Raw genomic sequence first — 144,179 nt, forward strand, 5'->3', positions numbered from 1 at the left:
AGAAGATTGCAGGTTAGGAAGGTGGTGCTGAGTTCGAGGGTTGGGACTGAGATAAGGTGGGGGGAGGGGAAATGAGGAAACTGGAGAAATCTGAGTTCATCCCTTGTGGTTGGAGGTTCCGAGGCGGAAGATGAGGCGCTCTTCCACTAACCGTCGTGTTGCTATGGTCTGGCGATGGAGGAGTCCAAGGACCTGCATGTCCTTGGTGGAGTGGGAGGGGGAGTTGAAGTGTTTAGCCACGGGGTGGTTGGGTTGGTTGGTCCGGGTGTCCCAGAGGTGTTCTCTGAAACATTCCGCAAGAGATGGCCTGTCTCCCCAATATAGAGGAGGCCACATTGGGTGGCAGCGGATGCAGTAAATAATGTGTGTGGGACTGAGACAAGGTGGGGGGAGGGGAAATGAGGAAACTGGTGAAGTCCACACCACAAATATATCTAATTATATCGGAGTTCAGAAAAGCACTGCACTGCATCGATGTGAATGTTTCCTTTATTATTTCCAACATCATCTGTCTTCCTGGTTCTCTAAATGTAATTCCCAAATTCATTACCAATTTCAGATGAAGCATGGGTAATTTAATGTTGTGGACTGGCACTCCCTTAGAACTGGATGGAAATGACCTACATTTATTTCACATTGGACAGAGAGAACAGAAATCATTTTGTCGGTTCTGGCAATGGATATAGTATCCATTTCCAGTGGTGAAACTGCAATGTGCTAATCTATTATGCCCAAGATGCAACGTTATATAAAAGAAGAAACAGTGCAACATATTTTCTAAAAGAATTGCAACTTTGATTTTCTTTTAGTTTGTCATTTGTATATACTTGTATATACTTGGCTCAACAGAAATTATCATTGTAGTTTCAAATTCTTCCAATATTTACAATTGTCTCATTGTATGTATTAATCCCATGTAAAGATTGTTCACTTTGACCAGAAGTGTCCAAATTGCAAGTTGAGGCCAAAGACAAAGATAGATCTTTGTTTTTTTTCTGTTATTGTAAAATGGATAATATTGAATTGGTGCCCATTTCACATCTCTCTCTAATTTTATTTCTACTGACTTCAAAGGAAATAAGGACAGCAAAGATGTTAAATGGGTTGCCAGTACTCAGAAAAAATCCAAAGATCAGAGGATGACAACACAAAAGTATGATTCCCTAATTCACATTTTCTTCAAGAAAACCTCTTCCCATTTCCCATTTTTATTTTCTTCCCTTCTTTCAATTCTCATCTATCACTTTTGTTTTGTTTGCTCCCCTGTGCTCTCATTCTTCCCAAATTTAAAGAGAAAATATGAAATGTTTGCATTTCTTTTGTCATGCAAATACTAATCTGCATTGGTTCACCGTATATCATAACTAAATAAAGTGTTTTTATTCTGATTTCAGTGTACACTAATATGTAGATTTAATGGAGATGTTTTTTGTGGAAAAAGTGTTTTTCTAAAAATGAAAATAAAAACTCAAAGTTTTATTTTTCATTCAATCAAGGCTTCCATAACAACAGGGTAACAAAATTACTTCATTGTGATTTTCAAAGGATATTACAATGCTAACAATTTACTGAAATGTCCAGGCTGTATATTAGTGATTATAATGTTACAGCTGACCAAAATAAGACTCCAAAATACTTTACATTTCAGACGATCACAGACAGTTATGGACATGAAGTGGTTACCTCTAGCTGATTCAGATATTAAGAACAAAAATTCTGTCGAGCATTTGTGTTATTATCTGATGCTTGAAATAACCTCAGAAATTAGGAAATGGAAAGTTAAGGAAGGAACATCTATAAAATAAATAAACACATTAATTATTTGTCAGCTTTATAAGACTTGTCAAATTGTCACTTGCTAGGAGTCTGTCCTAAAGCTAAGGAAATGTGCAGGAAGATGCTTATAGTGATATGAAAAGCAATGTAGAGGTTAAAATAGCGTGAACCTTTTTGTCAATTCATTGAAGTTGCTCATATTTCAAGGGAGTGAAAGGGATTTGCTTTGCATAGCACAGTCCAATCTAAGATTTTCAACCTACGATTTAACAGAATATTAGGCTTTTTTCAAAGAGTTTCATTTTAGGTATTATAAACTATTTCCAAACTAATTTAGAGAGGAATGTAATAGTAAATCTTTTAAAAAAACCTCTCACTGAGTGACTGAAAAGATAGATGCACTGGTTCCAGAAGAACAAAATAATCAAGTCTCAAATGAGGCCAGAGAAAGCAGAAAATGCAGTGAATGCTCGAGAAACTCAGCCAGTCTGAGTGCAACTGTGGAAAGATAAAGCAGAGTTAATGTTTTGAGTGTGGTATGACTCTTCAGAAATGTCCAAAGATTTTCTCTCTATATAGAGACTGCCAGATTTGTTGAGTTTCTCCAGCATTCACCATGTTTCAGATCTCCAGCATCTGCAGTGGAGAGAACAGAGTTTATTTCACACTGAGAAATTACTTGAAATGATTATCAGAAAAAGCTGACGTTGTGTTAACTCTTTTGTAAAAGGTAGAGCAGGACAACTGTCTGAGTAATATATGATTTGCAAAACACAATGGCTTCGGTCATAATACTCATGGTGGAAGCTAAGAGGTAAATGAAACTCCACTGAAATTTAATTTAATGTTTGGAATAGTCTTGTCACAATATAGTGGTGCAAGCATGTTTGTAATTAAAAACATATTGAGCAGGTGTGCAACTGGGGGGTTGCCCATGTTTTGTATTGATTCCACTCTGTGTCAGTTAACTATCTCCATATTTTCTGGTTTTTTTTTCTCTTACTTATCCTCCAATATTCCCTCTATTCACCCTTATCAAGTTGGTCATGAAATAGGTCATGTTTGATTTATTCAATATTTCATCCAAGCATGATATTTCATGTAAAGGTCTGGACAGAGCCTCAGGAAGTTCTTTGACCATGAGGACACTCTTTGCCAGAAGTAAATGTGTCCACATGGGCAGTTCCAGCAGAACAGTCTCCAGATGTTGATTAAAAAGGTTTCCTAGTCAATGTTTCCTTCTCATACCAAACTTATTCATAAGGCTACTGCCATCACAGCGATGTTTGGACATCCTCCAGCAATATATGGCTCAGTGACACTCCATGTGTCTTAAATACCTTTGTAGTCTTTAGAGACAAAAACTCATTCATTTTAGCAAGTTGAACTCAGAAATACTTTTGCACATTAATAAAAATTATTCTCAACAAATATTTCTATTAGGCATTAGAAATAGAAATTGCTGGAGAAACTCAGCAGGTCTCGCATGACCTTGGACAGAAAGCAGAACTAACATTTCGAGTCCAGTAATATTTCTTCAGAACTAAATAAGCACTAACCCTGCTTTCTCTCCACAGATGTTGCCAGACCTGCTGAATTCCCCCAGCAATTTCTGTTTTTGCTTCAGACCATCAACGTCTGCAATTGTTGTTTTACTTCTATTGAATAACCATTGTGCATGTTTTAATTTATTACTTCATTCCACATTTTTTCGAAGCAAGCTTTGATATGTCTAAAATCATATGGTTTAATTGAAAATGGAATGACATGAAATACAGTCTTCAGTGAATTGAAAAAGTAATACAGCAGTATCTTGCAATAACCTCTAGTGGGAGTTCTGATCACAGGTTCTAGCTTTTGTTACCTGGCATCAAATAAATGAAATCTTTCTACTTTTCCTTGAGTTTTGATACAAGCACATGGCTGTTCTATCTGTATTTCACTGAGGAAATGTTTTATTAGTAATGTTAACTTCTAGGTATAGATCTCCACATCACTTTGAGACCAGCATTTGAAAGTGTGGTCAAATCACCTCCTCTGATGGTTCAGCTGCTAAAAGCAATGTGTAAGAGAAGCTGCACTAAGACAGTAGAATTATGGTAATAGATGAAATTGAAATTGGCCTCAATGGGGAAATATCCAGACAGACCCCACCACCAGGGATATATTTCCCTCGCCACCCCTATGGAGCACTCAGGAGAGACCACTCCTTCCTCGACTCCTTCCTCGACTCCTTCGTCAGATCCACAACCCCCACCAACCCAACCTCCACTCACAGCACCTTCCCCTGCAACCGCAAGAAGTGCAAAACTTGTGCCCACACTTCCCCCCTCACCTCCCTCCAAGGCCCCAATGGATCCTTCTATATCCGTCGCAAATTCACCTGCACCTCCACACACATCATTTACTGTATCCGCTGCACCCGATGTGGTCTCCTCTACATTGGGGAGACAGGCCGCCTACTTGCGGAACGTTCCAGGGTACACCTCTGGGACACCCGGACCAACCAACCCAACCACCCCGTGGCTCAACACTTCAACTCCCCCTCCCACTCCACCAAGGACATGCAGGTCCTTGGACTCCTCCATCGCCAGACCATAGCAACACGACGGCTGGAGGAAGAGCGCCTCATCTTCCGCCTAGGAACCCTCCAACCACATGGGATGAATGTAGATTTCTCCAGCTTCCTTATTTCCCCTCCCCCCACCTTATCTCAGTCCCAACCCTCGGATTCAGCACCGTCCTCTTGACCTGCAATCTTCTTCCCGACCTCTCCGCCCCCACCCCCTCTTCAGCCTATCACCCTCACCCTCACCTACTTCCACCTATCGTATTCCCATCGCCCCTCCCCCAAATTCCCTCCCCCCTACCTTTTATCTCAACCCGCTTGGCACACCAGCCTCATTCCTGAAGAAGGGCTCATGCCCGAAACGCGATTCTCCTGCGCATCGGATGCTGCCTGGCCTGCTGTGTTTTTCCAACACCACATTTTTCAACTCAATGGGGAAAGTAAACTACAGAGGGTCATGTTTTAGATGAGTAGGGACTAGGTTTGTATTTGATCATGATGTTCCCAGAAGTTGAATATCCCTATCATGAGTGACACTTGAGTGAGGCACGACACCACAGGTGGATGTCTATGCAGACAGACCTGATGCAAAGGGGGACAAAAATTAGGCAAAAAGCAAATTGAATTTATTATTGGAGAGTGTCAGCTACTACCTCATATCTGCACATTGAAGTAATAATGTTTTTTTAAACATCAGTGGATAATACTGAGTAGCATAATTTGTGATGTTCAGTTCCTTTTAACTACTAAAAATGCAAATTTCAATTTGTTGTCTTTTAATAAGATCTGTCTGTTTATACTATCCTCAGATATATTTCTTCTTTTGAAGTGCTGTCAAACAGTCATTGACTTGAAACATTGGGACTTCACCCCACCCCCATCTGAACAGCTGGCAAGAGACCCATTTTGTCTCCTTTCAGAAGGACCACCAAATGAAGAACCAAGGGTTTAAGGGCTTGCAGACAGAAGCTTCAATGTCAGTGGCAGTGAGAATGAAACTCCCAAACGTGAAGATTATGTTGTCTCCAGCAGTACTGTCCCACCTGATTAAATCCCCTCACCGTCCTTAGCTCCCAATCTCACATCGGAGATGGTATTACATTCCAGCCATTAACTTGTTTTTTCTCACCATTGATGCTGCTAGATCCACTGAGCATTTTCAGTTTTTACTTTTTTTAGGGTTGCCTTTGTTCCTGTGATGCATCATCCCTGAGCAACATCCTATGCAGCAGCTACAGTGTGGACTGTTATCAGCATCAAGAAGAGATTCGCCAAATCTTTTAGAGACTCGAACTCTTTCTTTTTCCCCAGGATTTGGAGCCTCCCTTATTGAATTGGGGAATTGAGAGTGACTTCTATGTTCAACTAATTATAGTTAATTATATAGTTGTAATTATATAATTACGGTTAACTAGTTATATTAACTAATTATGAATCATAATTTCAGTGACCACCTGATCAGACAGCATATTGAAATTGAGCAATTCCTAAATAAGACTCTTAAAAGCTTGAAAAGCATGCAAATACAAGGGGAAGCACTCGCAATGTTCATTGCTGCAACTAGATCTACTGGACAATTTATTGCTGAAAAAGCAGATATTGTGTATTTCTGCAATACTCAAGTTTTTACTGTAGTTGTTTGAGGTCTATTGAACCAAATCATCTTGGTAATAAGTGATATTAGACTTAGGATGTTATTAATGAACAAATTAGTCAGCAAATTGAGGGAATGAAGAGTTAAGCCATGATTCTGAATCTCCATAACTTGGTGGATGATTCACTGCTCCCAAGAATGACATCCTATCATTTGCCTCCCTGGTATTTTTTAAGAATATATAGTTGCATTTGCATTCATTCTCTTCTTCATCTTAATATCTCATTACTTTCAGATTGGCTTAGCTATCATTTCTCCACCCCTTCAACCTTCACAGTGTTGATACTTCACTCAGCTGTGACCCTTTCTACTTTCCCCAAATAGAAGCTGGATTTTCACCATCAAGTCAGAATATTTTGACAAACCTGTCTCGTTTAAAAGGACTCCTCTGCTATTTTTCATTTCAGGAGCAGAATGGATTATGAATTGCCATCTCTAAAGACAGTTCACAGAGCCACAGAGGTGGGTGTATGCTAAGGCAGCAAGTACTGGAGAAAGTCAGCAAGACTGACAGTATCTGTGGAGAGAGAAACAATGTTTCAAATCCTGTATGACTATTGTTTGGAACTGAACTCCTTTCACTTTTGTAGAAGAGTATTACATGTCCTGAAAAATTAACTCTGAGCTGCCAGACCACTGTATTTGTTTTGGGTTTCCAGCATCCGCAGTAGTTCGTTTTTTTACATGCCAAGAGAGACTAAATAGAGTGAATGCCTCAATTTTCATATTGCTGAAGCCCTCAACTACAAATTTATTAACTCTAGATGTGACTTCTTCCTGGTCTTTCTAGTTCTATCCTCTGCAAATGTGAGGGCATACTAAACCTGTTGGCTCTATCCTAACTTGCAGTAAGTTCTACACACTGACCCTCATTGTCTCCCATACAAGTAATGGTCATTATTTTTTAAATTCATTGATCACTGGCTAGGCCAGCATTTATTGCCCATTGTTAATGTCAACCATATTGCTGTGGGTCTGGACTCGCATGTAGGCCAGGCCTGGTAAGGATGGAAGATTTCCTTTCCTAAAGGACATTAGTAATCCAGATATGGTCATCGTTAGAGCCTTCATTCCAGATTTTTATTGAATTCACATTCCACCATCTGCCAAGGCAGTTTTCAAACCCAGATTACCAGAACATTACCTTGGGTCTGGATTACTGATCTACAATAATACCACTAGGCTGTTGCCTCCCCTTTAATCATTCTTCTTTACAGTTTTTTTATGGCTTTACCACTTTCTGTTTTTGTACCTCAGTCCTACATTCCTTGTATCCCAGTCTTTGTTCCTCTATTCTTTATTTTGCTCCCTTAAAACACTTAGTAAAACCTATTACTTTGACCAAGCTTTGCAGTCAGCTAATCTAATATCACTTTATGAGGGCAAGAGAGAGGCAAAAGTAGACATTGGGCCCCTGGAAAATTATGCTGGAGAGATAATGGTGGGGGAAAAGGAAATGGCTGAGGAACTGAATAATTGCTTCGCATCTGTCTTCATGGTAGAAGACACAACTCACATCTGAAAAATTCAAGCGTCAGGGGCAGAGCTGAGTATGGTGACCATCACCAAGGAGAAGGTGCTAGAAAAACTGAATGGCCTGAAGGTGGATAGATCACCTGGACCAAATGGACTGCACCCCAGATAGCTGAAGAGATACTGGAGCTGTTAATGCTGATCTTTCAGGAATCACTAGAGTTAGAGAGAGTCCAAGAGGACTGGAAAATTACTAATGTGACACCCATGTTTAAAAAGGGAGTATGGCAAAAGACAGAAAATTACAGGCTGCTTAGCCTAACCTTGCTTGTGGGTAAGATCCTGGAATCCATTGCGAAGGACGAGATTTATGAATATATGGATATATATAGTAAAATAGGGCAAAGTCAGCATGGTTTTGATCTGCTAGAATTCTTTAAGGACATAATGAGCACTTTAGACCAAGGAGAGCCAATGGATGTTAGCTACCTGGACTTCAAAGTGCTGCACAGGAGGCTGCTGGGTAAAATAAGGGCCCATGTGGTTTGAGGCAAGGCACTAGCATGGATAGAAGCTTGGCTGTCTGGCAGAAAGCAGAGAGTAGGGATAAATGGGTCCTTCTCAGGTTGGTAGCTGGTGACAAGTGGTGTTCCACAAGGCTCAGTGTTGGGGCCACAACTTTTCTCTTTATACATTAACGATCTAGATGATGAAACTGAGGGCATTCTGGCTAAGTTTGCGAACAATACAAGATAGATAGAGGGACAGGTAGCATTGAGGAGGTGGGGAGCCTGCAGAAGAGTTTGAACAGGTTAGGAGAGCAGGCAAAGAAGTTGCAGATTGATTACAACGTGGAAAATTGTGGCATCTTACACTTTAGTAGGGAGAATAGAAGCATGGACTATTTTCTAAATGGGGAGAAAATTCAGAAGTCTGAAATGCAAAGAGACGTGAGAGTTCTAGTCGAGGATTCTCTCAAGGTTAACCTCCAGGTTGAGTCAGTAGTTAGGAAGGCAACCACAATGATGGCATTTATTTTGACAGGATTTGAACATTAAAACAGGGATGTACGTCTGAGGCTCTATAAGGCTCTGGTGTCAGACCACATTGGGAGTATTGTGTGCAGTTTTAGCTCCCATGTCTCAGGAAGGATGTACTGGTCCTGGAACGGGTTCAGAGGAGATTCATGAGAATAGTCCCAAGAATGGAAAGCTTAACATATGAGGAATGTTTGAGGACTCTGGGTCTATACTCAATAGGGTTCAGAAGGATGAGGGGTTATCTAAATAGAAACTTACAGAATACTGATTGGCCTAGACAGAGTGGATGTTGGAAAGATATTTCCATTGGTAGGAGAGACTAGGATTTGAGGGTACATCCTCAGAGTAAAGGGAAGACCTTTTAGAATGGAGATAAGGAGAAACTTCTTCAGCCAGAGAGTGGTGAATCTATGAAATTCATTGCTACAGAGGGTGTGGAGGCCAGGTCATTGAGTGTATTTAAGACTGAGATAGATTGGTTCTTAAGGATCAAGGGTAACGGGGAGAAAGCGGAAGAGTGGGGTTGAGAAATTTATCAGCCATGATTGAATGAAGGAGCAGACTCGATGGGCTGAATGGCCTAATTTCTGCTCCTATGTCTAATAGTCTTAAGATCTTATTTGATACTGTTTTGCATTTCTTGCCAGGTCTTCTAATCCTGGCTTTACCAGAAATGTGGAACACAACTTCCCTGAGGGAGTATCAGTCACAGCTCAGTAGAGTTAGGAAAAGACTGGACACACCCATTTTTTGCGGCATTGATGGTCATGTTACAAGCTTAGTGACTTAGATTGAATATTAGTGAGTGTGTGAGTGGATGATCGGATTGACTGGCTAGATGGGTAAGGTAAGTGGATAAATGGGTTTTGTGATTGGAGTGACAGATGGATGAGGTGATAGTGCAGTGATGTGAGACTTGGGTGAGGTAGTAGTTGGATTAGGTTAACTGACTGGCTGAGCCATAGTCAGGAGTATTGTCAAAGTGCCTGTTGGTATAGTCAGGAGATCAGCAGGGTAGTCATGAGTGGTTTTTATATGCACCATTTTTGTGATTTGAAAATTAAGGAGATTGTTACAGTAATGGTTTTCAGTTAGTATGCCACAAAACTTTCAAGAAGCAGTTTCAACATTATCTGAGTGTTGAGGCCACATCCGTGTCTATTATTGAAGGCACCAGATGCCCTATTGACTGCTCATGTACAAGCCTCCAGAACCACACACACATAAACTTCTGATACCACACATGCAAAATGGAGGAAGTGAGTGTGCATTTGAAGTGTTTGCCTCATTATGTAAAATGTTTGGGAATGGCTGTGCTATCGTATGGGTACATAAAAGCATGAAACCAACCGATTCTCAGCAGATGCCCAAGTGTAATTGAATTGTGATTTGATCTATAGTCTACCTATCATTAGGGAAACAAATTGAATGCAACAGAAATCTATGAACTATCAGAATGAAGAGGCTTGTGGAACATCCAGATATGTGCTCAGGTCTCATCATAAATGTAGTAACTGATAGGTTAATTCCGAAAGCTTACTGTTAAAGTTTCAACAAAGCATTCCTTTTATAACAACCACTCAGAGCGCCTGTTACCTTGGTGCTGGAGATCAAATGAAAAACTTCACCCAATTTTTATTTCAAAGCCAGTCTAATGCCTGGACAACAAGTTGAAAATCTGTCACACTGTATGTGGCTTTTAATATGTATGAGAGAGCAAAAGTAAATAAGAAGACCTAATTGATGACATACCTCCTACAATTCACATTTTGTGCAGGATAAACTTTAGAACATTATTAAGTTGAAGGAGAGAGAAACTCTGGTCAGAGTAAATGGGATGAGAACAAAGAAAAAAAAATCTTTTCATGCACTTCTTCCTGTTCATGTTGAGTTCAGTTTTCAATAAAAAAAACTACAATTTTGAAGTCAACTAATTATTTTATGTTTGTTTTATTGGAAATGAGAATAAGTTAATGACAGTTGCTTAGCTGTGGGACAGAGTCCTGTTCTGACTGTAATTCGTATATGCCCACACCAGTGAAACAGAAGAATAAGTGACAGATAAAGCAGGGGCTGCAAATATAGAGGAGATTACATAAACTAGATAGGAAGTACTGGAAAAGTATTTGTACTGAAAGCTTCTCAGAGCTCAATGGTTTGTTTTTTACAGTACAAATAAATTACTGCAAGACAACTAATGCAATATATGAACTTAAATACAACTGGATTTGCGGTTAACAGTAACAAAAACTTATCAGGAGTCAGATATTGAAGGAGTACAAAATAAGAAAAGGCAGAGTCAGACGTATAAGGTGGTGGTCAAATCAATCTATGGAAGTAAATGAGCTACCTGTTATTTTATGTCAACAATTCTCACCAAGCTTTGACAACTAATGGAATAGAGATGTCCACTGTTGTGTTATGAATGTACAGCAGTTGAAATGCATGTTCTAATTCAAATGCACGGTTCTTTCAAGCACCATCAAACTCTTAGTCACAGAGATGTACAGCAAGGAAACAGACCCTTCAGTCTAACTCATCTGTGCCGTCCAGATATCCTAAATTAATCTAGTCCATTTGCCAGCATTTGGCCTATATCCCTGTAAACCCTTCCTGTTAATATACCCATCCAGAAGCCTTTTAAATGTTGTAATTGTATCAGCCTCCATCACTTCCTCTGACACCACTCTCTGCATGAAAACATTGCCCCTTCAGTCCTTTCAAACCTTTCCTCTGTCACCTTAAACCTATGCCATCTGGTTTTAGACTTTCTTGCCCTGGAGAACAGACCTTGACTATTCACCCATCCATGCCCCTCATGATTTTAGGTCACCCTTCAGCTTCTGGTGCCCCAGGGAAAATGGCCCCAGCCTATTCAGCCTCTCCCGGTAGATCGAACCCTCTAACCATGGCAACAACTTTGTTAGCCTTTTCTGAACCCTTTTAACAGCATCTTTCCTATGGCAAGGATACCAGAATGCTTTTATCACAATAAGAAGATAATTTGCTAATTTAAATTTTGATATAAAAAATGTTTTTCAGTTTTAATTCAAAATTCATATTCAGAATGATTTAATTATCCATTTGTAGCATATTTTAAGGTTCTCACCCTTGTTGCAGTAAGAATCAATTCACACAGAAGCTGTGTATGTCTGTTCATTTTTTAAAAGTATCATTTAGAGTACAGTTTTACTGCTGTTATTGTGTTAATGGAAGATAAATTGCTTACTCACGACATCAAAATCCTGGAACTTTCTCCCTAGCGGCATTTCGGGTCAACTTACAGCAAATGGACGGCATCAGGTCAAGAATGCAGCTGACCACCATCTTTTCTAACGGTAACTAGGGAATAAATGCTGGCCCAACCAGTGATGTCCACATCCCATGAGTGAATTTTAAAAAAAAATTATAAATGGGGAGGTGATGGCCTAGTGCCATTATGGCTGGATTGTTAGTCCAGAGACCCAGACAATGTTCTGGAGACCTGGGTTCGAATCCCACCATGGCAGATGGTGGAATTTGAATTCAATAAAAAAAAACAAATCTGGAATCAAGAGTCTAATGATGACCATGAATCTATTGTCAATTATCAGGAAAAACCAGTCTGCTTCACTAATGTCCTTTAAGGAAAGGAACTTCCATCCTTACATGTGATTCTTGACCCACAGCAATGCAGTTGACTCTTAACTGCCCTCTGGGAAATGAGGGATGGGAAATAAATGCAGGCCTGGCCAGTGATGCCCTCATCCTATGAATGAAAAAGTAACTTGCACTTCCAATAAAATGTCAGTCATGCTCCCTATGTGTCCTTAGATGTGTTTATTTTTGTGACCCTCACATTAAATGCATAGTGAAGGACAAATCGTATCTCATAGCTCTTGACAAGGAGAACAGCCAGGTTTTAAAATTGGTTCTGTTGGGAATTACCCAGAGTTCACAGCTATGGGTTATATATCCATCTCTGACAGGAAAGGGTGTTACATCATGGAAGAGTGGTCTATAGGAAATGAGGTGAGTTGCAGTGAATAGTGTGAGAAACCTCACTAGGGCTCATGGAGAGAAACCTTCCATTAAACTTGGCAAAACTGGCACTGGCAAATTCACTCTGATATTCCTAAGTGAGGTCAAAAAGAGTTAACCGAAATTCTGCACCATAACTTGAAGGTACAAGGGTTTGAAATAGAATTCAAACTCGAAACAGGAATGCCTGTTTCTTTCCTTGTTGACAGTTTGCTATGGCTGATATTTGTGAAATTTTGTCCTGTGGACATGAAACTACATGGTGAAAGGGGTACAAATCTTTAGGTGTGTGGTCAACTCATCACATTATTCACACAAAGGATGAAAAGTCAGTTAAACACTTCAGTATGCAGAGTATCGGAGTACTGAACCACAATGCATGTATTTGACTTGGTCTCATAGAGAGAATACTCCAGAATGAGAAGAAAATTTTGACAAGAATTTCCAAAGTTATTCAGCATCTTAAGCAAATTAGTGCAGGAGTAACCTCTGCAAGAAGATACTAAGACAATCTGCCTGTACTATCCCAGGAAAGTTCCATGTCTACTATTGGAAAAGTAAAATTCCAGTTAAACAACATGATAAGAAGGAGAGTCATATTGCCAACTAACACAATATTGCTCAGCTCTGATAATAATTCTCAAACCAAAGTTCTGAGAAAGAGTCACTGGACCCATTACGTTAACTTTGATTTCTCTCCACAGATGCTGCCAGACCTGCTGAGCTTTTCCATCAACTTCTGTTTTTGTTTGATTTACAACATCCACAGTTCTTTCAGTTTTTAACAAATAAGAAGGTATTATTTAGCTCCAAACAGCAGAAAAGACTGGGCTATTAGATTGCTGATGCCATTCATCATATCATTCAGGTATCTATCATTCCGAATCTCCTCCTTACCAGCGAATTTTCAGATTGTTATCAAGAATTCTGGAAGGAAAACAAGAACCATTGGCCACTTGGGTGATATATTTGTGCATGCTTAAACAAAGAAGAAACAGGGCAATAGAGTAAGTAAAGTGTTAAGTGCACGACAGAATACAGACCTTACTCTCAACGAGAGATTCTAATTTTAGACAATCACAGTTCTGGAATCAGGTGGAATAAATAATCCCTAATTTAGCCAGTCTGACTGAACCTGTAAGAACTTTAAAGAATGTCAGCAATGGTATTGGAGTCAGCCCAGATGGCAGCTTTTCAGAAAATTAAGAAAAACTATCCTTCACTGATGTTCGAGCTGACTCTTGTCCAGTTCTATTTGTTATGGAGGCTGCAGATGCAAACTCCACAGGATTGACAGTGGTCCTTGTCCAGACACAAACAGCTGGAGCAAGAAAACCTGTATATTTCACATAAGAGCTTCAATGGAAATTGAGTAGAGGTATGCACCATAGAAACAAACACTGGCAGTTAAATGGAGATGTGGAAGATTTTCAGAGTATTTCATGGGACTGAAATTTCAAGTCAAGACTTTTTTTTAATATTCATTCACAGGATGTGAACATTGCTAGCTCATGAAATACCTCCACAGCAGCCGATATCCCATCACCAAGTCACCCTTTGTCCACACGTAGAGAGTCCTTGACACTGATCTAGCTCCCTCTGAGCCAGCTCCCAGAGTGAACAGCATCTCTGACACCCCTGTTCTTCATTTTTCTTCTCTATTTTTTCTTTTCTTTTTGCAAGTACAACAGTAGTGCTTATTTTTTCCCCACAGCACCCGTATTGTAAGTGCAGGAGTCAGTAAAAACACAATGTGCAAGATGATTTTACTTAACATTTTCCACCACCAGGAGAAATATCCATGTGGTCAGGGAACCAGTGCTAGCCAGAGCTCGGTTGGGGCAGTGCCTATGTGAAAGAAAACGTGAAGGGGATCAAATCATTAGAGTTGGAGGGGGAAGGCACTCTTGCTCAGCTCTTTTTCCTGTATTTAAAAAAAGGAGTCCTTCACTCACACTGATCTAGTTCCCTCAGAAGCAACAGAATCTCTGACACTCTTGTTTTTTTTGTGAGCACTTTTTTTTCTTTCTCTCCTTTTTCGTTTTTCTTTTTTTTTGTTTTTTTTTTGCCCTCATACTACCGCGTAAGTGAAGTAGTACTTATGTTTTCCCCACCACCCATGTCATGTGTGTGGAGGTGTCGGACACATTGAAGAACAACAGGTGTACAAACCTTTATTCAGTTTCCATCACCAGGAAGAAAGGAAACACCTGAGTGGCCAGTGACAAGCAGTGCCCTTCACATCGAAGGGCAATGCTGCGTGATCAAACAGTGAAAGGGGGGTAGGGGTTAAATCAAAATAGAGTTGGAGGGGGAAATAATACACTTCACTTCCTGCGGTGCCCACCTTTCCCTGAACAGCTCAAAGGTGTTGGTAGACACTGTGTGCTCCTTCTCCAGAGACGTCCCGGCTTGAACATAACTGCGGAAGGGGGCAGGCAATTGGCACTAACGACCCCTACCACGGCCCGCTGCCTGGACCTATTTATGGCCAGTTTGGCCAGGCCCAGCACCCATGAGGAGGTACACTCCTGCTTTTTTTTCTTTTTCCCACACTACCATCTAACGGCGGTAGTGCTTATTTTTTCCCCAGCACCCATGTTGTGTGTGTGTGTGTGTGTGTGTGTGTGTGTGTGTGTGTATGTGTGTGCAGGTGTGAGACACAGTGAGAGACACAAGGTGTACAAATCTTTATTCCGTTTACATCACCAGGAAGAAAGGAAACACCCAAGTGGCCAGTGACAAACAGTGCCCTTCACATCAAAGGGCAATGCTGCGTGATCAAACAGTGAGGGGGAGGGCAGGGATTAAATCAAAATAGAGTTGGAGGGGGAAATAATACACTACACTCCCACACTCTTGCTTTTTTTTTCTTTTTTACACTCCTGTTCTTATCCGTCAGCCAGGACTCCCTGATTGAAACAGATTAACAGCCCCAATCAGCAAACTCATATTCTATGAAGTCCACCTGGCTGACCTCATTCCAATCACTTCAGCTAAGACCAGCATTCATTGCCCATCCATAATTGGCCAGAGGGCAGTTGAGAGTCAATGACAGTGCTGCAGGTTTGGATTTGCAGGTGGTCCAGACCAGGTGAGGTGGCAGATTTCCTACCCTGAAAGACATTAGTGAGCCAGATGGGTTTTATCAACAATCAACAGATTCTGAATTCCAGATTATTTTAAAAATTGAAATCAGGTTAACATTATCAAATCCGGGGTCCACTCTGGGTTAACCATCTGGCAACAATACCACTGGCCATTCCCTCCCTATTAGGTTATAGGTTAGATTCCAGACCAGACAGGGAGGGCACCTGTAATACAGTTACATGACATCATGATGTGGTGTTCCAGAATAAAGGTGCCTGTTTTGCCTTCAGTCAAGTTCTCAGTGCAATGGAGTCTATATTGTGTGTTCAGTCAGTCAGCTTTTGTATAAGATACAGTAACATCAATAAGCACATATACATGTCTGTGATCATTACAGCAATGTAAATAGCAACTGCTATTAATAAAGTTCAGCACATTTATCTCAACAAGAACCCAGTCTTTGTGGTATATCACAGAGCTACAGAATTGTTACAGTGCAGAAGGAGGCCATTCCATCCATCATGTCTGCGTTGGCTCTCTAATTGATTATTATGTCTCAGTACTATTCTCCTACATTTTCCCCATCTTGCTGAAAATGGATTCCATATACATAGTCATCCAATGCCTCTTAAATGCCTTAGTTGAACCTGCCTCCACCATACTTTCAGGCAATGTGTTCCAGACCCTAAAAACTCACTTTGTAAAAATGTTTTTCCTCGCATTATATTTGCATCTTTAACAAGTTATCAATGCTCTCTTATTCACCATGAGTTTTATGAAAGGGAACGGTTTATTCCTATCTACTCTGGTCAGCTCCCACATGAAAGATTCTATCAAATCACCTTTTGGTCTTCTCCTCTCCAACAAAGACAATACCAATCCAGCGAGCTCACAAATACAGCAGGACTCAAACCGTATTATATTGGCTGCGAGTGGTGTTTGACTCAAGAAACCAGTTCAGTTGACTATAAACCATTGCTAATGTTATAGGACTAAAAGCGATTGTAAAAATGCCACTGCAATTACAAAGGTTCAAGCTTAAACTGATGAGATACAACTCCATAATAGTTAGCGTTCCATGCAGTGCATAAATAATGACTGATACACTCCCAAGGGTAGTAGTGGATATTGGAGACAAAGAAGATTTAATTCTTATTCAAGCAATTGAGTAATTCTACTGTAATTACTAAAGGACTATTCCAAGAAATCCATGTAGTTCAGTAAACAGACAAGGAGTGCACAAAGGTCAGAGAACTCATCTGCAAGGGCAAGGGTGGTGAAATAAAATCCAGCAGATCAAATATGAAAATATATCATGAGCAAAATCAGAATTTAATGATCGTAAAATACCTATTGCTGTATGGATATACCAAAGTCAATGAGATAAGAGATTCTACAGAGATTAGATTAGATTAGATTAGATTACTTTACAGTGTGGAAACAGGCCCTTCGGCCCAACAAGTCCACACCGACCCGCCGAAGCGCAACCCACCCATAACCCTACATTTACCCCTTACCTAACACTACGGACAATTTAGCATGGCCAATTCACCTGACCTGCACATCTTTGGACTGTGGGAGGAAACTGGAGCACCCGGAGGAAACCCACGCAGACACGGGGAGAATGTGCAAACTCCACACAGTCAGATTCCATGGTAGAGATTTAGGCATCACAAAATTTAAGCAAGAGCACAACAGTCTTTATGGTAACCAGGAATTTTAAAGTTAAAAATCAGAAAACACCAGGTTATGGTCCAATAGGTTTATTGGAAGTACAAGCTTTCAGACTGCTGCTCCTTCACCCAATGAAAGAGCAGCGCTCTGAGTGCTTCTCCTTCCAATTAAACCTGTTGGAGTATAACCTGGTGTTGTGTGAGCTTTAACTTTGTCCACCCCAGTCCAACACCGGCATCTTCACATCAGGAATTTTAAGGAATAGAAAATTTTGTTTCTTCATGTCTTCAATAGTCAAGGGACCTCATAAACATTAATTTCCTCAAGATCCAAAAATGCTATTAGAAATGCTAGGAGTTGATTAATTCAACTTCAAAAGGAGTGCAAGTTCAGTCTTAGTAGACTACTGCTAAATTGAAATAGTAGTGATTAGAGCACTGAAATGCAAAACAATTTTGCCAGAAGAATAAGTTTCAGGCAATGGCCTTAATTTGTAAGCCTGCGTCAATTCAGAAAATTTACTTTTGAGGCACATTGCAAATTCTCCACTCCATCCACAGTCACATGGAAAAGCAGAGAGGGCGGTCAAGAATGAAAAGTCACTGATGCAAAAAAATGCAGACTAAAAATGAATATTACTCAGCTGCAGAGCAATGCCAATTAATAAGGAGTATTCACCAGTTAAATTAATAAAGGGAGCGAGATTCAAAATGGATATACCAGTGTTAAATTGCCAAATATTACATGTCAAAAGCATAAGACTGTAAAATAGGTGGAGAAACACCACAGCAAAAAGCAAGAGGACTCGTAGGCACAGGAGAAAATCACTGTTGACTTCAACAGGGGATCAGAAAGTTTAGCTAACACTTAGGAAATCAGAACATTTGTAATTAGAGGAACATATTAACCAAGATCTTTTAGATAGATAATGCACGTGAAACAGCATCCTGGATACATAAGAAGGGATTGATTAATCATGCAATGAAATAGGACTGAGTACAATTATTGCAAGTTGTGGGATGAAGGTAGCCATGTTGTATGAAATGCTGTGCAGAATGGTTTCAGAAATGGTACAGGACCATCACCATCTGACCTGCAACCATCACCTCAACCTGCAACATTCAGAAGATGTGCGCACATAAACGCTTTTGTGCATGTGCATTGAGGGAAAATATTGTTGTTATAATAATGACTGCATAAATAATTAAAATCAAGTTACTAGAATTATACCAGCCAAGTGAGAGAGAAATGTGGGGAGAGATTTAGTATAGTGGAATAATGATGACGTAACAAATGTTACTCTGACATCAGCAGAGCAGTTTGGAGCAGACATCAGACTAGAAAGAATCATATGAAGAGAGAGTTTTCACAGACTCCATTGCAAGCTTGAGTTCAATAAGCTGTAATTTGTAAATATAAACAAGAACATTATCGTACTAAAGGAGCAGTAAAGCCTTATTCTAAGATAAAGTGCCAGCATTGTCTAGGAGTGTATGTGTAGAAACCCACTGCCCAGAGATACTAAGGTGAGGTATCTAACTAGGCTAGTAGTGAGGTTAGCATAAAACACAGAATAAAGCAACAGGAGGCTGTAAAGTGAGTAGGAGATGTGATGAGGTAAGTTGGGGATTTGAATGGAGAGTTATGAAGGATGTAGCAAAGCGAGTGGGAGTGGGGCAAGTGTAAGGAGCAAAGTGACGTAAGAGAAGTGGCAAAGAGACAATGGGGCGGAGGTAGGAATGCAGGTGTGAAGAGAGCAGTGGGGAAGTGGAGAAACAGTAAAGCAAGTAGTGGAAATGGCAAAGAGAGCAGAATAGGTGGAGGGAGTAAGGGGAGAAAGAGAAATAATGCAGGAGGTGGAGAATGAGATGTGTGGAAGTAGTGACGAAGCAAATGTAGGAAAGAGCAGAGAAGAAAGTAGGGGTTGCAGCACTTAGAAACAGGTAAGTGGAAGGGGGATGGGAATGGGAAGCACAGAATAGGCCGAGGACAGTGCTATGTTCATTTCTTTGTTCAATCTGTGCCATTTTTAATGCAGGCAGCTGTCTGGAATGTATGCCTATGCAAGGAATGTGCTCTTTGCAGTTCCAGGTAAATAGATGCAGCTTTTTAATTCACTAATGAGAAAAGAGTATCGCTGCCAAGGCCTATACTCATTGCCCATCCTTACATGTCCTTTTATGTATCGGTCAAGCTATAGGATTTTCCATTACTTTCAGAGGTAGTCTAGCTTTTAACAATTTCCTCTTCTGTTTGAAGTCTGAGTATTTTAACATATTTATTGTATCTTGTAGGCTGTGAATTCTAAAGAAACACTATCATTTCTGTAAGTTGCAGTTAAACAGAAATGTGTTTCCACAAAAAAAGCGCACTAAGCATTCTTTTATATTTTTCTTTAAAATTTTTTTACTTTGACATCTCAGTATACAGAGTTGAACTACATAAATGTTAAATTGGAAGTCAACTCCGATCTTCATCATTTATTCTCTGCTTGAGGACATTGGCAGGAAATGGTCACTCAGAGGACACAATGAGAGGAAACAGAGCGGCAGAGGTTTAACTGATAACATGTGATCCCAGATCAACGTTCAGAGTCAATCAGGACTCACTCCAATGCATTAGTCCAAAACCTACTGTGAAATGAAAAAAAACAAGTCATGAGAATGTCATCGGTGAAACTAGACACAGCTGGTGGCCAAAACCGACTCATCTGCCCAAAGACTGTCACGGCAGCAAGCACAGTAAGAACAACCGAAATGCCACTTATGTTAAAATTTGTACCCACAGGGGAACTACAGTATATGATTGCAATACATTGAAATATGTAACAAAAGGACTTCTTTTAAATATTTTTATGTTGGATGAAAGCTCAAAACCCAACCTTATTTTGAGTTTTGACATTTTTCCACAGCTTTATGCCTTGTTACCATTCCAGGACATCTTGGAGGATTACGTGCAAAAATAGAAGTGGTAAAAATAAGCAAAACATCACAATATGTGGTTTTTTTTGTTTAATAAGATTAACAAGAATTTAGCAGTATTCAATTCATTGTATTTTATTTTACTCTTCCCTGCCACCACCAGCTTTCCAATCCATCAGCTATTTGCTAATCTTCCTTTAAATTTCTGCATCTGTTCTAGAATTTGGTGATGTCTCTCAGCATTGGCATTTTTTGATAGAATTTATGGATTCATTTTATAAACACTCTAGTATATATTCTGAACCAAAAATAACACTACCATTGAAATGTTTTACCCAATTTCTTCCTAATTTTATTTGAGACTTTGATATATGTTTACTGATTATTTTATTGTTACATTTATTAGATTGCTTCTGTTAACACATTAACTTCTGCAATGAGTCTGCATGCTTTCTGTTAAGCAGAATGGAGGATGTAGCTAGGCCTCATGGCATTAGATCAACACATAGATATTAATCAAGGGAAGGTACTGTACAGAAGCCGGAAAAGTGAAACAAGACTCTGAGGAAACTGGTACTAGAGAATTTTATTTAATGACTTCATGACAAGTCCATCACAGGTCATTATTTATATGTCACTTTCCTGTCAATTGAAAGAGCTCTGACCTTAATCATTTGTGTCAACATGTACTTCCAAGCACAAACTTTCACTGGAGCAAAGATTATGGTCAAGTAAAGATAATGTTCACGCTCAGGAGCTCAGCAAGCAATATTCGTGCTGTACTTTCATTCTCGTTGATACTCTTTGCCAAGCTGTTTCCTGTTAGATGTCAAACTGAACAAAATATTCCACTTGGACTGTCGCTACTTGAACATTATTACATTGTAAATACTGGAGTTTATTTAACTTGTGGTTCTGTTTTACTTTGTCATATCTCACTGGTTAGTTATTGAAGTGCCATTCTTTTTAGTTCTTTAATAATGGGCCTAAGTGCACCATATTACAAACTTTGTGATATTGCATTAGTTGATGTGTTTCATATATTGTGCAATGGTGAAAACCCCATAGTTTGTAAGCATCATATACAAGTTAATTATTAGAGGCGGCACAGTGGCTCAGTGGTTAGCACTGCTGCCTCAGGGACCCGGGTTCAATTCCCACCTTGGGCAATTGTCTGTGTGGAGTTTGCACATTTTCCCCAGGTCTGCGTGGGGTTCCTCCCACAGTCTAAAGATGTGTAGGTTAGATGAATTGGTCATGTTAAATTGCCCACAGTGTTAAGTGCATTAGTCAGGGGTAAATATAGGGGAATGGGTCTGGGTAGGTTACTTTTCAGAGGGTCGGTGTGGATTTGTTGGGCCGAAGGGCCTGTTTCCACACTATAGGGAATCTAATCATTATATTTCATTAGTGATGTAAATAAAATTCCTAAGGTCTAATAATGCAATGATCTTAATGAAACATTTAAATGTTAATTAAGTTTAAACTTGTACTATTTACAGGGGGATTCATTGAATTCCAATAATTGGATTTTCTTGGGATCATTAGGAAAATAGTGAGTAACAACACTCCTCAATATTTTTATAATTCATGAAATGTAGGGGTTGCTTGGCAAAATTATTATTTCTTGTCATTCTTAAATATTTTTGAGAAAGTGCTGACGAGTGTTTTTCTTGAACCACGCTACATTTCCATGTGATGGCAATGCTCACTAATATTGATTGGAATTCCAGAATGTTAAGACCTCAGCAACAAGGGAAGAATGTTGATATATCCGCAGGTCAGGATACTGTGTCTGATGAAAGTTGGAAATTGGAGGATTTGTTCACTCTGCCCTAGTTCTTGTATATTGTGGAGGTTGTGGAATTTGGAGGTACAGTTGAAGTTGCCAAAGAAGATCCTTCAGACCTTTTAGGGAAGTACCCACTATTGCCATGATATGTCAGTGATGCAGGTGGTGAATGTTTAATCTGGTCAATGAAACATTTATCCAGTGGATTATCTCATCTTGAATGATACAATGTTTCACTTGGAATGAGGTGAAATGGCTGTAGACTAGCATCAATGATGAAGACTTGTGGGGGATCAAGAAGAATTCTCCACTTGGTACTTCTGGCTGAAAATTGTTCCAAATACTTCTGTCTTTCCTTTTGCATTCATGTGTTAAATTCTTCCCTTGTCGAGGGTGAAAATATTCATGGGATCCTGTATTTCTGTTAATTGCATAATTTCCTACCAACATTTGCATGCTGCTTTTGAAGTTTTCATGTATGGGTACGGAGTAATAACTGCATGAATCCAGCACTATATTTTCAAATATAACTGATCTTTCTCCTCTTCTTGTACAATCTTCATTGAATCGTAATTGCCCATCTAGTTTGTTGTTGATGAAGGAGTCTTAGCAGGACTTATACATTTAATGTTAAGGTCCTCCGGAATGTTGCTGAACAAAGAGACCTTGGAGTGCAGGTTCATAGGCTTCTTGAAAGTGGAGTCACAGGTAGACAGGATAGTAAAGAAAGTGTTTGGTATGCTTTCCTTTATTGGTCAGAATAATGAATACAGGAATTGTGAGGTCATGTTGCGGCTGTACAGGACATTGGTTAGGCCACTGTTGGAATATTGCGTGCTATTCTGGTCTCCTTCCTTTTGGAAAGATGTTGTGAAACATGAAAGGGTTCAGAAAAGACTTACAAGGATGTTGCCAGGGTTGGAGGATTTGAGCTATGGGGACATGCTGAACAGGCTGGGGCTGTTTTCCCTCGAGCATCGGAAGCTGAGGGGTGACCTTATAGAGGTTTACAAAATTATGAGGGGCATGGATAGGGTAAATAGACAAAGTCTTTCCCCTGGGGTCGAGGAATCCAAAACTCGAGGGCATAGGTTTATGGTGAGAGGGGAAAGATATAAAAGAGACCTAAGAGGCAACTTTTTCACGCAGAGGGTGGTACATGTATGGAATGAGCTGCCAGAGGAAGTGGTGGAGGCTGGTATAATTGCAACATTTAAAATGCATTTGGATGGGTATATGAATAGGAAGGGTTTGGAGGGATAAGGGCCAAGTGCTGACAGGTGAGACTCGATTGGGTTTGCGAAATCTGGTTGGCATGGACAAGTTGGACCGAAGGTCTGTTTCCATGCTGTGCATCTCTATGACTCTACGACTCTATGAGTGAGGTTATATCAGGTTGTCGTGAAACTCAAATCTACTGCAGCTGATGGTTCATAGTACCTTTATGGCTCTTTAGTTTCTAAATAGTCAGATCTATTCTTAATCTATTCTACTAAATTACCATGTGACATAATCTGCGTAGTTACACTGTGGTGGAGGGAATAGTGTAGGAGGTTGTATGAGTAGGATACATCTTCCTTTTTTTGGTGGAATGCGAGTTGTGTCGAATTTATTTGAGGGATTTTCAGAACAAGGCCCTGCGAGATTTCTGGCAATACCTTACCAAACCAATTGCATGAGCTACCTACTGGCCCCATATATTCATCACATCCAATTCCATCGCTCCTTTACCATGTGCAGTTCTGGGAACAACTCACCACTCTCAGGATGTCTTCCAAAAGCCCAGTATCCCTTTCACCTGTGCCATCTGTGACAGGCTGTTGTGCACCAAGACAAACTTTGGCAACCTGACATTGTGTCTCACCGGTAACATCATGGCAGAGCAGCCACAGAAACCACGCTGTTCTTGGCACATAACTAGGATGACTGACACTCACTCGCACATGCCATTCTGCCACATCAGTCACTATTTAACTACCAAACCACACAGTTTATCTGATTTTAGCTACATGCCATCTAAATATCATCGATAGGTTATCACTACTTAATCCAATGCCCACTGTAGACCCACACCTTCTCATTGTGCAACAGGGAACCTCCCATACAGGCAAGCAATCAGACAATTCCAAACAAGCTATGTCAAGACCAATGACCATTTGACAGTCCCTGATGGTCTTCGGCACCCACCTCTCATCTCTAAGCTGGGTTTTAGTCAGCTCCTATCTGGTTTGTAGCACCCTTTGTGGCTGAGTTCCTCCTCCCCAATGTCCGCATCCTCTCTGAAGAAGACTGGTGCCATTCATCCAGCTGCTTTAACATCACCTTGCTGCTTGCTCCAATTCAGCAAAATACAGCACAGCAGGATGATGTGGCAATTCGGCCAAGTTGTACTGGGGGGCCCATCCAGACTGTTCCAAGCAGCAGCATTTGTGTCTGATCCACCACAACCCTGGTAGAGCATGGCTAGCATTATATCTGTGCACAATTGCAGTTAAGAGTTTGTGCAATGGAGTCATGAGTCATGGTCAAAGTGAATAGCCCCAGTCCCTCAGCATTATAAGGCACCTAGACCCTATAACATACCATGAAAACAGGAATGCTTCAGGATGTAGGAACCATGGTAACAATGGTAACAGAACACACTTCGAGGAAGTGGTAATGGTGATCACAAATCACTTGAACATTAATGGAGTGGACTTTTTGCAGGATTCTGCCACAAATCTCATCAAAGCCCACATTTGCTCAAACCCACCTGAAAGATTCCACTGAGCGTCATTCAGTCTGAAGGAAAAGACTGGCATGAAAATCCAGTCAGGACTTCCACAGCTGGGAGGGAGAGAAACTGCAGATAACTCCAGCAGGTAATAGGCTGCTTTTAGCAGGTCGATAATCAGCAGCACAACAGGTGAAATGGAAATGAGAGAGACAGAAAGGAAGTGGAAGAAAGTGACAGAAATATTTCTGAACATGCACCTGAAGCCCAAAAAGGGACAATAAAACAAAGAGGGGCCCAGTAGAAATGAAGGATCCAATATTCTCATAATGGAAGCAGATGTAAGTGGCAGAAAACAATGGCTTCTTGGTATCCAGAATGTTATGCCTCAGAAGAGGACCAAGTTAAAAATCACGCAACACCAGGTTACCCAACAGATTTATTTGAAAGTACAAGCTTTCAGAATGCTGCTCCTTTGTCAGATAGCTGGCTGACAAAAGCTTCTGCTTTCAAATAAACATGTTGAACTATAATCTGGTGTTGCGTGATTTTTAACTTTGTCCACCCCAGTCCAACACCGGCACCTCCACATCATGGCTATCTTCAGAAGAGGAGGCAGTCTGCACAATTGGGTTATAGAGTCATAGAGATGTACAGCATGGAAACAGACCCTTTGGTCCAACCCGTCCATGCCGACCAGATATCCCAATCCAATCTAGTCCCACCTGCCAGCACCCGGCCCATATCCCTCCAACCCTTCCTATTCATATACCCAAACAGATAATTATTCTCTGGTGACTTCTGTGGAAAAACTTTCAGGTTTCGATCAGTACAGTAATGGAATATATACTGCCTGCAAATGTTTTGATGAGTTTGAAAACTTTCTACTGTAGAGAAAGAATATTTGATGAACAGCCTTTGTTTCAACCATTTTGTATTGATCCTTTACTAACTCAAGCATCAACACAAAATGTTTTTATTGTGGATGAAGTATTGATTCAACAGGGATATGATGTGGAATGAATTTTCCATGAGTTCTATTAATTGAAGAATATTGTTCCCTGTTATATCAGAATGAAAGCCCTGTTTTCCACTAACATCCTAGAATAGCAATGCAAGTGCTTGCATTAATATGTGATTTTCATTGATTATTTCTTTTGTAGAAGGATCCCTGAGATCTTAGCCTACTCCCTCCTCAAGAAAAGGTGCATAGAGTCATAGAGATGTACAGCATGGAAGCATACTCTTCAGTCCAACTCGTCCATGCCAACCAGATATCGCAACCCAATCTAGCTCTACCTTCCAGCACCCGGCCCATATCCCTCCAAACCCTTCCTATTCATAGACCCATCCAAATGCCTTTTAAATGTTGCAATTGTACCAGCCTCCACCACTTCGTCTGGCAGCTCATTCCATACACGTACCACCCTCTGCGTGAAAACATTGCCCCTTAGGTCTCTTTTATATCTTGCCCCTCTCACCCTAAACCTATGCCCTCTAGTTCTGAACTCCCCCACCCCAGGGAAAAGACTTTGTCTATTTATCCTATCCATGCCCCTCATGATTTTATAAACCTCTATAAGGTCACCCCCTCAGCCTCCGATGCTCCAGGGAAAACAGCCCCAGCCTTTCAGTCTCTCCCCATGGCTCGAATCCTCCAACTCTAGCTACATGCTTAGAAATCTTTTCTGAACCCTTTCAAGTTTCACAACATCTTTCCGATAGGAAAGAAACCAGAATTGCACGCAATATTCCAACAGTGGCCTAACCAATGTCCTGTACAGCCACAACATGACCTCCCAACTCCTGTACTCAAAACTCTGACCAATAAAAGAAAGCATACCAAATGCCGCCTTCACTATCCTATCTACCCGCGACTTCACTTTCAAGGACCTATGAACCTGCACTCCAAGGTCTCTTTGTTCAGCAACATTCCGGAGGACCTTAACATTAAGTGTATAAGTCCTGCTAAGATTTGCTTTTCCAAAATGCAGCACCTCTCATTTATCTAAATTAAACTCCAGCTGCCACTCCTCAGCCCATTGGCCCATTTGTTCAAGATCCTGTTGTAATATGAGGTTACCTTCTTTGCTGTCCACTACATCTCCAATTTTGGTGTTATCTGTTTCTTCAGTCTTCATCCAATCCCTGTTCCTCCAACTTCCTCCTGATCATTCAGTTGAATGTAACATCCTCAGGCAGGATTGTCAGGCCCGGCGGTGGGAAAGAACAGAGGCTGAGAAGGTTCTAACATGCTGCTTTTGGTTTGGGGTTGCCAAGGCTACCTGCCTCGATGTGGCAGAGTTGATTGCGCTTATTAAGAACCTGGTGAAGCTTGCTTCATGGGGGCTGCCTTAGATTTTCCAGTCTATTTACCTGCATCAACGAGGGACAGTTTAACAGATTGAAAGAAGACAGCTGGAGGATGACACTGTTCTGACAAGGGCTAAAGCTTCTCCTTGTTTATCTCATGATGACAGCAGCCACATGCCCCATGATGGTTTGGCAGCAAGAACTGTTTATTATCTAAAGGTTTCAAAATGTTCATGGGAGGGTGCCTCCATGTTAAGGTGCCTTCCTGTTACTTCATTGGTCATCACAGCCTACTACTGCCCTCAAGCAGCAAGGTCCCGGTGGGTTCTGCAGCTTCAAAAACCTGTCCACCATTGGACAGCGAACCTGTCACCCTACCAGTAAAGGGGTGCCATCATTGAAAAACTCAATTAATATCTGTTTGCTCTGGGATTGGGATCTGGGAACAGTCCAAATTCTGTTTCTTGCTCCAAAGCCAGAAACTCAAGCTTGAGCTCATTTCTAACATTTAAATTTTAAGGTAACAAATTCTGAGCTGTTGGTAAATGAAGCAGATGAAGTATGTCCAGAGTCAGAGATGACAAAGGTACAATGCAACATCATCATGCTTGTCTACATTAAACCACAGTTATATAATAAGTGTTATAGTCCAGTCCCAACTTCTTAAAACATTTTTAAGCAGTTAGCCCAGACTGTAACTTTGCTATTTGTTTCAGGTAAGTGTATAGTGGATATTCCCAAAATGAATTAGCTGATCTGACGGCCAGGTTTGAAACAAACAGAGTTTGTTTCCAAAATTACGGAATGAAACACAAAGAACAGAAAATATAATACCGGAAAACTTATCCCATCCAAAAATCCGACGGACTGTCTCTACTTAATGAAGCTGCTCCGAAGATACTTGCAACAATCCCAATAAACACATTGCTTTGAACAAAGATCAAAAATGAGACAAACCAGGGCTTACAGGCTTAAAGTTAGAGGGAGAGAGAGTACCCGACTGGACTTGCCCCAGCAGCCTTTCTTCACATACACTGCTGCTGAACTGAATCAAAAACTCTCATCTAAACAAAGGCTAGCTACACAACTAGCTGGCCACTCCCCTTTGATTATATTGGTGTTTTATAAGACATGAAAGCCTTGGGCCGGAGGCATTATCTGTTAGGGGTTAACAAAAAGGACCCCAAAAAACCTTTCAAACCCAGCCTAGTTGAAGGCTGGAAAATTACCCCCTCTCTGAAAAAAACTCAAGGGCATAGTAAAATTGTGACATAGAGTCGTAGAGTCATAGAGATGTCCAGCATGGAAACGGACCCTTTGTTGGAAACAGACCCTTTGGTTCAACTCGTCCATGCTGACCAGATATCCCAACCCACTCTATTCCACCTGCCAGCACCCAGCCTATATCTCTCCAAACCCTTCCTATTCATACACCCATCCAGGTGCCTTTTAAGTGTTGCAATTGTACTAGCCTCCACCACTTCCTCTGACAGCTTGTAAATAGACACACCAGCCTCTGTGTGAAAAATGTGCCCCTTAAGTCTCCTTTAAATCTTTCCCCTCTCATCCTAAACCTATGCCCTCTAGTTCTGGACTCCCCCAACCCAGGGAAAAGACCTTGTCTATTTATCCTATCCATGCCTCTCATGGATTTCCTTCTCCCTGCTCATTGCAATGATTCTGATCAATGTCACGAGTGATATTTTGTCAATCCCTTGCTATATAGAACAGATTTGGAGACGTCAGTGTTGGACTGGGGTGGACAAAGTTAAAAATCACACAACACCAGGTTATAATCCAACAGGTTTATTTGGAAGCACTAGCTTCTCCACAACCACCTGATGAAGGAGCGTCGCTCCGAAAGCTAGTGCTTCCAAATAAGCCTGTTGGACTATAACCTGGTGTTGTGTGATTTTTAACTTGATATAGAACAGGTGGAACAAGAGGACAAATATGGATGTGGAGGATGCAGGGAGGATAAATGCCAACACTGTGGAGTTTTATGCCAATTTGGATGCTTAAAAGTGTTGTGGCAGGAATAAATACTGCTTGCCACCTATTTCTCTACAGCAGACCCACTGACCCCACCACGTTTGTTTCAAAAGCCACTTGTCTTCGCTGGAATTTAAGTGTCTTTGTAGTCAATTTTCACCCTTATTGTGACGATATTGACCTGCCTCACCCAGACATTATATGCCAGCTTCTCCCAGGGCAATATTAAGTTCAGGAGATGATGGTGGCATTTGAAGGAAAGTCTCAAATAGCAGTAGGCAGCTGATGTAACATAGAGGACAAATGCTAGAATGATCCTATAACTTGAGCACTACACAGGGTCACCCCCTCCCTAGAGCCTGGAAGATGGCTCTTCCTCTCAGTTATCTCTGAAGCACATCTGTCAGTCAATATCTACAAAATTCTCAGCTTGACACCTTCTATTACCCTCTAAGTGATCCCCCGACCAATAGAACATATCAAAGGTTGGCTGTTTTGTCATATCTAGTAACTGTGGAATGAAATTCCACCAATATCCCCTTTCTCCATTATGGTGCAAGCCCAGCACATCAGTCCAGAAGACAAGGCTGAAGGCAACACCTTCAACCAGAAAGCCAAGCTGATGATACATCTTGACATCATCCTTATTGTCCCCAGCAGAGATACCAATTTTCAACCCATTCAGTTCACTCCATGGGCGGCACGGTGGCACAGTGGTTAGCACTGCTGCCTCACAGCGCCTGAGACCTGGGTTCAATTCCTGCCTCAGGCGACTGACTGTGTGGAGTTTGCACGTTCTCCCCGTGTCTGCGTGGGTTTCCTCCGGGTGCTCCAGTTTCCTCCCACAGTCCAAAGATGTGCAGGGTCAGGTGAATTGGCCATACTAAATTGCCCGTAGTGTTAGGTAAGGGGTAAATGTAGGGGTATGGGTGGGTTTCGCTTCGGCGGGTCGGTGTGGACTTGTTGGGCTGAAGGGCCTATTTCCACACTGTAATGTAATCTAATCTAATCCATGTCATATCAAGAAAATGGGTGAAGGCTCTGGATACTGCAAAGGCAACATCCTCACAATCGTGCTACAGAATATATGCTACAAAACAAGCTATGCCCTTATTTAAGCTGTTGCATCACAATCACATAATCTGTCAAGAAAAATCAAGAAAAATTCAATCCGACCAGTTACTATCCCCTCACCCTATGCTTGATCAGGAAAATGATGTAGGCTTCCACAGCAATGTTATCAAACAGCATTTGCTCAGCAGTAACCTACTCATCGGTGTTCAGCTTGGGTTCCACCAGGGCCATTCAGCTCCTGGTGCAAAACTGGAACACTCATATTAATGTTGTGGTTACAACAGCAAGTCAGAGGCTATCAATTCCAAGACAATAAATCACTAAAGTCTATTCACAATATACAAGGTACAAATGAGGAATTTAGAATTAGATTCCCTACAGTGTGGAAACAGGCCCTTCGGCCCAACAAGTCCACACTGATCCTCTAAAGTGGAACCTGCCCAGGTCCATTCCCCTACCCTATATTTACCCCTGACTAATGCACCTATTCTAGATATCCCTGAACACTACGGGCAATTTAGCATGGCCATCTTTGGATTGTGGGAGGAAACCAGAGGACCCAGAAGAAACTCTCACAGACACAGGGAGAATGTGCAAACTCCACACAGACAGTCGCCCAAGGCTGGAATCAAACCTGGGTCCCAGGCGCTGAGAGGCTGCAGTGCTAACCATTGAGCCATCATGCTGCCCATTACTGATGGAATAATCTCCAACTTTTGAAAGTTACCATTTTTAGCAGGCAATGCATTTCAGATCATCGTAACCTCACCTCATGACATAAATTCACAGCATCTCTTGTCTGATTTTTGGGTTGCCAATTATTCTTAATCTCTTTCCTTTGGTTATTGACCATCTTACTCCTGGTAAAATAACCAGAATTTTCTTCAGTTTAAATATTTTCAGGCATTTTCATCAACTACAGATAAATCCTGTGGAATAATCTGGCAGGATTAGCCCATGTACTGGGCTGCCTTTGGGTTCCAGTGGGTCATAGGTGCAGAATTGATAGGCGTGCAGCTCCACTGACAGGGGGAGGAGCTGCTGAAGCAAGTGGAAAGCATGAGGGGACTTTAAAATGGAGACACTTTTGAAAAGCTTTAGTGGAGTTTTTAAAAAGTGAAGGCCTACAGATCTTAGATCCATCTGTGGAGAGAAAGAACTCACATCACAAGAATGCTTTTGGCCTCTGTAGAGTCCATTACAGCCTTTCATACCCACAATAGAACTATGAACATGAACTTCTGAGGCCGGTCATATTTCCAGCCATGAGTGAGGCTCCCTCTGATACATTGCCAGACTCTTGATGCAGTTCAGGACACTTTAGATTAGATTAGATTACATTACATTACGGCGTGGAAACAGGCCCTTCGGCCCAACAAGTCCACACCGACCCGCCGAAGCGCAACCCACCCATGCCCCTACATTTACCCCTTACCTAACACTACGGGCGATTTAGCATGGCCAATTCACCTGACCTGCACATCTTTGGACTGTGGGAGGAAACCGGAGCACCCGGAGGAAACCCACGCAGACACAGGGAGAACGTGCAAACTCCACACAGTCAGTTGCCTGAGGCGGCAATTGAACCCGGGTCACAGGTGCTGTGCGGCGGCACTGTGCCACCGTGCCGCCCACAATTGACACTTGCACCTTCTGTAAAATTTAATTGCACAAAATTAAGGGCTAATCGCTCTTCCAACTACTTTTGTTGGTTGTCTAAACCCAAAATAATTTTGAGCACATCTATCAAACTGGCTTTAAACATCTCTGCTCTAAGGAGAACAATCCAATTTCTCCAATTGTTCCACAATATTTGGATGGAGTATTTTCTACTATTATAGCTATACAACTGTGCACATATGACACAATGCAGTTGAAATTCAGCTTTAATACAATTCACTCTTCATCGAGGCAAAAATCTGCAATCAGTGGAGATGAATATTTGAACGGGGTAAATTAAAGTCTGCCCAATATGCTCCTGCCCATTTGCTCTGTTGAAGTTGGATTTCCCTTTCAATATCTAAAGTGGTTTATGCTAAGCTTAGACATACATCAACGTTATGCCTTAATTGATTTGATGGCAGTGAGTTTATAATGAGAAGAGTTCATTGCTGACAAATTATATGCTGGCGTGATCATAGTCAGCATTGTGACAAGTATGACCTTAAACCTATGCTCAACAGTTCCTTTATTTTTATAGGACTTAAATGACCTGGAGTAACATGTCATAAATCTCTCCCATATGTGGAATATAGAATTTATTCCATATATGTAGGACAACATGACCAGAACTATTTTCCTGTAAAGCATGAACAGTTTAAAAATAAATCAAACAGCTGTGCTTGCACTCAGCATCAATGGGAACCAGCTGTAGCCATGACAACTCCCTCACCATGACTACCACTAAGTATCTGAAATGTCAATTGTGCAAGAAAATACTCACTGATTCTTGACACTGCAAAGGATACCCTCCACTGACCAGCTCTGGAGAGCCCCAGGTCCTCCTGAGGTTGGGCAGGTCCAAATTCTCTCTCAGCTTTATCTGAATTTCCAACTCCCATTGAAACTAATTGCCTTTCTTTCTGTAGTGTTGTGTTCGAGTAAGGCGAACTTGCAAAACTAATAGGTGTATAAAGTATGTCTTTTTATTGGTGACTACACACTTTCAAAAAAACTTTGAGGATTAGTTTTGTTACAACACGGAGTAAACCCTCCTGCTTAATTTAAACACGCAACACAGAAAAGATTTATCCTGTGCAGTAATCTGTGAAAATTTGAGAGGCCAAGAACTAGTTAAAGTAAAAGTATCAGCTTTATTTCTTAAAGTACAACAGAGAATAATTAGAGTCATAGAGTCATAGAGATGTACAGCATGGAAACAGACCCCTCGGTCCAACTCATCCATTCCAATCAGATGTCCCAACCCAATCTAGTCCCACCTGCCAGCACCCAGCCCATATCCCTCCAAACCCTTCTTATTCATATACCCATCCAGATGCCTTTTAAATGTTGCAATTGTACCAGCCTCCACCGCATCCTCTGGCAGCTCATTCCACACACGTACCACCTTAGCGAGAAAATGTTTCCCTTTAGGTCTCTTTTATATCTTTCCCCTCTCACCCTAAATATATGCCCTCTAGTTCTGAATTCGCCCACCCCAGGGAAAAGACTTTATCTATTTATCCTATCCATACTCCTCATGATTTTATAAATCTCTTTAAGGTCACCCCTCAGCATCCGATGCTCCAGGAAAAACAGCCCCAGCCCATTCAACCTCTCCTGATAGCTCAAATCCTCCAACACTGGCAACATCCTTGTCAATCTTTCTGAACCCTTTAAAGTTTCACAACATCCTTCCAATGGGAAGGAGACCAGAATTGCATGCAATATTCCAACAGTAGCCTAACCAATGTGTTGTACAGCCACAACGTGACCTCCCCACTCCTGTTCTCTGTACTCTGACCAATAAAGGAAAGCATACCAAATGCCTTCTTTACTATCCTATCTACCTGCGACTCCACTTTCAAGGACCTATGAACCTGCACTCCAAGGTCTCTTTGTTCAGCAACACTCCCTAGGATCTTACCATTAAGTGTATAAATCCTGCTAAGATTTGTTTTCCCAAAATGCAGCACCTCACATTTATCTGAATTAAATTCCATCTGCCACTTCTCAGCCCATTGGCCCATCTGATCAAGATCCTGTTGTAATCTGAGTTAACCTTCTTCACTGTCCACTACACCTCCAATTTTGGTGTCATCTGCAAACTTACTAACTAAAACTCTTATGTTCACATCCAAATCATTTATATAAATGACAAAAAGTAGTGGACACAGCACCAATCCTTGTGGCACTCCACTGGTCACAGGCCTCCAGTCTGAAAAATGCCCCTCCACCACCACCTTCTGTCTTCTACCTTTGAGCCAGTTTTGTAACCAAATGGCTAGTTCTCCCTGTATTCCATGAGATCTAACCTTGCTAATCAGTGTCCCATGGGAACCTTGTTGAACGCCTTACACAAGTCCATATAGATCATGTCCACAGCTCTGCCCTCATCAATCCTTTTTGTTACTTCTTCAAAAACCTCAATCAAGTTTGTGAGACATGATTTCCCACAAACAAAGCCATGCTGACTATCTTGAATCAGTCCTCCCCTTTCCAAATACATGTACATCCTGTCCCTCAGGATTGCCTCCAACAACTTGACCATCACCGACTTCAGGCTCACTGGTCTCTAGTTACCTGACTTGTCCTTACCGCCCTTCTTAAACAGTGGCACCACGTTTGCCAACCTCCAGTCTTCCAGCACTTCACCTGTGACTATCGATGATACAAATATCTCAGCAAGGGGCCCAGCAATCACTTCCTTAGCTTCCCACAGAGTTCGAGGGTACACCTGATCAGGTCCTAGGGATTTATCCACTTTTATGTGTTTCAAGACACCCAGTACTTCCTCCTCTGTAATATGGACATTTTTCAAGATGTCACCATGTATTTCCCTACATTCTATATCATCCATATCCTTTTCCACAATAAACACTGATGCAAAACACTCGCTTAGTATCTGCCCCATCTCCTGTGCCTTCACACATAGTTTGAACCAAAAGGAATGGGTGAATGATCAAACGGCTCCGGGGGGTGGGTGGCGGGCAATGTCACAGCATCAAAGTAAAATCAATTCACTTCACCAGTTCTGAAGTCTCGTCACTGAGGACTGACGGGAAGATTACAGCTATCTGAGAGACACTGGGAGTGATTGCTGGCTTGCCTGTCAGACAGCTTGACTGCCAGTGAGTCAAAAAATGATCAAGGTTACAGACGGAGAATGTGTGGACGGAGGGATTTTTATTAGGAACTAATTGCTGTGTTAATGATCTCAGATTCCGAGTGGTGCAAAGTCCAGCACACACACCTAAATATGTTCATTTTTGCATGTATACATATTTAATTAACATATCATGCATATTTAATTGATATTTTATATATAATATATATATTAACTTACACGGTGTGTTTTATATTTTTGTATGTGTGCATAATATATCATGAGATAGATAATATGTAATTTATATATATGTACTTCATTAACTAACAACTATTTCCTCTAACCTATCTTTTACTTTCCCTTCTATAATAATATTCCAATATAATCCCTCAAGATTTACCAAAATTCAACTTTTCAAAAACCAGCCAGATGTCGAATCGTCTTTTCTTCTTCTTCGGGATTTTTGCTTCCCAGGTTACTGATCGATAAAGGTACCTTTAAGAGAGCTATTCTCTGGGCAGTCTGCAGATGGTGGTGGCTTGGCAGTTCTCTTCCCAAATGTTCAATTTTCCCTGGTCTTATACCCCCAAAGTTTCGGATTGTGCCATTGGTTTTTAAGATTGTCAATATACTAAATTCAAACTGGATGGGAGTTTGGTATTTTTTGGGATATAATTTAAACTAATTGGCCTAATTTGAATCTTTTTTTGTTTCCAGGCAACCCAGCTAATCTAGCTTTTGACCAAGTGTCACATTGTTACCTTATTCAGAACACTTGGTGCGGCTGGGTAGTTCTGTGAGCTTTTAAATCTCTTAAATGTACATTACACCCACATCTTCATAACATTTTGAACAAAAAGTTCCGTCCATAGACTTGAATACCTCCTTAAACAATTGACAGCAAGCTATCTAAGCAAAATAAGTGGATATTAAACTTCTCCAACTGCAGTGCTAATTCTTAATGACTACCACACAGCTGTACAATGCTGCATATTTGCATCTTATAAATAAATTCAATACATGTTCAGTTTCCATATATGAACATGTGAAAACTGTAGTGATTGTAATGATATCAGCCATCTGGTCCTCATGGAATATATGAGTTCCCTATTGGGGCTGTTAATCTGGTCCAATCAGGTTGCCCTGGCTGACAGATAAGAGCAAGGATATAAGACATCCTGTTCACTCTGAGAGCTGGCTCTGAGGGAGCTGGAACAGAGTAAAGGACTCTCCACATGTACCTAAAAGGTGCCTTGGTGACAGGGTATTGGGCCTCTGTGGAGTTATTTCAAAAACAAGTTGCATTCCTGTTCATATTGTGAGTGACCAGTCACCAAGTGAAAACAGTGACGCATACTAATAACACAATCCCCTGAGCGTTTTGAGATTGCTTCATGTTGCTGCATGTGATACACTATCAGACCCAATGTTGCAATGTTTTCTTGCTGTTGGTTAATACCACTACACAAGGATATTGTACAATATGTTGTATACCTTAAATCAATCATCAAAAGAATGAAAAGGGAACAAGAGTTTTTTTTCTGAAATGGAACAAGTTGTTGCAATTTGAGTTCAACTGCCTGAATAAATTCCTTTGAAAACGAAATGTAATATACTCTTAAAAAGGTTCATGTATTACAGGGATATGAGAAAAGACCAATGGAGTGGTTCTAATGGATTTTCAGAAATCCATAAAAGGCATTGTGGTCTGAATGTCCTCACTCTGTGCTGTATGATTTGTTGGTAACTGGATTATCTAGAACTACCCTTATTCTTCCTCTGTCCATTTTGGACAAAATTTCTGACATTGCAGTTTGTATTATATTTGATGGAGTAAATAGTTCATTTAAATTCAGTGAATTAAACTGTTAATCACATGGATTTCTGGCATACTATTAAACATAATGAGTTTAGGAAATCCATTTGTGACATCCTTTAATTCTGTGTACTTTCCTGGTTGACTCGGCTGACCCTGTGTAAATCTCCACAGACCTGATTATGGGAATCGTCTGTACCTAAATTGTGCCTAAACCATAATGTTATGCTATGCCTGATTGCACTACATTGTTTAAAGTTGTTCCCATTGTCCTTTTCTGTCTTAAAGTACGATTCATAATTTTTAAATTATTCAACTTGGTTCAGGGTTGTGAAACCAGACATTGAGGGTGAACTTTGATGCTGGCAGTAGCATTAAACAGCCGATAATGCAACACCAGCCCATTTATCACCATTCTGATTTTCTTTGCTGGTGGGGTGCTGTCATAGACCTTGCCAATTAACTGTTGCCCATTTCTGCTACCATCAAAGTAATGTTACACCCTTGTTGCTCTTTAAGAATCCAATGCCTTGATAAGGTTTATTCTCCGATAAATGAAGCTGTGACTGTTCATGTGCATGATGTGGAAGCAACTCTGAATGCATAATTTTCAGAAGCTTTCAAATAGTTCTGAGAGAGTCACAAACTGGTCACAAAGTCTTTGTAGCCAACAAGGAGAAAGGGAGGACTGCAGATGCTGGAGATCAGGGTCGAAAAGTGTGGCGCTGGAAAAGCACAGCAGGTCAGGCAGCATCCGAGGAGCAGGAGAATCGACGTTTCGGGCAAAAGCCCTTCATCAGGAATGACAGGGTGGCTCAAGGGGTCTGAGAGCTAAATAGGAGGTGGGGGGAGGACAGCGAGGGCAGTTGCTGGGGGGAAGGTAGCTAGAAATGTGATAGATGAAGGAGGGGAATGATGGTGATAGTTCGGAGAGGAGGTTGGAACAGATAGGTCGATTTCACCAGTTCCCTCATTTCCCCTTCCCCCACTTTATCCCAGATCCAACCTTCCAACTCGCTACCACCTTCTTGAACGGTCCTACCTGTTCATCTTCCATCCCACCTATCCACTCCACCATCCTCTCTGACCTATCACCTTCTCCCCCATCTTCATCTCCCTATCGCATTCCCAGCTGTCTTCTCCCTGGCCCCACCCCCCTCTCATTTATCTCTCAGACACCTTGGGCCACCCCTTCATTCCTGATGAAGAGCTCATGTTCGAAACATTGACTCTCCTGCTCCTCGGATGCTGCCTGACTGACTGTGCTTTTCCAGCACCACACTTTTCGACAAAGTCTTTCTGTTAAACTGAGCTACATGTGCTGCTCAGCTTGTGTAACCGAAATTATGCAAAAACTTCAAAGTTGCTTCTTGTCCATTTTGAACATTTCTGTGCTGATATGGCACATCTCTTTATTAATTGATTTAAATATTCACAGTAAGTAACAGTGGCGTTATTTTCTGGTGGAAGGTTCTTGTAGTGCACTGGTAGTCTCTGTGCCAGGAGGCCTCCATTCAAGTACCATGTAATAATATCCCTGAACAAGTTGATTGGAAAATATCTGGTAGGTTATCTGAATCTGTACGCAACCCCCCCCCCCCCCCCCCCTCCCACAACCCCAACTCCCACCACCAAGTCTCCCAAGCCTGGATCACAAAAGTTTTGAACATGCTGCAGTTGGCAGGCACTTTTTCCAACTTAACAACAGTCTGATCCAATGCAAGATGCTATAATACTGTGAGTGAGTCTTTTAGATAACAGAATTCAGACATTCCCCTGCCTTCAACTTAGTCAGTACTCTTAGAGTCATAGAGATGTACAGCACAGAAACAGACCCTTTGGTCCAACCCATCCATGCCAACCAGATATCCCAACCCAATCTAGTCCCACCTGCCAACACCCGCCCATATCCCTCCAAACCCTTCCTATTCATATACCCATCCAAATGCCTCTTAAATGTTGCAATTGTACCAGCCTCCACACATCCTCTGACATCTTATTCCATACACGTACCATGCTCTGCATGAAAAAGTTGCCCCTTAGATCTCTTTATATCTTTCCCCTCTATGCCTTCTAGTTCTGAACTCCCCCACCCCAGGGAAAAGACTTTGCCTATTTATCCTATCCATGCCCCTCATGATTTTGTAAACCTCAATAAGGTCACCCCTCAGCCTCCAACGCTCCAGGGAAAACAGCCCTAACCTATTCAACCTCTCCCTATAGCTCAGATCCTTTAACCCTGGCAACATCCTTGTAAATCTTTTCTGAACCCTTTCAAGTGGGCAGCACGGTGGCACAGTGGTTAGCACTGCTGTCTCACAGTGCCAGAGACCTGGGTTCAAGTCCCACCTCAGGCGACTGACTGTATGGAGTTTGCACATTCTCCCCGTGTCTGCGTGGGTTTCCTCCAGGTGCTCCGGTTTCGTCCCCCAATCCAAAAAAAAATGTGCAGGTTAGCTGAATTGGCCATGCTAAATTGCCGGTAGTGTTAGGTGAAGGGGTAAGTGTAGGGGAATGGGTCTGGATGGGTTGCGCTTCGGTGGGTCGGTGTGGACTTGTTGGGCCGAAGAGCCTGTTTCCACACTGTAAGTAATCTAATTTAATCTAAGTTTCACAACATCTTTCCAATAGGAAGGAGACCAGAATTGCACGCAATATTCCAACAGTGGCCTAACCAATGTCCTGTACAGCCGCAACATGACCTCCCAACTCCTGTACTCAATACTCTGACCATACTCTTACAAACATGCTCACCCTTGCAATCCTGTCTCTCTTCCCTTTCTACATCTCAATGGCTTAAGTGTATCACTTGCAATGTGTTTGGATCAGTTATGTCAGTGGAGAGTCTCAGGACTTCTCAGCTGTGATTTTCTCCCCTTAGTAATACAACTCATACTGCTCATGATCTAAACAAATCTTGGGAACAAGACATGAATAGTGTCGTGGGAGAATTAGCAAAAATAGCAAGGTTTAAAAGAAAAGGAACAAACAAGTTGTAGAGGCAAGGTTGATTACTTTTTAAAGAAAAACACCTAAGAAAAATGGTCACCAAGGAAAAAAAGTTGAAAATATAGTTCAGAGATCTAAGCTCAGAATTGGGCTTCATTGCACCCATGTTAAACCCCACATTGTGAAAAGCCACTGAATATGCCAAACGTTTTTGAGCTGGAATATGGTTAGACCATCCAAGGGCATTTTTTTAACATTTCCTAATGAACCTGTTCCGATATGTTATTGCATACCTTTTGAGCAGGTGAGAGTTGAACATAGACCTCCTGGATCAGAGATAGAAACACTACCACTGCACCACAAGAGCCCTTAAACATGCTAGATATTTTCTAAGCAACGTGTTCAGGCATGTGATGGCATACTCTGGAACAGATGGGACTTGAACCCAGGTCGCCTGGCTCAGAGGTAGGGATACTACCACTGGACCACACAAATACTTTATGCAGATCCATTATTGAATCCTTGTGCTCATAACTCACAGCTGAACGTGTGCTCACCTGCATAGGATTTCCCCTCCCTGTCAACCATGCTATTTAAAGGGCATGACAGTAAGGTGGTCATGTTACTGGATTAATAATCTAGAGGTCTAGAGGAACTCTTCAGAGCAATAAATTCAATTCCCACCATGGTAGCTGGGGAGCATAATTTCAATCCAATTAAAAACAAATCTAGGAGAGAAAAGCTTGTGTGAAAGTTTAATGTTCCTCCCAATGACAGGCTGGGAGGTGGGATGAGGATGGCAAAGTGTAGGGTGGTGATTCCCATTATCCTCATGATTTCCCTTTATTAATCCTAAGAAACAGATGTCCAGGTCTGTGGGCCTTTGGAATTCATTGTCAAGGAGCGCAATTGTCAGGTAAGTCCGGGTGGAAATGCTGCCAGTCTGATGATGGATGGAAGGTTCCTCCTTTGACATCCTGAGCCCTGCAGACAGTGCCTCCAATTCTCCCAATCTGGCCAACAGCTCCCTTCCCCCTCCTCTTTCCCAGAGACTTCCTGACCAGCCCCAAACATCCCACCCCACTCAACTCACTTTCTGCTTAGGTACTTTACAGACTTCAGGACTCCTCAACATTGCATTCAACGAATTCAGTGAATAAATATGATCATCCATTCTGATTACACCCCTGTGTCTTATCTGTATTACTTGCTTCCAGCAAAGCCAATCTATTCTTGAGTATTCAGACCTGCCATTAGCAGTTATATCTCTCCTCCACTAGCATTAACATTCATCACATCTGTAGAGAATCCCTACAGTGTGGAAACTGGCCATTTGCCCCAGAAAGTCCACACCAACCCTCTGAAAAGCATTCCACCCAGACCTATTCCCCCACCCTCTTACTCTACATTTCCCCTGACTAATGCACCTAACCTACACATCCCTGAACACCAAGGGCAATTTAGCTTGTCCAAATCACCTAACCTGCATATCTTTGGACTGTGTGAGGGGACACGGGGAGAATGTGCAGACTCCACACAGCCAGTCACCTGAGGCTGGAATCGAACCCAGGTCCCTGGTGCTATGAGGCAGCAGTGGTAGCCACTGAGCCACCATGCCGCCTGCCTTTTGCTCTCGGCACTCTCATCTCATTGGCTTCTGAATTCCCAGTTTTTAGTTGCTTAAGTTGTTTGAAGTCCATCCCAGTTAGCACTATGGTAGTGCCACACAACGTGATGAAGGATATCCTCAATGTAAACATGAAACTTGTCTCTGCAAGGACTGTGCAATCGTCACTCCTACCTGCGCTGTTACAGACAGATGCATCTTCACTAGGTAGGTTGGTGAGGATGAGGTAAAGTAGCTTTTTCCTTCTCGTTATTTCACTCACCATGTTCCTGCTGTCCCAGTTTAGTAGCTAAGCCCTTTAGGACTCAGCCAGCTCAGTTAGAATCGGTGCTACTAAGCCACTGTTGATGATTGCTATTGAAGTCCACCACCCAAAATACATTCTGCATCCTTGATCCCATGAGTATGACTATGTCAGACAGTTTTATTTCAAGCCCCCTACTTGTTGGTTAGAAAGCCTTCACAAGTTAGATCGGGCTGCTTTTGCAGTCAGCACTTCCAGTACCCAGGTTGATGCTTGATGGCCTGTCCGGTTTTGTCTCTTTGCTTAGAGTTGGTAGCAGGTTCATACATCCAAGCCACTGGAGAGGACAGTTAATAGTCAACTGCAATGAAGTAGGTCTGGCTCTATATGTACATCAGACCAGGCAAGGGTAGCAGATTTCGTTCCCTAAATGAGATGGGTTTTTATAACAATCAACACATGGTCATCATTAGGTTTGATATTGACTCAATTCAAATTTCACCATGTATCATATGTCTCCAGGATATTAATCTGGGGTTTAGGATTATTAGTCCAGTCACATTATCATTACCTACTGCCTCTTCCCAGCAACCTCCCACCAACCCCAAAACATTCTCAAAATTTTCTTTAGAATTTTTAGTGATATAAACCATTGATCCTGCACTGTTTCTTTTTATTGTCTATTGCAAATTCAACAAATATCTAAATAGTTTCTTTTAGAATTCCAAATTTTAATTGAAAAGCTTTAGAAACACATTCATGAGCATTGTGTACTGTCCTTTTAATAGTATCATAGACTGCAGACTGGCCTTCTGATAAATTGGTGCAAGCATCCAAAGCTGTGCTTATTAAAACACATCAAAACATTATTTAGGTCCAAGCATCTTTCGGACACTTCAATTTCATGGCTATATTTTCAAATGAGGTGAAAATCTTTTCTCTCCATCCTTACTCTAAACTTTTCTCAAACCAGTCATGTCCATTTTCCTTTCTTCTCTCTTGCCAATTTTGTTAATTTCTCTTTCATTTTTACCCTCCAACTCAAGACGTTTCACTTATCCTTCTCTTTCTTTTCAATGAGATCTTTTCATTTGCAAACAAATCTTATTTAGTTCTGGCTGTACACCAATTTCAGGTTTCTCTCCTTTTCACTCTAAATCCTGGGTCATCACTTTAACCATGTCAGGCTTAAGTGATCCTTCTTTTATCTCTTCATTCAAATTATCCACTCACCCCTTTGCAATTTAGTTTTAGTCAAAGAGTTCAAATAACTCACTGTTACATTTTTACTCACGGAAAAGTCTTAATAAATTAAAATTACACACCAGGTAATATACATCACAATAGCCCTTTTGTTTCTCTGCCTGTACCTCTGATGCTTGATTCTTTAAGGATACACAGATACTTTCAAATTCAAAGACCACCCCCCCCCAACCCCCACCCCCACCACCAACTTGTTGTGATTCCAGCTGGTGTTCATACTTGACAGTTCAGATCCCAGAGTGAAAACAGACTTTTTAAATCCTGACTTTGTTTTCATTATGAATGTTAATTAATAAACACATTTGCAAGAGGCTGTCAGTGTAATTTTAACTCAAAGAATAAAATGTTTTTAAACAAGAAAAGCATTTTAAATATATTATACTAGACAATAAATGAAAGATTTCATAATAGGCATCTGGAAAGGATTCAACTTTATATTATTCCACATATCTCAGCAATACCCTTACCAAACACCAAAACCTCAGAGAGAACTTCCTACCATCTCCACACTAAAGCTCAGCCACAGACTGGTACAGCTCCTGCCAGTTTACTTTGAGCTAATTTCTGTGCAAACACGAGATGCCTGTTCCTTTCAGATAGCAATAGTCACTAAGTTGATGGTTATGGTGGCTCAGTGGTTAGTGCTAATACCTCACAACACCAGGGACCTATGATCAATTCCACCCTCAGGTGACTGTCTGTGTGGAGTTTGCACATTTTCCCCGCGTCTGTGTGGATTTACTCTGGGTGCTTTGGTTCCCTCCCACAAGGATGTGCAGGTTAGGTGGACTGGCCACACTAAATTGCCCGTAGTGTCCAGGAATGTGCAGGCTTTGTGGATTAACCTTGGGAAATGCAGGCTTACAGGGTAGGGTGGTGGGTCTGGATGGGATGCTCTTTTCCAGGGTCAGTGTAGACTTGATGGGCTGAATGGCCTGAATCCACTCTGTAGGGATTCTAAGACACTTAAACTGCAAGCTCAATTCAGTATGACTTTAACCTCAGAGGACCTTCCATGATTTCACTAACTCCAGTGTCCAGTACTCTTTCACTCTCTGACCTGCATCATCTGACAGACTCATTTTCTGGATTGTTCAGCCTTTCTCTGTATATCACTGGATCTCTGACACTCAAAATCATCTTACCCTTTTCTTTAATGCACTGAATTGCACATCTAAAGAGCTTAAAGCCTCATTAAAATGCATATAAACAGCAGACCTTCAGCGTTCCCGTGTCTAATCCACAAGAATACTTAAGATGAAACTAAGTTAAAAATCATACAACACTAGGTTGAGCTATAACCCGGTATATTAGATTACTTACAGTGTGGAAACAGGCTCTTTGGCCCAACAAGTCCACACCGATCCACAACCCACCCAGACCCATTCCCCTACAACTAACACTACAGGCAATTTAGCATGGCCAATTCACCTAACCGGCACATTTTTTGGACTGTGGGAGGAAACCGGAGCACTCCGAGGAAACCCACGCAGACACAGGGAGAATGTGCAAACTCCACACAGTAAGTTGCCTGAGGTGGGAATTGAACCCCGGTCTCTGGCACTGAGGCAGCAGTGCTAACCACTGTGCCACCATGCCGCCTGTTGGATTATAACCTGGTGTTGTGTGATTTTTAACTTTGTACACCCCATCCAACACCGGCATCTCCAAAATCATAAGATGAAACTAAACCTCTTCATAACACTCAAATATAAATTCAACTTAAAGTTACACATTGTCCCTAACATTCATCTGAAACAGGTATGCTATAAATCCTACAGATTAATGTTAAAAATCACACAACACCACATTATAGCCCAACAGGTTTAATTGGAAGCACACTAGCTTTCGGAGCGTCGCTTCTTCATCAGGTGATAGTGGAGGGCTCAATCCTAACACGCAGAATTTATAGCAAACATTTACAGTGTGATGTAACTGAAATTATGTATTGAAAAATTGATTGTTAAGCCTTTCATCTGTTAGAATACCATGATAGTTTCACTTCTTTCATGTGTAAATCACAAAATCTTTTTTTAAAAGTTGCATTCTCAGGTTACAGACACCCACACACACCCTTACAGACACACACACTCCCACACTCACACATGCACCTCTCACAGACTTAAGACACTCTGCAGTCACTACACACACATACATACACTTTCTCACACGTGCAACCCCCAACCCAGGCAGACACACACATAGACAGACAAAGACCCACATGCACACATATATTTTGTGGGATGAACTTGTACTTTCAGGGTTACATTGTACTTTGCTCAAAAACTGCATGCATTCATGTAGAACTCTGAGCTCAAAAACTGCATGAATTCATGTAAAACTCCGTTATCTCACTTTTTAGATTAGAATCAATCTAAACATCATGGCATAGGCAGAGAACACAGGGGGCTAACACCTTCAACATATTGTCTAGCTATCACCCATTGCTAACAGCTAACCTGAGAATGCAACTTTTAAAAAAAGGTTTTGTGATTTACACATAAAAGAAGTGAAACTATCATGGTATTCAAACAGATGAAAGACTTAATAATCAATTTTTCAATGTATAATTTCAGTTACACCACACTGTAAATTTTTGCTATAAATCCTGTGTGTTAGGATTGAGCCCTCCACTGTCACCTGATGAAGGAGCGATGCTCCGAAAGCTAGTGTGCTTCCAATTAAACCTGGTGGACTATAACCTGGTGTTGTGTGATTTTTAATGTTGTACACTCCAGTCCAACACCGGCATCTCCAAATCATGACTACAGGTTAATGGTCATCCATTATTTATGAATTAACTTTCTGTTGTCCATGTGATAAAGGTTGCATTGTGTAAGGGTCCTGAAGAAGGGCTTATGCCCGAAACGTCGATTCTCCTGTTCCCTGGATGCTGCCTGACCTGCTGCGCTTTTCCAGCAACACATTTCCAGCTCTGATCTCCAGCATCTGCAGACCTCACTTTCTCCTCAACAATATAGACTAATACTAACAAGAAGGGTTGGTGCCAGTGAATCCAAGACTTCTCAGTCACAGCATTCTAATATGCTGGCAGCTCCATAAAGCTGGTAAAAGTGATGGGAATTTTGACAATTATAGGATTCAAGGTTATTCTCTGGCTGTTAACCTCTGTAATTGCCTGCTCCCATTCCCTTCACTGGGAGATCTTTGAGCACTTCCTGATCTCCAGTTGAAATGTGGCCTCCCACTTCCTATCAGTGGCAGCCCAAAAAGTCCAGATAGTTCAGTCAGTAGAAATTCAGACTTTTAATTGGAGGTTCCATGGTGTCAACCTCCAAAAAGTCATTATTTGTAATCAAGAATCACAATTCTCAGCTTTGCGCTCCTTCATAAACCATTAGCAATTCATAATGATTCAATTAAAAATACTTGGAAAATGACTTGAAATTATGGATCATACAGGAGTACAGGCTAAGAGCTGAAAATTGCTGAAAAGTACAGAATAATATTAAGGAACAAATGTATGCATCACAGTGGTTACACATTCTTTTCAGGTGAAACAGCGCAACAAGAAAAGTAACTACGTCAAGGCTAAGAAAATAAATGAAGGATAAATCCAAAGAAGAGACGTTTAACTGGCTAACAGCATGCCATAAATCAAAGGCAGAAATCCAACACTGATTCACAATGATATTCAGACTAAAATTAAGTGGTAGAGTGTCACTGCTGTACTTATGAGTAAGATCCAAACCAGATCCAGACTTATAGAGCCAAGTGGGTTCCATCTATCTCAAAAGAGGACCTCAGACAGCTTCAACTGATTGACCTGGACATCAGTAGATTGCACCAGTACAAGAAAACCCAATCTCTACCAACCCAAGGGAGGGAGCACAAACTGACCCAGATATGTTTGAGTGCTAGAACAGGGTCAGAGTGGAAGATGGAGTCCTCTATCGACTGGTTCATGACAAGGAGAGAGAGGTGAAGCAACTGTTCCCTGACAGCCCCAAGTGTCAAGTGTTGGTAACAGTTCATGCTTAAGCAAGACTCCATGCGACAGAGAAGATTTGTGTTCTGAACACAGAGCTGTGTTACTGGCTCGGGATGGCTACTGATATTGATGACTACTGTCAAAATTGTAAGAGGTTCACTTTGACCAAAGCAGGGAAGTGACTTCACCTCAGCATGAGATCCCTGGTCACTGAGAGACCTCTCAAAGTCCTTGCCTTGACCCCAGTTGTAATGAGACTGACCATTCTCCCATACCCCTGGATGTCTTCACCCAGTTTACGCTGGCTATTCCCACCTGTGACCAAAAGGCCTCCACTATAGGCAGAGTGTTAGTACATGCTTCATGTGTCCATTTCCATATTCCATATTGAATTCACAGTGAGCAGATGCACAACTTCAAGAGGCAGATGCTACTGGAGCTTTGCAAGGTCTATAGCATCACTAGGAACCACACCATTGTCTATCATCCCGAGGATAATGAACAGTGTGAATGATTGAACCACACTCTGCATTGAGATCTGTGCACCTTACATCCTGACAGTAAAAAAGTGTCCTCAGTACCTTTCAGAGCTGCTTTTATGCTTATAAAGCACCCCACCCACATCCACAGGCTATTTGCCACATGATCTCTCCTTTGGATCTCTCATCTCCTTGGGCTCAATACACCTTCTGATGGAGATGACCAGGTCAATGAGTGATAGCTGAACATCACACGAGGCTGAGCTAGGCATTCATGATGGTGTCCAAGAAGACAGAGAGATGAGCTGAGGAGAAAAACACTAAATGATTGCAAGGCTGACAGGACTGCCTTTAAAACAGGTGCAAAAGGTATTCTCTGAAATCACAATATTATGGATTGAAATAGGATGCAGAGTGTGTGGACCCTGAACCCTGGAGAGTTAGCAATTGCTGGACACAGGCAGTCACATGAGTGTTGTTGAACTAGTTGCTGAGGAACTGCCTCAGAAAATGGATTCACAGAGGAGAGTTGCTTGTGATCAGGAGTCTGGTGGTTAATGTGGACACAGGTAATGTGGAACCTAAAGTGTTGGTATATGTTGGCTGAAGTGAAGTGGAGTCCAATAATGATGCAGAATCCTAGAGTGACCCATGTGTTGTGAATCCAGAGGGTGCATTCAGTACAAAAACTGAAGTGCAGTGATGATGTGACTCCTGGAATTAAGACTGACCTGGACTCCAATATATGTGAACCTCTGCCACAGAGCATCAGTCCAATGGAAAGTATGAGTGCAGGTATGAAGATCAGAAGATCTTCCTAAACAAATGCTAGCTATCACCCCATTTGTCCAGATCAGTAATATAAGAAGGGAAAACTGCCATTAATGTGAACACAAACATTCTAGCCACTATGGAATAACTGAACCTGCTAAATATACAACTGCTGCACACAAGGTCACTGTGGCAAATTTCAAATGGGTTAGCCCTCCAGCAACAGGCAGTGATTGTGACAAATGGCACTAAGCAACGGGGTTAAGCAATTCACTAGGACCTCCAGTGGCAATAGTAACAGGAGGCAGCTGCAGCCAAACAGACTCTCACTGAGGGAAAAACAGTATCTTTGGCAAAGAGAGGTCCATTCTCTGACTCAATTATGTGTCTTTTTCCCACTGATGTATTTCCAATGATTCCCACCTTCTGTTGTTGTTCCTGTCTCCCAGTTAAACCAAGCTGATCCAAGATGGCTGCTGAGTAGAACACACCAGCTGGAGCTCCTCTGTTCCAACTGTATAGTTTTCATTTCCTTCATTTTTCTTCCCCTTTTTATTCTTTATCACTTGGCATTTCTTCAAGTTTCACCGTAGCAGGTATTGGCCTGGTCTCTTGTCGGTATGTCGGCCTGGTCTCTCGGCGGCTAGTGATGGTGTCTTGGCTCGGTGGGTCCTGTCCGGGCATGTTCCCGAGGCACTAGGAGAGATTGGAGAGGCAGGAGTTTCAGCAGCAGTGACGGCATCAAGAACAGGCAGCTGGGGTCTCCCGGAGTGCGAGACAAACAGAGAACTGTTGAATTTTTAATTTATTCCTTTATTTTCCTAGTTTCAGTTAAGAATAGTTTTAATGTTAACTGTTCTCTTATTTCTTTTTTCCTACCTTTTCTATGAAGTAATGCTTAACATTTTAACTCTGTTTATTACTTTGTACCTAGGTTTTTATACCTAGATACCATGGTACTAAAGATGGTGCTTGTGTGGCGACATTATACACTTTTCACTGTACTGCTGTACTTTTGTACTTGAGTACATGTGAGAATAAAAAATCTAAATCTAAAGAGAAAGGTGAGCAGATAGACAAAGGATTCATTAGGCCAATGTAATCCATGGGCTTTGATCCATGTACATTTGTAAATACTTCTTTGTTTACCCTTTATTTCCCTTTCAAATGTTAATGGCCTGTTGCTACAAGAATAAAGAATGCCTGCTTCAGGATATTTGGGTCTTTCATGTGTTCAAATCACATGTTACAATATATGTGAACACAGATTCACATTAAATCCAAGTGGAAAAATTTTGCCACCACTGTCATTCCACATGCCAGGATTGGTTGCTTTATTATACATGTGGGAACAATTGTTATTAAAAAGGAAGTCTGTTGCACAGACTGTTGGCAGGCATTATTATATTGGTGTTGAAGAAAAGTTGATCTAAACGCATGAATTAATGTATTCACTACATTGACCATTCTATTCCAATACGATTGTCAAATCTGTTTCTTTGTACAAAATAATTAAGTTTGAAGCAATTCATTTCAAGTAATTTTGTTTTTTACTTTGTAAAATTTTATTTGCAAAATCATTATTGGATGTCAACTGTAGGCAATGCAATTGTTTTTAAATTTGTGTTCTGTTCTTCATCACAGCATAGACTGGCAGAAATTTTACATTTGGCACCATGCAGTTAAAGGTCAGTGAAACATGTTAAAATATTTATTGAGTGACATTCTGAACTGACATTTACAGTGATGTAAATGCTGTTATTTAATAGGTCAAAGATTACTTGAAGTAATCCTCTAATCCATTTGAAGCAGTCAAACTCCCCATTACATTAAAGCACTCACTGAGTACAGCTGGCACTAGATGCCACTCCCAAAACCAGGGCAGAAAACAAGAAGACCACCTGCTCCACCATCCCTCCCATCTGGGCCCACCTCTAACAACTCCTCACAGGACATCTCTGAGGGGAAACAGCGAGGAATAACCCCCGAATGAAAATCCCACTACACACATGTGCAGACAGACACAATAACATTGATATTATGGGTGAAGGGAAAAACTGGAAAGTCAGTTCAACAGCCCTATCTACAAGGTTGCTGAGACAATCCTTTCACTTTGCTACCCAATTCCAATCACTTCACATGGTATCGATCAACAGCTGAAGGCACTAGTTGCTGGGTGTTGACCACATTCTTTATCAACAACTGAAGACATGTGCTGCAGAATGTGCCACACCCCTAGCCAAGCTGTTCCAGTACAGCAACAACACTGGCATCTATCCAACAATGTGGAAAAATATCCAGGTGTATTCGGTGCATGAACATCAGAAACAATCCAACCTGGCCAAATACTGCCCATCAGTCTGTGCTCAGTCATCAATAGTGGATTGTATCATCAAACAGTTGATCTTCCGTAATTACACCAGCACCACTCCCCACCTCTTCCTCCGCTACATTGATGACTGCATTGGCGCCACCTCGTGCTCCCACGAGGAGGTTGAGCAATTCATCAACTTCACAAACACATTCCACCCTGACCTTAAATTTACCTGGACCATCTCTGACACCTCCCTCCCCTTCCTGGACCTCTCCATCTCCATTAGTGACGGCCGACTTGACACTGACATTTTTTACAAACCCACTGACTCCCACAGCTACCTGGATTACACCTCTTCCCACCCTATCTCTTGCAAAAATGCCATCCCGTATTCCCAATTCCTCCGCCTCCGCTGTATCTGCTCCCAGGAGGACCAGTTCCACCACAGAACACACCAGATGGCCTCCTTCTTTAGAGACCACAATTTCCCTTCCCACGTGATTAAAGATGCCCTCCAGTGCATCTCGTCCATATCCCGCACCTCCGCCCTCAGACCCTACCCCTCCAACCGTAACAAGGACAGAACGCCCCTGGTGCTCACCTTCCACCCTACCAACCTTCGCATAAACCAAATCATCCGCCGACATTTCCGCCACCTCCAAAAAGACCCCACCACCAGGGATATATTTCCCTGTCCACCCCTTTCCGCATTCCGCAAAGACCGTTCCCTCCGTGACTACCTGGTCAGGTCCACGCCCCCCTACGACCCACCCTCCCATCCTGGCACTTTCCCCTGCCACCGCAGGAACTGTAAAACCTGTGCCCACATCTCCTCCCTCACCTCTATCCAAGGCCCTAAAGGAGCCTTCCACATCCATCAAAGTTTTACCTGCACATCCACTGATATCATTTATTGTATCCGTTGCTCCCGATGCGGTCTCCTCGACATTGGGGAGACTGGGCGCCTCCTAGCAGAGCGCTTTAGGGAACATCTCCGAGACACCCGCACCAATCAACCACACCGCCCTGTGGCCCAACATTTCAACTCCCCCTCCCACTCTGCCGAGGACATGGAGGTCCTGGGCCTCCTTCACCGCCGCTCCCTCACCACCAGACGCCTGGAGGAAGAACGCCTCATCTTCCGCCTCAGAACACTTCAACCCCAGGGCATCAATGTGGACTTCAACAGCTTCCTCATTTCCCCTTCCCCCACCTCATCCTAGTTTCAAACTTCCAGCCCGCACTGTCCCCTTGACCTGTCCGGACTTGTCCGACCTGCCTAGCTCCTTTTCCACCTATCCACTCCACCCTCTCCTCCCTGACCTATCACCTTCATCTCCTCCCCCACTCACCTATTGTACTCAATGCTACTTTCTCCCCACCCCCACCCTCCTCTAGCTTATCTCTCCACGCTTCAGGCTCTCTGCCTTTATTCCTGATGAAGGGCTTTTGCCCGAAACGTCGATTTTGCTGCTCGTCGGATGCTGCCTGAATTGCTGTTCTCTTCCAGCACCACTGATCCAGAATCTGGTTTCCAGCATCTGCAGTCATTGTTTTTACCTCATCAACAGTGCTAAATGAACTGGACTAGTTATATAAATACAATGCGCACAAGATCAATTCAGAGGCTGGGAATCCTGCTGTGGGTAACTCATCTCCTGACTCCCCAAAGCTCAATGTTTACCATGTACAAGTCACATTCAGGTGTGTGATAACCACAAGATCAATTTTTTTTAAAATCTGGGTTCCTCCTCATTTTCATGTCTGCATTCTCTGAGAGTCCTGGTTTTGGAAAATAAATTTACTAAAATTGGTGATACTTCTGATTCAACACTTTCACCCTTTACCCTCTCACATCCCACCATCCCCTTCCCACATAAAAGTAAATGTTTTTCTCCTGGTCTCTGGCCTCCCCCATTAGCTCTTTTGAAAATCCCGTTTAACCTTCTGATCCGATTCCCATCCAGAACCCATGCCCTGATTCACCTTTACAGCCACCTCACTCATCCAGTCCAATGGCTCTATCCCCACCCTCGCATGCCTAATTTCCCCACCCTTAATTTGCAGCTTCCCACCCTTCCTTGTCACCATTGACACTATCATAAAATAATAAGATGTACATTCAGCCCATGGAGTCAGTTCCACCATTCAATGAGATCATGATTCATTTGATAATCCACAACTCCATTTTCCTGCTTCCTCCCTATCACCCTCAATTTCCTTATTAATTAAAAATCTGTGTATCTCTTGTCACCTTCCTGTCCATCTGAGTTCGGTCACTTCATACCCCAGGAAATTATTGGATTATTTATCATTTTTCATTTGCAGCTAATTTTGTCGAGGACAGGACAAGATTGCAAAGGACAGCCAAAACAGAGTACAATGAGGCCCTTCAGTAGAAGACAAGACAAGACCGTGAAGACCAGGACAAGACAGTAATGAGTCAGCACAGGACAGGTCTGGATAGTACAAGCCAAGTCAGGACCAACTAGAACAAGTAGCATGGGGCTGGACAAGATAAGCCAAGGGAACATAAAACAAGGACTGTATAGGATAATATGTGTATGTACTTTAATGTCTCAGTTCTGCAGTGCTATGGTTTCATGTCCTTGCTTAAGAATGGTTCCTTTTTAATAGGGCATGAAATTCTAGGGGGATCAATAGTTGAGCTGGAAAAAGCACAGCAGGCCAGGCAGCATCAGAGAAGAAGGGGAGTTGACGTTTCAGGTTGGAACCTTTCACCAGGACACCTTTCATCATGAAATTCAAGACCAAGAAGGCCATAGTGAAGTTCTCTGAAATACTAGTTTGGTCTCAGTTGAAGAATTGCATCCTTTCCGGGCACTAGACTTTAAGGGCAAAGTAAAGACATTAGAGAGTGCGGTAAATGTTTATGATCCTTGTTTCAGGAATGAATAACTTCATTTATGAAGCGAGTTTGGAGAAGTTGGGACTGTATTTTCTGAGGAAAACAGGAAGCTGAAATACATATTTCATCTGATTTGAAGTATTCAAAAACCATTAGAGGTCTGTACAGGATAAATAGGGAGAAAATGATTCCAATCATGGAACAATCAAGAACCAAAGGGCACGGATTTAAAACCATTAATAAAAGAAACAGAAGTGATATGAAAGAAAACCCTCTCCCACAGTGAGTGGCAATGACTCACTGCCTGTCTGGGTAATGGAGGTAGATCCAGTCTAGTCATTTGTAAGGGAATTTGACTATCATTTGAAAAGTAACAATTTGGAAGGTTCCAGGGAGTAGACAGAAGAATGACACTGAGTGAAATGATCATTCGGAAAGTTGGTGTTGGCGCAGCAATGCAGAAATTCAGACAATCCGTGCCTCTGGCAACTGTGACCATCAAGTTCCATTCCCTACCTTTTAGCCCTCTTTTTCTTCTTATCCCTCTTTTAGGCTAAACCACCCTCCCCACCCCTACTACCATCACCACCACCACCGGCGCCACCACCACCTTTTACATTACACCCACTTGCCAGCCCCTGGTCAGGTTTACTAGAATCAGCTAGTATGACTACCTCACTTGGAAAGTGTAATGAGCTTGGTCAACCTTCATCCCTATCGATATAAGTCGTTAACTCCAAGAAGGCAGACACTTTATGTCTGAGACTCCTCATGAACTGGCCAGTCAGCCTTAATCTCTTACACTGTAATCATTTACTGAAAGAAATGGCATGGAAGAGGAGAAAGTGAGGACTGCAGATGCTGGAGATCAGAGTCAAAAAGTGTGGTGCTGGAAAAGCACAGCAGGTCAGGCAGCATCTGAGGAGCAGGAGAGTCAACGTTTCAGCTGAATCATCTGGTATGTGGGGGCATGCCCAAGAGGGCTGAGAGATAAATGGGGTGTGGAGGGAGAGGGGAGAGGTAGCTTGGAAGGTGATAGCTAGAAGAAGATAGATGGTGATGGTGTTAGATCGGAGCATAGGGTGGCGCAGACAGGTGGGAAGGAAGATGGACAGGTAGGACAGTTCAAGAGGGCTGTGCCAAATTAGAGGGCTGGATCTGGGATAAGGTGGAGGCAGGGGAGATGAGGAAACTTGGTTAAATTGACATTGATCCCATATAGTTGGAGGGTCCCTAAGATCCTTCTACATCCAGCAGAGATTTTCCTGCACATCCAAACATCTTACCTACTGTGTCCGTTGTTCTTGATGTGGTCTCCTCTACATTGAGGAGACAGGATGCCAACTTGCGGAACGTTTCAGAGAACATCTTTGGGATACACACACGAAACAACCCCACTGCCCTGTGGCTGACCACTTCAACTCCCCCTCCCACTCTGCCAAGGACATGCAAGTCCTGGGCCTGCTCCCCAATCAAATCCAAGACACCTGACACCTTGGGGAAGAATGCCTCATCTTCTGCCTTGGACCCCCAAACCGCACAGTATCAATTTCAATTTCACCAGTTTCCTCATCTCCCCTCACCCCACCTTATCCCAAATCCAACCTTCCAACACAGTACCGCCCTCTTGAATTGTCCTACTTGTCCATCTTCCTTCCCACCTATCTGTCCAGCCTCTGCTCCAACCTATCACCATTACCCCCCACCTTCATCTACCTATCACCTTTCAAGCTACCTTCCCCCAGCCCCATCCCCATCCTATTTATCTCTCAGTCAATTCCCCCCCCACACACACACACACATACAATGTTTGTGGAAGAGCCAAGTTAATGAAGATGTTTTAATGCTCCAGAAGTTGGGGGAGCAGTCAAGCCTGCCAGATAAATGCCTCATGGATGTAGTGGGGTTAGTGAACAACATTACGCCTGTTAAAAGTTAATTCCAGGGGGGTGGGGGTATCAAACAGTATTCATGACATGCTAATTAATGAAAAACAGATACTTGTTGATGAGCACAACAAATGCTGGAGACCACAGTGGGTCAGGCAGCATCCATTGAGAGAGAATTCAGATGACTCTTCATTGGAGCTGAAGTGAAGTGTGGAAGAGGGAAGCATTTATGCTATAATTTGGTGGAGTCCGGGGGGGGGGGGGTGTGTTGTGGCAGTGGTGGGGTGTAGAGTGTTGGTGGAGAAATGGTGTTGATCGTTCAGATTAAATGATTGAAATGTGGAATGGCAGAACAATGAGGTGTCTAACTGTCAGACTGGAAAAGGAAGACAGTCCCACTGGGGTGGGGGGGAGGGAGGAGAAAGTATAACAAGTAAAGCTAAAAGAAAGGGAAGAAATGGGAATTACTTCACAATTTTAAGGTGTTGAACTCAATATTATGTCCAGAAGGTGGTAAAACGCCTAATCTGGAGATGAGATGCTGTTCCTCCAATTTGCGCTGTGATTCACTGGAACACTACAGCATGTCGAGGACAGGTAAGTGGGCATGTGAGCAGGACGCTGTGTTGAAATGACTGGCTACGGGGTGGTCACTATGATCGTCAGCATTTGTTGTTTACAGTATAGATTCCAGCTTCTGTAGTCATTTGGTCCCTCCTGTTGATGAGGGTCAGGAAAGCCAAACCACCTTCTTCAGAATTTAATTGCAAAGTTTTGACCCACTGTCAGGAAACTAAACGTTTACATCTCACCCAATCAAAGGGCCCCTGCATCCCCTTCTAAAAGCTGCTAGAGGGTTGAAAGATTTTCCCTGAGTAAGTGATGTCAATAAATTGTTCCCTGAAGACTAACTACAGAAATGACATCCTGTCCAGTGTCCTCCTCTTGCAGTCTGTTCCTGCTCGTGCTTGTCTTTCCTTCTCCTCCTTCTCTACCATAAATTGTAGATAGATTAGACAACCTGCAATCATCTATTTGGATGGTCATCATAACAGTCCAAAACCAGCAAGAGTTATTAGCAGCAGTCAGCCTACTTGTGCTGGTGATGCCTCCCTCCCAGATGAGTTGAACAACTTTTGTGCACGGGTTTGAGGTACGAAATGATGTGGCAGCGAGGACGTCCACCCCTCCTCCCAATGACCGGGTGCTTACCACAGCTGATGTGAGGAAATGTGTCTGGATGGGTTACTCTTTGGAGGGTCGGTGTGGACTTGTTGGGCCGAAGGGCCTGTTTCCACACCATAGGAAATCTAATCTAATCTAAACACCCTATGTAGAGTCAACCCACGTAGGCTGCTGGACCAGGTAACACCCTGGCAGAGTGTTCAGAGGATGCTCTAATGTACTGGCACACGTTCTCATGGACATGTTCAACATCTCCCTGAGCTGTGCCATAGTTCCACATGCTTCACCATTGTCCCTGTGCCGAAAAAATCTTCAGTGTCCTGTCTCAAAGACTATTGCCCTGTTGTGCTTACACCCATCATCATGAAGTGCTTCGAGAGGCTTGTGATGAGGCATATTAAGACCCTGCCGCCCCCCCTCATTAAGACCCTGCCCCCCCCCTCATTAAGACCCTGCTGCCCCACCCACCCCCCTCACTGGGTGCCCTGCAGTTCACGTATCGATTCAACCGCTCAACAGACGATACCATTTCCACCACCCTCCATCTGGCCCTCACCCACCTGGAGAAGAAGGACACCTACATCAGACTGCTGTTCATAGACTTCAGTTCTACATTTAACACTATCATTCCTCAGCACCTGATTGGAAAGCTGAGCCAAGGACAGAACTGCCCTAGTCCTCGTCTTCCACCTGACCAATCTCCGTATACATCGCATCATCCTCTGCCATTTCCGTCACCGACAAATGGGCCCCACCACCAGGGATATATTTCCCTCCCCACCCCTTTCCGCTTTCTGTAAAGACCGTTCCCTCCGCGATTACCTCGTCAGGTCCACAGCCCCCAAAAACCCACCCTCCCATCCCGGCACCTTTCCCTGCCACCGCAGGAATTGCAAAACCTGTGCCCACACCTCCCCTCCTCACCTCCATCCAAGACCCCAAAGGAGCCTTCCACATCCATCAAAGTTTCACCTGCACTTCCACACATCATTTACTGTATCCATTGCTCCCGATGCAATCTCATTGGGCGGCATGGTGGCACAGTGGTTAGCACTGCTGCCTCACAGCGTCAGAGATCCGGGTTCAATTCCCGCCTCAGGCGAGTCTGTGTGGAGTTTGCACATTCTCCCCGTGTCTGCGTGGGTTTCCTCCGGGTGCTCCAGTTTCCTCCCACAATCCAAAAATGTGCAGGTTAGGTGAATTGGCCATGCTAAATTGCCCGTAATGTTAGATGAAGGGGTAAATGTAGGGGAATGGGTCTGGGTGGGTTGCGCTGCGGCGGGTCGGTGTGGACTTGTTGGGCCGAAGGGCCTGTTTCCACACTGTAAGTAATCTAATCTAATCTAATCCTTGACATTGAGGAGACAGGACGCCTACTCGCAGAGCGCTTCAGAGAACATCTCCAGGAGTCCCGCACCAATCAACCCCACTGTCCCGTGGCTGAACATTTCAACTCCCCTTCCTACTCTGCCAAAGGACATGCAGGTCTTGGGCCTCGTCCATCACCACTCCCTTGCCACCCGACGCCTGGAGGAAGAATGCTTCATCTTCCGCCTCAGAAGCCCATGACATCAATGTGGATTTCACCAGCTTCCTCATTTCCCCTCCCCCCACTTTACCCCAGTTCCAACCTTCCAGCTCAGCACCATCCTCATGACCTGTCCCACCTGTCTATCTTCCTTCCCATCTATCTCCACCCTCCCCCCGACCTATCACCTTTACCCCCACCTCCATCCATCTATTGCACTCTCAGCTACCTTCTCCCCAGCCCCACCCCCTCTCATTTATCTCTCCACCCCCGAGGCTCCCAGCCTCATTCCTGATGAAGGGCTTTTGCCCGAAACGTTGATTTTCCTGTTCTTCCGATCTGCTGTGCCTTTCCAGCACCACACTCTTGACTGGAAACCTGAGTCAGCTGAGGCCCTGTGTAACTGGATCCTGGACTTCCTGACTGGGAGGCCTCAGTCAGTCTGGATTGGGAACAGCATCTCCAACACCATCACACTGAGCACGGGGTCTCGCCAGTGTGCTCAGTCCACTGTTGTTCAACCTGTTGACACACGACTGTGCAGCGATGCACAGATCAAATCACATCATCAAGTTCACTGATGACATTACTGTAGTGGGTCTCATCAACAGGAACAACGAGTCAGTATACAGAGAGGAGATGCAGCGGCTAATGGACTGGTGCAGAGCCAACAACCTGTCTCTGAACGTGGACAAGATGAAAGAGATGGTTGTTGACTTCAGGAGGGCACAGAGCAACCACTCTCTGTTGCACATCAATGACTCCCCATGGAGATCATGAAGAGCACTAAATTTCCTGGCATACGCCTGGTGGAGAATCTCATCTGGACCCTCAACACTAGCTCCATTGCCAAGAAAGCCCAGCAGTGTCTCTACTTTCTGCACAGGTTGAGGAAAGCCCACTGATGAGTGGTGAGCAGCCTATTGAGGGCTTCCGTAGTGACCTATTATTAACATCTCATTAGAACCTAATTTTGCCTTATTTACATTCCAGTTGTTATTCTCCCACATGCCAGAGGGAAACCAGATGGCGTCAATTCTCTATGTAGAAGTCAGAACAAGTACCTAGTGACTCCACCTTGGACAGCAGTCTCCAACATCTCAGGTTGCACTCAATGAACAGTGATACCCTACATCTCCCATCCATGGAGGTTGACATTAGGCATGGACCACATTATCACAGCAAATCTCTGACTCACTTAGATTACGGTTCTCTATTTCAAGACTGCACTGGAGCCCAGTCTTTTAGCACTTTGCTGCCTTATTAAGAACTTAAAAGCTGATGTTATTTCTTAATTGCCTTGCATTTTAGTGCAGACACAAAGGAGGTCAAGGTGAGGGTGATAGGCCGGAGTGGGGGTGGGAGTGGGGGCGGAGAGGTTAGGAAGAAGATTGCAGGTTAGGAAGGCGGTGCTGAGTTCGAGGGTTGGGACTGAAACAAGGTGGGGGAGGGGAAATGAGGAAACTGGAGAAATCTGCATTCATCCCTTGTGGTTGGAGGGTTCCTAGGCGGAAGATGAGGCGCTCTTCCTCCAACCGTCGTGTTGCTATGGTCTGGCGATGGAGGAGTCCAAGGACCTGCATGTCCTTGGTGGAGTGGGAGGGGGAGTTGAAGTGTTGAGCCACGGGGTGGTTGGGTTGGTTGGTCCAGGTGTCCCAGAGGTGTTCTCTGAACCATTCCGCAAGTAGGCAGCCTGTCTCCCCAATATAGAGGAGGCCACATCGGGTGCAGCAGATGCAGTAAATGATGTGTGTGGAGGTGCAGGTGAATTTGTGGCGGATCTGGAAGGATCCCTTGGGGCCTTGGAGGGAAGTAAGGGGGGAGGTGTGGGCGCAAGTATTGCATTTCTTGCGGTTGCAGGGGAAGGTGCCGGGAGTGGAGGTTGGGTTGGTGGGGGATGTGGACCTGACGAGGGAGTCACGGAGGGAGTGGTCTTTTCGGAACGCTGATAGGGGAGGGGAGAGAAATATATCCTTGGTGGTGGGTTCCGTTTGGAGGTGGCAGAAATGACGACGGATGGTACGATGTATATGGAGGTTGGTGGGGTGGTTTATCTGCCACGTTACTTGCGGAACGTTTCAGAGAACACCTCTGAGACACCCGGACCAACCAACCCAACCACCCCGTGGCTCAACACTTCAACCTATCGCATTTCCAACGCCCCTCCTCCCTACCTTTTATCTTAACCTGCTGGACACACTTTCCTCATTCCTGAAGAAGGGCTCATGCCCGAAACGTCGATTCTCCTGCTCCTTGGATGCTGCCTGACCTGCTGCGCTTTTCCAGCAACACATTTTCAGCTCTGATCTCCAGCATCTGCAGCCCTCACTTTCTCCTCTGTTTGTTCATCAGTTAGGGCTGGCTTTCCAAGCCAGTCGGTCGTGTGGACTATGGTCAGTCGGGGGGTCAACAAAGGTCAGTGGACCCTGACTTCAATGGAGGACAGTGCATGGCTATACTTGTCGATTATTAAGCTGTATGCACAGGGCTCAGGAGGTAAAATAGAGAAATGAGCAATTAATTTGACTGGTTGGCTGGGAATGTGGGGAAGATCAAAGCTGATGGGTTTGCCTGAGTGGGCAAGTCAGAAAGGAACATTAAGGTTTAGGTTACCTAGACTGAGAGGCTTGGTCTGCACTCACTCTGCCAGGTGTGACCTGTGTTGCCTTCTATCCTCATTCAATCACAAGTGCACAATGGAAATAAAAATGGCCACCACCACACCCAGATTCAGATTTTCTCGGAAGGAGGATCTCCACTTTTATGTGATATGAAGCCCTTCAAAGGGTGTTAGCATTAAACACACACGCACATGCATACACACAGAGATGAGAATGGGACGGTTGTGCTAAACTGTATACACCGGTCGAGGTCAAAATGCCATGTCATGCAGTCCAGAGTTTCTGCAATGAAGCATTTTCTTCATTGGGACCAATAAGTTTTCCATGTCTGGGCCTTCATACCAGTACCGATTTGGTCAGGCGACTCTGACGTTCCAGACACAAAGACAGAAAACTGCTGGAAATGCTCAGTAGGTCTGGTAGCATCTCTGGAGGGAAGTGGCATTAATATTTCAGATCCAGTGACTCTTCCTCAGAACTGATGGTAGCTAGGAAAAACCTGGTTTACTTTATGCAGAAGAAGGAGGAGGATAAGGAGCAAATCATTGGTGAACATAGAGTCCAAAGAGAGAGAAGAACAGTTGCACAGACAAAAGGAGTGGATACCAATCAGCCTGTGATCAGTTCCAGACATTCGGATTGTGCCTTTGCTCTGAAGAACCACCCTCTTGTGGGATAAACAATCGTAGGGTGGCTCTCTCATTAAGCAGAGACAAATGTTGGGGGTTTAACCTGAGGGTCACCACATCTCAGGCAAGGGGCATTTTTGAGAGGGAGAGTCTTTCATCAAATGCGGGAACTGAGCCTACACTGTTGGCATTACTCTGCATCACAAGCCAGCAGACCAGCCAACTGACCCTTAAAACAAAAACCGAGAAAGAGGAACAGAGTACTGTACAGTGGATGCGTTCAATGTCAAATCATATACAGAAACAGAAATGGAAAGAGAAAGAACAATTAGCTTATAAAAAAAAGACAGAAAAGTGTCAGGGCAGAAATTTAACTGAAAAATTTGCTATAGAGATCATTTAAATCACCAACAACAGTTAAAATGTGGAGGACTGAGACTCCCAAGCTGGAGTAGTTACTTTTCGTTGCCATTGAGATTGCAGGGCAGTAATTGCAATTATATCATTGAAGGATAATTAAATTATATTGGGTAGGACTTAACCTTCTGTGATGATTTTAGTTTATATGTAATTAGAATCCCTACAGTGTGGAAACAGGCCCTTTGGCCCAACAAGTCCACACCGACCCTACGAAGAGTAACCCACACAGACTCATTCCGCTACCCTATATTTGCCTAATACATCTAACCTACCCATCCCTGAACACTATGGACAATTTAACATGGCCAATCCACCTAACCTGCACATCTTTGGATTGTGGGAGGAAACCCGAGCACCACACAGACACAGGGAGAATGTGCAAACTCCACATGTGCTGGAGGTTGGAATCGAACCTGGGTCCCTAGTGCTGAAAGGCAGCAGTGCTAACCACTGAGCCACCATGCTGTACCATACAAATTCAGCAGCTTCACACATTCGGGGCATTTTGTGATGAGTCAGATACCATTTTTGGAAAAGGTACCATTTTTGGAAAATCAATTGATGCAACCTGAATAGCAAACCTTGGATTTCTGGATTTAATCACATATTTATCCTCACTTGAGGTTGTTGTGCCACTTGTTTATAAATAAGACCGAGTGCCATTAGCTTCAGTGTTATTTTGGCAATACATTATGCTACAATATTGGAAGGAAAAAGTTTTTTAACAGCAATAGTGAAAACAATATTGTTATTAACTGCCGAACAAAATAGAAATTGCTGGAGAAACTCAGCAGGCCTGGCAGCATTTGTAGAGAGGAAATATTATGTGGACTTTGTTAATCCTTTTGTTTTCACGATGAGCCCTTACCCTTAAACATGATAGCATGCACCCAATTTTCCTTTCTCACAGGAAGCTTATCACATATATTAGCATCTGCAATGTTTCACCGATGTTGTTCTATGGCTTATATTTCAGAGGTCTGGGAGATTATCTCCTCTGCTAAAATGATGACTAGCTTGTTAATTTTCCTATTTTTGTCATAATTAGTGATTAGTATTGCATGTAAATCCAGTTTTCCATTAAGGTAATTACCAAATAAATGATTGAACATAGAATTATGTCTAGTTCAGTTGGATTCTTGCAGAGTTTCTACTTGAGCTTTTCTTAATCAAGCCTTATTAATTCAGCACATTGTTTAATAAAGCAAATTATTGTTTCTATTCATTACCTGCACTGCTTACAATCATTTAAGTCTTCACTTTTCTCTTAGCCTTGCACATTTGCCCCTTTGTGAGAGTTAATGTTGCTCCAGTATTTTAATAACCCTTCATTTATTATACATTCTTGGAGCCAAGATTCATCACAGCAGTGCTGAATCATCCATTCAATCATTATTTAAAAGAGGTATATCTTTTTCTAAGTATATACTGGTGATAGGGACCTTTTCCATAACACCTCGTATGCAATCTGGGAATGGAACGTGCAAATTCGAACGCTAAAGAAGGAAATAGCGTATCAAAATGACCTACTTTCTTCTAAGACCATTGCATACGTCATGGAGTAATGAAGAAATTGAAATAGTAATTTACAACTAAACAGAGCATCCAGCAGGTGTGGGAGACAACCAGTAGCAAGATCAATGTGATCTAGTCACTTTGGCCCAAATTGTAACATGTATTGAAGAATGATTCTGATTGGCAGAGAAATACCAAAGTAAGCAAAAGGAATCACAATCAGCCATCTTCTGCTCCTTTTTACGTTGCTCCAATTACATTGCATTGCTACATTGAGTTTTTTGTCAATTAACCAGCTATTGTAAAAGTCTCTATACTGGGAGGTTTGGAAAAATCAGCCACATATGACTGTACAGTTTAAAAAGAAAAATATTTGTTGACTTCAATTTAAACAGCCTCTGCTGTGAGTATAAAACAAGAGTGATAATGAAAATATTCCAGAGATTTTGGGCTGAATTTTCATTTTGGTGTCAAAACCCCAAAGCTGAGCTCAAATCCAGGTCCTGATCTCACGCCGTTTGGGAAATAGTCACAGTATCATTTCTAAAGGAATGCCAAATTAATGACTAGAGTGCTCACTTACCACTAAATGAGGGATAGCAAGTGGGAGCCTGACACTGGGGGCCAATGGGAGCTGTGAAGATGCAGATTCCCTCTCAGAACTTTAAAGGAACTTCTACAAAGGGTCTCGACACAGGTGACAGGTGACTGTGGTAAAGTAAGATTCATGTGCATTGTGAAGCTGTAACTGATCATATGTCTCTGACATCAGTTATAGAAGAGACCCAACTAAATGAGTATGTAGTGAGAGAGGTCTACAATATTACACTTGACAGCTATATTGTACTTATTTTTTGTAGATGTAAATAAAGGAGTTATGGAGTCTTAATTTGAGACAAGGAGCAGGCAGCCTTGGTGCCGGTGTATGTGTAAAAACCCACTGACTGAAAAACTGCAGCACAGTATCCCACGGCAGCAGTATCATCTTAATTCACAAGGTAAAATCTGATGTGAGCTAAGAAAGACATCCAAAACTGAAAAAGGAGAAGATTTCAAAGACAGTGAAAAGACCTCAGAAGACTTCAATTATATGGCCACAAACCATTTAGAATCATAGAAATATATAGCACGTAAACAGAGTCCAACTTGTCCATGTCAACCAGAGATCCTAAATTAATCAAGTCCCATTTGCCAACATTTGGCCCAAATCCCTCTAGCACTTCCTATTCATATATCTATCCAGATGGCTTTTAAATGTTGTAATTGTACCAACCTCCACCACCTCCTCTGGCAGCTCATTACATACACACAGCACATTCTGCATGAAAAAGTTCCCCCTTAGGTTCCTTTTAATCTTTCCCCTCTCACTTTAAACCTATGCCCTCTAGTTTTGGACTCCCCTATTCTGGGCAAAAGATCTGGGCTGTTCATCCTATTCATGCCTCTCATGATTTTATGAACTTCTATTAGGCCACCTCTCAGTCTCCAATGTTCCAGAGAAGATAGCTCCAAACCTATTCAGCCTCTTCCCTATAACTCGAGCCTTCCAACCCTGACAAAATCCTTGTAAATCTTTTCTGAACCTGCATACTTTAGTCCCAAAAGAAATTTAGTTGTTGAATGGATGAGATTTAATCAGTGATCTCAGCATTTGGAAGATGAAATAGAAGCATTTTAATGGATTAATGTAGTCGAGTAGAATGTTGTAAATATGGAGATTTGCAGAATGACTTAATTCAAGCCTATATTGTAATCAGTGTAAGGGTTGAGAAGTTACCAGGCTTTCATCAGTCTGAGGAGGATTGAATGCTATAACAACCAATTCAATTCAATATGCAGGCAAAATTCAAGACCCAAATTCAATCAGTACTGCAAGGAAACATTAAGGTTAGCTCACTGAGCTTGAGGGTTTGTTTTCAGACATTTCGTCACCAAACTAGGTAACATCATCAGTGAGAGTCTCCAGTAAAGCGCTGGTGGTATGTCCCGCCTCTCTATTTATAGGTCTTGGTTTCTTAAGGTGGGTGATGTCATTTCCTGTTATTTTTTTCAAGGGAAGGTGGATAGGATCTATGTCAATGTATTTATTGATGGGGTTCTGGTTAGAATGCCAAGCCTCTAAGAATTCTCATGCATGCCTTTATTTTGTCTGTCATAGGATGTGTGTGTTGTCCCAGTCAAAGTGGTGTCCTTCTTTGTCTGTATGTATAGAAACTAGTGATAATGGGTGGTTTGTTGGTGTTCGTGTATCCTGGTGGCAAGTTTCTTGCTAGTTTGTCCGATGTAGTGTTTTTTACAGTTCCTGCATAGTATCTTGTAAATGATGTTTGATTTGCTAGGAGATCTCTTGGCATCATGATAGCCCACAAACCTACCAACACACTTAAACAGCGACTAATGAAATGAAAGGATCTATTAGATACTACCAGCAAATCTAACGCCATTTACTAGATACCATGCAAGAACTGTAAAAAACACTATATCGGACAAACAAGCATGATTTAAAGGGCTGTAATATTGCCAGTAAGAGAACTGACAAAGTGGTGCTCAGGGCTAGCAACTATTCCCCAGACAAATAGAGAATGAAGACAGTGTGTCGATTTCACTTTAACAAAGGAATTAGAACAAAATTTTACCAATTGACAACAGTTTGGCAAAATTGGCCACAAGCAAGTTTACCACAAAACTGGATGCCAACCAGGGTTTCTAACAGATGACCTTAGACCAAGAGTCAAGATTGCTGAGTACATTTATTACACCATTCAGGCAGTATCATTTCAGCTATCACCATTTGGGATATCCTCTGCGCCAGAGATTTTCAAAAAAGAAACACTGAGAAGCCTTGAAGGGAAAGAGGGAACTATTTTCCAAAATAGGTAACAGATAAACTGGAGAAGTCACGTGACCAGAGCATCAGGGACATATTTAAGGTCTGTACTGCCTTTCACTAACAATTAGATTTCTTATTCTCATTATTCAAGAATATATGGTGGACCCAAGAAAGACAAGAGGAATCAGTGAATTTTCAGCAATGAAGTACATAAATGATGTTCAGTGCTTCTTAGGAATAGTAAATGAAAGGGAAAGATGACCCCTAAACTAGCTAGTCTTTTCCAACCCACAGGAGAGTTTTGTTTAAAAAAAAAGCACCGGCAATAGTTTTGAAAGAATGAAAGAGAAACAACTTTCTGTTGATGTTTTAGTACATTAGCTACCATGTTTATTCATTAAAGCAGCCGTAGATGCATGGTCCATAGGATTCTGAAGAAGATTAATTCCAGACTCAAAATATTAACTTCTTTACAAATGCTGCTAAATCCATTTCTCCAATATTCACAGTGTTTGATACCTATTTTATCCTAGCTGTTTGTCTATATATATATGTGTGGGGAGAAGTTTATGAGGGGATTAGATTTTAATTATTAGTATTAAATGCTGAATGTCTATAACCATTTACATGCTGCTAGAGTCTAATTTCTTGTAATAAATAGTGATTTTTGTTCAGTATAAAAAGCCTGGACAGCCTTTTCTATCTTTCTCGCTCTCAAAGTCAGGTAAGTTGGGGAACTTAGTGTACTGTATAAAATCTTTAACTGTTGTAGTGATTTCAGGAACACCGGGAATTGATTTTGTGTGCATTATCCCAGTGAGTGGGTAGCCATCATCCCACATGACTTGCCACTTCATCAATGACCCAGAGGCAGAAAGTTACAGGTCAGCTCACCTGTTTTAGCTCCTGGCTCTGCAGGCAATCCAAAAGAGGCCTTAAGTTAAACAAAAATACGAACAGCTGGCTAACTATCCTTAAATGTGGATAGACTATATTAAAGAAAATATTTACTCCGTTTTTCCAATTCCAGTCAATTACATGTTTCATACTTTACCCAACTAGATATGGTAATAGTTATGTCATTGTGTGGCCTTGACTTCTCTCTACAAAATTAGATAACAAACATGTCAAGCCATAAGATAAAAGGTGCATTTCAGTGTTCTTGGCAATTATTCAATTTCAGATACCAAATGCTGTGCTGTCATGGGTTTCAACTTAATCTTCATTCTCTTTCAGAGATTTGCCATTGTGAAGATGCCCTTTGGTAAGAGGAATAGGACTAATTTTCCAAGGTTTGGGTTCTCAGCAGTGAATTTTCCTGCTGAGGTACCGATATAATTGAACATGTTCTTCTCACTAGTTTCCAGGCATCAAATAATCAGAAAATCATGGTCAGCAAAATCGTCCAAATCTGCAATATGATGTCACGGTGAGTAGGACTCCCGGCCATGAGGTAAAATTGGAGAATTACCATTTATCAATGGTGATGTCATGCAGCGTACAACACATTATTGTGCAAGTCAGCCGTATCAAATAGCAGCAACCAGGAACTAGTAATATTGGGGATGATTTCACCAGCCCTATGGAGAGAACTTCAAGACAGGAGGACTTATGAAATAGAAGCAGAGGTTCAGGGGGTAGGAGGGAGTTCAATATCTTCCTGATGCCATGGGATAACCTCAGAGTTGGGAGGAAGAGGTCCAATAAAATCAATTAATTAGAATCCCTGATTAATGACCACATCCTGCCCCCAAGAGCACTGTATCAGTGCCAGGATGGACCCCACACATAAGTAGAGATCACCAAGTAAGTTCTGGTAGCCTCTCAGTAGGGTTGGGGAGGCAGGAGGACATTAATTTATGACCACATAATGGCCCCTGGTGACCCACTGCATTTGATGGAGGGTTCCCTGCCCCTCCTTTGTGTTCATTGCTCAGATGTGCTGAGAAAAAGTGCTACCTGGATTTCAAGTGTGTGGGAGGAAGGAGGATTTTTTTTCCTGCAGCCTTAGCAGTGGTGACATCTAGTGGTATGCAACTGAGACTGGCAACACCCCAGCCCTCTGACTGTACTGATAGCTCTCGGAGCCCTTCTCAGGTGAATGGCAGTGCAGGCAGTAGATTCTTATTGGACCACCCAGAACACTGCCATTACCTGGCAGGGTTTGCAACCTGTTTTCCAGCCCGAGTGATGGGATTTTCTACTTTCTGGAAAAATTGAGGAGGACAGTGTTATTTTTAATTCATTCATGAGATGTGGGTTTCACAGGCTAGTCTGACATTTTCTACCATCCCGAGTTGTCCTTGAGAAGGTGGTAGTGATCTGCCTTCTTCAACCATTGCACTGTATTGTAGGCACACGCACAGCATTGTTAGGGAGGGAGTTCCAGGATTTTGACACAGCAGGTTGAAGAGGAACTTTCAGCCATTCCCATGCATTTATTGCCCTTATCCTTCTAGGTGGTAGTGACTTAATTTTCGAAGGTTCTGTGCAAGGAACCTTGGTGAATTTCTGCAGTGTAGATGGTACACACTTGTTGCTACTGTGCTTCGGAAGTGGAGGGACTGAATGTTTCTAGATGTGGTTCCAGTCAAGGAGATTGCTTTGTGCTGGATGTTGTCAATCTCCTTGAATGTTGTTGGAGCTGGACCCTTCCAGGCAAGTGATGTATATTCCATCACACTCCTGACGTGTGCCTTGGTTTGAGGAGGCAGGAAGTGAGTTATTTGCTATAGGACTCCTAGCCTCTGACCTGCTCTGTGGTTGCTGTATTTGTAATGTGAATCCACTTCAGTTTCTGGTCAACGGTAACCTCTAAGAGTTGGTAGTAAGGGACTAAGTGATGGCAATGCCATTGAATATGCACATTTTGTTGCTTCTAAACATTATTATAGATTCTTTTCTGGTGAAATCTAGAACTCCATAGATGTGATATCAATCGATAATTCTTAATTATTAAGACCTAAAACAATATCCCAAACCTATGTTTAAAAACATGTTAAACTAGCTCACTGAGGAATTTCAGACAAAGTGCATCAATGCATTCCTAACAAATATTACTAACAATAATAATTTGCATTTTTATAGTGTCTTTAATACTATGTAATTTCACCTCAGAAGGGGGTTACCAGCAAGGGACTGATTTTCTGTCTGAGGTCAAGAAACAGGTGTCAGGACGATTTCTTATGTCACTTGGGATCAGGGGAAGATTTTCATGGGGAAAGCTATTAAGTAACTGCAGGACAGGGTGGATGACCAATTAGCAACCAGAGAAGAGAGAATAGAGGTGAGATTGGAGGAGAGCTGGCCTGATTTAAATAGACCACAGCAGCCATTACTGTAGGTCATGTTTTACTGTATTAATTGGCATATCAGTGGTGGAGCAGGAAAGACAGAGGATTGGAATCTGGGCCAGGTCTGCTCCTTGTTTGTAAACATTAACCTGGTCGTCCTTTTGAAGCAGTCAGGGAAAGGACGGATGTAATCTTTTTGCATGGGACAGAAGAAAGGCCAACTTCCCAATCAAGCAAGTCTGGGTAGAGGTGGCTGGGAATGGAAGAATTGGGTGCAGTGCGGGAGGAGGATCAACGACCTTCTTTGCTCTGGGAAGGTGAGTGCAATGCCAGACCCTTTAGCATCCAAAGTCCAACAGACACTGCAGCTGGGGTGCTGCTTCTGAGCATGGAAGAAATATGTGCCCAGAGTACTTTCTAACGTTACAGCAAGGCTGAGAGCCATGACACTACTGAGATCAAGTCAACATGTAGCCTGTTAAGTTAATTGCCGAATGGCCATATAGGCCATTTTTGTTAATTCATTCTGGAGATATGAGCACCATTGGCTAGGCCAGCATTTATTGCCTGGCCCTAGTTGCTCTTGAGAAGGTGGTGGTGTGGTACCTTCTTGAACTATTACAATCCATTTCACATAGGTACACCCACAATGCTGCTAGGGAGGGAATTCCAGGTCTCTGACTCAGTGACATTGATGCAATGGCAAATGCAATGGAGTGGCTTTTAGGGGAACTTGCAAGTGACGATGCCCCCATGTATCTGCTGCCTTTGTTCTTCTAGATCTTCGTCCTCATCGATTTGCAAGTGCTGTCTAAGGAGCCTTGTTGAATTTCTGCAGTGCACCTTAGAACATAGAACATAGAACAATACAGCGCAGAACAGGTCCTTCGGCCCTCGATGTTGCGCCAACCTGTGATCTATTCTCAGCTCGTCCCCCTCCACTATCCCAAAATCATCCATGTGCTTATCTAAGGATTGTTTAAATCTCCCTAATGTGGCTGAGTTTACTGCATTAGCAGGTAGGGCATTCCATGCACTTACCACTCTCTGTGTAAAGAACTTTCCTCTGACATCTGTCTTAAATCTATCACCCCTCAATTTGTAGTAATATCCTCTCGTACAAGCTGACGTCATCATCCGAGATAAAAGTATTTCACTATCTACCCTATCTAATCTTCTGATCATCTTGTATGTCGCTATCAAATTCCCCCCCTTAGCCTTCTTCTCTCCAATGAGAACAGATCCAAGTCTCTCAGCCTTTCCTCATAGGATCTTCTCTCCAGACCAGGCAACATTCTGGTAAGTCTCCTCTGCCAATGCTTTTCCAATACTCCCACATCCTTCCTGTGGGGTGACCAGAACTGTACACAATATTCCAAGTGTAGCCGCATCAGCGTTTTGTATAGTTGCAGCATGATATTGCGGTTCCAAAACTCAATCCCTCTACCAATGAAGCCTTCTTCACAGTACTATCTACCGAGGTGGCAACTTTCAGGGATCTACTCACATGGACTCCAAGATCCCTCTGCACATCCACACTATCAAGAATCTTTCCATTGACCCAGAATGCTGCCTTCCTGTTATTCTTCCCAAAATGTATCACCTCACATTTAGTTGCATTGAACTCCATTTGCCACCGCTCAGCCCAATTCTGCAGTTTATCCAAGTCCTCCTGCAACATGTAACATTCTTCCAAATTGTCCACTACACCACCGAGTTTAATGTCGTCTACAAATTTACTAATCCATCCACCTATGCCTGCGTCTAAGTCATTTATAAAAATGACAAACAGCAGTGGTCCTAAAACAGATCCTTGTGGCACACCACTAGTAACGGGACTCCAGACTGAATACTTTCCATCAACAACCACTCACTTCTTCCAGAAAGCCAGTTTCTAATCCAAACTGCTAAATCACCCTCAATTCCATGCCTCTGTATTTTCTCCATCAGCCTACCATGTGGAACCTTATCAAAGGCTTTACTGAAGTCCATGTATACCACGTCAACTGCCCTACCCTCATCTACATGCTTGGTCACCTTCTCAAAAAACTCAATGAGGTTTGTGAGACATGACCTGCCCTTGACGAAACCATGTTGACTATCTGAAATCAAATTGTTGTTTGCTAGATGATTATAAATCTTATCTCTTATAATCCTTTCCAAAACCTTTCCTACAACAGGAGTAAGGCTCACTGGTCTACAATTACCTGGGTCATCTCTACTGCCCTTCTTGAACAATGGCACAACATTTGCAATCCTCCAGTCCTCAGGTACTAAACCTGTAGACAATGACGACTCAAATATCAAAGACAACGGCTCTGCTATCTCCTCCCTAGCTTCCCAGAGAATCCTTGGATAAATCCCATCTGGCCCAGGGGATTTCTCTACTTTCATTCCTTCTCGAATTGATAACACCTGTGCGTAACTAACGTCGACCCTTCTAGTCTAATATCTCGTATCTCATTCTTCTCCTCCACAATATTCTCCTTTTCCTGAGTGAACACCAATAAGAAATGTTCATTTAGCACCTCCCCGATCTCTACAGGGTCCACACTCAACTTCCCACTTCTGTCTTTGACTGGCCCTATTCCTGCCCTAATCATCTTGTTGATAAGATATACTGCTACTGCGCATCAATAATGGAGGGAGTGAACATTTGTGAGTGTGGTGCTAGTCAAGGTTTATTCTGGATAATGACAAGCTTTTTGAGTGTTGTTGGAGATGCACACATCCAAGCAATTGGGAAGTATTCCATTACCATCCTGACCTGTGCCTTGTAAATGGCAAATAGGCTTTAGTGAGTCAGGATGTCAGTTACTCACTGCAGGGTTACTAACCATTGACCTGCTCTTACAGCAATGTGTTTATTTGGCTGGTCCAGTTTCTGGCCAATAGTAATAGCTAGGATGTTGATAATGAGGATTCAGCAAAAGTAATGCCAATGAATGTCAAGAGAAGATGGGTAGATTCTTTCTTGTTGAGAGTGATCATAGCCTGACTCTCTCACCAACCTCCATGTACAACGTATCATCCGCAGTCATTTCCACCACCTCCAAACGGACCCCACCACCAGGGATATATTTCCCTCCCCTCCCCTATCAGCGTTCCGAAAAGACCACTCCCTCCATGACTCCCTCATCAGGTCCACACCCCCCACCAACCCAACCTCCACTCACAGCACCTTCCCCTGCAACCGCAAGAAATGCAAAACTTGTGCCCACACCTCCCCCCTTACTTCCCTCCAAGGCCCCAAGGGACATTTCCATATCCGCCACAAATTCACCTGCACCTCCACACACATCATTTACTGCATCCGCTGCACCCGATGTGGTCTCCTCTATATTGGGGAGACAGGCCGCCTACTTGCGGAACGTTTCAGAGAACACCTCTGGGACACCCGACCAACCAACCCAACCACCCCTTAGCCCAACACTTTAACTCCCCCTCCCACTCCACCAAGGACATGCAGTTCCTTGGACTCCTCCATCACCAGACCATGGCAACACAACGGTTGGAGGAAGAGCGCCTCATCTTCTGCCTGGGAACCCTCCGACCACAAGGGATGAACTCAGATTTCTCCAGTTTCCTCATTTCCCCTCCCCCCACCTTGTCTCAGTCAAATCCCTCGAACTCAGCACCGCCTTCCTAACGTGCAATCTTCTTCCTGACCTCTCCACCCCCACCCCACTCCGGCCTATCACCCTCACCTTGACCTCCCTCCACCTATCGCAATTCCAATGCCCCTCCCCACCTTTTATCTTAGCCTGCTGGACACACTTTCCTCATTCCTGAAGAAGGGCTTATGCCCGAAACGTCGATTCTCCTGTTCCTTGGATGCTGCCTGACCTGCTGCGCTTTTCCAGCAACACATTTTCATCTCTCATGTGTAGCATGAATACTATTGCCATTTGTCAGCCTAAACCCTGGATTTTGTGCAGGCTTGCTGGATTTGAAAATGACTACTTCAGTGTCTGAGAAGTCACAAATGGTGCTAAACAATTTTGCAATCATCAGGGACCTCTCTACCTGTCACTTCATAATAGAGGGATGGTGCCTTAGTATTCTCGATTTTGATCTTCCAGAAAAATAGGACACATAATACCTGAGAATAAAGTGCACACTGGTGAAGGGATTCCAATCCTATACATTGTTAGCCTTAATGGGAGGGAACAATAGATATTTCCAGGGTGTATGACCATAAGCAAGTTAGGAAAGGAATAATTGGTATCCTTGGGAGAGAATCATAGAATCTCTACAGTGTAGAAGCAGGCCTTTTGACCCGGTGAGTCCACACCAACCCACCAAGGCGCATCCCACCCAGACCTACCCATCTAACCTACCTCTATAACCCCAAAGTACCCAAGACTAACCCACCTAGGCTGCATATCCCTAGACAAAATGGACAATTTGGTATAGCCAATTCACCTAACCTGCACATCTTTGGACTATGGAAGGAAATTGGAGCACCCGGAGGAAACGCACGCAGACACAGGAGAACGTGCAAACTCCACACAGACAGTTGCGTGAAGATGGAATTGAACCTGAGTCCTTGGTGCCGTGAGGCAGCAGTGCTGACCACTGAACCACTGTGCTGCCCAAGGATGAATAAAATTTATATTTGAAGGGAATAAGGTGCAGGCCAAGTTGTCTATCAGCGTACTGAAGACTCAACTATTTTGCAAAGTCTCAGTATTGCAGTATTGCACACAAGGCTTGATCTTGTGTCAGCCATATGTTTAAATGTTGTAGGGCACGACTAACTCCTGCAAAAGGTAAGTACTATCACATCTCAGAAGTGCATCCTTCCCTTGCTCAGATTAAGTCACTTTAGATGTCTTCACACTTGCATAGATTCATGACACTGAATAATCTACATACCACTCGCGAGCAGAAGGAGCAAAGAGACACAGAGGGACATAAAGGGCTGCGTAACCCAGTGGTGGCAGATGTCTTCCCACATGTCAGATTTCGCTGAGACAGTTCAGGGTTAGAGTCCATCCAGTGTATGTGTGCCACAATGGCGAAAGATTTAGAACACATGAACCCTTCCACTGAGGGAGTTACCAACCTCATGAAGCACTCATCACCAGTAATAAAAATAAAAATATGCTAGAAATATTGTTTATTTAATCCCATAGATTGCACAAAATTAAGAACTCATATCGCAGAGGAAGAGGTTACATGATGGTGGCAAATCAACCTGTTTACCAAGTACATTTCATTTCTCTAGATGTCCACCATTTCATTTAAAAAGAGGAATTGCATGCCGTACTACTTGCAGTGCCAAATTAAACAAGTTACCCAAAGTACATTGCTGCAGAGAAAATGATCATTCACTAAAAAAACAGTGTGTTCACTCTAGGCAGTACCACTTTTGTCAGTTTCTGCGCACAAGTTCCCTACATAGTCTTTAAATTGTGCTGCTCTCATAATACTACCTCTGTATATTGTCATTGGTTGTTCATCCAGTACTTGTTTATTCTTAGGATGATGTTCCTTTTCTGGAGATTCTGGTTCACATTGAGAGTGCGATTATCATGGTAACTCTTATTTCTATTACTGAGGAATGGTGGACCTCTGGAAATGACAATCTTTCTGTACTCTGTGCAGTTAGTGACATTACATCTTGTCTGCAAACTAAAACAAAAGTTGCTGGAAAAGCTCAGCAAGTCTGGCAGCATCTGTGAAGAGAAATCAGGGTTATTGTTTCCAGTCCAGTGACCCTTCCTCAGAACTGTTCTGAGTAAGAATTACTGGACCTGAAATGTTAACTCTGATTTCTCTTCACAGATGCTGCCGGACCTGCTGAGTTTTTCCAACAATGCTTTTGATTTACAGCATCCACAGTTCTTTTGGTTGTTACTTACATCTTGTTCAGTTGTCTTCAGTGGAAGCAGAGCTTTTCCAATCATAAGTCCATGTCTGGCATTTACATTCATTGCATGTGATTAAGATGGCAACTGCTCAGCACAGGTCACAGGTTGCCTTATAAGCTGACTGTTGTTGAGAGCATTGACCACTTGAACTCTGACTGGATCTCTAATGCTCAACACTGGCACTGACTTAGCACTTATGTGAACGTGAAACAAGGCTTTTTCTTGTTTCACTATGATTTTGTCATTCACACCTGTCACTACTTCTGGCTTCAATTGTTTTTGGCTATTAAAAGGATAATTTGGGTGCAGCAGGACTTTAGTCTTTGAACTGGATATTCACTGCTTTCAGTAGGTGCATTTCTCCACTCAAGGATATTCTTGGACAAGTCTGTGCTGGATTTTCTCAATTTCTTCATGATTTCCTTGGCAATTTTCACTGCTTTCTCTACTTTTCCATTTGATTAGGTGTGAAAATGATACATCGTGTTGAATTTCCCAATCTTTCATGAAGTGATAGATTTCTTCCCTGTTGAACTATGAGTCCTTTTTAACTTACCATAATGACTGGAATGGCATACTGCTTGAAGTGCACCTTTTGGCAATCTCCAATCTCACATATGTACATTGTTGTTCAGCTAGTCTAACTTTAGTAGTCAGAATGGTAGCTGAAATTGACAAGATGATTCGTTCTCGTGAGAGTGAAAAGGTCTACTCCTAGCTTCATCCAAGGTCTGACCTGGGATGTCATATGTTGCAGATGGCTCTTTAAGCATATTTAGCTTGGTACTTGTTGCAAATACTGCATTGCCTGAAGTGATGATTTGGAGATCCCGGTGTTGGACTGGGGTGTACAAAGTTAAAAATCACACAACACCACGTTATAGTCCAACAGGTTTAATTGGAAGCACTAGCTGTCGGAGGGCCGCTCCTTCACCAGATACACACACTCCCACACTCACACATGCACCCCCTCACAGACTTAAGACACTCTGCACTCACTACACATACACACACACACACACACATACACTTTCTCACACTCACAACCCCCAACCCAGACAGACACATACAGACAAAGACCCTCATGCACACATATATTTTGTGGGGTGAATTTGTACTTGCAGGGTTACATTGTATTTTGTTCAAAAACTGCATGCATTCATGTAGAACTCTGAGCTCAAAAACTGCATGAATTTATGTAAAACTTCATTATCTCACTTTTTCGATTAGAATCAATCTAAGCATCATGGCATAGACAGAGAACACAGGGGGCCAACACCTTCAACATATTGTCTAGCTATCACCATTGTTAACAGCTAACCCGAGAATGCAACAATGCAATCACCGCACAACAATCAACAGAGAGGAGGGTTCCCTCCCAGTTGGGGAACACTTCAGTGGTCCAGGACATTCAGCCTCGGACCTTCAGGTGACCATCCTCCAAGGTGGACTTCGGGACAGGCAGCTGAGAAAAGTGGCCGAGCAGAGGCTGATACCTAAGTTCAGTACCCATAGGGAGGACCTCAACCGGGACCTTGGGTTCATGTCACATTACAGGTGACCACTATTGCACTATACACATACACACAGACGCGCACAGACACCCACACACACCCTTACAGACACACACACTCCCACACTTACACATGCACCCCCTCACAGACTTAAGACACTCTGCACTCACTACACGCATACACACGTACACTTTGTCACACTCACAACCCCAACCCAGACAGACACACACACATAGACAGACAAAGACCCACATGCACACATATAGTTTGTGGGGTGAATTTGTACTTGCAGGGTTACATTGTACTTTGCTCAAAAACTGCATGAATTTATGTAAAACTCCGTTATCTCACTTTTTAGATTAGAATCAATCTAAGCATCATGGCATAGACAGAGAACACAGGGGGCCAACACCTTCAACATATTGTCTAGCTATCACCGTTGTCAACATCTAGCCCGAGAATGCAACTTTTTAAAAAAAAAGGTTTTGTGATTTACACATGAAAGAAGTGAAACTATCATGGTATTCAAACAGATGAAAGACTCAACAGACAATCAATTTTTCAATGTATAATTTCAGTTACATCACTGTAAATTTTTGCTATAAATTCTGCATGTTAGGATTGAGCCCTCCACTATCACCTGAAGGAGCGTTGCTCTGAAAGTTAGTGTGCTTCCAATTAAACCTGTTGGACTGTAACCTGGTGTTGTGTGATTTTTAACATTGTCAACACTAGTTGCGTGATTCTAGTGAAAACTGTTTCTTGTTCTGTGCAAGAGGCACGTGATTAACAATGAATTTGTGTAGAGGTTTACACTGTTGAATCCCTCAAAAACTTTGCTAAATAGTTCACAAATCCAATCTTTGCACTGCTTTTACATCTGTTGGCAGTTGCATCTCTTCTACAGTTCTCAACTTGTCAGGATCCAATAAAAGTCATTTGCTATCAGTACATGACTCGCATGCTTGATTTAATGCATCATCAATTGCATCTTTCTCATATCACCTTCATGTTCATCTGGTGAGCTCTTTTTTTGCAGTTGTACTAAATTCAAATTACGGTTTGTGATAACTTCTTCCATTGGGTCTCCATATCCATAACCTAGCAGATCATCTACACAAGCTTCCATTCCAGGAAGATCGCTATCTTGAGCTGTCTATGTTGGTCTATGTCTATAAGGGATGAACTCGGATTTCACCAGTTTCCTCATTTCCCCTCCCCCCAGCCTGTCTCAGTCAAATCCATCAAATTCAGCACCGTCTTCCTAACCTGCAATCTTCTTCCCGACCTCTCCGCCCCCACCCCAGTGTGACCTATCACCCTCACCTCGATCTCTTTCCACCTATCACATTTCCGACGCCCCTCCCCCAAGTCCCTCCTCCCTATCTTTTATCTTAGCCTGCTGGACCAACTTTCCTCATTCCTGAAGAAGGGCTAATGCCCGAAACGTCGATTCTCCTGTTCCCTAGATGCTGCCTGACCTGCTGCGCTTTTCCAGCAACACATTTCCATCTCTGTCTATGTTGGTACCCTTCTAGAGCAATGGAAATGGCAAGCAACATCTACAATCATCCATATCTATGAATAGCATCGAGAATGTAGTTAGAAAATTCTTGCTTTCCTCCAGTTTCACTTGTTAGTGGCCATCCTTTGCGCTGATGATAGTAAAGACATTTGCCTTCACATTTCAGGCGTTAATTTTCAAACTTTTTATGACAAGGCAGTAATTCCCCTGTAATGCTTTGCCAGGGCAAGATTTTTTGTGTTTAAGGGACAATCACAAAACTCTTCAAATTTCATCAATATTTTTATTCTTTGTTTCTTTTAAATTAGTCACTTATTTTAGATGATTTCCCAAAGATCATGAGAAAATGGTGGTCGGAACAATGCTTGTGATATCCAACCAATAAAGCAGAGTTGTACTTAATCACACTTGTCTTTTTAAGTTCATAATTCATAAACTAGCTCGTGTTATGTGACGGTGGCATGGTGGTTAGCATTGCTGCCTCACAGCGCCAGAGACCCAGGTTCAATTCCCGCCTCAGGCAACTGCCTGCATGGAGTTTGCACATTTTCCCCGTGTCTGTGTGGGTTTCTTCTGGGTGCTCCGGTTTCCTCCCACAGTCCAAAAATGTGCAGGTTAGGTGAATTGGCCATGCTAAATAGCCCGTAATGTTAGGTGAAGGGGTAAGTGTAGGGGAATGGGTCTGGGTGGGTTGCTTTTCGGAGGGTCGGTGTAGACTTGTTAGGCTGAAGGGCCTGTTTCTGCACTGTAAGTAATCTAATCTAATCTCAAATTAACATATTCCATGAACAACTAGAGACTAATAGGGTGGGAGTTTATGCATGTTGTCAGCTGCCAGTAAATTCCTCATTTTACCCTGAACAAATAGACCAAATTAACAGGGTAAAAGGAAAATAACAGAAAATCATTGACATTTTATTTGAATCTTTAAAATGCATGGTGTGAACTGTGACAGATGTATGTTTCTCACAAGTTTTCTACATGCATAAGTATATAGGTGTAGGGTAAATGACAGAATTTTTATATATAGCATGCTTCCGTAACATAGATATTCTAGGCAAGGAACACAGCAGGTATACATTTTCAAATGCAGAGTCATAGGAACAGCTAAAAAGGAGTTTGGCAGTGAATTTCAATATATCAGAAACAAGGGTGACAACAAAATATAATTTGTAACTTTTGTACTCAAACTTTCCACAAGTATTAACTGTAGCAATCACAGATCAATTATATTGAGTTGAAACATTTGTAAAATAATATTATAGGAAAGTAAGTTAGGATTATTTATGTAATTAAAGCACCGTGGATTTTGAAATAGTAAATTAGGAATGTGAACATTATGATCACATGCTTTTAAAAAAGGAAACACAACAACAATTTTGTCTGAACATGTAGGTTTGCTCGCTGAGCTGGAAGGTTAATTTCCAGATATTTCGTCACCCTATTAGGTAACATTTTCAGTGGGCCTCAGGCGAAGCATTGCTGATAATTCCTGCTTTCTATTTATATGTTTGGATTTATTTGGGTTGGTGATGTCATTTCCTATGGTGAAGTTAGTTCTTGTTCTTTTTCTTAAGGAGTGGTAGATGGGGTCTAAGTTGATGTGTTTGTTCATAGAGTTCTGGTTGGAATGCCATGCTTCTAGGAATTCTCATGCATGTTTTTGTTTGGCTTGTCCTAGGATGGATGTGTTGTCCCAGTCGAAGTGGTGTCCTTCCTCATCGGTATGTGAGGATACTAGTGAGAGAGGGTCATGTCTTTTTGTGGCTAACACATCAAGTTAGACCCCATCTATCACTCCCTGAGAAAAAGAACATGAAGTGACTTCACCACAGGAAATGACATCACCAACCCAAAGAAACCCAAACATATAAATAGAAAGCAGGAATTATCAGCAATGCTTCGCCGGAGGCCCACTGAAGATGTTACCTAGTAGGGTGACGAAACGTCTGGAAATGAACCTTCCAGCTCAGCGAGAAAACTTACATCCAGAACCTCAACCTGAGCTACAAATCTTCTCAAAACTCACTTTGCCTGAACAATTTTACTTTTGCCACAAGCACAAGCCTATGCAAAGTTATTGAAAAATTTATGAAATCTACCAAGCAGTCTCCAAGGTCTAATGCAAGATTCATGAACTCTAGAACCTGGGTGAAGGTTTACAAATACTAACATCTCATGACAAAAATCGCAACAGTGTCAAAGATGTTACTGCTGACTTTCTATTCAAACAATCAAAGAAAGACAAAATACTAAGGATGCTGGAAATTGTGGGCTCAGAAGATCCTTGAGATCACCTTCAAATCCGTCTACAGTCTTCTCAACCCAAGGCCAGCAGCCTTCTACCAGCCATGCTGCAACAATAGGGGAATGAAAGAGGCACATGGAACAGCCAAGTTAAGGAAATGGGCATGATGATGATTTTATTTGTGTATATATAATGTCATGATTAAACATATACATTTGGATGACAAGTGTACATTTTGTATGATATTTTGTTATTCTGATGTCAGAATAAGCACAATGATGGTAAATGATAGAGGAAAGATAAGGCCTGTTGGACCATTTAGTAAATCAGGAGCTGTGCCTGAGGTTACTGTTACTGATCATTAATTAGATTTTTTAAAAGAGTTTACATTTTAATCGTCACATGTACTCAAGTACAACAAAAAGTGTATAATATCACCACATGTGTTGCCATCTTGGATACTAAGGTACAAAAAACTTAGGTACAATGTATTAAGAGAAAGTGTTAAAAAGTTAAGCATTAGTTCACATAGCACAAAATTAAAGAAATAGATCATAGTTCACATTAAAGTCTTTCATAGTTTAAACTAGGAAAATAAAGGAATAAGTTAAAAGTTCAACAGTCTTTGATGAGTCCTCCGCTGATCTCGCTCTCCAGGAGACCACAGCTGTTCGTTCTCAATGCCACCGCAGATACCGTCACTGCTGCCGAAACTGCCGCCCCTCTGATCTCCCCCGGTGACTTGGGAACATGTACACTTGCATGGTGCAGGATCCACTTGCACACCTAACTGAGACACCACCATCGTGTGAAATGAGCTCAAAGGGCTGTCTACACTGTAGTCCCTTTTCCTCCTCTTCCTGTCCCACCAATTCCTGTTGCAGTTCTCAATCTTGCTCTTCCATTACCTGCCTAAACTCTTCAGTTTCTTGCCTAATAAATGGTCGTAAGGGCCACTCCCTCAAAATGGTGAAGTTTTGGAATTACCAGAAAATTGAAGCTAGCTCAGCTTGAGAGCTGCAGGGTTTTCTTCAAAGTGGTCCTGAGAACAGTAGTGTTGCTAGTGGATATTGGAGGTATGATGGTCCGTTGTGACAACATAGCTCTCCATGTTGGCCCACTGTGCGCAGCACTGGGTTCCACACTGAATTCACCAGTCATTTGATATCAGGATAATCCTGGTCACCTATTAGCAATGATCTGGAGGTCAACCACATTTCTAATGAAAACAATCTCAAGTCCTTTATCCTTTCCTCATAAGAACTTCCCTCCATATCAGGCAACATCCTTGTAAATCTCCTCTGAACGCTTTCCAAAACTTCCACAGCCTTCCTATAATGCAGTGACTAGAACTGTACACAGTACTCCAAGTGCGACTGAACCAGAGTTTTGTACAGCTGCAACATGACCTTGTGGCTCCGAAACTCAATCCCTCTACCAATAAAAGCTAACACATCGCATGCCTTCCCAACAACCTGGGTGGCAACTTTCAGTGTTGTATGTGCATGGATTCCTTTTGATATAGCTATGCATTGTGGTGCCCACTAGCTGTGGCACTGTATGACCCAGTGTGATTACATTACATTACATTACATTACAGTGTGGAAACAGGCCCTTCGGCCCAACAAGTCCACACCGACCCGCCGAAGCGAAACCCACCCATACCCCTACATTTACCCCTTACCTAACACTACGGGCAATTTAGCATGGCTAATTCACCTGACCCTGCACATCTTTTGGACTGTGGGAGGAAACCGGAGCACCCGGAGGAAACCCACGCAGACACGGGGAGAACGTGCAAACTCCACACAGTCAGTCGCCTGAGGCGGGAATTGAACCCGGGTCTCAGGCTCTGTGAGGCAGCAGTGCTAACCACTGTGCCACCGTGCCGCCCACTAACTAAATAACTAATTTACCTTCACCAGGGATTTCCTTATTCTTGCTGCAGTAGTTTTCTTACCATTGCTTTTACCATCAACTGGATTCATTCTTAGTTGTTTCTTGCCTGGGATTCTTTCATCGTCAGCTCTTCCGTTCTGCTAACCCACAATTTGAGAGTGATTTAAAACTGCTGCCAGGAATGGGTTAAACCATTAAATGAAATCCACATCATTGCTCACCATGTTGTACATGCAACTAAACTGATGCTGCACCTCACCATGTGATCAGTACCAATCTGCTGCCATTAAGTCCATTTGACATCATCACAACAGGTGATGCTTATGACACTCCCCAGTATTAACTCTTTCAGATCCTTACACCCTCATACAACAGTTCTTGATAAAGTCCAGGTACTGTATACACTCGAGTAATAGTCGATCTCATGTAAAAGTCGACCCCCTGTGTTTGGCCAAATAACCTGGAATTTTCCATATATCTTGTGTAAAAGTCAACCCTAGTTCTTCTCAGATAACAGATCAATGTTTATGAGTCAGTGTGCTGACCGTCACGTCCCACTCCAGCTTTCCAGTCTGCTGGCTGTTCACGCTCCACTCCTGGTCTTCCAGTCCGCTGGCTGTTTCGTTCCGATCCGGGAATTCACAATTACTGTAAAACCTTTTTCTTTTCTTCATTTAGAGATCAATTGGGCTTCTGCTAATGATACGGTATGAATTTTGACCGGCGTGAGTTTCAGGTCCTCAGAAGTAGTATCTGTGTAACAGCTGACCTCATAAATTTAACCTTAAAAAGTGGTCAAACAATTCTACTATTAATCAAGTATAGACATTAAGTGAATTAATCCTTAAAGACTGAGTTGATATAATTTCTATCTGAAAGGCCTCCCTGATATTCATTGCTTTCTTTTGCTTCATGCTGTATGTTCCTCCTTTTGTGTTGTTCTCCTGGTCATCCCCACTTCTAAGCAGGAGTGACACCAAACCATCCACATCTATTTCTGCACAAGATTTGGGAGGAAATCACCAAAGAGACAGTTTAGCACTAGCCTAATGGAATATCAAACATTAAGAAAATATAGAAAGTCATTAACATTGCATCAGCAGTCACAAGAAACATTCCACCAACTACGCTGTAAAGTTCTTTATGATCCCAACTGTGGGACTCCTGCATGCCATTTTTCTAATTATTTAATAGGATAAGCACGTCACTGAAAAGGCCAGCATTTATTGTTCATCCCTAATTGTTCTTGAGAAGGTGATGGTAAGCCACCTTCTGTAGTCTGTAGTCCATCTGATGTTGGAATTTCCATTGGGCTGAAAGAAAATGAGTTCCAGTACCAGGATCCAGTAACAGGAAAGAATGACAATGCAGTTCCAAATCAAGATGGTGTGTACCTTGGAAGAGGACTTGCAAACAATCCTGTTCCAATGCATCTACTTCCCTTGTCCTTCTAAGCAGCAAGCAAAGTGTGTGAGTTTGGAATGTGCTGTTAAAGGAGGAGTGACAAGTTTCTGCAGTGCTGCTTCTATAGTGGTGGTAGAGGGAATGAATGTTTAAGCTGGTAGATAAGATGTTAATCAAGCAAGATACTTAATCCCGGATGGATTCACTCTTCACTCTCCAACAGATTGTTGGATCTGTACTCATTCGGGCAAATGGAGAACATTCCATCACTCCTGATAGGAGCCTTGTGGACAACATTTTGAGAGCCAGGAGGTGAGTTACTCTCTGCAGATTTCCCAGCCACTAATTTAGTCTTGTAGCCACCATGGTTATGTGACTGAGCTGAAAATGTGTTGCTGGAAAAGCGCAGCAGGTCAGGCAGCATCCAAGGAGCAGGAGAATCGACGTTTCAGGCATGAGCCCTTCTTTCCTGAAGAAGGGCTCACGCCTGAAACATCGATTCTCCTGCTCCTTGGATGCTGCCTGTCCTGCTGCGCTTTTCCAGCAACACATTTTCAGCTCTGATCTCCAGCATCTGCAGTCCTCACCTTCTCCTCCATGGTTATGTGACTGGTCCAGTTCAGTTTCTGGTCATTAATAATCTCCCAGATTGTAGATGCTGTAGTGGTGAATTCAACAATGGAAAGTAATAGAATGGTAAGGGCAGCTAGTTAGATTCCATCTTGTTGGAGGAGACCATTGTCCGGCTTTTGTGTCACATAAATATTACTTGCCATTATTAAGATGTTGCATATGAACTTGGACTGCTTAACTGGCTGTGGAGTTGCGAATGGTGCTGAACATTAAGATCCACATTAAGGGCAACTAGGGTTGGGCATCAAATGCTATGCAAGGTAGCAACACCATCAACCCATTTTGAATAAAATAAAACATGCACATAAGGAGGCAGGGGCAGTAGGTGGTGAAGAAGGTAAATGATATGTTGACCTTCATAGTGAGAGGTACAGGAGCAGGGATGTATTGCTGCAATTGTACAGGGGTTTGCTGAGACCACACTAGAGTATTATGTGCTCCAGTTTCCTCCCACTGTCCAAAGATGTGCAGGTTAGGTGGATTGGTCATGCTAAATCGCCCCATAGTGCAGGCTAGATGGATTAGCCATGGGAAATACAAGGTTACAGGGCAAAGTGGGTCTGGGTGGGATGCACTTCGGAGGGTCGATGTGGATTTTATGGGCCAAATGACCTGCTTCCACACTATAGGGATTCTATGATTCTATGATTATATCATCAGCAAACATCCCCACATCTGACCTTTTGCTTGAGGCACAATTATTGATGAAGCAGCTGAAGGTAGCTTGGCCTAAGATGATAACTGAGAAACTCTTGCAGGTATGACCTTAGATCGAGATAAGTAATCTCCAGCAACCAGAGACATCTTCCATTGTGCTAGGTGGGACTGCAACTAGCGGAGAGTTTCCCTAATTCTTGACTTCAACTTTGTTTAATGTCATACTGGGTCAAATGCTGCCTTGATGTCAAGCATTGTAACTCTCATCTCCATCTGGATTCAGTTCTTTCATCTGTGTTTGGACCAAGGCTATAGTGAGATCAGGAGCTGAATAGTCCTGGCAGAACTCAAAGTGAGCTGGTTCTGTCAGTCACTTTCCATTACTTTGTTGATAAATGAGAGGAGACTTTTAAAGTTAATTCATGGATGTGGGCATCACTGGCTAGGTCTTAATTGCCCTTGAATAGATCATGATGACCTGCCATTTTGACCTTTTTGCAATCTATGTGCTGTAGATACACCCACAGTGGGTGATGGGGGAAAAATTGACCAGATTGGATTTGCCTTGCTTTTAATGGACAGGATGTACCTTGGTAATTTTCCACCTTTATTTCAATGCCAATGTTCCAGCTCTACTGTTTAATGTAAATTTTCAGATATTAAGTTTAGGTTTTGAATTTTGAATTTATAATATATGTGTTTTCTATCTGTCTGAATTTAATAAATAATTTGTAAGTATTTCTGCACACATGGTGATTTCTTTTTAAACAGTTTGCAAGGGCTACTTTGGCAGATTAATGAGTTTTTGTTTACTTTAGAATTTTATAATTTAGCAATGATTTGGAGATGCTGGTGTTGGACTGGGGTGTACAAAGTTAAAAATCACACAACACCAGGTTATAGTCCAACAGGTTTAATTGGAAGCACACTAGCTTTTGTGTGCTTCCAATTAAACCTGTTGGACTATAACCTGGTGTTGTGTGATTTTTAATAATTTAGCAAAGTAGACAATTGTTCCTCAAGTTTTTGTTTGAACGTTATGGACTAGGATTTTACTAAACTTATGTGAAACATCCACAGCTGCGAGAGAGACCTTTTTTTTAGTTCTACTTTGTTTTGGTCAGTTCTGTGAAGTTCTTGCATGGAGACCCGTGAATAGGCCAGTGGTCCATAGAAGAGAAGAACATAATAAGACAGAATATTGTATCGAGTACGGAGTTAGTCATAGTCCCATACCAGAATTATCTGGATAAAACTCTGAAGGCATTACTTGAAGTTGAGTAAATTGAAACTCATGTGTCTGGTAGCTCCAGGAATACGTTACCAGAGATTCAAGTCCAGGTGTTAAAATCAAAGTTATCTTAAGTCTATTAAGATGTTAGAGAAAGGCATTCTAGTATGAGTACTGAGAAAAGGTTGCTATTGGGTACTGTGCAAGGGATTTTGATTTGATACTTATAAATGTTGTGATTAATGGGATTATACTTTTGTTGCATGTTTAAAATCTTTACGTTTGTGTTATAACTAAATAGATTGGTTTATTCCATTTCATCTCTTTTTACTTAATAAACTTCAGTTTGGTCAGTAAAACAAAATCTGCAACATTATGTGCTCGTAAGAGACCACCTCATTAAGCCAAAACAAAACAAAATATAATCTATCAAGCCATATTTCATAGGGTAGTATTGATAGGACCCATAGCCTTTACACTACCCATTTCTTAATATCACACAGACGTAAATCAAATTGGCTGAAGATTGGTATCTGTATTCCTAATTACCTCAAGAAAATGCCAAGATGGATCATATAGTCAGCTTTCTGGCTGAAGATAGTTGCAAATGTTTCAGTCCTGTCCTCACTAATGATCTGCTGAGTTAGTCTATCTTTGAGATTGACAACCAGTATTCAGCTGAACATGGCAGGACTGCAGAACTTAGATCTGATCCATTATTTGTGGGATCACTTAGCTCTGTTAATTGCCTACTCCTTCTGCCATTTGGCATGTTCAATCATCCTATTATCAGTGGACATCTCATTTCTGGCATTCCCCAGCACACTCATGTGCACTCTTTTTTTAAACCAAGTTTGATCCCTTGGTTTGAAGGTAATGACAGAATGAGATCAATGCCAGGCCACGAGTTTGCATGCAACTCTGCTGCTCCTGGCCAGACCCAGCACATCATGGATGCCCAGTTTTGAGTTGCTCGATCTGTTCTAAATCAATCCCATTTAACACAGTGGTAGCACTGTACAATACTGTGGAGGATATCCTCAGTGTGAATTGGAAGTCTATCTCCTCTTTATCCTTTGCCAGTGCTCTGACATCCAATACATTTCACATTTGAAGTGTGCACAGATAACTCTGGTGGCAATTTTGCAAATTCAGTAGCTCCATAATTCCTACTCAATGAGTGTTAAAAAGAACTCCTACAGCCCTATGATTCCTTTTCCAGTTTGCTTATAAAAGAGACACAAACAAGTTTTCTTCTATGTTTGTACTGGCTGGGAATATTAAGGGAAACAGTAACATCAATGGAACAGGTACTCCCACAAGATAATCGGGGATTGTCTGTGTACAGACCGTGGGCAAGCTTCATCTTGATTATTGCAAATGATTGATATATTTGGCAAACTCTCGGTTTGTAAGGTTAATTAGTAAAACTATGAAATACCATTTCCATCAAGTTATTCATTTCATTGTCCCGTCTGGGTTATTTGAAGTATTTGAGAATAATGAGGATAATAATTCCAATTCATATAATGATAATTGAACAAAGTGTCAAAAATGCTTGCCAAAGTGGAAGTGAAATTCCTTTGAAGGGGATCAATAATAATGTTACCTTTAAATTAAATTAATTTACATCAATTATCCCTCCCCTTTGTTTTGTTCTCAGCTTCGTTTTGTAATTAAAATGTCAGCTTTGGTTTGTAATTAAAAAGTAGAATTGTAATTAATTCAGGTTGCTATTTTTCTGTAGCGTAAGGAAGAAACAGAAATTGCAGCTTTGAATTTATATTCAACATCTTCAAAATATATTTCCCTCTCTCTCTCTAGGTTTGACCTTAAATATTTTGTTCCATTTAAAATCTTTAGCTTATCTGACAGAATAATTTAGATGGTTTCAGAAAGACCTAGAACTAAAGTATTTGATACTACATTTCAGTTCTATACATAGCTTCCTTCTTCCATACAAATAAATCAAGTGTTTTGCTTGGCAATGTAGCTACGTGTGAGGCATGACTTTTTAGTTGCAAGTCCAATTAGTCTTTCAAACGCTGCTTCCCTTTGGAATGATCTGATAATTAAAATTGGTAGGAAGCCAATTAACTGGACTACACGAAAATGTATTAAATTTACGGAAGCACTAAAGTCAGCAGATTTGTCACTGCATCCCAATCGATAGCTATGTGTGTCTGAGTTTGCCTAGTGACAGGTTCAAAGAAATATCTTAAATGTAACATTCATGTGTTGTCTTTTGAATTTTAACCGCATTGCTGACTTTGTTCTTTCCATCAGCATATTCTCTTTGGTAGTGATCCAAACAGCATTACAGATATTAAAAGGTTTTTTTTTTAAATTTACAATGTAGAATTCCAGAGACAACACAATCTCGATAATAATTTTGCACAAGTTATTGATCTTAGTTGAGTAGTACCACTCTTGCTTTACATGAGGTGGTTTTGGATTCAACCTCTGTTTGAGAGATTCTCTATATAACAGTGGGTAACATTCTAACGTGATGGTGGTGATGAGCAACAATTGTCAAGTATTTTGCCTTTTAGACACAATTCAAATTGAAGCCTAACTTAAGTGCACATGAAGTATCTCGCAGCATTATTTGAAGGGCAAGAGGTTTTTTCCTAGATTTTATGGGCATATTTTTCTCTTAAACAACATCAAAGAAACAGATTGGTGAGCTTGCCGTGAGCAAATTAGCTGTTGAATATCTTACATTAAAACAACAACTATACTTACATCATTTGTTGTGAATACATTGGGTGCCTTCAACTAAAGGTAGACCATTTTGTGAGACAAAATTGGAAACTGCAGAGGAAAGCAACAGCCTTTCCAGGTCAAATGACTTAGGCTGTGGGACAATCATTTTTCCAGTGAGCAAGAGCATTGTTAGAGCTGTGAGGATGGGTGAACTTAACGTTCCTGTTATAAATAATTAAAGAGAAGCTACAGCAAGATAGATAGATACAATAGTATCGGGAAACTGTGAGGTCACTAATCTATCCAGGGCAGACCATCTTTTTGAACCTAATGAGAAACAACTGGAGTTCTGATCACATTAAACACTTTCAGAATTTCTTTCTGATGAATTATGAGGGAGCCTGACTAATGGTCATTTTTCCACCTCACATAAACACAGTCTTTTTACCTTTTGTGTAGTGTACATAGCACAATAACACGGTCAAATTTTGCACAGTAAGGTGTGAGGACGTATAACTAAACATATGCAATTCTGGTCTCCCTGCTATAAGAGGATGTTGTGAAACCTGAAAGGTTCAGAAAAGATTTACAAGGATGTTGCCAGGGTTGGACGGTTTGAGCTGTAAGGAGTGGTTAAATAAGCTGGGGATATTTTCCCTGGAGGGACGGAGGCTGAGGGGTGACCTTACAGAGATTTATAAAATCATGAGGGGCATGAATAGGGTAAATAGACAAAGTCTTTTCGCTGGGATGAGGGAGTCCAAAACTGGGGGCTGCAGACTTGGAGAAAGGGCGGTGACAATTGTGAAGCGGATCAACAACATCTGAAGTGGGAGGGGGGTGCGGGAGGCATGGATGTTAAATAGTCAGGAGGACCCTGGCTTTGGAGTGGGGCAGAGGGTGCAGTACAAAAGCATACTAGACAGGGTCACCAGGGGATGGGTGAGGGGAAAGATGGGCAGATCTTTGCTCATCTTAATTGATTGGATGGGGACTTGGTGAGGTGTGAAGCCTATCAGATTAACAAGAAGAGCAACCAGGAAGCACAGTTTGGTATTTGGGTGTTCATTGATACTTGGAGGTGGAGGCTGGAAGCCACTAAATGTCAAACATTCACTGTCACCTACCATTGTGCTGAAAAAAGTGCCCAATGGAGAAGTAAATGGCCGTAACCACACTCAGATGTGGGCAGGATAAGTGACTCGATCTGAGAGGGAGTGGGATACAGGACCCAGAGATGTTCGGACTTTGAAAAGAAAGGAATATTACACACAGAGACATGTGCTGTACTGGAAACAGACCTACAGGATCCCTAATCCCTGGCCATCCTAATACATTGATTGTCCATTTGTGTTGCACCTCCCTGGCCCAGTTATCACCAACAAACTCATTCATACCAGACACCGAGACCAGGAAAGAATAGGGAAGGTGTAGGTCAGTAGCATCATTGCCTTGTATGTGTCTTGTCCCTCACACTCCCAGATGATGCAGCAGCCTCTCACCATAGACATTGATCTATGTACTTTCTGTGTGGCCATTAATTTACACCTCCTGCTGGGACAGTTTCAATCGGGACTACACAGAGAGACAAACAGCCAGAAGGTCAAAGCAGTAATGTTTATAAGAAATTGTGAAATGACATACAGTGCATGCCAGCAAAGTGCCCTCAATAAGGTTTCTTCTTCCTTTCCCTCCCACTAAGTCTTAGCATACTCCTTGGATCTGCGGAACTGGGGGAGAGGGTCAGCTTGGCAGTGGAACCTGTTGGCTTGAATGTTTGGTCAGACAACACCGGGGGCTGTTTGTGTCAGGGTGGGCCGCCCATGCTGAAGGACTTTGTTCCAGAGGTCGGTTGACCCTCTTTGACCTGAACTTTGGAAAGTCAGAGGAGGGCAGGCAGAATGGAGGTGGAGGGTTCAACCCCTCTCACCTGTTCTCAGTGGAGACTCCTTAGGGGGGCTACTTATAGTTCTAACTCCTCTGAATGCCAGTGGCCTGGGCCGTATCTTCCTCAGCCAACTGCAGAGCTGTCACAGTGAGGTGCTCACCAGGTTGTGGTTCCACATTTGCCACCACTAACATTTCCACCACAATCTCAGTATCTGAGCTAGAGGCAGGAGCAGGAAGCAGCTTTGCAGATGCTTCCTCTAAGGCCTTGGTACTCCTTTCCTCAGAGGAGATGTGCACTTTAAAGTGTTCCAATCTAGAGATGTCAAAGGCAAAATTGAGGGAATTAGCAGCAGATGAATTGAGGAAGGGATGAAAACAGGCAAAGTTACAGACATAGAACTAGGTGCTGTTTGTCATTTTATGGATATGTGCTCAGAAACACATCTTGAAGTGAAATATGACATACAGATTATGAACAGTTAAGTACATATAAAAGAATTGCCAAGAATTTGGGGCGGCATGGTGGCTCACTACTGCCTCACAGTACCAGGGTCCCAGGTTCGATTCCAGCCTCGGGCAACTGTCTGTGTGGAGTTTGCTCATTCTCCCCCTGTCTGCGTGGGTTTCCTCCGGGTGCTCTGGTTTCCTCCCACAGTCCAAAGATGTGCAGGTCAGGTACATTGGCCATGCTAAATTGCCCGTAGTGTTAGGTGCATTAGTCAGGGGTAAATGTAGGGAAATGGGTCTGGGTTGGTTGCTCTTTGGAGGGTCGGTGTGGACTTGTTGGGCTGAAAGGTCTTGTTCCACACTGTAAGGAATCTAATCAAATCTAATCTTAAAAAGGAGGACACGGTCATTGACTAGGGTATGATGTCTCCAATGGATGCTTCATCATTACCAATATGTAGTTGAAGGAAAATTCTGCTTATTCAATCCTGAAAGCAGAGTCACAATATAGATACAATGGAGGAGTCAAGGACATTAGGGGTGAAATAGAGTCATACATCATCAGGTTTCACATAGTTCCAGATGTAGTACTTACGATGATGTTGCTGAAGGGCAGCATATAGATTAGAATTAGAAGTGCGGGTGGGCGCATAGGTGGAGGATAGAAGAAAGATCTTGAGAGTATTTCAGAAGGAATAGTGCAAGAAAGGATTGAGATGTAATTGCAGGGAGTTCTCTGTATGTGTCTAGGTAGGTATGAATAGGAATGGCGGAGTTGATCTCACTCATTCAGATGGAGAGCTGTTGGAGGAAGATGGTGTGGTCAGCTGTGTTAAAAATTGCAGACTGTCAAGAAAGACAAAGAGAGATAGGCTTCGATTTTCCAACAGCCAGATAATTGTTTCCGCAGTGTTGATGGGAGTTACAGACCAGCACCATCCACAATCATTAACATTGCAGACTTCAACAAGGGAATTGTCCAGGAAATTGAAATTCCAATGGATGATCTCCAACATGTGGAGTTCCCTGAAAGTATTCATTTAAATCAAGAGAATTCAGGGAGAGTTCTCCTGCAGGTAAATAGTTATCCAGTAAGGGATAGAATACTAAGCACCTAATCTAACTCTAGGTAACTACTAAACTGATCTCATCCCAACTAACAATATGCCTTCAACTATACCTTCCTGCTGACCTCCTTACGTATTCCTTCCCCCAATCTAACACTTCCCTTCGCTCCCGCATCCTGACACCCCACTCCTGCCACTAGATCCAACAACCCTCCTGTCCCTTGGACCTAACATCCATTCCACACCCACTCCACCTCAGGACATAACACCCACATCTCCCCGAGAGGCCCCAGAATACCTGTCTGCACATTCAAGTTAAAGGTCTGGGTTTAGCAGATCAGTACATGTACAAATGTTTTAGCATTGGATTGTAAAGTCACAAATGTTAGAGAATTTGAAAGTTACAATGCAAGGACATTAGGAACTTTGTTTTCTTTCTGGGATAGCACAAAGGATATAGGGTTGCGAGAATGAAATGAAATCAATGGAGAACAATACGGGAAAGTAATAAATCTGAAGAAGGATGACTGGATCAGTTACATTAACTCTGCTTTCTCTCCACAGATGTTGCCAGATCTCTAAGTTTTTCCAGCAGTTTCAGTTTTTGTTTGTAATTCAAGAAGCTAGTCAGACATTACTTTCATAATGGGAATAGCAAGGTTGCAGTAAGATGATAAAGTCTGGGATTGATATAGTACTATTGGAAGATCTCCCATATACATGACCAATCAAGTAACAGCAAGTACTGATAAGTAATGAATGACTTAAAGAACCGGAACAGAAGCTTACTGGGCACTGTGGTGACAAATCCAGAATCATTGAATTGGGATTACTTTCAAGGTCGCACACAGGAGGGAAACAGCAGATATCGGAATACAAATTTTTAGAATGCCATAATGCCTTTTGTGTCTTCAGGATGTCCAGAGTAATTTACAGACCATTTGCTATTTGTTTTCATTGTTGTTTTGTAGACAAATACAGCAGCCAATTTAAGAATAATGGAATTCCATAGACAGTAATGCGATGAATGATCAATCCCTTTGGTAATATTAAGCAACTGGTGTATGTTAGCTAGTACAATGGGAGAACTTCCCTCAGTACAGGTTATGTGTTTAAGTATTGAAGTAGGATTTTACTGGCATGGCCAGGATTTATTGTCCGTCCCTAATTACCTGTGAGCTACTTTCTGCAGTTCAAACAGTGTCAGTGAAGGAAGAGTGCTGTTACAGATTTCCAGGATTTTGACTCAGTGCTGCTGAGTGCAGCGATATACTTCCAACTCAAGATGGTTTCTGACTTCAGAGGGAGAGGGTTACGTGTAGTGGATTTTTTTATGTGCTTATTACCCTTGTCCTTCTATGTGGTAGAGATCACAGGTTTGGAAAGTGCTGTCAAAAATGAACTGTGGGTTGTTGCAGTGTATATTGATACATAAGACACACTGCCGTGACTGTGCACCAGTGGTGAAAGACATGAATGTAAGGGTTGCCAACTGAGTGGGTGGTTATGCTTTTAATGCAGTTGAACTTCTTCAGTATTGTTGGAGCTTCACTCGTCCAAGAAAGTAGACAGTATTCCATCACACTCCTGACTTCTGCCTGGCAGTTGGTGGACTGGCTTTGGAGAGTCCAGAGGTACATTAAACTTTACAGGATTCACAGTCCCTGACCTGCTTTTCTAGTCACTTAAACCATGTGCTCATCTGATTGAGCACTGCAACAGAAAGACTACCAGATTGCAAGAGATATCAAATGGAAAGCCACATTCAAATGTTTATAAATAATATTTTTCTGTGATGAATGAGCTTCCTAGTTTGCAGCTTAAGGTGGGGGATTTGGTTTGTAATGACACTCCAACCACATGCATATCCTGTTACCTTGTGGGCAGACACAGCAGGGATGTCGGGTGACATCAGTCAATTCGTAATCACACCAGAAAATTACGTATAATTGTTTGGAGATTATTCTTAATTGTGCTGCCAGATTGGTTTTTGTCATTGTACTGAAATGACTTACAAGAACATGAGAAAGATGTAAGAATCCTTGAAGAAACCCAGGCAATGACTTGCTGTATGATTTTGTTGATGCTCTGCCTCCAGTTGCATTGACTTCAATAAAGGGGAAACACTCCAAGTTATGGTTCTTAATAAAAACAGAAAGTACTGGAGAAATTCAACAGGTCTGATAACATCTGTGCAGAGAGAAACAGAGTTAATCTTTGGAAATCCAATATGACAGGTCTTCAGAAGCCTTGCTCCAAAGAAGTTGCATCAGACAAATCTTACTTACTGACTGAAAGATGCATTCTATCTCCACCGATATTGTCACATCTGCTACATTTTTCCAGCATTTCAGCTCTTATTTCAGATCTTCACCATCTGCAGTGTTTGCATTTATGATGATTAATTATCTTCAAACTCCAATGAGATGCCCTATTAAAAATTAATTAACAGTTTTAGCTACAGAATTATGCTGAAACGTTAGTAAAATGCTTATCTTGATTAGATTGACCAAAGTAACAGATAATAAATGAGTACCACATTGCATTAATATCCAACATTAATATGTCAACAATTCCAATGTACTATTTCACAGGAGATTAGAAGAGTTCTTGCCAGTCTGCTGTCTGAATCCCTCAAATAACATTGTTAAAAACAGATTATCTAGTCATCATTTCATTGTTGTTTGTAGGATTTTATTGCTGCATTTCCTATATTACAATAGCGACTAAACTTTATTATTATCATTGGCTTAAAACTTCTTTGAGACTTCCTGAGGTAATGAAAGACACAAGGTAAATGTATGTTCTTTCCTCTTCATTCCATTAAAAATTGATTAAGTCATATAAAAGAAACCTAAATTTTCTTAAGCACCTTATAAAGCACTTCAGTAAACAGTCAATACTCCTGGCATTAGGGATTAATCCTTAACAATATCAGTTGTAGTAGAAGTAATTAAATGATTTACTGTAAACCATGGGCTTCCAATAGCAGTTTGTTGAATCTGCCATACAGTTCAAAAAACGATTCAAGGAAATGCAGTTCATCATGTAAATGCCTGTTCGACCAAAAGGTAATTATCGTTAATTCATTAACGATACAGAGACAATAAATATCACAATGAGTTAAGGAACTGAAGCAATCGTGTCAGCTGGGGCAGCTGGAACACCTAACAACAGTGGATCAAAGTCTGGGGTTCTGATTCAATTGGATGAAACCAGTAATCTTTATTTTAGGAGAAGGAAGAAATCTGAAATCTTGTTTATTTACTGTAAAGAAACATCAAGAAACTATCAATGCTAAAGGAAACAAAGAGGAAATTCTTTCTGATATGACTCACTATGGGTCAAGGCAAAAGGTAAACAAAATCTATTTAACACCTTCATTGTATATCTTGCTACCCTGTTAAAAAGAAATTGGCTGCCTGAAACTGAGAGTGGGAATACCCACAGCCAAACTGCTTATAGAATTACTGCAGCATTTTATTTGGACAGGGACGTGACACTTCTTGGAAGGTCACAGAATAAAGGATGCCAACTTCTGTCGCTGTTAGAAGAGATAACAGCAGTAGTTAAACCAGCATTCAAAAGAAATCCATCAGGAAGAGAGAGAGTGCCACAAGTAAACGCATCAGACCACTGATGACAGCCAAGCAACCAATTGCAAGAGTTTGTAAATAAAGGACTCTCCTCCTAACTTATTCATCTGCAGCCTGAGAAATTCCCCTTTGGAAAGACATCAGCAACAAGGGCCCATCACAGCTACACCACATAAACTTTTAACCTGTTCACTTCTAACAAAGTGTCAGCACAAACCAGAAACATCAAATTGAACCTGGCTGTCTCAGTGCTTTTGGCAGGGTGTGAACTTACTGGAATTGGAGGCAAAAAATGAGTCTCCCAACGGTGCCGTAAATTCCCAGAAACTGCACGACATGTTGGGTTTTTTGGACATTCCTCTTTGGGAACCTGTTTTGTATGCATTAGCATGTCATGAATACTGATTAAAACCCATCTGACGGGAATTATAATCTAGGTGTAAACGTGTTCATCAAACTTGAGAAATGTGTGTTCGCAAAATATGTATCATATAGGAGGCACATATCTGGTGGAGCAGACATTTTCCTTCAACCTCAAGAAGACTCCATGAAGAAATTAATGGAGCTGAAAATTTATAAATCCCCAAATTCCTGATGGTCTACATCCAGGAGTGTTCAAGGAAGTAACTAAAGAGATAATCAAAGGTGATTATCTTCCAAAAATCTACAGATTCTGGAATGATTCTTGCCAATAGGAAAATGGAAAATGTCGCTTCACTATTTATGAAGACAGTGTGAAAGAAAACAGGGAACCAGAGACCCATTAGTCTTACATCAGTAGTAGGGAAAATCTATAATAAAAGAGAGAATAAATAGAGACTGGGCAATAATTGTCTGATTGGGCATAGTCAATATGGATTTATGAATAGATAATTATGTTTAATGAACTTGCTGGAATTTTGATTAGATTCCCAACAGTGTGGAAACAGACCCTTCGGCCCAACCCTCTGAAGAGTAACCCACCCAGACCCATTTCCCTCTGACTAATGCACCTAACACCATGGACAATTTAGCATGACCAATTCAGCTAACCTGCACATCTTTGGACCATGGGAGGAAACCCACACAGACAGTCATCCAAGGCTAGACTCAAACCTGGGACCCTGGTGCTGTGAGGCAGCAGTGCTAACCACAGAGCCACCATGCCACCCTTAATTAGTAAAGTAAGATCACATTGGATTCAGGATGAGCTTGCCAATTAATACAAAATTGGCTTGATGGTAGGAGATGGACAGCTGTTTTTCAGACTGGAGGCCTGTGACCAATGGTGTTCCATACGAATTGGTACATGGCCCACTTTTGCTTGGTATTTATGTAATCAATTTGCATCAGAATATAGGAGTTATGGTTAGTAAATTCTGTGGATGACACCAAAATTTGTGGTGTAGTGGACAGTGAAGAAAATTATCTAAGTTACAAAGAGATCTTGATCGATTGGATCAATTGGCTAAGGAGTGGCAGATGGTGTTTAATTTGGATAAATGCAAGGTATTACATTTTGTTAAAACAAACATGGGCAAGACTTATACAATTAATGATAGGGCCCTGGGTGGTGTTGTGGAACAGAGAGACCTAGGGGTTCAGATACATAATTCTTTGAAATTTGCGTAACAGATAGACAGGGTGGTTAAGAAGGTGTTTAGCATGTTTGTCTCTATTGCTCAGACCTCTGAGTATTGGAATGGGGATGTAATATGGAGGTTGTACAGGACATTGGTGAGGCCTTTTCTGGAGTACCGTGTGCAGTTCTGGTCTCCCTGCTATAGGAAAGATATTATTAAATTGGAGAGAGTTCAGAAAACATCTACCAGGATGTTGCTGGGAGTGGAGGGTTTTAATTCTAGGGAGAAGCTGGATAGCCTTGGGCCTTTTTCACTGGAATGTCAGAGGTTGAGAGGTGTCCTCATAGAGATTTGTAAAATCATGAGGGGCATAGATCATGTGAGTAGCGAGGGTCTTTTCCCTAAGGTAGGGGAGTTCAAAACTTGGGGGCATACTTTTAAAGTAAGAGGAGAAAGTCTTAAAAAAATGAGGGGAATCTTTTTACACAGAGAATGGTTCATGCATAGAATGAACCACCAGAGGAAGTGATGGATGCAGGTACAGTTACAACAAATGTTTACAACATTTGAAAGACGTTTGGAATATTGCATGAATAGGGAAGGTTTGAGGGATATGGGCCAAATGCAGGTAAGTGGGACCCTTTTCCCTGGGAACGTCACTGGCTTGGATTAATTGAACTGAAGGAGAAAGTGAGGTCTGCAGATGCTGGAGATCAGAGATGGAAATGTGTTGCTGGAAAAGCGCAGCAGGTCAGGCAGCATCTAGGGAACAGGAGAATCGACGTTTCGGGCATTAGCCCTTCTTCCTGAAGAAGGGCTAATGCCCGAAACGTCGATTCTCCTGTTCCCTAGATGCTGCCTGACCTGCTGCGCTTTTCCAGCAACACATTTCCATTAATTGAACTGAAAGTGAAAGTGAAGACTTCAGATACTGGAGATTAGAGTCAAGAATGTGGAGCTGGAGGCTTTTGCCCAAAACATCGATTTTCCTGCTCATTGGATGCTGCCTGACCTGTTGTGCTTTTCCAGCACCACACTCTTCACTCTAATTGGACTGAAGGGTCTGTTTCCGTGCTGTATGACTGTATCACTCTATAAAATTGATAAAGGAGAGCCACTAGACATAGTGTATGTAGGTTTTCAGTTCACTTTTGAAAATGTTCCCCACAGGAAGTTGGTTAGCAAAATTAAAGCGTATGGGATAGGATGTAATATATTGGCTTGGATTAATGATTGGATATCAGGCAAAAAACAAAGAGGAGGAATGAACGGGTCATTATTGTGTTCGCAAGTTGTGACTAGCAAGATAGCACAACGATCTGTATTTAGACCCCAGCTGTATGCAATATATCAATGATTTGGAGTTGGGAACCAAATGTAATATTTCTAAAGATGCAATGATGTAAAGCTAAATGGGAATGTACGTTGGGAAGACGTAAAGCAACCTCAGAAGGATTTGGACAGGCTTAGTGAATGGGCAAGAACATGATGGATTAGATTTTAATCTGGAAAAATGTGAGATTATCACTTTGGTGGGAGAAATATGTATGTAGAATATTTCCTGAATGGTAAGAGGTTGGAGACTATGATATACAAAAGGACCTAAGTGTCCTTGTCTTTATCTTGCAGGTATAGTATCCTATTAGGAAGGTTTACTGCAAGAGAATTTGAGTACAGTGGTTGTGAAATTTTTCTTCAGTTGTTTGCACTCCAAATGTTAGTGTTTCCAAATAAACCCATTGGACTATAACCTGGGGTTGTGTGATTTTTCACATTAAGTACAAGGCATGGTCAAGGCTATAATATTATACTCACCATTGACTGAGAGCATAGATCATTAGAACATAGAACATGACAGTGCAGTACAGGCCCTTCAGCCTTCAATGTTGCGCTGACCTGTGGAACCAATCTGAAGCTTATCTATCCTACACTATTCCATTCTTGTCCATATGCCTATCCAATGACTATTGAAATGCCCTTAAAGTTAGCGAGTCTACTATTGTTGCAGGCAGTGCATTCCATATCCCTACTACTCTCTGAGTAAAGAAACTACCTCTGACATCTGTCCTGTATCTATCACTCCTCATTTTAAGATATGACCCTCATGCTAGCCATCACCATCTGAGGAAAAAGGCTCTCACTGTCCACCTGTGCTAACCCTCTGATTATCTTATATGTCTCAATTAAGTCACCTCTCAACCTTCTTTCTAATGAAAACAGCCTCAAGTCCCTCAACCTTTCTCATAAAACCTTCCCTCCCTACCAGGCAACATCCTAGTAAATCTCCTCTGAACCCTTTCCAAAGCTTCCACATCCTTCCTATAATGCGGTGACCAGAACAGTACGCAATACTCCAAGTGCGACCGCACCAGAGTTTTGTACAGCTGCAGCATGAACTTCTGACTCCAAAACTCAATCCCTCTACCAATAAAAGCTAACACACCGTATGCCTTCTTAACAATTCATCAACCAAAGTGACAACTTTCAGGGATCTATGTACTTTGACACCGAGATCTCTCTGCTCATCTACATTACCAAGAATCTTACCATTAGTCCAGTACTCTGTATTCCTGTTGCTCCTTCCAAAGTGAATCACCTCACACTTTTCCCCATTCAACTCCATTTGCCACCTCTCAGCACAGCTCTGCAGTTTATCAATGTCCCTCTGTAACCTGCAACATGCAGCTCTAGCAGATTCAAATAGCTCAACACTAACTATTTGATTTTCAAACATCCACCGAAAAAAGCTTCTTTCCATCCACCACTGGAGCACCATATTATACTAATTTCAATATGCACTATAGTAGCCCACCAAGGTTTCTTCATCAGTGTCTTGGAATCGGTCTGCCCTGGTGACCTGGAAGGACAAGGAAAAATCACCCTTTCTGCATTTGCCTGACTTGCAAATGTATCATCATCCCTTCACTGTCAATGGATCAACGTCATAGAACTCACTGTCTAACAGGAACTGTGGGAGTAGGAGTATCTGCAACACATGGACAGTTGTTGTTCAAGAAGACAGTTTACCATCACCTTCTTAAGAGCAATTATGTATGGTTCAACAACTTCTAAACATAAAAGCTGTCCTCTCTTTTGATTATACAGTCTTGACCCCCTTCACCCCACCCCCCCCCCCCCCCCCCCACCCCCACCAAAGTGCCTTGTTTGCATGTGTTGCTTATTTTCAACTATTTTTTATCTCTATGCCTCCTCTACTAAAGCTAGCACTCCCTTTGTCTTTTGCATGGGGCCCCCTCGCCATCTGTTTCATTTGCTCCTCCTCCCCCTTTGTTAATATCACACAAAGCATCATTTTCCAGCCCCCTTCAGTTCTGGAGATGAGTCATATCAGACTTAAAACATTGACTTTGTTTCTCTCTCAACAGCTGCTGCCAAAGTTGCTGAGTTTCTCCAGCATTTCCTGTATTTGTTCCTAAACTCTGGAATACCTCCCCAAACCTTTCAGCCTCCCTGCCACTCTCTCATAAGCACAGGGGTAGGCTCCTTAAGCCTGCCCTGTCAGTCAATGCAATCACAGCTGAGCTTTTATCTCAACTTTTACCTCAACTTGTTTGACCAAGTTTTTGGGTCACTTACTTTAATATCCCTTTATAAGGCTTGGTGTCAAATTTTATAAAATGAAATTAAATTTGACAGGTTATGTCATTTGATTGGCTAGTTTTTAAAATCTAAATTGGGATACTAACAATTCCTCTTATATATTTATCAAAATCATCGACCAGCAGCAGTTAATTAATGTCAAAATTGCCTCTTTAAAGTCCATAGGTGGTTTTGATTTTATCAAGTTTTGAGGATTGATGATCTTTGTGTGAAACACCAAGATTCTTAATGAATCTTGGGCAGCACGGTGGCACAGTAGTTAGCACTGCTGCCTCACACCGCCAGAGATCCGGGTTCAATTCCAGCCTCGGGCGACTGTGTGGAGTTTGCACATTGTCTGAATAGGTTTCCTCCCACACTCCAAAGATGTGCAGGGTAGGTGAATTGGCCATGCTAAATTGCCTATGGTGTTGGGTGAAGGGGTAAATGGAGGGGAATGGCTCTGGATGGGTTGCTCTTGTTGGGCCGAAGGGCCTGTTTCCACACTGTAAGTAATCTAAATATCTAAGATCTGGAAATGAAAATCTGTCCATTGCTTGAGTTTTATCATGACAGGATATATTCATTTTAAGGGGCACAGAAAGAATGGAAAAGAGACTAAAACATGCAAAGTGAACGATTAAATCAACTGACAGAAAGAAAGTGAAGCAAAAGAAATAATGAGAGATTGGGCTGAGACTGGCACTGTGCCAACATTTTCAATTTCAGTGCTCTTAGTGCATGCCAAGAGTGCATATGGGAAATTGCATCCACCCAGCCCCTAATTTTCTACCTATTCATTCTAATGAATAGAAAATCAAGGGGAGGGGACATGAAATATCCTGATATGTGCTTTCAGCTGCCTCAAGATTCTGCGAAAGGGAACCACTCCCTTATGTTTAGAACGCACGTTTTTATTTTTTCTGTGGGCTTCCTATGTAAACAGGCTAGTTGGCTAGTGAAATTCCAATATAATCTATGAAGCTGAACATGCATTCCTTCTAATAACAAATGGAAACTTTTAATATAATGTGTTGTATACAATATCTGAGTTTGTAAATGATTTTTGCACTTCCTGCCTATTCTCAAAACAGTCAACACCAGCAGCCTGTCATGATTTTCCAAATGCTTTTGTTCAAACAATAGAGAGGCTATTTCAATGGCTTTTGTAAATATAAAACGTATCATTAAGAAACCTCTGCATTACTAGAAAAATTATACACACAGGAAATGCTCTTATTATGCTCTCATATAAAAGAACTAGAATGGGAAGATGTAAACTCTTTTTCAAAAATAATTACAAACTTCTCATTGATATCAAATCTGATGACATTCATATGAACATAGAAATTGATGCCAAAAACAGATGGATCAGAAAATTAAGTGATCTTTTAGGATTGAAAGTGTGACTTAGGCCTTTGAAAGGAGCTAATAATTTTCCGATTTGAACTATTTTACACAACTACCATTGTGTAGTAATGCAATGCATCCGGCTAACTTAGAATTTTCTGAATTTTTGTGGACCTGTTTAAGACTAATGTTGTGTAATGGAAGTACTGGATTAATAAATCATACAATGTACCAATTTCAATGGTTCATTAACAGCTTAAGAACAACTCAAACGTCATTTTAAAGTTGCATTGTGACTGTATTTCTTTCACACTCCTACAACCTACATGCTTTCGGCCAAAGAAGAAGTCAGAGCCAAACACATCTTTATATATTTGGTCACCATTACAAAAATAAAATTATCTACTGGAAATGCATGCATCATATAAACAATTTTCAATATAAAACAGATATATCTCAATGAACTTCTCCTCTGCATTCAGGATACATTGAACTTTAACCCTGAACAAATATTATTCCACATCTGGGACCAGAATCACATCAGGTGCTCTGAAAATCTCTTTAAATCCTATTAAAATCAAAATTTGTTTCAAATTCTATTTGTTCTTCTAACTAACCCTATGTCTATATATGAGTGGAGGTCTTGCATATAACATTCACTTCAGGACAAGCCATATTCCCTGTTTATGGTTTATGCCTGCTATTCATAGTAGAAAATTGATGTGCAATCATTAATACTAGGAACAACAATGATGTTTTCCTCATATAAATGTTTTCCTTTATATAATGGATAAAACCTATCATGCTTCTCACCTCTCGTTGTGCAATGGCATGAATCATCCAAAACTCAACTTTTGCCACCTCTAAGGGAAAATTTTGTTTTAAATTTTACATTTTAAAGTTTCATATATTTGATTTCATATCTTTAAGCATTTTTCAATTGTCCCCTTCCCAACCAGCAATGGATGCCTTACCTCACCAACCCTTCACGCCCCCACCCTGCTACCTTTTTGGTCTTACATCTGATATTACATCTTCATTCAGCTTTCCTGATGTTCTGCTTGGTCTCTGTCTGTCTTAGGTCATCCTACTGTTCTTTGTAGCATTTCTAGTTGCCCATATATCTCCACCAGCCTTCAGTGATCATGTCAGTGGAATGATTTCTTCTATCTGCCCCACCGCTGGAGCTATTAATTTATTTCCAACTCCTTGGTGTGAATTTCTTTTGCTTTTAGCTTGTTGCAATCATTATATTTTTATCCAGTTTGCAGTTTAAATTTTAATGGAACTTGTATTCTGCTAAAATTAAATTTAGTATTAATCCTGTTTTGATCAATATTGCACTTAATATTGTATGGCATTGTTCCATTACAGATTATATTTAACATTTATATTACTATACTCAATACTTAATATTGTACAACGCTGCTTTGTACACTTTATATTAAGTATTTATAACACAATAATCTATACTGTCTCTTCTGTGGGTTCGATGAATCACTTTGAAGAACATTGTAATTCTGCTAATGTTATTTAAGTTTGAAGAACCAAATTGGACATGAAGTCCCAAAAATCAATTGGCATATTAAAACACCCCACTGCCTGAACCACATGGCACCTGATTGATCATTGTGATAAGTCCACTGACCCTAATCTGAGACCGATACCAACCCACCATCTCCATACTCCCTATCTTCCATCACAACCATTATCAATGATCAATTTTATTAAATTAAAATAAACCCTCAATGAAACAGAAGATTGCAGACTCCTCTTGCACTAATTCTGGAATTCTGGTCAATATTTGATGATCAACCGACATCATTAAGCAAACAGGTTACCTAATTGGTTGCCGTGTTCCCTAGAATAACTGCACTTCAGAAATAGACTATTTGCTGTGCAGCCCTTTGAGTTATTATAGAAGGTGTTCTATGTTCTTTTCCTCTAAGTATATGAGGTAGCAATAGGGTGACATAATTAGTAAGGTTCTGATTTGGTGTAGAAGTAGGGGTCACTGAGTAATAAAAGAGCACAAAAGGAAGACAGGGACAAAAAGAGCATGATTTCAGAGATTGACTACCACAACACACCTCCAACCAATCTGGCACAACAGCCACAGAAGTAAAAAAGCTTAAAGCAGGCAGCACAGTCTAAGACATGCCTATTGTACACAAGAGGCCTCAATAGCAGATATGGAGGTCTGCAATCATCAGATTCTCAACATGCCATTCATGACATCCTGCAACTAACAAGCACAGTGCTATTTCAACAATGGAATCACATAGAAACAGTGGTATATTAAGTGTCATTCATCATAAACAAAAAGAAATATCATTGGGCAGTATCCTGCCATTCAGTCTGCTAACATCATGCACAACGCAATGTCAATTTGGTTCTGTATCCTCCTGGTCAAACATTCTGAGTTCAAACCCGACTGTAGATTTCAGTTTATAATCAAGTTGGGCAATTCAGTAATTTACTGAGAGAGTGCCATTTTATTGGGGGTCCCTGCTTTCAGATCAGTTACTAAAGTGAGGTTCTATCAGATCAGATGCAAGTAAAAGATCTGACAGCCTTATTTGAAGAATAACAGTGAATTCTCCTTGTATCCTGACCAATTGTTTTCCTTTAACAATAGCTTTATTCAACTCCTGTTCTCAGTTATCACAGGCACGATGAAACACTTTTATTATTACGTTACTTGTGTAAGTTCCAATTTTTTAAACAAATTGTCAGATTTAATGGTGTACATCATGCATGAATCAATAATATAGTACTGGAGACATTTGAAAGTCCAATTTGAGAACTCCTCATTAGTTAGTTAACTGTAGATACTTATGTCCATGTTGCAACAGATTTTCAGTGGTTCATTGGATGGATTACATCAAATGTAGCAGTAATTAATCTAATTTTAATATTCGTCTATTCTGTCTTCCTAATCACAGTTATATTTCTATGTTAATTAATGAATTTTAATTGTAAAGACTATATATTTTTATTTTTGTGCTTTTTAAAAAGTGAGAAAGAACTATTTTAAATGCGGGGATTTACAAGGATGGTTGTATGTTTTGAATGTAAGGAATTTGATACCTTTTATGAACCCTCTTTGTGTAGTTGTGGGTTCCAGCAATGTGCAGACAAAAAGGATCCTTGGAATGTTTGCAAGTGAGGCTGATTGGTTTGTGGACTAGGTACTAATTATCAATGACAAACGTCCTCTACCTGCCAGCAACAAAGTGCTTGTCAGTTAATGATCAACTTAAGCCGGCAGCAAGACAGAGAGAAGCTAGTCAGACCAGAAGAGAAACCAACAACAGTTGAAATTTCACTCTCAGTTCCCCGCAGTAATCTAATTTGCGTGTGAAGAAACCAAGCATATCTTTCATTCAGCCGTTAATGCAAGCTCTGACTTTGAATTAGCTAAATCAGAGACCTAACCCGGCTACCATGTTCCTCTTGCAGACCAGTAGAAGCACTTTGAAAAGGAAAGTTGAGCAGAAACTTACAGATAAACAAGATCTAAAAGTTGAAGTTTTAAATTGGAGAAAGGCCAATTTTGATGGTATTTGGCAAGAACTTTCAAAAGCTGATTGGGGGCAGGTGTTCACAGGTAAAGGGATGGCTGGAAAATGGGAAGTCTTCAGAAATGAGATAATGAGAGTCCAGAGAAAGTATATTCCTGTTAGGGTGAAAGGAAAGGCTGGTAGGTGTAGAGAATGCTGGATGACTAAAGAAATTGAGGGTTTGGTTAAGAAAAAGAAGGAAGTATATGAAGGTATAGACAGGGTAGATCGAGTGAATCCTTAGAAGAGTACAAATGCAGTAGGAGTATACTTAAGAGGGAAATCAGGAGGGCAAAAAGGGGACATGAGATACCTTTGGCAAATAGAAATGAGGAAAATCCAAAGGGTTTGCACAAATACGTTAAGGACAAAAGGGTAACTAGGGAGAGAATCGGGCCCCTTTGTGTGGAGCCACACAAAATAGGAGCGATATTAAATGAGTATTTTGCATCAGTATTTACTGTGGAAAAAGATATGGAAGATATAGAAAGTAGAGAAATAGATGGTGACACCTTGCAAAATGTCCATATTACAGAGGAGAAAGTGCTGGATATGTCTTGAAACGCATAAATGTGGATAAATCCCCAGGACCTGATCAGATGTACCCTAGAGCTCTGTGGGAATCTAGAGAAGTGATTGCTGGGCCTCTTGCTGAGGTATTTGTATCATCGATAGTCACAGGTGAGGTGCTGGAAGACTGGAGGTTGGCTAACGTGGTGCCACTGTTTAAGAAGGGTGGTAAGGACAAGCCAGGGAACTATAGACCAGTGAGCCTGACGTCGGCGATGGGCAAGTTGTTGGAGGGAATTCTGAGGGACAGGATGTACATGTATTTGGAAAGGCAAGGACTGATTCAGGATAGTCAACATGGCTTTGTGCGTGGGAAATCATGTCTCACAAACTTGATTGCGTTTTTTGAAGAAGCAACAAAGAGGATTGATGAGGGCAGAGTGGTACTTGTGATCTATATGGACTATATTCCAGTAAGGCGTTCGACAAGATTCCCTATGGGAGACTGGCTAGCAAGGTTAGATCTCATGGAATACAGGGAGAACTAGCCATTTGGATACAGAACTGGCTCAAAGGTAGAAGACAGAGGGTAGTGGTGGAGGGTTGTTTTTCAGACTGGAGGCCTGTAACCAGTGGAGTGCCACAAGGATCGGTGCTGGGTCCTCTACTTTTCATCATTTAGATAAATGATTTGGATGCGAGCATAAGAGGTACAGTTGGTAATTTTGCAAATGACATCAAAATTGGATGTGTAGTGGACAGCGAAGAGGGTTACCTCAGATTACAACAGATCTTCACCAGATGGGCCAATGGGCCGAGAAGTGGCAGGTGGAGTTTAATTCAGATAAATGCGAGGTGCTGCATTTTGGGAAAGCAAATCTTAGCAGGGCTTATACACTTAATGATAAGATCCTAGGGAGAATTGCTGAACGAAGAGACCTTGGAGTGCAGGTTCATAGCTCCTTGAAAGTGGAGTCGCAGGTAGATAGGATAGTGAAGAAGGCATTTGGTATGCTTCCTTTTATTGGTCAGAGTATTGAGTACAGGAGTTGGGAGGTCTTGTTGCGGCTGTACAGGACATTGGTTAGGCCACTGTTGGAATATTGCATGCTATTCTGGTCTCCTTCCTATCGGAAAGATGTTGTGAAACTTGAAAGGGCTCAGAAAAGATTTACAAAGATGTTGCCAGGGTTGGAGGATTTGAGCTATAGGGAGAGGCTGAACAGGCTGGGGCTGTTTTCCCTGGAGCGTTGGAGGCTGAGGGATGACCTTATAGACGTTTACAAAATTATGAGGGGCATGCATAGGGTAAATAGACAAAGTCTTTTCCCTGGGGTGGGGGAGTCCAGAACTATAAGGCATAGGTTTAGTGTGAGAGGGGAAAGATATAAAAGAGACCTAAGGGGCAACTTTTTCACGCAGAGGGTGGTACATGTATGGAATGAGCTGCCAGAGGATGTGGTGGAGGCTGGTACAATTGCAACATTTAAAATGCATTTGGATGCGTATATGAATAGGAAGGGTTTGGAGGGATTTGGGTCAGGTGCTGACAGGTGGGACTAGATTGGGTTGAGATATCTGGTCGACATGGACGGGTTGGACCAAAGGATCTGTTTCCATGCTGTACATCTCTGTGACTCTATGACTCTCTAACCAACCTAACAGATCTTGTGAACAAAGACTACAGACCTGATTTTCTAGTTTTCCTCTGCCTGTACATTTTGTTTATCCCCTGTTTAGTATTGCCTGTCTGTTTATGTCTAAGGTGTAGTTTATAAAGGGGTTCAGATTTTAATTTGTGGAGTTTATATAATTTAGGTTAATTGTTTACCTGAACCTAGAATAGAATTACCTGCAATAAATAACAATTCTTGTTAAGTACAGAAAATGTTTGTCTTTTCTATCAACCTGGGTCTGAATATCAGATAGTTTGGGGATTTTTCATATTTCTTTTAAAAGCTTTACTTTTGTGACAACTGTAGGAACAATGGGGCTTGGTTCCAGCTTGGTACACCAGTGAGTCATGGCACTTTCACACTCCTGTACAGCTTGGCTACCTATGGTGCCATGAACTTGGCTCTGTCTTCACCCAGACTCATACAGATCTATAGCATATACAAAGGCCTTTTGGCCCGTTGTGTCTCTGCTGGTCAAAAAAACCACTTAACTATGCTAATCCCATTTTCTAGCATCCTTCAAGGGACCAATGCATCCACCAAAATGGAAAATTAATTCGCGAGCAGGATCTTACGGGGTCGCCTGTAATATGTACCTGGTTCTCATGGACTGCTTGACAGTCACCCATTCCCTTTCTGGCTTCCTTCTAAAGTGCAGTGTCCCTATGTTTTTGAACATGCCAATTGTGTAGCTCTCAGACTCAGCGATATGCAGCAATGACTCTAGTTGCCACGCAAACCCTGAAACCCAGAGTTTAACCTTCTGCAGCCAGGGACACAACATTCATCCAGATCACCAGTGGAAGTCACAGTTTCCCACATACTACAGATGTGTCTTTTGAACTCCTTGCCATTGCAAACGCTGATCATTATGCATATGTAAAGCTGAGATAGATTCTTGCTTAGCAAGGGAATCAAGGGGTATGGGGAAAGGGCAAGGAAGTGGATGTGAGGAGTATTGAATCTATGGTGATCTTATTGGATGGTGGAGCCGGCTCAAGTGGCCTAATAGCCTACTCCTGTTCCTATTTCTCATAGTCATTTGATGTAAGAACTTTTACATGACCAAGATGTCCTTCCATGCCTTACCTCTACTTCATGTATGTTCACTTGATATTACTTTGATTTACTTATATTAACTTGGTTTGACTTGGCCTTATCTTAATAAACCTTGCAACTACTAATAAATCTTACCAATGCTGATAAATCTGATTCATATTTGCACCTTTCACTTCAAAGGTCTGAATCCTATTGTTAATTGTATGCTGCTAATAAACTTAAAACTTAATAAATTCTGTTAATACTAACTGTTGCATTGAGGAATTGCCAGACTTTAGATTCAGAACACAATAAGCGGAAGATGTGCGACAAAAAAAAAGCCCTAATGCTTTTTCTGTTTGAAGTTCAAACATTGTTCAGAACATGAGCCTGATGGCTCAATGCCCAGTTGCTAGAGAGATGAAGTATTTGACTCTTAATAACAAAGTTTTCAATATGAATTCTGCTATTGCCTGCTACTGTATTTAACTGATTCTATTTAGATGAATTTATAATTTAAAATGATAATTACATGGAGATGAGCGATTCTGTGAAAATCTAACGCTGATCATTTCACACTGATAACTGAGCTTAGAGATGTTCGTAACTCAGGGAGACCTCCTGCCAGTAATATTGTGGTATCTAATCTTTATAGTAATAAGCATAAGTGAGACTGATCGCATTCAGAAAGTTCTGAACCAGCGAAGCGCTGAAGTTAATATTATTTCCTAGGAGCTGAGAAGGATGGTGATCATCTGTTGGCCTGAGAGATTCTGAAGGTGGTGATGAGGTAATTGTTAAAGGACTTTTTCTTTGGTTAGGAATTCAATTACTAAGGGAATTAGATAATTACTTCAAAAATTAGCACTGAAACACTTCAGCAGACCTAATGATAAACAGTGGCAAGATTAGTGGAGGTGACAGAACCTCTAATCATTGGGTTAATACCAGCTCCATCAAAATCAGGGCCTTATATGGGCATTTATTGTTCAGTTAGCAGCAGAGAGGGTGGGCCACCCAGGGGACATTCTGTTTTGAATCTAATAGGGGCAGAGGCTGGAAAGCAGCCAGGTTCATACACACCCACTTGCCATCTGCCTCTAAATAAAATCATAGAGTCCCTCAGTATGGAAGCAGGCCACACTGATACTCTGAACAGCATCCCACCCAGACCCACTCCTCTACTTTATCCCTGTAGCCCTGCATTTCCCTTGGCTAATCCAACAAGCCTTCACATCCTGAATACTATGGGCAATTCACCTAACCTGCGTGTCTTGGCACTGCGAGAGGAAAGCAGAGCACCCGGAGGAAACCCATGCAGACATGGGGGAATGTGCAAACTCCACACAGACAGTCACCAAAAGCTGGAATTGAACCTGGGTCTCTGGTGCTCAGAGGCAGCCACTGTGCCTTTCCACCTTAAAAATCCACCTTACATTCAGCACCCACATAATTGTTGCATTCCCTCCTACTCCAACTTTAATTCCCAGGGTTCTGAGAAATCTGAAGACTGCCCTCAGCAGTACTTCAAACTGCATGTCAAGTCTCCCACTAGTGACTTCATTTCCTTTCTATTCTTCATTTCCACCCAAACCAATTCCATATCCTAATCTCCCAAACCAAGATCACCTCTAACTATTGTACAAATGCTACCTTTGATTAACATTGCTACCCCTCTACCTTTACCTCTCTTCCTATTCTTCTTGAATAACATATTCCCCTCAGCATTCTGTACCAAATTCTTGTCATTCTGCAGCCACATTTCCTTAATGATTTTCAGATCTTACTTATTTGCTTCAATGTGTGTTATCAGCTGTTTAATATGCATGCTACCACAGTCAGATACAAAGCCTTTTGTTTTGTTTTTTTGGTGTCTTTGTAATATTGATTGTTAATGCTTTCCAAGGTATTTTCTTGCTCTACATCTTTCGGCCATTTTCTAACCATTTCCTATATTGCTATTTTCCTCTTACCTTATTTCCAGTCTTTGAAAGACCATATCTTTTCACATTTAATTTCTTGCCCTCCACGTCCCAGTACCTAGTTTAGAAACCTCTCTATTTCCTTAGTTATGCAGTTCGTAATAACGCTGGTTCCAACATAATTCACACACAGACCACTCTAATGCTAATGTGCACATTTTCCCATAAACTGGTACGAATGCCTCACAAGCTGGAACTGACTTCTCCCATTTGAGTCTCTGAAGCATATATTTGCCTCTCTAGTTGGTGCTCTAGGAGGTGGAGGGAGTGGGTGGTGTCCATCCCCTCCCCTCCCCCCACCTTGTCTTAGTCCCAACCCTCGAAAACAACACGACGGCTGGAGGAAGAGCGCCTCACCTTCCGCCTAGGAACCCTCTAACCACAAGGGATGAACTCAGATTTCTCCAGTTTCCTCATTTCCCCTCCCCCACCTTGTCTCAGTCCCAACCCTCAAAAACACCACCCACACCCTCCACCTCCTCCATGATTTTCGCTTCCCCGGTCCCCAACGCCTTATCTTCACCATGGACATCCAGTCCCTGTACACCTCCATCCCCCATCACGAAGGACTCAAAGCACTCTGCTTCTTCCTTTCCTGCCGTACCAACTAGTACCCTTCCACTGACACCCTCCTTCGACTGACTGAACTGGTCCTCACTCTGAACAACTTCTCTTTCCAATCCCCCCACTTCCTCCAAACCAAAGGAGTAGCCATGGGCAACCGCATGGGCCCCAGCTATGCCTACCTCTTTGAATGATATGTGTAACAGTCCATCTTACGCAGCTACATTGGCACCACCCCCCACCTTTTCCTCCGCTACATCGATGACTGTATCGGCACTGCCTTGTGCTCCCACGAGGAGGTTGAACAGTTCATCCACTTTACCAACACCTTCCACCCCGACCTCAAATTCACCTGGACCGTCTCAGACTTCTCCCTCCCCTTCCTAGACCTTTTCATTTCTATCTCGGGCGACCGAATCAACACGGACATTTACTATAAACCGACCGACTCCCACAGCTACCTAGACTACACCTCCTCCTACTCTGCCCCCTGTAAAAACGCCATCCCATATTCCCAATTCCTTTGTCTCTGCCACATCTGCTCCCAGGAAGACCAGTTCCAAGACCAAACAACCCCAGATGGCCTCCTTCTTCAAAGACCGCAATTTCCCCCCCGACGTGGTCGACGATGCTCTCCACCGCATCTCCTCCACTTCCCGCTCCTCCGCTCTTGAGCTCCGCCCCTCCAATCGTCACCAGGACAGAACCCCACTGGTCCTCACCTACTACACCACCAACCTCCATATACATCATATCATCCATCGTCATTCCTGCCACCTCCAAACGGACCCCACCACCAGGGATATATTTCCCTCCCCTCCCCTATCAGGGTTCCAAAAAGACCACTCCCTCCGTGACTCCCTCGTCAGGTCCACACCCCCCACCAAACCAACCTTTACTCCTGGCACCTTCCCCTGCAACCGCAAGAAATGCAAAACTTGCGTCCACATCCGCTGCACCCGATGTGGTCTCCTCTATATTGGGGAGACAGGCTGCCTACTTGCAGAACGTTTCAGAGAACACCTCTGGGATCCGGACCAACCAACCCAACCACCCCGTGGCTCAACACTTCAACTCCCCCTCCCACTCCACCAAGGACAGGTCCTTGGACTCGTCCATCGCCAGACCATAGCAACATGACGGCTGGAGGAAGAACGCCTCATCTTCTGCCTAGGAACCCTCCAACCACAAGGGATAAACTCAGATTTCTCCAGTTTCCTCATTTCCCCTCCCCCCACCTTGTCTCAGTCCCAACCCTCGAACTCAGTAACACCTTCCTAACCTGCAATCTTCTTCCTGACATCTCCGCCTCCACCCCCACTCTGGCCTATCACCCTCACCTTAACCTCCTTCCACCTATCGCATTTCCAACGCCCCTCCCCCAAGTCCCTCCTCCCTACCTTTTATCTTAGCCTGCTGGGCACATCTTTCCTCATTCCTGAAGAAGGGCTCATGCCCGAAACGTCGATTCTCCTGCTCCTTGGATGCTGCCTGACCTGCTGTGCTTTTCCAGCAACACATTTTCAGCTCTGATCTCCAGCATCTGCGCAGTCCTCACTTTCTCCTTTAAATGTTAGAGTATGCTATCATGAAGACACCATTGTATTTCCCACATTTCTGGGATCTTGTGACATTTACTAGCTGTTGTCGGTGTGTGGATCTGGGTGAGGATAGTTTGAGGTAGTTCACTGCCAGTAATCCTCCTTTGTCTTTGCTATGCCTTGGGTTTATCTTGTGTTTAATGATAATGGATACACTTGTAGAGTATCTATAGAAAAGGCACAGTTCTTAGATAGCAAAAATGTTTATTCCTTGATAACAGTAAGTAAAACTAGATTTGATCAGGAATAATTACTAGTATCTTAGGAAACTGGTACAGATACATCTATTTCCTCCAGAATTAGAATCTACTTTTCTCCACCCACAGATTGCAAGTGTCATCAGTAGAATGGGCAGAGTCAATGCAACATAAACATTTATCCCTTCAGAACTGTTACCATATACAATAGGAACTTCTGTATTTTCCAATTTTACTTTTCCTGAATCTGAATCAAAATAAAATCAAACAAAATTAGCTGCTATTATTATTTCCTATTATTCCTGCGCAGGTTTTGACAGCACAGGTCAGCAACATAACTGATAGCAAGAGGCACCACTACCAAACCTTATCCAAACACTTTTCTCTTCCAATATCCTGATAGGCAGCCTCCAAAACAAGATTTTGAATAGTTGTCAGGAGTAGGAAGTTGTGTCTTCATCAAATCATTATTTAAACCATTTTAAAGTTATGAGGATTTAGATTTTATTGTCACATGTACTCAAGTAGAGAAATATGGGAGTACGGTGAAACACATATAATGTTACTGCACACGGCGCCATCTTAGTTACAAAAGTACCTAGGTATAAAAATCTTAGGTATAAAGTAGTAAAAGAAACAAAGTTTGAAAAGTTAAGCATTACCTTCATAGAATAAGTAGAGAATAAGGAAATGAGGTAATAGCTAACACTAAAGTCCTTCTTAATATAAACTAGAAAAATAAAGGGATAAAGTTAAAGGTTCAACAGTCTTTGATGAGTCTCCACTTAACTCATCCTCCAGGAGACCTCAGCTGCCTGTCCTCAACACCACCACCACAGACACCGAGGGACCTCCCTCATCGCTCGCTCTTCCTGCATTGGGCCACAATGTCATCACTGCTACTGCTACTGAAGCTGCTGCCTCCTCGATCTCCTCCTGCTGCCTCCGGAACATACCTAGGCAGGACCCACTCACACACTGGCCAAGAGACTGGGCTGAGATGCCACCACGCCAGGCCGAAACACCACCACACCAGGCCAAGACACCCCACACCCGGCCAAGACACCACCACACCAGGCCGAAACACCACCACACCAGGCCGAGGCACCACCACACCAGGCCAACATGCCACTATACCAGGCCAAGACAACACCACACCAGGCCAAGAGACACCATCACACCAGGCCAAGAGACACCACCACACCAGGCCAAGACACCACCACATCAGGCTGAGACACCACAACACTAGACCGAGACACCACCACACTAGACCGAGACACCACCACACCAGGCCGAAACACCACCATGCCCGGCCAAGACACCATCACACCAGGTCAATATGCCACTACACCAGGCCGAGGCACCACCACACCAGGCCAAGATGCCACTATACCAGGCCAAGACGCCACCACACCAGGCCAAGAGACACCACCACACCAGGCCAAGACACCACCACATCAGGCTGAGACACCACAACACTAGACCAAGACACCACCACACTAGGCCGAGACACCACCACACCAGGCCGAAACACCACCATGCCCGGCCAAGACACCATCACACCAGGCCAAGACACCACCACACCCGGCCAAGACGCCACCACACCCAGCCGAAGCACCACCACACGAGGCCGAGGCGCCACCACACCAGGTCAATATGCCACTACACCAGGCCAAGACACCACCACACCAGGCCAAGAGACACCATCACACCAGGCCAAAAGACACCACCACACCAGGCTGAGACACCACCACACTAGGCCAAGACACCACCACAACAGGCCGAAACACCACCATGCCTGGCCAAGACACCATCACACCAGGCCAAGACACCGCCACACCAGGCCAAGACGCCACCACGCCAGGCCAAGACACCACCACACCCAGCTAAGACGCCACCACACCAGGCCGAGACACCATCACACCAGGCCGAGACACCATCACACCAGGCTGAGACGCCACTACACCCGGCCAAGACACACCACGCCCAGCCAAGACACCACCACGCCAGGCCAAGACACCACCACATCAGGCCAAGACACCACCACACCAGACCAAGAGACACCACCACACCAGGCCAAGACACCACCACACCAGGCCAAGAGACACCACCACACCAGGACAATACACCACCACACCAGGCTGATACACCACCACACCAGGCCAAGAGACACCACCACACTAGGCTGAGACACCACCACACCAGACCAAGACACCACCGCACCAGGCCAAGAGACACCACCACACCAGGCCAAGACACCACCACACCAGGCCAAGAGACACCACCACACCAGGCTGATACACCACCACACCAGGCTGATACACCACCACACCAGGCTGAGACACCACCACACTAGGCTGAGACACCACCACACCAGACCAAGACACCACCGCACCAGGCCAAGACACCACCACACCAGGCCGAGACACCATCACACCAGGCCGAGATGCCACTACACCCAGCCAAGACACCACCACGCCAGGTCAAGACACCACCACATCAGGCCAAGACACTACCACACTAGGTCAAGAGACACCACCACACCAGGCCAAGACACCACCACACCAGGCCAAGAGACACCACCACCCCAGGCCAAGAGACACCACCACACCAGGCCAAGACACCACCACACCAAGCTGAGACACCACCACACTAGGCCGAGACACCACCACACCAGGCCGAGACACCACCACACCAGACCAAGACACCACCACGCCAGGCCAAGACACCACCACACCAGGCCAAGAGACCACCATGCCAGGCCAAGAGACTGCCACAGGCCAGCAGGTGTCTGGGCCGGATAACTGCAGCAATTCCAGTATTTACTGTATGTTCATAATGGCGCTGAAGTTAAAGGTAGATACTCTCCTGCTGTCTGAGCTGAAATCTTCTAACTCATCATACTCCTGAGAAGCAAACTTGGGGGTTATTTCCTGTGCCTCACTGGATAAAGGACCATCATTTCCTGAGATCCACCACTCTTCTCGTATGAGTGAAGAACAGCAAAATTCCTGGCCAGCTGTGCTGTCGGATAGCAGCCTTGAAAGTTTAAGTGGGCCTGGACAAAATAATCCAGTTCCCATTTTTGGTTCCCAAAAGCACAGGAGCGGCGACTAAGCTGCTGTTTTCCTCATAAAGGCTGCAATCTCTTCGGATCCTCATGGTATAAATAAGATGAGTCATGCTGAGACTTACACAGGACACAAAAGTGTCATTCCCTTGCCTGGAAACTACTTCATCTATACTCACTTCCTGCTGGTGATGAAAGAGGGGAAGGTGAAGGACCCATCCTCACGATCCTCACCCCTTTCACCCCCTGCATCCCTTGACTTGAGACTAATGGAACAGTGTAAATACACAATCCTAATTGGCCTTCTCCCAAGTGCTTTGCTATCGGACATTGCAGATTCTAGCAAATTCAGTTTACTCACTTTGTCATTGGGCATTCACTGAGCACACTGGGCCCAACAAACCTTAGGGTCCAAACAAGGTCAGAGTGCTGAAGACCTATGCTTCAAACTAACTATGGCACTCTCCGAGTTGGTCAATGCAGCCATACCCTATTGGACAAGGGTTTTTCCCCTGGGGTGGGGAAGTCCAAAACTAGAGGGCATAGGTTTAGGGTGAGAGGGGAAACGTTTTAAAGCAATCTACGAGACAACTTTTTCATGCAGAGTGTGATGCATGTGTTGAATGAGCTGCTAGAGGAAGTGGTGGAGGCTGGTTTAATTACAACATTTAAAAGGCATCTGGATGGGTATATGAACAGGAAGGGTTTAGAGGTATATGGGCCAAGTGCTGGCAAATGGGACTAGATTGGTTTGGGATATCTGGGTGACATGGAACAAGTTGGACTGAAGGGTCTAATTCCATGCTGTACATCTGATTCTATGACTGTATCACCCTGCCACACTTTAATGAGTGTTCATAGGGTCTTGTCTATAATTGACAGCACAGATTAAATATTGGTAATTTCCCTCCAGCCCACTCCTAACTATTAATAAAACAGAATCATGTTCCAACAAGTGATACCTCAATGACATGTTAATCGATAAAAAATCACACAACACCAGGTTATATCCAACAGGTTTGTTTGGAAGTACCAGCTTTCAGAGCACTTCTCCTTCATCAGGTAAGTAGTGGGGCAGGATCATTAGACAGAGAATTTACAGTAAAAGATCAAGGTGTCATGCAATTGATAAGATATATTGAACAAACCTAGATTGCTGTTATATTTTTCATCTTTTAGAATGGGTTGCAAGTTTCAGCTCATTAATATGAAAATCCCAGAACTTCTTTAAGATGATGAAGGAGCAGCGCTCCAAAAGCTAGTGCTTCCAAACAAACCTGTTGGACTATAACCTGGTATTGTGTGATTTTTATCAATTAACATGTCCATCTCAGTCCAACACCAGCACCTCCACATCAGGTTCAATGAGAATCGCTTTGCTCCAGATTTTATTGCAGTTTTGATCCAGATGTGAACAGAAGAGCTGAATACCAAAGGAATAGCACAAAGGCAGCTTCCGATTGAGAATGACAAAAAGGAACCATAAAGAGAGACAAAGAGAGAAATGTCCAGCAGCAAAAATTGTTTCCATGACAAAGTTATGGTTATTGAAAGCTTGTCAAGATAGATAACATTGGTGCAGCAATTCCTTAAGGATGTGTCTTAGGCTCCACTATTTTTACTATCTTTATCTATGACCATTTGCTTGATAGAATATTAATACTGCTTGCTGCCAATTCACAACTTCTCTGAAAATGAAACAGCTAAATCTGCCCACTGCAGGATCAGGATGGTATCTAACCTTGAGTGGTAGGAAACCTTCGCACTATCCGAGGAGCAGGAGAATCTCCTGCTCCTTGGATGCTGCCTGGCCTGTTGCGCTTTTCCGGCACCACACCTTTCAACTCTGGTCTCCAGCATCTGCAGTCCTCACTTTCTCTAGTTAACCTTCATGCTATATAAATGCTATATAAAAGACATCTAGATTTAACAGCATAACCATTTCCAAATGACCCACCACCAACATCTTGGCAATCATCACTGAGCAAACCACTCACTATCGACAAGACACCAGTAAGGAATTCATGGAAGTCTCACCATTCATATTTCTGGGTGCAGTTACTATAACACTCAAAAATATCATAAATCCATAGGTCAGGATACAACAGTTGTTTAATTAGTGTCTGTGCCATGGACTGAAGTTCTAATATCCCTACATCTCCTCCTCATTAACAATACACCTTGCTTGCAGTGTGTATCGTCTACTAACTGCCTCAATAGCACGTTCCTCCCTCACTGTAACATCTCCCACCAAGAAATGGAAGAGCATTTATGTTGTGGATGCACCATTATTTCAACTCCCCTGTCAAGTCACACGCTGGCTTGACTTGAACATATCCCAACAGTCATGGAATCCTCTGCTTAACGCTGTGGGAGAACCATTATCATGGGAACTCAGAAAATGGTAAAGAAACTCAACCAGTCCCGGCACCACTTGTGGAGAGAGAAACAGAATTAGTGTTTCGCATTCTGAAGTTCTGAAGCAAAGTCATGTCAGACTTGAAATGTTTACTCGGTTTTTCTCTTCAGAGGTGCAACCAGATCTGCTGAGTTTCTCCAGCATCATGCCCCGCAGAAGATTTAAGGATTTAAGGAGAATTAAAACTTTGGCACGTGGAATTTTTGATACCATTGAGTTATTAAGAAAATAATGTTGTGCATCCTTACAAACTAGAGTAAATGTGCAACAGACTGTCAGCCTCACTGAATTTAAAAGGCCAATTCTAAAAGTCCCATTAATTCTTCGAAAAGAGATCACTCATCCAACTAAACTGTAATCATTGATGTGATGCCCTGTCAATGTGGCCCACATGTTTTTGTCAGAAAACAGAAACACTGGGAAAACTTTCTTCTCAAAACATTTAGATTGACAACAATATTTTGAGCAGAAATTTACCTTATCGATGGAGCAGAATTGGTGACATGGAATCCACCAGTTGCTATACACAGCACCTGATATTGATTGCCATTTTGACTGCATTCAGACTGAATGTAAGATGCTACAAAGAATGAAGCAACTGATCCAATACGCACTCATTTTTGACAAATGTTTAAATCAAATTTCTCCCCCAATGTTCTTCACAGTAACAACAAGGAGGCACATGTATGATGTGAGACCTAATAATTTTACCCAAAACAATTAGAAATGTTACTAATATAATTTCTGTTATTATAATTAGCCAAATGCTGAAACAGACTGTCTCTAACAAAGCAGATGACCATTTACAATATCAATAAATTTGGTATTTTCCCAGTTTCATTAGTCTGAATTAATTATATAATTACTCATTCAGGGCAGTGGAGCTATGCAATTTTTCTTTTCTGTTTTCTTATTTATTCCACATTAAGCTATTTATTTTACCAGAAAAGAATCATAGAATCCCTATATTTTGGAAACAGGCCATTTGGCCCAAAAAGGCCACACTGACCCTCTGAAGAGTAATCCACCCAAACCCATTCCCCTACTACTCTACATGGACCCCTCACCACTGACTAATGCAGCTAACCCACACATCCCTGAGAACTATGGGAAACCTAGCATGGCCAACTCACCTAACCTGCACATTTTTGGATTGTGGAAGGAAACTGGAGCACCCGGAGGAAATCCATGCAGACACAGGGAGAATGTGCAAATGTGCAAAGTCCACACAGTTGCCCGAGGTTAGAATTGAACTGAGGTCCCTGGTGCTGTAAGGTAGCAGTGCTCACCACTGAACCACCGTATCACCCAGTATCCACCTTAATCTGAAGTGTCTTATTACAAAAAAAAATAACTATTGAGAAACAAGAAAAGAAGATGAATATTCCAGTTCAACCTATTTACTATCTTTACCTATTTACTATCTTTACCTATTTACCATCTTTACCTATTTACTATCTTGACTGAGTGCATATAAATTTCCAACATTTCCAAAGTCTTTCAGTTGTTCTTTTTTGATTGGGGTTTCATTCCTTGATCTGTCCAATATATTGTCAAGACCTTATGTTAAAACAAATGATCCCCCCATCCCTCCCTCTTTCTAACAGAAAACAGCACAATGAATAATGTGACTGACACAGATTAATATAGGTGTTATTTCCAAGATCAACTTATATTGTCTTCTTTTAAATTTTGTAATCTAAAAGAATATAAATATCCCTTTTGTTGTCTTTCATTTTGTTCAAAATCTAGTCCAAAGATTTGAGTATAGAATTTATTGTTAAGTAAATCACTAATCTTTTTTCCATCTGCTTTCTCAGAATATAATACCTCAGGGTACAATCAAAGAAGAGGAGGCATTTTCTGCCAGTTTCCTGGCCACCACTTACCCCAAAAACCAACATGAAAAACAAATGGACCCAGATATTGCACAGAAACTAGGGTGTGGCTAACAGCATTCATTTTTTTTAATTGAATAAATGAGAGAGCCAAGTCTGGAATGCACACGTATAGTTAAGTCTCGAAATCAGGAAGTTGCTGTTTGAGGTGTCCTGCTCTGTTCGAAATTTTGTGACATCTGTAACCGACTGAGAGATTCAATTTTAAGACCAATGTAAAGTTAACAAGTTTTGAGAAGATTTGTAGCTCAGGTTGAGGTTCTGAATGTAGGTTTGCTCGCTGAGCTGAAAACGAACCTTCCAGCTCAGCGAGCAAACCTACCTCCAGAACCTATGTAAGGTGTGAAAGCAGTGTTGGCCCACAAGATTTCCACAAAATGTGTTAGAAAAAGAATTAACGTTGGTGCAATCGGGGGGGGGCAAGGGAGTAAACTTTTGACATTGTATGGAGGTTCAAAGACTATAAACCCACCTCACTAGCAATGGAAACCTCCTTTGACAGATGTACAGTTTCATTTCTTGAGAATTTAATTACTTTTCAAGATTTCAAAAAATGTCAATGTTTTTTCACTAAGATCATAAGATGTAGAAGCAGGAGAGAGCATTCTGCCCATTAAGGCTACTCCACTAAACAATGAAATCATGGCTGAACTAATATTCATTGGCTTCACTGTCCTGTGATTTCCCCGTGGCCTTTGATTTCTTCACTGTAGAAGTCTCTTTCAGCCTTGAATATATGAACAACCCATGTCAAACTCTTTTGTGGTAAAGAATTCCACAGGCTGTTTATTATCTGAGAGAATAGAAATCCTCCTCTGTTTGAAACTTTGACTCTGAGATGTCACCCTTTGCTCCGAGACTCTCCCACAAATGAAATGTATAAACCCTGTATAAACCCTGTCAGGCCCCCTAAGAATCTGATATGTTTCAATAAGGTCTCCTTTCATTCTTCTAAACTCCCAAATCCCCAAATCCAAAATCAGTTCATGAACCTTCTCTGGATTGCTTCCAATGCCAGTATATCTTTATGTCAGGGACACAAACTGTTTACAGTATTCTAGGTGTAGTCTGACTAGTGTCTTGTGCAGGGTTAGCAAGGTCTCCCTATTTTTCTATGCCATTTTCTTTGAATTAAAGGCCAGCATTCCATTTGTCTTTCCTATTTTTGCTGAACTTGGAGGCTCGAGTTTTGTGATTCATGCAAAAGGACTTCCAAATCTCTCTGTGCTGTAGTCTCTCCCCATTTAAATCATTTTCTTCCTCCCAAAATGCTTGATCTCACACTTTCCCACATGATATGCCATCTGCCAAAGTTACACCCACTCACTTGTCTACATCTCTCTGGAGGCTCGTTGTGTCATTCTTGCTACTTACCTTGCCACCTATTTTGGTATCATTGGCAAACTTGGCAATAATACACTCACTAGGAGAAAGTGAGGACTGCAGATGCTGGATATCCAGAGTTGAAAAATGTGGTGCTGGAAAAACACAGCAGACCAGGCAGCATCCGAGGAGCAGGAGGATCGACATTTCGGGCATAAGCCCTTCTTCAGGAATGCTAAGTAAATCACTAATCTTTGTGTGGGGGGAGCTGCAGAAAAAGGGGGAAGTGAGGGCAGGTGGTGAAGTGGGGATAGGTGAAGACAGATAGCGGTTACGACCTGGTTGGTCAATAGGAGGAATGAGTCTGGTTGGTGGAACAGAGCAGTGGCAGGGAGGGGGAGGGACTGGGAAGGGAGTCAGGGGAATAGGGAGGGAGGTTATTTGAAATTGGAGAACTCAATGCTGAGTCCCCCGAGCTGGAGGCGGAAGTGTTTAAGGGTGATGTGTTAGATGTGGAGACTGGTGGAGTGGTAGGTGAAGACAAGGGGGACTCTGTCTTTATTACGTTGAGAGATTTAGAGCGGTGGAATGGGAAATGGAGGTGGTGCAGCGGAGGGCTGTCTGGATGGCAAGGGAGGAAAAGCATAGTGTTCAAAATAGGTGGACATCTGGGATGCTCACGCGTGGTATGTCTCCTCGTCTGAGCAGATGCAGCAGAGGCAGAGGAATTGGGAGAATGGAATGGAGTTCTTGCAGGATACCGGCTGGGAGGAGGTGTAGTCCAGGTAATTATGGGAGTCTGTAGATTTGTAGTGAGCCATCTTCCTCAAACATTTCCGCCAGCTCCAACTAGACCTCACCACCAAAAACATATTCCACTCCCCACCCCACCCATTCCCTTCAAAGTCCTTGGTATGCACCACTCTCCCCACCGACTCCCCCCGCCGACACTCCAGGTACCTGCCCCTGCAACCAGAAAAGATACAAAACCTGCCGGTATATCAAGCCCCTCACCTCCGTCCAGGTGAGACAGAGGTCACCTTCCTCTCTTCCAACCTAGTTTAATGTATCAGGTGCTCCTGATGTGGTCTTCTCTACATCGGGGAGTCCAAATCTAAACTTAGGGAATGGTTCGCTGAGCATTGCAGCTGGGTCCACAGAGGCCGACCGGACCTCCCAGTCACCACCCATTTCAATTCTCCCAACCATTCCTTTTCCAAAATGACAGTCCTTGGTCTCCTGCATTGCCAAAATGAACCAGAGCGCAAATTGGAGGAACAACACCTCATCTCCCGCCAGGGCAGCCTACAGCCTGAAAGACTCAACATTGAGCTCTCCGATTTCAATTAACCTCAAAAACTTCTCCACTTCCTGATACTGCCTGGTTTGTTGTGTTCTTCCAGCCTCCTGCCTGCCTACTCCCAATACTATGGGCTCTTATTAAATAGATAAATGTGTGGTACCTTATCAAATACCTTCTGCAAATTGAAAAATGTAACATCTGTTGATTTGATGTTATCTATGCCACTTGTTAACCCTTCAAATAAGTCTAATAAATTTGTTAGGTGTGATTTGCCCTTCATTAAGCTGCGCTCATTCTGCTTCACGGTATTATAGGTTTCTAAATGCACTGCTACTGCATCCTTTACAATAGACTAGCATTTTCTCAACAACAGGTGTTAAAGCTAACTGGCCTGTAGTTACCAGGTTTTATCTTCCTACCTTTTTGACTAAGAGTGTTTCTGGGTAATTTTCCAATCCTGTGCGATTTCTCCCAAATGTAAAGTTTATTGGAAGATTAATTCCCCTGTATTCAACACCACCATATCATCTTCTTTTAAAATATTGGGATGCTACCCATCAGCTCCAGGGAATTTACTAGCCTTTAATTCTAATGTTCGAGTAATTAGATTACTTACAGTGTGGAAACAGGCCCTTCGGCCCAACAAGTCCACACCGACCCTCCGAAGAGCAAACCACCCAGACCCATTCCCCTACATTTACCCCTTACCTAACACTACGGGCAATTTAGCATGGCCAATTCACCTAACCTGCACATCTTTGGACTGTGGGAGGAAACCGGAGCATCCGAAGGAAACCCACGCAGACACGGGGAGAACGTGCAAACTCCACACAGTCAGTCGCCTGACGCAGGAATTGAATCCGGGTCCCTGGCACTGTGAGGCAGCAGTGCTAACCACTGTGCCACCTCCACTGTGCCACCGTGCTGCCCCCACTGTGCCATCGTGCCGCCCAAATGCTAAACGTTTACATTGTTGAGACATTTAAGTTTGCTTTGTGGCCAAGCAGATGTTGTAGTGGTCAGTGCCAATGGGAAGGGAAGGAATATGGTACGTGCTGCTGAGGAATGGGGAAATGAGCTTGAATTGAGTGGCATTTTAGTTCTTTATGGCAGAAAGAAGCCACGTTGCAGCCTCCCTTTTACTGCTTCCTCTTCCTCACTCTTTTCTTTCTCCCCATTTTCATCCTCCTCCTCACTTAGAATCATAGAGTCGCAGAGATGTACAGCACGGAAACAGACCCTTCAGTCCAACCCGTCCATGCCGACCAGATATCCCAACCTAATCTAGTCCCACCTGCCAGCGCCCGGCCCATATCCCTCCAAACGCTTCCTATTCATATACCTATCCAAATGCCTCTTAAATGTTGCAATTGTACCAGCCTCCACCACTTCCTCTGGCAGCTCATTCCATACACGTATCACACTCTGTGTGAAAACGTTGCCCCTTAGGTCTCTTTTATATCTTTCCCCTCTCCCCCTAAACCTATGCCCTCTAGTTCTGGACTCCCCAAACCCAGGGAAAAGACTTTGTCTATTTATCCTATCCATGCCCCTCATAATTTTGTAAACCTCTATAAGATCACCCCTCAGCCTCCAACGCTCCAGGGAAAAGAGCCCCAGCCTGTTCAAACTCTCCCTATAGCTCAAATCTTCCAACCCTGGCAACATCCTTGTAAATCTTTTCTGAACCCTTTCAAGTTTCACAACATCTTTCCGATAGGAAGGAGACCAGAGTTGCGCACAATATTCCAACAATGGCCTAACGAATGTCCTGTACAGCCACAACATGACCTCCCACCTCCTGTACTCAATACTCTGACCAATAAAGGAAAGCATACCAAACGCCTTCTTCACTATCCTATCTACCTGAGACTCCACTTTCAAGGAGCTATGAACCTGCACTCCAAGGTCTCTTTGTTCAGCAACACTCCCTAGGACCTTACCATTAAGTGTATAAGTCCTGCTAAGATTTACTTTCCCAAAATGCAGCACCTCGCATTTATCTGAATTAAGCTCCCATCTACCACTTCTCAGCCCATTATCCCATCTGGTCCAGATCCTGTTGTAATCTGAGGTAACCCTCTTCGCTGTCCACTACACCTCCAATTTTGGTGTCATCTGCAAACTTACTAATTGTACTTCTTATGCTCGCATTCAAATCTTTTATCTAAATGACAAAAAGTAGAGGGCCTGGCACAGATCCTTGTGGCACTCCACTGGTCACAAGCCTCCAGTCTGAAAAACAACCCTCCGCCACCACCCTCTGTTTTCTACCTTTGAGCCAGTTCTGTATCCAAATGGCTAGTTCTCCCTGTATTCCATGAGATCTAACCTTGCTAATCAGTCTCCCTTGGGGAAGCTTGTCGAACGCCTTACTGAAGTCCATATAGATCACATCTACTGCTCTGCCCTCTTTAATCTTCTTTGTTACTTCTTCCAAAAACTCAATCAAGTTTGTGAGACATGATTTCCCACGCACAAAGCAAAGTTGACTACCCCGAATCAGTGCCTTGGGTTGTGCTTGCCACCCTTCTTAAACTGTGCACCATGTTAACCAACCTCCAGTCTTATGGCACCTCACCAGGGACTATCGATGATACAAATATCTCAGCAAGAGGCCCAGCAATCACTTCTCTAGCTTCCCCCAGAGTTCTCAGATACACCTGATCAGGTCCTGGGGATTTATCCACCTTTACCCATTTCAAGAGATCCAGCACTTCCTCCTCTGTAATCTGGACATTTTGCAACATGTCACCATCTATTTCCCTACTGTCTCTGTCTTCCATATCTTGCTTCTGCTCATTCCCTAAGTCATGTTCAATTCCACAAAGATGGCCTACTAGGCAGTCTGTGGGTGGAATTTTACAGTGCCCTGATACGCCTATTCCCAGAAGCAAGCTGGGGGATGGGGATGGTGGTGATATAGTACGCTCAGATACAACAGTGCAGTTGTTGCAACTACTTCTCTATTTTACCTCTCGGGGACCTCCTAGCCAGAGTCAATTAACATAAACATAACAAATAGGAGCAGGATTAGGTCATTGGTCTCTCAAACCCACTCATGTGTTGTATTGATTTCTACCTTGAACGTCCTCACTGATTGAATTTCCACAGCCCTCTGAATAAAGAATTCCAAAGACTCAATCCCTCTGGATGAAGAAATTCCTTCTCACTTTCCTCTAAAATTGCCAAATGCTGGTCTTGAGATTATGTTCCATTGACTCATCTTCCAGAGAAAACATTCTATCCACATTCATCCTGGCACACTGTGTAAGAATTCTGTCATCTTCAATGAGATCACCCCTCATGCTTCAAAATTTAAGAGATTGCAAATCTAGACTCCTCAGTCTATTCTTATTAAACAACCCCATCATTCCAGGGATTAGTCTGGTCAATCTCCATTGCATTCCCCCTACGGCAAATATGTTCCTTCTTAAGTAACAAGGTAAAATCTGTCCACAATAATCCTCACCAGGATCTGTACAACTCACCAGTGCATCCTTACTCTACTGCTCAAATCTCACTTTGCTTCCTAATTGTTTGCCGCACCTGTATGCCAATTTATTGTGACCCATGAACGAAGAACTCCCAGGTACCTTTGGACCATCCACTTTTCCCTACCTCTTGTCACTTCAGAAATATTCTGCCTTTCTGTGTTAACCTTCTGAAAGGACAAACATCAGGTTATGTTCCATCTGCCATGTTTTAGCTCATTCATGTAACCTGACCAAGTCTCCATAGAATCCCTACAGTGTGGAAACAGGCCATTTGGCCCAACAAGTCCACACTGACCCTTGGAAAGGTTACCTACCCAGACCCTATTACTCTACATTTACCCCTGACTCATGCACCAAACCTACACATCCCTGAACACTATGGGCAATGTAGCATGGCCAATTCATCTAATTTGCACACCTTTGGATTGTGGGAGGAAACGCATGCAGACACATGGGATGTGCAAACTCCACATAGATAGTCGCCTGAGGCTAGAATCGAACCCAGGTTCCTGGCGCTGTGAGGCAGTAGTGCTAACCGCTGAGCCACCATGCAGCCCCAGTGGTCTTGAAGCATTCTGGATCCTCCTAACAGCTTACATTTCCATTCAGTTTTGTCCATCAGCAAATTTGAAAATACTACGATTAGTCCCCATATTCAAATCATTCCTATAGATTGTGAACAGTTTTGGATCTGACATTGGCCCTGACAACATGCCATTAGAGAATGGTCTGTTTATTCCTACTCTGCTTTCAAACTGTTTTATTTCCTAAGTTGCTGTGTGGCACTTGTACAAGCTTTCCAAAAATCCATCAGTACTCCAATGAATATCCTCAAAAGAAATCACATTTTTATAGAACCATGTTGACCCAGACTAATTATATCACTGTTTTCAGAATTTTCAGGTATTACATGTTTTACAATAAATTCTGACATTATTCTTTGTGCTGATGTCAGACTAATGCTAGTTAGGCTTTCACTCTCCCTCTGCCTTCCTTCTTAAATAGTGGGATTACATTTGACTCTTTTCACTTCAAAGGTACCGCTCAAGAATCTATGGAATTTTAAAATAATGATCAAAACGGCCACAATCTCAAAGCCATCTTCTTCGCTATGCTGGAGTGAAATTTTTATGGTTCGGGGATTTATCATTCGGAGCAGCATTCATCCTGGCAGGTGGGAAGCATTTCATTACACTCCTGATCTGTGTCTGCTAGATGTTAGGTATACTTTGAGAAGTCAAAACTTGAGTTTCTCAATGCAATATTCCCAGCCTCTGACCTGCGCTTATATCTGCAGTATTTGTTTTAAATTCTTAGTAATGATGGCTCTCAGAATTTGAGTAGTTGGCAAATTCACTGACAGTTATACTACCAAAGGCCAAAGGAAGATGGTTAGATTATATATGGCAGATCAACACCATTTCTTGGCATTTGTACCGCATGAATATTCCTTGACATTTTCAGTCCAAGCCTGGATAGTGTCCTGGTCATCTTGCTTTTATATATAGACTGCTTCATTATCTGAAAATAGAAATTTGCAATAATCAGCAAATTCCTCACTTCATTCCTTTAGAGTCATGGAGTCAGAGATGTACAGCACAGAAACAGACCCTTCAGTCCAACTTGTCCATGCTGACCAGATATCCTAAACTGATCTAGTTCCATTTGCCAGCATTTGGCCCATATCCCTCTTCCTATCCATATACCCATCCAGATGCCTTTTAAATGTTATAATTGTACCAACCTCCACCACCTCGTCTGGCAGCTCATTCCATACACGCACTGCCCTCTATGTGAAAAAGTTCTCCCTTAGATCCCTTTTACATTTTCCCCCTCTCACCCTTAAACCTATGCCTTCGAGTTTTGGACTCCTCTACCTTGGGAAAAGACCTTGTCTTTTTACCCTAGCCTTGTCCCTCATGATTTTATAAACCTCTATGAGGTCACCCCCTCAGGGTTTGACACTCTAGGGAAAACAGCCCCAGCCTATTCAGCCTCTACCTATAGCTCAAACCCTCCAACCTTGACAACATCCTTGTAAATGTTTCCTGAACCCTTTCAAGTTTCACAACTTCGTTCCTATAGCAGGAAGACCAGAATTGCAAGCAGTATTCCAACAGTGGCCTAACCAATGTCCTGTACAGCTGCAACATGACCTCCCAACTCCTATACTCAATGCACTGACCAACAACGGCAAGCATACTAAATGCCTTCTTCACTTTTTTATCTACCTACAACTCCAGTTTCAAGGAACTATGAATCTCCATTTGAAAGTCTACTTATTGAGCAACACTGCCCAGGATATATGAATAGGAAGGGTTTGGAGGGATATGGGTCGGGTGCTGGCAGGTGGGACTAGATTGGGTTGGGATATCTGGTCAGCATGGACAGGTTAGACCGAAGGGTCTGTTTCCATGCTGTACATCTCTATGACTCTATGATTCTATTAAGTGTGTAAGTGCTGCCCTAACTTGCCTTTCCAAAATGCAGCACCTCATGTTCATCTAAATTAAACTCCATCTGCCACTTCTTGGCCCATTGGCCCATCTGATCAAGATCCTGTTGTACTCTGAGGTAACCCTGTTTGCTGTCCAATACACCTATAATCGTGGCGCCATCTGCAAACATACTAACTATACCTCTTATGCTCATATCCAAATCATTTATATAAATGACAAAACACAGTGGACCCAGCACAATACCTGAGGCACACCACTGGTCACACATCTCACATCTGAAAATGCAACCCTCCACCACTAGCCTCGATCTTCAGCCTTTGAGCCAGTTCTGTATCCATATAACTAGTTCTCCCTGCATTCAATGAGATCTAACCTTGCTAATCAAGCTACCATGAGGGACCTTACTGAAGTCCATATAGATAATGTCCACTGCCCTACCTTCATCTTTGTTTCTTCTTCAAAAAACTGGAATTTGATAAGTGTGTACAAGAAAATTTTCTGATTCAGTATTTGGATGTACCTACTAGAGAAGGTGCAAAACTTGACCTACTCTTGGGAAATAAGGCAAGGCAGGTGACTGAGGTGTAATGGGGGAGCACTTTGGGGCCAGCAACCATAATTCGATTAGATTTAAAATAATGGTGGAAAAGGATAGACCAGATCTAAAAGTTGAAGTTCTAAATTGGAGAAAGGCCAATTTTGACGGTATTAGGCAAGAACTTTCGAAAGCTGATTGGGGGCAGATGTTCGCAGGTAAAGGGACGGCTGGAAAATGGGAATCCTTCAGAAATGAGATAACAAGAATCCAGAGAAAGTATATTCCTGTCAGGTGAAAGGAAAGGCTGGTAGGTATAGGGAATGCTGGATGACTAAAGAAATTGAGGGTTTGGTTAAGAAAAAGAAGGAAGCATATGTAAAGTATAGACAGGATAGATCGAGTGAATCCTTAGAAGAGTAGAAAGAAAGTAGGAGTATACTTAAGAGGGAAATCAGGAGGACAAAAAGGGGACAAGAAATAACTTTGGCAAATAGAATTAAGGAGAATCCAAAGAGATTTTACAAATATATTAAGGACAAAAGGGTAACTAGGGAGAGAATGGGGCGCCTCAAAGATCAGGAAGGCCTCAGAAATGGGGGAGATACTAAATGAGTATTTTGCATCAGTATTTACTGTGGAAAAGGATATGGAAGCTATAGACTGTGGGGAAAAAGATGGTGACATCTTGCAAAATGTCCATATTACAGAGGAGAAAGTGCTGGATATCTTAAAATGGGTAAAGGTGGATAAATCCCCAGGGCCTGATCAGGTGCACCCTAGAACTCTGTGGGAAGCTAGAGAAGTGATTGCTGGGCCTCTTGCTGAGGTATTTGTATCATTGATAGTCACAGGTGAGGTGCCGGAAGACTGGACGTTGGCTAACGTGGTGCCATTGTTTAAGAAGGGTGGTAAGGAAAAGCCAGGGAAATATAGACCTATGAGCCTGATCTCGGTGGTGGGCAAGTTGTTGGAGGGAATCCTGAGGGACAGGGTGTACATGTATTTGGAAAGGCAAGGACTGATTAGGGAGAGTCAACATAGTTTTGAGCATAGGAAATCATGTCTCACAAACTTGATTGAAATTTTTGAAGAAGTAATAAAGAGGATTGATGATGGCAGAGCGGTAGATGTGATCTATGTGGATTTCAGTAAGGCGTTTGACAAGGTTCCCCATGGGAGACTGATTAGCAAGTTTAGATCTCACGGAATACAGGGAGAACTAGCCATTTGGATACAGAACTGGATCAAAGGTAGAAGACAGAGGGTGGTGGTGGAGGGTTGGTTTTCAGACTGGAGGCCTGTGACCAGTGAAGTGCCACAAGGATTGGCACTGGGTCCTCTACTTTTTGTCATAAATGATTTGGATGCGAGCATAAGAGGTATAGTTAGTAAGTTTGCAGATGACACCAAAATTGGAGGTGTAGTGGACAGCGAAGAGGGTTACCTCAGATTACAACAGGATCTTGACCAGATGGGCTAATGGGCTGAGAAGTGGTAGATGGGAGCTTAATTCAGATAAATGCGAGGTGCTGCATTTTGGGAAAGTAAATCTTAGCAGGACTTATACACTTAATGGTAAGGTCTTAGGGAGTGTTGCTGAACAAAGTGGGCAGCACAGTGGCACAGTGTTTAGCACTGCTGCCTCACAGGTCCAGAGACTCGGGTTCAGTTCCTGCCTCAGGCAACCGTCTGTATGGAGTTTGCACATTCTCCCCGTGTCTGCATGGGTTACCTCTGGGTGCTCCGGTTTCCTCCCACAGTCCAAAAATATGCAGGTTAGTTGAATTGGCCATGCTAAATTGCCCATAATGTTAGATGAAGGGGTAAATGTAGGGGAATGGGTCTGGGTGGGTTGCTCATCGGAGGGTCGGTGTGGACTTGTTGGGCCGAAGGGCCTGTTGCTACACTGTAAGTAATCTAATCTAAAATAAAAGAGACCTTGGAGTGCAGGTTCATAGCTCCTTGAAAGTGGAGTCTCAGGTAGATAGGATAGTGAAGAAGGCATTTGATATGCTTTCCTTTATTGGTCAGAGTATTGAGTACAGGAGATGGGAGGACATGTTGCGGCTATACAGGACATAGGTTAGGCCACTGTTGGAATATTGCGTGCAACTTTGGTCTCCTTCCTATTGGAAAGATGTTGTGAAACTTGAAAGGGTTCTGAAAAGATTTACAAGGACGTTGCCAGGGTTGGAGGATTTGAGCTATAGGGAAAGGCTGAATAGGCTGGGGCTATTTTCCCTGGAGCGTCGGAGGCTAAGGGGTGACCTTATAGAGATTTACAAAATCATGAGGGGCATGGATAGGGTAAATAGGCAAAGTCTTTTCCCTGGAGTTGGGGAGTCTGGAACTAGAGGGCATAGGTTTAGGGTGAGAGCGAAAAGATATAAAAGAAACCTAAGGGGTAACTTTTTCACACAGAGAGTGTATGGAATGAGCTGCCAGAGGAAGTGGCGAAGGCTGGTATAATTGCAGCATTTAGGAGGCATTTGGATGCGTATATGAATAGGAAGGGTTTGGAGGGATATGGGCCAGGTGCTGGCAGGTGGGACTAGATTGGGTTGGGATATCTGGTCGGCATGGACGGGTTGGACCAAAGGGTCTGTTTCCATGCTGTACATCTCTATGACTCTATGACTCTAAGTTAGTGAGAGATGATTTCCCACCCACAAAGATATGTTGTCTATCCTTAATCTGTCCTTACCTTTCCAAATACATGCAAATCCTGTCCCTCAGAATTCCCACAACAACATGCCCACCACCGATGTCAGGCTCACTGGTCTATAGTTCCCTGGCATTTCCTTACCACCTTTCTTAAACAGTTAGCTAACTGTTAGCCCACTTCCAGTCTTCCAGTACTTCACCTATGGCTATCAATGATACAAATGTCTTTGCACAGGGCCCAGCAATCTCTTCCCTGGCTTCCCACAGAATTCTAGGGTACACCTGATCAGGTCCTGGGGATTTATCCACCTTTATGCATTTTAAGATGTTCAGCCGTCCCTCCTCTGTAATATGGCCGTTTTTCAAGATTTATTTCCTCACATTCTCTATCTTCCATATCCTTTTCCACAGTAAACACTGATGCAAAATACTCATTTAGAATCTCCCTCATCTCCTGTGGTTCCACTAATAGGTTGCGTTGCTCATCTTTAAAGGGCCCCATTCTCGCCTTTTGGTCCTTAATGTATTTGTAAAAATCCTTCGTATTCTCCTTAACCTTATTTGCCAAAACTATTTCATGTCCCCTTTTTGCCAGCCCGATTTTCCTGTTAAGTATACTCCTACTGTCCTTATACTTTTCTAGGGAATCACTCGATTTCTGCGGTCTGTACCTGATATATGCTTCCTTCTTATTCTTTACCGAAACTGCAATTTCTCTAGTCATCCCAGTATTCCCCACACCTACAGCCTTGCCCATCACCCTACTAGGAATATATTGTCTCTGGATTCGCATTATCTCATTTTTGAAGGCTTCCCATTTTCCAGCCGTCCCTTTAACTGCAAACATCTGCCCCCAATCACTTTTTGAAAGTTCTTGCCTAATACCATCAAAATTAGCCTTTCTCCAATTTAAAACTTCAACTTTTAGATCCAGTCTATCCTTTTCCATCGCTATTTTAAAACTAATAGAATTATGGTCGCTGGCCCCAAAGTGCACCCCCTATGACACCTCAGTCACCTGCCCTGCCTTATTTCCTAAGAGTAGGTCAAGTTTTGCACCTTCTCTAATAGGTACATCCACATACTGAATCAGAAAATTTTCTTGTACACACCTAACAAATTCCTCTTCATCCAAACCCATAACACCATGGCAGTCCCAGTCTATGTTTGGAAAGTTAAAATCTCTTACTATGACCACCCTATTATTCTTATGGATAACTGAGATCTCCTTACAAATTTGTTTCTCTGACTATTTGGGGGTCTACAGTACAATCCCAATAAAGTGATCATCCTGTCTTATTTCTCAGCTTCACCCAAATAGCTTCCCTAGATGTATTCCCAGAAATATCCTCCCTAAATACAGCCATAAAGTTATCCCTTATCAAAAAATGCCACTTTCCCTTCCTCTCTGCTCCTTTTTTGATCCTTCCTATAGCATCTATACCCTGTAACATTAAGCTAAATGGAGGGAAAATCATTGATGCTCTGTGTCATCGAGGAATTCCTGCACCAACATCCTGAAAATACAGAGAAATGTTGTAGGAGGTGGGTAGTGATGGAGAGGGCAGGAGGTGAATTGGCTGAAGTTGCATCTCTATGTAAATGGGGGAAAGAAAATGATTAAGCAAGTAATTTACCTCACAGAATTACAATGCATTCATTTTTCATTTTTTTAAATTGTCCCCTGCAATAAGTCATGCATATTTTAAGCCAAATTGTTATTAAAGCATGTTTAGAATATATTTTGGCAACATGACACTAACATTATGATGAGCAATGGATTTACTGTCATTTGCCTTGGGTGACAAGGCATTGTTATTGATCAGATCCTTATTGTTGTATCACGCTTTCATAATATATTTTCCTAACATTGCAGCAACAACCTGATGTGCGCAGGAATTGTGGTTATCTGTCTCTTGTTGTCAAAAAGTCATTAGTCTGAATGAGTCCTAGTTCCTGTCAGCAAAGGTATCCAGCTGACTAACTGATGTCTCAGCTCTTTTCAGATCTGAAGAGCCAGTTCTATCTGCTTATGCTGCACTTCCTTTGAGAAAATGTCCCCTGTAGTGCTCTCATAGTTCCATCTAATAGTGTGTTACTCAGCAATGATTCACACCCTAAAGCTTATTGCACTTATTGTTCAAGGATAAAGTTCCTGAGCTGGACCAAAGGGCATCCAACATTTTACTGGATTTAAGACAATTTTCAAGTCATACTCACACTCACTGAATGAGTAATTAAAATTAATTATAAATTAATGACATTACACATAGTTCTAAGAATTATAGAAATATTAGGAAAGACTTTTGTAAAACAAATGCTGAAATTATTGATTATTTATAATGTCTATCCTAATCTTTACTTTTTTTTTCACTTGAAAATCAGTGCCAACCAATATGAATCCCACACTGGTGGACATTTAAATAAAGTGAGTGTTTGTTTTTGACAACATTGAAGAACTTACATTGTGTTGAAGTTTTAAATTTACAAACACCCACAGGCTTTTTTGGGTTGAATATCCTTACTTCAACAACAATTTAGAGGAGATCTTGTGAACATGTTTAGACATGTGTCCAAATCTTACAGGGACTTTGGGGATAGGGCAGGGAGATAGGGTGGCAGCAAAATTGGCAAGGGGAAATGTTGAGTGGCGCACCTGACACTGTCTCAAGTGGATGCCACTTCAGGAGTAACAGACCTACAATTGAATTAGGCCTCTTTCCCATTTTTGCTGACATTTTGCCACTAGTACTGTTTTTTTTTAGATTTTTTTTTAGATTCCTTACAGTGTGGAAACAGGCCCTTCGGCCCAACCAATCCACACCGACCCTCCGAAGAATAACCCACCCAGAACCATTTCCCTCCTAACGCTAACACTAGTGGACAATTTAACATGACCAATTCACCTGACCTGCACATCTTTAGATTGTGGGAGGAAACCAGAGCACCCAGAGGAAACCCACGCAGACATGGGGAGAATGTGCAAACTCCACACAGACAGTCACCTGAGGCTGGAATCGAACCTGGGACTTTGGTGCTGTGAGGCAGCAGTGCTAACCACTGAGCCACCTGGTGGTGGTGGATGTGGGGAGGAGGGGGGTGTGGTGGGGGGTGCTCTCCATCACATGGGGATGCTGCCACATCAACTTTCGTGGCCTCCTTGCAAACTTTGTGAACAGAAGGGCCTTTCTTCTTGAATGATCTTTGACCTACAGAGGTGATCCCCTAGCAGCCATGGTTGCCCCTGTAGCATCATAGCAGTTTGTCATTACCAACCACCCCGCGATCTTTGCCAGATTCTGTGTGACTGACCCCAGCAGTCCCCAGACTTCACTCACATTACCATGAGAGAGCACCTTCCTCTAGGTGCAGCCCATCCATGGGCCTCCATAGTAGTGGTGATTGGATTGGCAGCTCCTGGGGCCTGACCCACCAGCAGATCCCAGGGTGTGGTGTACACTGAACTGGGGCAGTCACTGCCTGATTGCAACCAGGGCCTCTTCCACCTCAAACATTTCTAGCCATTGTTTCTGCTCAATGTCCAATTTCATGGCAGAGCAGGCAGTCCCATGTGGATCTTTAGGCCCTTTAATATATGTTCAGAATATTTTTTCACCAGCGTAACAATGGCATTTTGATAAATTTACAAGTCAATGCCATTTCCTTTGGTCAGTAGAACCAGTTTTGAATTACTGCCGCTGTCTTTGAATCACATTCCTTGGAATCTTTTTATCAGCCAGGTGTCTGGCATACATGGTAAGCCATTATTGTGTTGAAATCTCTCCCAATAAAGTTACTGAGGGAATAGCCTTGCACTTCTCAGTTGGCCTGAGGTGCACATAATACTGGGCCTTGGGCTTCATTAACATTAAACAAGTGAGCTGCGGGCAATTATTTGGCATCCCCAAGTGACAATTGACAGGTTGTTGAGCAGACAATCTGGCTCCTTGTATCAATAGTAACACTCAGGTAAGTCATTGGATCTAATAGAGCTTTCTGTTCCTTTCCAATTTCACTGCAAATATTAACTCCAGTGTAGACAATTCTTATGACATAAAACATAGACCTATGAGTCTGACATTGGTGGTGGGTAAATTGTTAGAGGTGATACTGAAAGATAGGATTTACATGCTTTTGGAGGGGAATGGATTGATTATGTATCGTCAGCATGGTTTTGTGCAAGGAAAATCATGTCTCTCAAACAAATATTTTAATGAAGTAACCAAAACGATTGTTGAGCGCAGAGTGTTAGATGTTGTTTATTTGGACTTTAGTAAAGCCTTTGACAAGGTTCCGCATAATAGACTAATTAGTAAAGTTTGATTGCAGGGGATTCAGGTTGAGCTTGCCAACTGGATACAAAATTGGCTTTTTGTCAGGAGACAGAGGGTGTTGGTGGAGAGCTATTTTTTTGGACTGGAGGCCTGTGACCAGTGGTGTTCCATAGGGATCGGTTCTGGGTCCTTTTTTGTTTGTTATTTATATATATGATTTGGATGAGAATATTGGTGGGAATGTTTATTGAGTTTGCAAATGACACTAAAATTGATAGTATAGTGAACAGTGAAGAAGGTTATCTAAGATTGCAAAGGGATCTTGATCAATTAGGTCAATGGACTAAGGAGTGGATTGAGTTTAATTTGGATGAATATGAGGTATTGCTTTTTGGTAAAACAAACAAGGGCAGGACTTACAATTAATAGTAAGCCCTGGGTAGTGTTGTAGGACAGAGAGGCCTAGGGGGTTCAGGTACGTAATTCTTTGAAGTTTGTGTCACAGATAGACAGGGTGGTTAAGACGGCAGTTAGCACGTTTGTCTTCATTGCTCAGACCATCGAGTCGAAGATTTGGGACATCATGTTGAGTTGTACAGGTTGTTGGTGAGGCCTCTTCTGGAACACTGTGTGCAGTTCTGGTCGCCCTGTTTTCGGAAAGGTATTATTAAGTGGAGAGGATTCAGAAAGGATTTACTAGGATGTTGGCGAAGTCGGAGGGTTTGAAATGTTAAAGCAGACTGGAAAGGCTGGGACCTTTTTCACTGAGGCACAGGAAGTTGTGGGGTGACCTTATTGAGGTTTATAAAATCATGAGGGGTACGTATAAGATGAATGATAAGGGTCTTTCCCCAAGGGTGGGAGAGTTCAAAAGTAGGGACATATTTTTAAGGTGAGAGGAGAAAGTCTTAAAAAGGACATGTGGGACAATTTCTTTTTTATGCAGAGGGTGGTTTGTGTGTGAACTTAACTGCCAGAGAAAGTGATGGATGCAGGTACAGTTACAATGTCTAAGAAACATTTGGATAAATTCATGAATAGGAAAGGTTTGGAGATATATGGGCCAGGGCAGGCAGGTGTGACAAGTTTAGTTTGAGAACATGGTCAGCATGGACTGGCTGGACCAAAGGGTCTGTTTCTGTGCTGTACGGTTCTTTGAGTTGTGACGTCATGTTACGACTGCGCAAGACATTGGTTAGGCCACTTTTGTAACAGTACATGCAATTCCGGTCTCCCTCCTATTGAAAGGATCCTGTGATGCTTGAAAGGGCTCAGAAAGTATTTACAGGGTTGGAGGATTTGAGGTTCAGGGAGAGGCTGAATAGGCTCGGTCTTTTCCATGGGTTGGGAGGAGTCCAGAACTAGAAACATAGGTTGAAAGGGAGAGGGGAATGATTCAGACGGGACCTGAGGGACAACTTTTCTCACAAAAGGGGGTGTGTGTATGGAATGGGCTGCCAGAGGAAATAGTGGAGGTGGGTACAATTACAAAATTTAAAAGACATCTGGATGGGTATATGAATAGGAAGGGTTTAGATGGATATGGGCCAAATGCTGGCAAATGGGATTAGATTAATTTAGGATATCTGATTCGCATGGATGAGTTGGACTGAAGGGTCGGTTTCCGCGCTGTACATCTCTATGACTCTAAGAGGCAGTTCAACCATGGGATCAGGAGATTGGGCTGTATCAGGATGAACTGGATGAAACACTTGCTGAAGATGGATCGTGGCTGATCACTGTGGGTCAAATCACTGAGACCTCTTTACTAACCAATTCACGGAACTGCAGTCACACACACATCACTGAAGAGACTCCCAGGTTCCAATTTCCAACAGAGGCTAGAACTAAGGAGCAAATAGCATGGCACAAGAGACACCTGACAAACACTCAAAATGAAGGACAATCCCTTAACATATGGGACAGCTGGTCATCCTAACTTCCACCAAAGCTTCGGAGAATCTTTTGACGAAAGCAATTTAGTTCTTGTGCTCTTTCTCTCTCTCTCACGCTCTCTATCTGCAAAATCTCAGTCAAGTTTCTGAGCATCTTAGGCTGAAGCCAAGTGACAACCTTTCCACTACAGTAACTCAGAGTATCCTTGCTCCGTTGCATGTGTTAGTAAGGGGAAGTCCTGTTTTAAAACCTCCAGAATGATTAAAAGAAACACTTGCTCTCCCCCACTGTCCAGGACATGGTGCAGATGGCCAGACCCATCATGTTCACAGCAAATGCAAGAACATTGAAATCATTAAGAGGAGGGCAAGAAATAGTACCCTCTCCACTTAATAATACCTTTCCTATAACAGGGCGACCAGAACTGCACACAGGCCTCACCAACAAATACTTCTTACTTCCTGGCTAAATAATGAATCTGGGACAATATTGGATTATGCATGCGAAAATTATCCACAATGTCATTATTTACATGATACTGGGGTTTGCTCAAATGGAGTATAGCAAAAAAAAAGTAAACAGTGCCTACTATCATTACAATCTATAAAATAATTAAGCTGTACTTGAAAATGTTATCTTGTACTTTGTAATCAGACAGGGAAACATATTATTAGCTGAGTAGGAGTTAAAATAAAATAAAAGATGTGGTTCTTTAGTAACTTTCAATTGTCATTAGAAAGGAAGAGCAGAGGCTGATTCATCTAGTACTGTTTGACAAGCTTCCTTTATTTGATGTAAAGAAGGAAACATAATTATGAGAACCAGCAGTGGAAGCTGACTACACAAAGGTTTGGTCATGTATAACAAAGTGGACCATAACAGGGAAGTTCCTGGCATTTAATCCAGACTAAAACAATTTTAAGAATGATCAAAATGTCATTGATAATTTGAGAAATGCATTCATGTTACAGTTATGAGTCTTACATATTTCTACACACGCGCACATGTTTTAATCCACAAAATAATATTGTCTAATGCATACTTGTAAGGCATTGACTCTAGCCCATGCTATGCTCCACAAAGAGTTTCTTCCTCCTGTGAAATCTTATGAATCTTTAATTCAAACTTGTAACCAGTGCAAGTGGAAACATCCTTTGTCTTCAGTACTGCCTGATATTGTAGATGGCAGTAGGATATCAATGACTACAATGCCTGTTTACTATGCTGCCCTCAATATAGAAATCATCTTCTGCTCTGAAACCACAAGTTCTAGTTTTGGATCTATACATAAAGTAACACCCTATCACAAGGTTGTACAGAGTTAACAATCAGAGATAAAGTACATACTTTCTACAGTGTCTGAACTTCAGGGATGCAGACAATTTAAGATTTATTTATTCTGAGTAAGATTGGATGGCAACATCAAATTTTAGTATTTGGAGCCAGATAAAGAGTGTTAAGGTTACCGGTCTTCAGACTACATCAGGTTACAGCAGTCGTGAGAAGGATGAGAGAAATGAAATGTTTATTCATCTCAGAGGGAGGAAATGACATCTGCATTTCAGCCCTGAGCCACCTGGATATAACTTTAAGGGGAGATCCATCTGGAGGGCAAGTTGCAAATTCAATGAACGTTCACTTTGAGGGGTGTTGTGAGAGTTGGGGTTCATTGTAAGAACAGCTTGGGGAGAGGAGTTCAGGGGCTGTTCTGCTGGTTGTGACCATTTCAAAAACTCTGAATTTTGCCAAAATTGATCCCTAGCAACCAAGAGAGAATTTCTCCGTTCTCTTTATGATATTATCGCTTGCTGTCTCCCTCTTGCATATGTACTTTTCCAGTCAGTATCCCCTTCCCACTCTCCCCCTCCCTCCCCCTCCCTCTCCCCACCACACTCCCCCTCCCTCCCACTCCCTCCCCCACCACCCTCCACCTCCCTCCCCCTCCCTCTCCTTGCCACTCTCCAACTCCCCTCCCACTCCCTCCCCCTGCCACTCTCCACCTCCCGAGGAGAAAGTGAGGTCTGCAGATGCTGGAGATCAAAGTTGAAACTTTATTGCTGGAACAGCACAGCAGGTCAGGCAGCATCCAGGGAACAGGAGATTCGACGTTTCGGGCACAGGCCCTTCTTCAGGAATGAGCAGAGAGTGTTCAGCAGGAGAAGATAAAAGGTAGGGAGGAGGGACTTGGAGGAGGGGAGTTGGAAATGTGATAGGTGGAAAGAGGTCAAGGTGAGGGTGATAGGTCGGAGTAGGATGGAGGCGGAGAGGTCAAGAAGAAGACTGCAGGTCAGGAAGGCGGTGCCGGGCTGGAAGGATCCGGCTGAGACAAGGTGGGGGGAGGGGGGATGAAGAAACTGGTGAAGTCCAAGTTCATCCCCTGCGGTTGGAGGGTTCCCAGTCGGAAGATAAGACGCTCCTCCTCCGACCGTCGGGTTGTTGTGGTTTGGCGGTGGATGAGTCCAATGACCTGCATATCCTCGGTGGAGTGGGAGGGGGAGTTGAAATGCTGTGCCACAGGTTGGTTGGGTTGGTTCGTCCGGGTGGCCCAGAGGTGCTCTCTGAATCGCTCCGCAAGTAGGCGGCCTGTCTCCCCAATATAGAGGAGGCCACACTGGCTGCAGCGGATGCAGTAGATGATGTGGGTGGAGGTGCAGGTGAATCTGTGGCGGATATGGAAGTTTCCCTTGGGGCCTTGGAGAGAAGTGAGGGGGGAGGTGTGGGCGCACGTGTTGCACCTCCTGCGGTTGCAAGGGAAGGTGCCGGGAGTGGTGGTTGGGTCGGTGGGGGGTGTGGATCTGACAAGGGAGTCGCGGAGGGAGTGGTCTCTACGGAAAGCTGATAGGGGAGGGGAGGGAAATATATCCTTGGTGCTGGGGTCTGTTTGGAGGTGGCGGAAGTGACGGCGGATGATGCGCTGCACATGGAGATTGGTGGGGTGGTAGGTGAGGACCAGTGGGGTTCTGTCCTGGTGGCGGTTGGAGGGGCGGGGCTCAAGGGCGGAGGAGCGGGAAGTGGAGGAGATGCGGTGGAGGGCACCGTCGACCACGTCGGGGGGGAAATTGCGGTCCTTGAAGAAGGAGGCCATCTGTGTTGTACGTATTTTGAACTGGTCCTCCTGGGAGCAGATGCGGCGGAGACGAAGGAATTGGGAGAATGGGATGGCGTTTTTACAGGGGGCAGGATGGGAGGAGGTGTAGTCCAGGTAGCTGTGGGAGTCGGTAGGTTTGTAGTAGATGTCCGTGTTGATTCGGTCGCCTGAGATAGAAACAGAAAGGTCTAGGAAGGGGAGGGAGGAGTCCGAGACTGTCCAGGTGAATTTGAGGTCGGGGTGGAAGGTGTTAGTGTAGTGGATGAACTGTTCAACCTCCTCGTGGGAGCACGAGGTAGCGCCGATACAGTCATCAATGTAGCGAAGAAAAAGATGGGGGGTGGGGCCAGTGTAGTTGCGGAAGATGGATTGTTCCACATACCCTACGAAGAGGCAGGCATAGCTGGGGCCCATGCGGGTGCCCATGGCTACTCCTTTTGTTTGGAGAAAGACACCTCCCACCTCCAACACACCCCGTCCACCTGGACACCCCGTGCTGGCCTCCTACCTGCCCTCGACCTCTTCATAGCAAACTGCCGCCGCGATATTAACCGCTACCTGAACTCCCACACTCCCCCCACCCACTCCAACCTCTCACCCTCGGAACGCGCAGCCCTCCACTCCCTCCGTTCCAACCCCAACCTCACCATCAAACCAGCTGACAAGGGAGGCGCAGTAGTAGTTTGGCGCACTGACCTTTACACCGCTGAGGCCAAACGCCAGCTCGCAGATACCTCCTCCTACCGTCCCCTTGACCATGACCCCACCCCCCACCACCAAACCATCATCTCCCAGACCGTCCATAACCTCATCACCTCAGGGGACCTCCCATCCACCGCCTCCAACCTCATAGTCCCACAACCCCGCACCGCCCGTTTCTACCTCCTGCCCAAAATCCACAAACCTGACTGCCCCGGACGACCCATCGTCTCAGCCTGCTCCTGCCCAACCGAACTCATCTCGGCATACCTCGACACGGTCCTGTCCCCATTAGTCCAAGAACTCCCCACCTACGTTCGTGACACCACCCACGCCCTCCACCTCCTCCAGGATTTCCGCTTCCCCGGTCCCCAACGCCTCATCTTCACCATGGACATCCAGTCCCTGTACACCTCCATCCCCCATCACGAAGGACTCAAAGCACTCCGCTTCTTCCTTTCCCGCCGTACCACCCAGTACCCTTCCACCGACACCCTCCTTCGACTGACCGAACTGGTCCTCACCCTGAACAACTTTTCTTTCCAATCCTCCCACTTTCTCCAAACAAAAGGAGTAGCCATGGGCACCCGCATGGGCCCCAGCTATGCCTGCCTCTTCGTAGGGTATGTGGAACAATCCATCTTCCGCAACTACACTGGCCCCACCCCCCATCTTTTTCTTCGCTACATTGATGACTGTATCGGCGCTACCTCGTGCTCCCACGAGGAGGTTGAACAGTTCATCCACTACACTAACACCTTCCACCCCGACCTCAAATTCACCTGGACAGTCTCGGACTCCTCCCTCCCCTTCCTAGACCTTTCTGTTTCTATCTCAGGCGACCGAATCAACACGGACATCTACTACAAACCTACCGACTCCCACAGCTACCTGGACTACACCTCCTCCCATCCTGCCCCCTGTAAAAACGCCATCCCATTCTCCCAATTCCTTCGTCTCCGCCGCATCTGCTCCCAGGAGGACCAGTTCAAAATACGTACAACACAGATGGCCTCCTTCTTCAAGGACCGCAATTTCCCCCCCGACGTGGTCGACGGTGCCCTCCACCGCATCTCCTCCACTTCCCGCTCCTCCGCCCTTGAGCCCCGCCCCTCCAACCGCCACCAGGACAGAACCCCACTGGTCCTCACCTACCACCCCACCAATCTCCATGTGCAGCGCATCATCCGCCGTCACTTCCGCCACCTCCAAACAGACCCCAGCACCAAGGATATATTTCCCTCCCCTCCCCTATCAGCTTTCCGTAGAGACCACTCCCTCCGCGACTCCCTTGTCAGATCCACACCCCCCACCGACCCAACCACCACTCCCGGCACCTTCCCTTGCAACCGCAGGAGGTGCAACACGTGCGCCCACACCTCCCCCCTCACTTCTCTCCAAGGCCCCAAGGGAAACTTCCATATCCGCCACAGATTCACCTGCACCTCCACCCACATCATCTACTGCATCCGCTGCAGCCAGTGTGGCCTCCTCTATATTGGGGAGACAGGCCGCCTACTTGCGGAGCGATTCAGAGAGCACCTCTGGGCCACCCGGACGAACCAACCCAACCAACCTGTGGCACAGCATTTCAACTCCCCCTCCCACTCCACCGAGGATATGCAGGTCATTGGACTCATCCACCGCCAAACCAC

This window comes from Chiloscyllium plagiosum, unplaced genomic scaffold (assembly GCF_037043375.1).
Source record: "Chiloscyllium plagiosum isolate Xiang-an unplaced genomic scaffold, Cpla_swu_hap1 HiC_scaffold_1, whole genome shotgun sequence".
NCBI lineage: Eukaryota > Metazoa > Chordata > Chondrichthyes > Orectolobiformes > Hemiscylliidae > Chiloscyllium > Chiloscyllium plagiosum.